Consider the following 121,896-nt stretch of genomic DNA (forward strand, 5'->3'; position numbering starts at 1 on the left):
ACCACTGAGCTAAGTCCCCAACCCCTTAGTACTACTTTTTGTTTGTTTGTTTTGTGGGGTTTTGTTTTGTTTTTGTTTTTGTTTTTCTATTTAAAATAGGGCTTCTCTGTGTAGCCCTGGCTGTCCTGGACTAGCTCTGTAGACCAGGCTGGTCTTGAACTCACAGAGATCCACCTGCCTCTGCCTCCTGAGCTTAGTGCTGATTAGTTACTTTTCTGTTGCTGTAACAAAGTACAGACTGAGGCAACTTATAGAGGAAGGAGTTTGCTTTAGCTCACCTCTCCAGAGGGAGATACATCCACCCTGGTAGAGAGAAGCATGAGTTCCAAGGCTGTAGGCATGGCAACAGAGACAGGAGGCTGAGAGCTCACATCTCTTATCATAAACACACGACAGAAAAGGTAACCTGGAAGCCACACAAGGCCCTTCACGCCAAAGCTGGCCCCTAATGACATAATGCCCCCCAGCAAGGTTCTACCACCTAAATTCTCCCAAACAGCATCACCAACTGGAGACTATGAGGGATATTTCTCATTTAAACCACCACAAGATTCTCTCTATAATAACATTTGTCGACTAGCTATTAAACCATAGCATGATTTCTTTAAAAAAAAAAAAAAAAAGCTTCCTGTTATGTGTAATAATTTCAGTGACAGTGATTTTTCTGTGTGAGTAGCTCCCACCAGGTGTGACAGGCACTTAATGTCACTGACTTCTCATCTTGGTCCAGTTTAGCAGATGGAAGCTGAAGTTCCAGGGATTCCAAATCTGTTATTGGAGGAATCCCACAGCTGTAGGTCAACCAAGAATTTAATGCATTTCTTTGACCCTGACATTTCCATTCTTCAAGAAGGGCATGTTGCTGGGGACAAAAAATGTGAACTGAACTATCTTCAGTTTGCCCAACTCTCTATATAGCTCACTATTGAAGTTGCATGTATCCCCCAAAACAATCATTTCATTCTTAAATTTGGTTTGCACAGGTCTTCACATTTAGTTCAATAGAATGGTTTTTAAAGATATATATATATCCATTTCCCCAGCATTATCCAGGTTGGAGGCTTGAGACAGTGACTGCTATATTGCATTTGCTTGTTTTTGTCAGGTTCTGTTCTGAGTAACACTTCTCATCTACCTCCCCCATTCACTTGAACTTGAACCCCTGTTGACTGGCAGCTCCCACAGTTCACCTCCCACTCTCCAGATGTTGAGGTTACTGGGGCAGAGTCCCGCCACCTTGAACCATTATTCCCTGAAGTATTGTGTTCCTTCCCACTGTGTCTGCTTTACAGATGTTGTCTGCAACATTATGCCTTCGTATGTCAAAATTTAATGCAGCCAAGGGAGAACCAGGAAGGGAGACGCATCCTGAGTACACATTTACCCAACATCCTCCTCTTCTACCCCAGGTTCAGCTTGGTTGCACCCACCTGCTCCTGAGGTACTGTGGCTTTATTCTAGACAGCCGCCCTCACCTCTTCCACACGTTCTCAACCCTACCAGCAGCACTGACATCACTTCCCCATCCCCTACACTTTGTAGACTAAAGACAGAAGAAGAAAAAAAGCTGGACAACATTTCAGGGTTCAGGACAAAGCATAAGGAATAAGACAAGCCCAGAATGGATTTCTCAAACCCATCTAATTGGCTCTGGCTGTCGGCTGCCGGGTGTGCACTACCCACGAGTTGGTGTTGAACAGCTCCTGGGTCTTTTCACATGCAGCATGGGAGCAGGGGTCAGGCTGCAGTGGCCAAGAGCCAAAAGCTTTGTTTCCAACCTGTGCTCTGTGCAAAGAGGCCATTGTGTGTTCTGAAAGATGGATTTGAGGAAGCTGAGGAAGTTCAAAGCCCAAGGGGGTCACACTAACACCAGCAAGGAAGTGAAAGGAAGGTAGGTCTAAACAGTTAGGCAAAGCTGACATTGGGAGGCCTGGCCTCGAGATCCTGCCTACCCCAATTCTGTGGCATAGAGCAAGCCCCTATGCCCACAGCCGGCCCTACTAGCAGATCCCAGATTCAGTGCAAGTGGCTGTAGCCATTGTTCTGTATTTCTGGAGACCTAGAGCTGCTCAACTGCCGGGTCCCCTCTGTGCATCATCTCTACCACTCTGGTTGCTGTGTCCCAACACTACAGTAACCTACTGAGGCTGCCAAGCCCTGGCCTCGATGCAGGCACCACATGTCCTAGGTCTGCATCCCTCCTGGAACAGGACCAAGGGGCCAATAAGCTGATCCAAGGGCTCGGGGTGGGGTTCTGCTCATCCAAGCCCTGTTAGGGAAGGAGTTATCTCTGAAGACTTCCTGGAGGAGATGGTGCAAAGAAAGACATTAACACTCCCCCAAGGCCTTAGGTACTGAAACTTGATTTTCTTTTGCCTCCTGAGAGCTAGGATTAAAGGCGTGCACCACCCTGCCCAGCTTTCCTAATTATACTCTTTGTCATCTCATTAAGCGATGCCATTTTGTTTGAGACCTTCCTGCTGTAGAATAGCTTGTGACTACGCGCGCCCACACACACACACACACACACACACACACACACACACACACACACACACGTCCAGAAAGTTAGGATTGCACTCAGATGCCCTGACTGTTACACCTTTCCACCTATTTGGAGAACTATGTATAGATGGGTTCCGTAGCTCTCACTGAACCCAGAAGTAGCATAAGAGGCATTTCATCTCAGGGAGCCGAGGCCCGGTGTTGCGCTGCCCTTCTAGCTGCAAACTCTTCAAGATGAGCTATTCTGCAGTTGGCTGCAACTCTGTCCTCTCTACAAAACAAAATCAGACACACTTAAGAACTCCCTTTTCATTTATCTTTTCCCCCACTGCTCTTCCCTTCCTCTCCAGTACCAATAACTTGCAAGAAATTAGAATGCACGCTGCAGAGTCTCAAGGCTGGACTGACCATCCTAGAGTGTGGTCCTGTTGGTTTAGACAGGCCCCTCTTCTCTCTAACCCTGACCCTTCCCTAGGCAGTCTGGCCAGCAGATCACACCCAGCCAGGAGAAGGGACTGCAAAAGTGGATTCCACAGCTGTGAACTGGAATGATGTATGGCAACTCAAAAAAAGTGTCTAAGAAAAAGATCTTAGAGGTTGAGGATTTCAGTCTTTTCCATCTCTCTTACAGATCTGATCCAAGGAATGCTGTCTTTCTCATTTCCAAGGTCATCTGCAGAGGGGCTGGTGGGTGAGGGGCACACAGCCAGAGCTCTGTGGTTCTCAATCATGTGAGAGGATCTTGAGCCAAGTGTGCACCGAACTGAAGACAGCTGGCTTTATGAGTTACTTGTTTCGTGAGGATAAGCGTCAATGTATAAAAGTCCCAGCCGGGCTTAGTGGGGGTGATTAATTTTCTTCGAGCGACATCCTGTGGAGGACCACCCGGCTGGTTCTCTCAAAGTGCCCATACATTTTGAATGTGCAAGGGGTTGAGAGGGTGGGCTGTGTTCTGCTGGGGAGGGGGGCGGTCACAGAACCCAAAGGCATGAAAGGAATTGTGGCATTTTGAAATTGAAAGGGACTTACCCTCCCACACAGATCTGAAGCCCATAGAAGGCTTCTCCCAGCCCTGGCTGGGAGGCTGTCTAACTCTGGAGGCTCTGCCTTCCAAAAATAGGAGTCCTCCACTCAGAAGGGGCAATCAGAGCACGCGTGATAGGACCCCCAGAAGCAAATCACGTGTCAGGCTATGGATTGTCATGCTTGCCAAGTTCCGGATGAAACTGGTTTTACAAGGGTTGGCTGAGCTGAAGGTGCTGTGAACAGTTTTTTAATGCTCCCTTCAACTGAAGACTAAAACTGTGCACCCAGGGAATCAACAGTGTTACTCGAATCAAAGAGTTCCATGGTAAAATGAGATTAAAAGAAAACTACTGGACTTAAAAAATAAATAAACAGGAGGGTTCCCTATGGGTGTTAAAGCACTTTGCTTATAGCAGTGTCAATGTCAAGGTCCTGGTTACTGTGCTATATAGGTATATAGGTAAGCAATACGCTACCAAAGGAAACTAGGTAACTGGACCTGTGATTACCTATTATACATACATACATACATACATACATACATACATACATACATACATATATACATATACATATATATATATATATATATATATAAACATTATTTCTTTGTGACTATAGCTATCTCAAAATAAAATGGTTATCTTAACCATGTTAAGAATTTAGAGGCTGGGATGTAACTTGGTTGGTAAGAATGCTTAGAGTAAACTCGGGGTGGTGGTGGTTTATTCCCATACTCCCAGCTCTCAGGAGGTGGAGGCAGGAATCTTGACTATTTAGTCCAGGCTGTCCTGAGCCACATGAGACCTGTCTCAAAACAAGCAAACAAACACACACAATAGTGCAACTTGTAGCAAGTAAATTTTAGACTATCTAAGGAAATATGTGTGCTTTTAATTTCTAAAAGGTGGACCAGCATGATCCTTGCTTTTTAGGGCCATAGGCAAATTCTATGCTGAATTAGGGCTATTTGTATGTGAAGGAGAAAAAAATAACCATGTATGACTTTGAAGCCAGGTCCAAAAAGGCATTAAAATCTTCATGTGGCCTCCAAACATGCAGTCTGCTGAGTTCTATTTGCTAGTGTTTTACTTCAGATATTTGCATCTAAATCACCCATTTGCATAAGACCTTCTCTTCCATCTCCTACCTGGGTACCAAGGTTATGTTACCCTTATAGAATTAGCTGGCAACTTTCTCTTTTTCTCTGTGAAGTGGTTTGAAATAGATAAATGCTTTTCGTAAGTAAAATTATCTGATGTGGTGTCTTTTAGAGGGTTGAGATAAGGCCAATGGGATCCTCTAATTACTGATTTTGTTTCTATCATGACTGTCCTTTTTATGAGAATCTTTGTGTTTTTGGTATCTTTGAGGTTCATGGCATTTATTTATTTATTTTAGAAAAATAATTATTTCAGCAAAATTTTAGGCACTCATGTGTGCTTTTATAAATCTCTACTAAACCAAGTGTGATGGCTCACATTTGTAATCCCAGCACTCAGTAAATCGAGGCAAGAGATATTCTGCATGCTTGAGGCCAGCCAGGGCTTCAGAGTGAAACCCTGGTTCAAACCATAAATACATACGTATTCAAACTCCACTACATCCACAGAGATACTCTTTTATTATGAGTATTGTTTGTGTCTTTTTATTTTATTCCGTTTACTCACTTTTGTTAAAAAAAAAAGTATTTTATTTTAATCCCCAGTTTCTTTCTTTCATGTGAGGCACAGAATTCCTTATTCTCACTGACAAGGACAAGAGAAACCAGGAATGTTAAACATGCAAGCAAGGTTGTCTCTTCCAAGAAAGAGATGTCTAACCTGTTTTTCCACCCAGAAGGCTAAGAGTGGTTATGGTTAATAGTCTGCACTAACTGTAAGACAGAGACTATACCAGATCCTCTCCAGACCTTTAAGATGTCACATGTAGTCAATCTATAAAACCTTTCTTATGGAAGAGGTCGCTTGTACTTTGCAAAGAGTTTCAATTTAGTCATACCTTAAGCTTTATTGTGCACATGGGATTGAGTAAATTATCTATGGGAAACTTTTTTCCAAATTGTGCTGTACTTAAATATGCTAAAATCAACTGCCTGGTGTCAGACTCTAAAGTTTGAACCAACGCTGGCTACTGAGTCCTGTTGAACTGGACTTCCTTCTTGTCTTACTTGGATCAACACTCTGCTGACCATGGTGTTTGCAGAGACTCCCACATATTTTATTCCTTTCCACTCCTTTTTAAGTTCTTATGTTTTATGCGTATGGGTGTTTTGCCTGCATGCGTGTCTGTGTACCATGTGCATGTCTGGCTCCTGAAGGAAACCAAAAGAAGGCATCAGATCCTCTGGAACTGGAGTTAGATAGGTGTGAGCAACTGAGTAGGTGCTGGGGACAGAATCTAGGTAATCTACAAGAGCTAGCCCAAAGGTAATTTTTACATGCATATGTATTCACAAGCACTACATGTTCCTTTTATTTATTTTTTCACATGTATGCTTTTTCTATCAGTAGTACTTTGTCTGAAATTGACATTGCTAGTCTAGCATTTTAGGATGTGATTTAATTATTTTCAAGGCACAAGTGTTTTAACCCTGTTTTAATTTATCTTGCTGCCTTAATATTATGCTTATCTTGCCCCAGATAACTATTTGCTATGGTCTGAATGTCATATTTTTCCTACACGTTGTTTTAACACTACTGTGATAGTATTAGGAAATGGGGCCTTTGGAAGTGACAAATTCCTGAAGCTACAATACCTGTCCTTATAAAGAGACCGTACATCTTCTTCCATCACTGGAGGCACAGCCAGGAGGCTCCATTTGTGAGCCAGAAAGAGAACAGCCACCAGACACAACTCTGCTGGTACCCTACCCAGGGACTTCTCAGCCCCCAGAACCATAAAGAACAAATGCCATTTGTAAGCCACCCAGGTTACATCTTGTTATGCTGAGTGCCCTAAATCACCATACCAAGATTGAAAAACGATTTTTGATCCTATATCTCTTAATTTTTGCTTACAGTAAACTAATGACATCTTCAGAGTGTGGGTTACTGATTAATTTACAATGACTTCCTCCTGTTTTGACCAGTTGGTCATCTTTTGTCTTCTCAGATTCTCCTTGTTCCCCTCTCCTACTGTCTGCCAAACTGTGCAGCTTCCGTGTTTTCCCTTTCTGTTACCGACACTACTGATGATGCTTTCATTTTTTGACTGCTCATCTTTACTTATTTAACATACTTATTAGACCATACATTCTAAAGATTCCAAAATGTCTAATAAGTTTCTGATTTTGAAAAAACAAAAGCAAAAGAACTCTTAGTACATGCTACATGCCATCCATGTTGCTGTCCCAGTTTACCATATCTAGAGTTAGTTTTGAACTTATTGAAGCAAAACAAAATTTGGGGGACTTTTTGCTGCTGTTTTACAATCAGCAGTTTGTAAATGTTGGCTTCTATTTAATCAGTCTCTGGGCTTTCGCTCAATGCTTTGTGTTCTGGCTCCTTTCTCTTTTTAGGGAGGAACATTTTTTCATGACTTGAGTATAGGTCTTTCTTGGACACTGCATTTAACAGTGTTGCATTTCTGCTCAATTCCTAGCCCACAAAGTCATTTGCTTTTGAACAAACTGTCTCTTCACAGTTCTCTTTTTTGATAGCCTGTCTTTCCTGGGGGTTCATAATTTAATAGAAAGAACTGGCATGGTCACTCAGGGCCAAAATCAGAGTTAGTAACTGTTGAGTGTCTGGTCCTTGGAGGAAGAACCAAAGCAGTGCCCAGCAAACTTACTTGAAAGGGGAAAGTGTTTTTTTAGTTATATGTACACTACAATTTAAAACGCATTTGGAATATTTTTTTCTTGGTGAAATTCATAGGAATGCTGGGGAGCTCACACTTGGTGTGCTGACCCCTGGTGGATTCTTCAAGTGCTTATTTGTGGCAGTTTCTGGAGTCAGACTTCAATGCCTCCAGAGGCCAGACAGGTTATGTAAATGTACCAGAGAAACCCTGTATGACAGTCGGTTGTGACGTCATCCAGCAAAACTGGATAAAGCTGTCTCCACCAACAGCATAGACAATCGATGCTTTTTAAAAGTTGGCAAAGCACACACAGGTGAAACCCAGTGTGAGTGTTTAATTGGGTCAATCATGCTGGTGTCCAAGTGTCCAAATTCCACACTTCAGTTGCACACAGAAAGGTTATGCTGTGACGAGGTCACACACAGAGCTGGTCTGTAAGTTAATAATCAATGTTCTTTCAAGGATGTATTCTGTTTTGCAAAATGTATCAAAAACTCATCAATGCTATGGAGAGCTGCTTTATTCAAGTAAGGTTAAATATGTGCTGACAAGACCCAGTAGGAAATACATTCTTCAAGTGAATTAGTGCATTATTTCTGTGTTTTAAGCAAAAATTGCTTTTGTTCCTATATTATTTGGGGGTGCTATGCAGCAGAAATATCTACCATGAAAGTTGAGTGCTGTGATAATTACACTCTTTCTTCTTGTTGTGTCTGTAGGCATTTGTTCATTTTTGTTGTTGTTATTTTATTTTGAATCAGAATCTCACCATGTAACTCTGATGAACTAATATTTTGAAGCCCGGGCCAGCCTAAGACTCATGGCAATTCTTCTATCATGATCTCCCAAGAGCTAGGATTTGAAGTGTGAGCCACAATGCCCAAGCTTTTCTTTTATATATATATATCACTTATATTCTCTAACATATATACATGTTACATATACAGATATATATTAATTACTGATGAATAACATCAAAACCCAATCCTAATATGATATTTTTATCTGGATATTAGAATAAGAGTAGACCACATTAAAAACAGCAAAAGCAAAGGTATTATAGAAGAAAGATATATATTTTACTGACATTTAAAAAATCCAAGTTATACTTTAATTAATTATAATTGTCAAAGAACATTTACTTAAGTCTCCTAGCAGCAGTAATGATTTATACTTACTTAACCAGTTCTTTTTCTAGGACTTGTATGACTGATGTCTAACTGCTCTTTAGTTTAGTGACTCTTTGTAACTGGCATGCCTGGAAAGAATGAGACTATTCCAGAGAAACTGCCTCTCCCTTTGGCTACCAGACTATTTAAACAAAGCACCCCAAAAAATTGGAATGTCCTAAGAATCTTCCTGCTAGGAAGAGAAAAAGGCTGAAGACTGGACCACTCAGAAGTAAAACTTGTCTCCTTGAAAGAGATTTACAATTTGTAGAAAATACTGGATTCCAGACAATGATAGGTGATGGACAGTGGGCTCATACCCTAAGACCACTTAACTATGCATAACTCTGGCCCTCTGCTTAAACATAAATCTCATTTCAATACTCTCCAGGTAACTTGAAAGTAAGTATTATTGGATCACTTTGTTCCTTTTTCCAATGTGGCCATAAATCTTTTTTTTTTTTTTTTTTTTTGCTTTTTGCTATTGTTAGTTTAACTGGCCTAGCACACACAAAGGAACTTAGCTTCTCAGGGATCCTATGGTTTGTTTTGTTAAGTCCCAGAATTTCCCCTCCAGTTCTCTACATTTGTTGTTGTTGTTGTTTGTTCTCTCTCTCTCTCTCTCTCTCTTCTGCCAGAGCTGAGGATCGAACCCAGGGCCTTGTGCTTGCTAGGCAAGCGCTCTACCACTGAGCTAAATCCCCAACCCCAGTTGTTGCTTGTTTTTTGAGACAGGGTTTCTCTGTGAAACAGTCCTGGCTGTCCTGGAACTCATTCTGTAGCCCAGGCTGGCCTTGAACTCACAGAGATCTGCCTGCCTCTGCCTCCTAAGTGCTGGGATTAAAGGCGTGCACCACTACCACCCGGCTCTGTTCTCTACATTTTAAGCACCATTATGTCCATCCTACTCTGTGGTCTGAAATTCTTCCAAGTGGTTGGAAATTTTGTTTCATTATAACAGCGTATTGGACCTGTTCTGAGCACTGAGTAGGTTCATTCTATCTGAAAATCCACATCATTCTGTCTTAACCAGAAGAAAAAGGAGGAGGAGGAGGAGGAGGAAGAGGAGGAGGAGGAGGAGGAGGAAGAGGAGGAGGAGGAGGAGGAGGAGGAGGAGGAGGAGGGGAGGGGGAAGAGGAGGAGAAGAAATTTCTTTGATGTTAGTTTTCCCTTTATTTTATCCCTTTTTCCCCTTTTTTCTCTAAAATTAGTGTAGGCATCCAACACCTTGGACCAGCCTTCAACTTGTGTTATTTCTTACTTTCTAGTGTGCTTCTTTAACTTTATCCTCCAATTCTTTGTTAAGTCTTTCATTTCAATGATGATATTTTTAATTCTAAAAGTGCATCTTTACTCTTTAGTGCTTTGGGAGAGGGGCTATTGTGCTGTGTTTTATTTTATTTTAGCATGTATTCTTGTTGCTTCATTTTACTATATATTTTCTTTACAGTTTTTAACTAGACTTATTTACTTGTGTGTGTGCTATGCCATGCATGTGGAGATCAGGAGATAACTTACGGGAGTTTTTAAAAGTTATTTATTAGCTGGGCGGTGGTAGTGCACGCCTTTGATCCCAGCACTCAGGAGGCAGATCTCTGTGAGTTCGAGGCCAGCCTGGGCTACAGAGTGAGTTCCAGGAAAGGTGCAAAGGTACACAGAGAAACCCTGTCTTGAAAAACCATAAATAAATAAATAAAAATAAATAAATAAATAAATAAATAAATAAATAAATAAATGTTATTTATTATTTTTAGAGCAAGCAGTCAAAAGTTTAAATTAGAGCAATCAACTGCTTTTTGTCTTGGTTTCTCATATGAAAGTTATCAGTTCAAAATGGAGTCACTTATGTTAATCTAAGTAAAAGAAGTAATAATGCCAGAAGTCTATAAAGGAAGAGACATTACATATGGTTACTTAAGAAAAGCAGCTATCACAGAAGACTTTGCTGGAATTATAACCTTGCACAAAAGCCACCACAACCTTACATAAAAATAATGCTGGCTGTTTGGTGGCACATGCCTGTGATGCCAGCTCCTTAGGAGGCTTTGCTGAAATGCATCTCTCATTGATTCAACTTTCTTCAAAAGCAAAACCTTACTCTAGGTTCATATACCGGCTGTTTTTTTTTTTTTTTGTCTGTGTCAACCTGACACAAGCTAGAGTCATCAGAGAGGAAGGAGCCTCAGTTGAGGAAATGCAGCCATGAGACCCAGTTGTTAAGCATTTTCTCAATTAGTGATCAATGAGGGGAGGCTCACCCATGGTGAGTGGGCCATTCCCGAGTTGGTGGTCTTGGATTCTATAAGAAATATGAGCAAGCCATGGGAAGCAAGCCAGTAAACAGCATCTTCCACAGCTTCTGCATCAGCTCTTGACTCTAGGATCCTGCCTTGTTTGAGTTCCTGCCCTGACTTCCTTGGTGATGAACAGCAATGTGGAAGTGTGAACCTAATAAACTCTTTCATCCCCAACTTGCCTTTTTGTCATGGTGTTTTGTTACAGCAAAAGGAACCCTAAGACAGTCCATAATTTCTTTATCCATTAGTTTCTATTTTTATATTTGTTACATGATTTTCCTGTCTTTTGATTCATTTTGTGGTTATTTTATTACAGGCTTAAAGTGAGTGCTTAATTTGTTTCCTACTTACAAATAAAAGCATTGAATCCAGAATTTTCTTCACTGAATAGCTGTGGCCAATTCCATAGTTATTAATAGCTAACAATTCTATTTTATTGAATTCTAAAGAGTTTGTATCTTCAGTTCTATTTTCTGACCATTTTTGCATTTTTGGAAGAGTAATGACATCTCCCTATGCAGAATTCTTGTCACCCTTTATGTTTATTAATGTGTACCCTTGCTTTATTGCCTCCACAAAGGAGACCTGTGAGCATTTTATTAAAATATTATTCTTATATGATATCAATCATACATTTAAAATAACTAGCTTTCTGTCAATTTCATAACTACCATAGGAAAAGTATTTTTGAATCTACTGTAAGTTTTAAGTGGCATAAAAAATGTTAAAAAAAGTGTACACTTTTCTCTTCTGCTTTCCCACATATATGAGTCCCATGTGTTCATCTACCACCAAGAAGAAAAGTGAGGAAATGGCAATTATTAAGATTCCTGTGTAGAAAATCAAAAAGAAAACTTTCCCAACCTAAAGGTAGAAATTCCTATGAAGATACAAGAAGGTTACAGAGACCAAATAGACTAGACCCCCCCAAAAAAGTCTTTTGCCACATAATAATCAAACCACAAAACATACAGAATAAAGAAAAAGTATTAAGAGAAGCAAAGGAAAAATGCCAAGTGACTTATAAAGGCAGACCTATCAGAACAATATCCAACTTTTCAATGGAGACTCTGAAAGCCAGAAAGTCCTGGACAGATGTAATGCAGACACTAAGAGACCACATATGCCAGCCCAAGCTACTATACCCAGCAAAACTTTCAATCACCATAGATGGAGTACACAAGATATTTCAAGCCAAAACCAGATTTAAACAATACCGTATATCCACAAATCTAGCCCTACAGAAAGCACTAGAAAGAAAACTCTAACCTAAGCAAGTTAGATGCACCCAGAAAAACACAGGCAATAGGTAATCCCACAGCAGCAAATCCCAAAGAAGGGAAAGACTCACACTACCACAAAAACAAAACAAAACAAACAAACAAACAAAAACAGGAATTAACAATCACTGGTCATTAATATCCCTTAATAACAATGGACTCAATTAGCCTATAAAAAGACACAGGCTAACAGAATGGATACAAAAACAGGATGCATTCTTCTGCTGCACACATGAAACACACCTCAACTTCAAAGACAGACACTACCTCACAGTAAAAGGTTGGGAAAGGCTTTCCAATCAAATGGACTTAAGAAGCAAGTTGGTGTAGCTACCCTGATATCTAACAAAAGAGACTTCAAACTAAAATCAATCAAAAGAGATCAGGAAAGACATTACATATTCATCACAGGAAAAATCCATCAAGATGAATTCTCATTTCTGAACATTTATGCTCCAAATACAAGGGCACCCACATATGTAAAAGCAGCATTGCTAAAGCTTAAATTGCACACCAAATCCCACACACTAATAGTGGGAGACTTCAACACCCCACAGACAGAAGGGATCTAACAGACGTTATGTCTCAAATGGATTTAATAGATATCTACAGAACATTCCACCCTAACACAAAAGAATATACCTTCTTCACAGCACCCCATGGAACCTTCTCTAAAATTGATCACATACTTGCTCACAAAGCAAATCTCAACAGATACAAAAAAATTGGAATAACCACCTGTATTTTATCAGACCACTATGGTTTAAAGTTAGATTTCAACAACAACAAAAATTACAGGAAGCCTACAAACTCATGGAAACTGAATAGTGCTCAACTGAATCACTAATGGGTCAAGAAAGAAATAAAGAAATTAAAGACTTCCTAGAAGTAAATGAAAATGAATATACCACATACCCAAACTTGTGGGACGCTATGAAAGCAGTGCTAAGAGGGAAATTCATAGCACTAAATGCCCACATAAAGAAGTTGAAGAAATCTCACACAAGTGATTTAACAGCACACCTGAAAGCTCTAGAACAAAAAGAAGCAAACTCACCCAAGAGGAATAGATGCCAGGAAATAATCAAATTGAGGGCTGAAATCAATAAAATAAAAACAAAGAGAATACAAAGAATCAATGAAACAAATACTTGGTTCTTTGAGAAAATCAACAAGATAGACAAGCCCTTATGCAAACTAATTAAAAGCAGAATGAGAACATCCAAATTAACAAAATCAGAAATAAAAAGGGAGACATAACAACAGACAATGAGGAAATCCAGAGAATCATCAGATCGTACTCCAATAACCTCTATTCTACAAAACTGGAAAATCTGAAAGAAATGGACAATTTTCTGGATAGGTAACACATACCAAAATTAAATCAAGACCAGATAAACACCTTAAATAGACCTAAGGAAGTAGAAACAATCATTAAAAAGTCTCCAAACCAAAAAAAGCCCAGAGCCATATTGTTTCAGCATAGAAGTCTACCAGAATTTCAAAGAAGAGCTAATGCCAATACTCTTCAAGTTGTTCTACACAATAGAAACAGAAGGAACATTGCCAAACTGTTTTTATGAAGCTACAGTTACCCTGATACCCAAACCACACAAAGATGCAACAAAGAAAGAGAATTACAGACCAATCTCCCTCATGAACATTAATGCATAAATACTCAATGAAATACTGGCAAACCTGTAGCTGGAGTATTCCTGTGTCCACCCAGCTCCTGCAGCCACTGAGACCCAATGAAACACACAGAGACTTATATTACTTATAAACTGTATGGCCGTGGCAAGTTTCTTGTTATCTAGTTCTGATAACTTAAATTAACCCATTTCTATTAAGTTGCCACGTGGCTTGTAGATTACCGGTATCTTTATATATTGCTTCTCATCACGGTGGCTGGCAGCGTCTCCCTGCTTCAGCCTTCTGCTTCCCAGAATTCTCCTCCCTCTTTGTACCACCTATACTTCCTGCCTGGCTACTGGCCAGTCAGTGTTTTATCAATCAATCATCCACAGCACAAACCAAATCCATGAACACATCACAAAAATCATCCACTATGATCAAGTAGGCTTCATTCCAGAGATACATGGATGGCTCAACATATGAAAGGATGTCAATGTAATACACCATATAAGCAAACTGAAAGAAATAAAAAAAGAAACATACATAATCATCTCATTAGATGCTGAAAAAGCCTTTGACAAAATCCAAAACCCCTTCATGATAAAAGTCTTGGAGACATCACGAATACAAAGAACATACCTAAACATAATAAAGACAATTTACAGCAAGCTGACAACCAACATCAAATTAAATGGAGAGAAGTTCAAAGTGATTCCACTAAAATCAGGAACAAGACAAGGCTGTCCACTCTCCCCATATTTATTCAATATAGTACTTGAAGTTCTAGCTAGAACAATAAGACAACAAAAGGAGATCAAGGGGATACAAATTGGAAAGGAAGAAGTCAAACTTTTGCTTATGCAGATGATATTATAGTATACATAAGTGACCCCAAAAATTCTACCAGGGAACTCCTACAGCTGATAAACACCTTCAGTAATGTGGCGGGATACAAGATTAACTAAAAAAACAAACAAACAAACAAACAAACAAAAAAAAGCGCCATTTTTGCACCTGTCTCTCTCCCCCTTTCTCTTGACCATGTGTGTTTCCCACAGGCCTGTTCACGTCTGTCTCTTCCTATCCTATCTTAATAAAAACTCTTCTGTGGAAAAAAAAAATCAATATAGCTCTTCTATATACAAATTATAAACAGGCCAAGAAAGAAATCAGAGAAACATCACCCTTTACAATAGCCACAAATAATATAAAATATCTTGGGGTAACTCTAACCAAACAAGTAAAAGACCTGTATAACAAGAACTTTAAGTCCTTGAAGAAAGAAATTGAAGATGATATTAAAAAATGGAAAGATCTCCCATGCTCATGGATAGGTAGAACAAATATAATAAAAATGGCAACCTTACCAAAAGCAATCTACAGATTCAATGCAATCCCCATCAAAATTCCAACACAATTCTTCACAGACCTGGAAAGAACAATACTCAATAAAAAACCCAAGATAGCTAAAACAATCCTGTACAATAAAGCAACTTCTGGAGGCACCACCATCCCTGACCTCAAGCTCTACTATAGAGCTATAGTAATAAAAAACATCTTGGTATTGGCATAAAAACCAACATTCAATTGGACAAACAGAATTGAATTAAAGACCCTGACATTAATCGGCACTCCTATGAACACCTGGCTTTTGACAAAGAAGCCAAAACCATACAATGAAAAAAAAAGAAAGCACCTTCAACAAATGGCGCTGGCATATATGGATGTCAACATATAAAAGATTGCAAATAGATCCATATCTATTTCCATGCACAAAACTCAATTCCAAGTGTATCAAAGACCTCAACATAAATCCAGTTACAGTGAACCTAATAGAAGAGAAAGTAGGAAGTAGCCTTGAACACACTGGCACAGAAGACCATTTCCTAAATTTAACACCAGTAGCACAAACACTGAGAGCAACAATTAATAAATGGGATCTCCTGAAACTGAGATGCTTCTATAAGGCAAATGACATGGTCAGTAAGACAAAATAACAGCCTCCAGAATGGGAAAAGGTCTTCACCAACCCCACATCTGACAGAGGACTGATCTCCAAAATATATAATGAACTCAAGAAACTAGACATCAAAATATCAAACAATTCAATTTTAAAAATGGGCTACAGAGTTAAACAGAGAATTCTCAACAGAAGAATCTTAAATGGCCAAAAGACATTTAAGGAATTGCTCAACGTTCTTAGTCATCAGGGAAATGCACATCAAAATGACTCTGAAGTTACCATCTTACATTTGTCAGAATGGCTAAAATAAAAAACACTGATGACAGCTTATGTTGGAGAGGATGTAGAGCAAGGGGAACACTCCTCCACTACTGGTGGGAATATAATCTTGTACAGCTACTCTGGAAATCAGTATGGTGGTTTCTTAGAAAATTGGCAATCAATGTATCTCAAGACCCTATGATACCACTCTTGGGCATATATATACCCAAGGAATGCTCAATCATACCACATTACAGAAGCATTATTCATAATAGAATCTGGAAACAACCTAGATGCCCCTCAATTGAAGAATGGATAAAGAAAATGTAGTACATATACACAATGGAGTACTACTCAGCAGTAAAAAACAATGACATCATAAAATTTGCAGGCAAATGGATGGAACTAGAAAATATCATTCTGAGTGAGGTAACCCAGACTCAGAAAGACCAACAACATATGTACTCACTCATAAGTGGATACTAGATGTAAAGCAAAGGATAACTAGACTACAACCCACAGCTCCAGAGAAGCTAGCTAACAAGGAGGACTCTAAGTAAGATGCATGGATCACCCTGGGAAGGTGAGAGCTCTTAAGTAAACTGGGGATGAGGGGTGGGCAATGGAGGGTAGAGGATGGGGGATGTTAACCTAAGGGAACAGGACAGTTGAGGTGGAACAAGGGCTGAGTGGGAGAGCAATGAAAGATATCTTGATAGAGGGAGACATCATAGGGATATGGAGAAACCTTGTGCTAGGGAAGTTCTGAGGAATCCACAAGGATGACCTCAGCTTAGACTACTAGCAGTAGTGAAGAAGGTGCCTGAGCTGGCCTACCCTGATAATTAAATTGGTGAATACCCTAACTGTCATCATGGAGCCTTTCTCCAGTAACTGATGGAAACAGATGCAGAGATCCACAGTCAAGCACCAGACCTAATTCCAGAAGTCCAGTTGAAGAGAGGGAAGAGGGATTCTATGAGCTAAGGGCATCAAGATCATGATGAGTAAACCTACAGAGACAACCAAACCAAGCTAGTGGGAACTCATAAACTTTCAATCAAGTAACTGTGGAGTCTCCATGGGACTGGACTAGGCCCTCTGCATAAGTGAGACAGTTGTGTTACTTGGTCTGTTTAAGGGGCCCTTAGCAGGAGGATCAGGATTATTCTTAGATGCATGAACTGGCTTTTTGGAGCCCATTATCAATAGTGGGACACCTTGATAGTCTTGATGCAGGAGGAGGGGCTTGGACCTGCCTCAACTGAATGTACCAGGCTCTGCTGACTCCCATGGGAGGCCTTACCTTATCAGGGGAGGAAATGGAGGGTAGGGTGGGGGGGGAGGCTGTGGGGAGATCGGAAGGAGGGATGAGGGGGGGGGGGCTGTGGTTGGTATGTAAAATAAAAATGTATTAAAAAGAAAAAGACCAAAAAAGATTTCTTTGTAGAAATGAAATGTAACGATGACAGGGTTTTTTAGTTTCTGACATTTAAATGGGATTTTGCAGTAAGACAATAGACAATGTGTGAAAGTTAGTTGAAGACAAATGTCTTTGTGTCTGTTTAATGCATCAAATGCTAGGCCTGGCCCAGAAGTTTGCAGGAATCCTTCTAGAACTCATAGAGAAATTAGCCAGGAAGGCTTGACTCCAGAGGGGCAGAGGGGGTTAAGCAGAACTAGTATATAAAAAGCCTGTTTGCCCTGTCTGGTCCTGTGAAGATCAAGACAAGGGACTGGGGCATGAGACCTAGAAGGAGATGGTCAAAGAGGTTTTGTAGTTCCTCGTCTTGGAGTGCTACCTGGGTGAGGGAAGCCTGTGATGAAATGTTGGTGAGGACTCTGTTCCCCATAGGTATGGGAGGAGCCTGAGGTGCAGACCACCTGGTTTAATGAAGAAGGCACCAGGGAAGGGAAGACAAGTGTGTAATGATATAACCCAGATTGTGTCCTCAATCTTGTTCAAATTTGAGAGGGCACTGAGGATGTCGAACTGTGCTGGGCTGGCAAGGAGCAGGTAAAGTCAATACTGTAGTGTGAACTCCAGCCAGCTTCAGTGGAAACTGAGGAGCAGGGGAGAGCAACTAGGACCTAATAGTGTCTAAGGAAACAAATGGTGAGTGTCTCTCCTCCAGAAGCCAAATCAGTTATCTGCAGTATGCTCAGAGGAACATAGGCTGCCACAGTTTACCAGCTTCTGGTCAGTGGCATCCAAGGTCCAATTTGAAGCCAAGCCATTTCTTTTAGAAGCAAATGAGTCTGAGGAGCTTATGTTATCTGGACCCCCATTCTGGATAGCATGGTTGGCAGAACAAGGGAGGCTGGGTGAACCCACAGCCTGCAAACACATGCCACTGACACAAAGTTAAGCCTAGCTATTACATGAATGATTGTTTCAAACCGAATTGACATAAAATCAGTTGAACTAAAATTTAAAAGTGCTCCTGGGCTTACTTATTAGAGAACTTCTCACATATGAATTTGTCAAATGCCACACTCTGATTTAGTTCTTCTGGGTGTGACATGACCTTCACTGTACTTTGTTATCAAGAATTTTTGCTTGAGTTTTTCAAATTGAAATTAAGATTCATACTTACTTTAGGCTGAAGGACTTCAAAAGGAATTCATTTCAGAACACTGTATGCTCTTTTGTCCTCAGTGAGGACCCTTAGATCTTATGGTATGAAGTTCTGAGATGTCTTAAATTCCTCAGTGTTGTACCACAGTTCACTCTGAATTGGGATTGCAACAGTAATTCCTGTGCCCCTCCTCTGAGTCTCCTTTCCTTGTAAGCAACTCTTTATTACTGTGTTGTTTAGCTTGAAGAATGTGTACTTTGTTGAGAGAGGCCAAGTGAATGATTTCTAATTTGTTTCAACTTTTTAAACAACCATACTCAGCATGTATGATGTGTTTGGAGCAAGAGTTCATTGGTTCTTAAACTTGGGGAGTCTCTTCTAAGTTCTTTTTCCTCTCCAGTCTCCACTCCCCTCTCTCCCTCCTCCCCTTCTTCCCTCCTCCTCCTTTCTCCTTCCCTTCCCCTCCTCTGTTTTGGACTCCTGGAGTTTGTTACTCTTCAAACCATTATTTCACTTTCGGGAATATACATTCCTTTCAGTGTCTCTCCTTTCAGTGTCTCTATTGAATTGAGATTATTTTGACAATTATTTTATTTTCAGAGATGATTTTTGTCATCAGAGCCTTTCCCCTGACAATATTGGTTTATTGTTTCAATATCAGTGAGCCTGAAACACTGTATTTTAAAAATACTATTCCATTGTTCTCTAGTTACTGTGTTAATTCTGTCCAGGAGCCATTTGTTGCCGATTCAGTTGGTCACTGTTTTCACATGGCTAATCCTGCTCAGGGGATTCTTGTCTGTCCCATGCCCTCCTAGGAGGGTAGAATATAATTGTATTGTAGGAGACATGGGCTTTGTAATGGCCACAGTGGCCAGATTGCAGCAGACCAGCTCACAGTCTATGCCAGGCCAGGAAATATGTCTTTCCCCTTCTGAGCTGGCAGTGTCTGTTGTAGGCTTAGGAAGGTAGTATGTTCTTTCTTTTCCCACGATAGTTAGAAGTAAGTCACCTAGTAAGTGATCTATCTGTCCTCTCCAAAATGACTGATGAGAAATACATCAGCCCCATTTGTCTCATTCAATTAGACACTTGGGACTACTGGTTGGAACTGGAACCTAGTTCTCATTTTTCAGGATTGCGAGAAAGAGCTTTCTTTACACTGACTATAATACACATGGCTAAAGGGCCAGGAGAGGGAGGTCCCATAGTGGGTCCTTAGTCTGAATATATATATATGTATATCTATCTATCTATCTATATTTATATAAATATAACATTCTTTATATAATCCATTCTGATCAGTTTCCCCTCCCTCGAAATTCTCAAAGATCCTCCCCACATACCCACCCACCCAACTCCACACTTTTAGTCATCACAGCTGCTTGGTAATTATTAACAGGCCTGGGATAGACTTAGGCTTGTTACACTAGGCACAATAATATGTTTCATGCAAACAAACACAGGTTAGAGAGAAAGAGAACCTTCTGGGTTTCCTACTTAATCATGAAATGTAGCAAGATAATATTCACTATGTAGATAAAATAATAATACTTTCACGAGGGAACTTCATCTGAATAAATCACTTGTTGAAAACCTCATGTGTAAATTACAGGTCAGATGCCCCGCCTTCAAAACTTGTTATAAACCTCTAACCATAGAGATGACAGAGAACAGACAAGTCAGTGGAGCAAAAGTAAGGATTGAGAAATGAGTTCAGAAGCGGGGAGGGGGTGGCACACGCCTTTAATCCCAGCACTATGAAGGCAGAGCCAGACAGATCTCTGTGGGTTCAAGGCCAGCCTGGTCTACAGAGCAAGATCCAGGACAGGCACCAAAACTACACAGAAAAACCCTGTCTTTAAAAAAAAAAAAAAAAAAAAAAAGAATTCAGTCAAATAAATACAACTGAAGGAGAAAAGGCAATTCAACACAACAGGATAGGCTTTCCAACAATGGGATTTTTAACAGAAACATCTATATGGGAAGCAAGGAAGGAAGCAGGCAGAAAAAAAAAAAAAGAAAAAACCTTGAACCTTTCACAGAAAAGAACTCAAATGGGTTATATGCTTAAATTTAAATTGAAAAAACCTATAAAATCTTTAGAAAATTACTTGGAAGAAAAGCTCTTTGACCTTCGACTTGGTAATTACCTTTTAAACTGAAAACATAAACACGTTCTATGAAGGGAATGAATGCTGGTGGCCATGTCAGAGGGGCAGCAAGTGGCAACTAAAGTTCAAAGTGTCAGCCCACCAGGAGGAAACTCTCTGATGGGTCAATCTCAGACAGGCAAAGCCCCAAGACCACAGACCCTGGGATGTCTTTTGCTTCTGCTGTGCCTTTACAAGTTGGCTCCTGCCATCTTCCTCTGGTATCTGGCATTGTGTGAATGGGTGTGGGGAGATCCCCACTGCCTGTAATGTAGTGTGTTTATCTCATGGAAACATTCCATTTTTACTTGTGGATATTATGAAGATGGTTTCTTCCTGAGCTGTACTGTCTAAATGATAATGTTAGTTTAGTTTAAATAAAGTTTTGATGATTAAAAATATAAACAAGGAAGTGTCGCACTGCCACAACGCATGAGTTTTTATTAAGGAGCCCTATAAAATGTGGCTCAGGTTAATGGTTAAGAAAAACAAGTGAGTTCCAGTTAGCCCACCTAACTTTTAACCTTAATGTTAGGAGGTGTGTTCACAGCTTTTAGAGTGTGTCACAACTGAAACAAAGCTTTGAACATAACTTAGACTAAGATATTGTTGTCAGATAGCTTTGAGATGAAAACCCTAAGAAGACAATCTAAAGTTTTAGAAAGGCACACAGTTGAATGTGGAACTCTTTAAGGTCAGGGAACAAGAACAAAGCAGTCCAATTATTACTAGATGATACACTTTGCTAGGATTGATTAATTCCTTATACCCATTTCTGCCCTCAATCTCCTGATTATAAAACAACAACAACAACAAAAAAACAACAACAACTATTGATGAGCATGTATGTACCTTAAAGATTTAAGGTAGAGTTGACTGTTTTTTTCATATATAAAAAAGTTTAGGTTTGTGATTCCTTTAAGATTCCTTATAAGATTACCTTTCAAGATAAGTAATAAAGTAACTGCAAAATGCAGCCTGCCAGCAAAAGACTGAGAAGAATACTTTGCTTGCCCACATGGTTAATCTATGACAAGTTGCTTGGGTATGAATGTATGTAGGTTCTTGGGATAATTTGTTTTTCACCTGTAATACATAGAATGTTTAATCATGTAAAGGATTTACATGCTGTTTTTTTACTGTTTGTTTTGTATTCATTGTAATCATTCACTTGAAAAAAAGAATGTAACCACACTGTAATTTTTATATTGCCTGAAAGATTTGGTGGGGGATATAAGCTGTAAAGGAAAGAATAGAGATGGAGTTAAAGAGAGATTTTAACTCTCAAGAATGAGAGTTAGAAGGAAAACATAAAGAATGAGAGAGTTAAAATGAGTTAGAAAGAAAACAAAAATGGTTTAAATGAGTTGGAAGGAAAACATCATGAATGAGAGAAGGAAATCACTAGGACAATAAAGAATAGAGAATGCAAAAGAAGACTAAAGAAAAGATCTGAAGGAAAATATCAAGACAGTATGTGAGTGTCTTTTTCCCTAATCCCCTCAGATAGAAAAGTCTAGTATGTGCTGATGCTGTGGATTTCCCTTTGATCCCTGAGCTGCCTGGAGGCTGGTCCCTCAGACAGCAATATATGAAAGTTGGACTTTTTGCTAACACTGAAAACCCATACAATGCTAAAACAATAAAAAGATAAACCACATGCATGTAAAAATGGATATATCTAAAATACAGGAAGAAATCTTAAAATTTACCAAAAAGGAAACAATCCAATTGTAATTTAATTTGTGTGTGTGTGTGTGTGTGTGTGTGTGTGTGTGTGTGTGTGTGTAAGTCAGAGGACAACTTTTAGGAGTTGGATTTCTCCATTCGCCATAGGTTCCAGGCATCCAATGGACTTTTGTTGTCAGGCTTGTGCAATGTTAAGCACAGTTCCTGGAAAGAAGGACACCTTACAGTGAGCCTCCTGCAAGGCTGATTAATCAATTAAGACATCAAAAACTATAGGAAGTTTGGAATATTCCAAGTCCAGAGCCCAATTATCTTGGGTTAATCTTTTGTGCTCTTAATAGCCATTTATTGCCCTCCTCTGTATATGTCCTAACATCTTTGTGACTATTACATGCATCCTTTGAAATGGAAAAACGGTTCCCCAGCTTTCACCAACCAGAAGGCTACGAATGTATTCTGATAGCATCTGAGGCTTACATCAGGAGTCTCCCTGAGTTTCTGGAAGCTGCCTCTCTATAATGTTCCACCTAGGCCACTGAAATGTGCTTGTTTGTTACACTAAAAATTTCATGAAACTGCTACCACGTTGGAACACAGAATTTGGGGTAACCAAAATCTATGTTCCTATGCTATGTTCACTAATGTTTAGCTCCAGAATCAACCTATTTCTTAGCCCCTGTAATGGAAGTGTTGTGTTTTCAAGTCAATGGTGGCAAATGCTTTTACTAGCCGAGCCATTTCTCTGGCACTAACCCAATTTTAAAATGAACAAAATATCTGAAGATGACTTACAAAGTATATAAATGACAAGCACATGAAAAGCTGCCCCACATCGTACATGATTAGGATACTTTACATTAAAAACCAAGAGAAAAAAAAACCCATAAATTGATGATAACAAAGGAAGACACAGACATAGAGCAAAATGACCTCTCTTACCCAAATGCTTTTAGTCAACATGAAAGACAGTTCTGCAGTGTCTTTTGAAGCTGAAAATATTCTTTTTTTTGAGCTGAGGATCGAACCCAGGGCCTTGTGCTTGCTAGGCAAGCGCTCTACCACTGAGCTAAATCCCCAACTTGAAACTGAAAATATTCTTACCATATGATCCTGGACATTCACCCAAATGAGCTGAAAAATGTATGTCCACACAAACCCTGCACACTAAAACTTACAGCAGCTTTGTCCACACCCGCCAAGCTTGGAAATTACCAGGGTGTCATTTGATTGATGAATACTAGACTGATGTAGCTCCTTGCTGTGGAGTACAGCAATTTTCAATGACAAAAGAGTGAGGTATCCACACATGAAAAGTGCATCTTGCTAAGTAAACAGAGGCAGCCTGAGGAGCCACTGGCTGTGTGAGTCCAAAGGTATGATAATAGAGACAGTAAAAAGATAAAGAGTTCTTTGAGTAGACAAGGAGAGGAATGAATACAAGGATTCTACAGGACAGTGAAGCTGTTCTGCACAACACTGTAACAGTAGGTACACGACAGTATGCACTTGTCAAAAACCATAGCAGAAGCAAGAAGGATGGATTTTGGGAAGTGACTGAATCATAAGGATTCTGAACTCACCAATGAATTAGTTCACTGACAGGTTCATAATTTGATTGGCTTTTGGAAAGAAATAATACTTGGAAGGTAGAATCCTTTCTAGTTGAAAGGAGTGGGGCAGTATTTTGTGAACCATGGCATGTGTTCCCAGTCATCCTCAAACACACACACAAATGTAATATTAAAAAAATTAAGGCTACCCTCTTCTGTAGTTGTACAAGTCATTTAAAGAAGGCCACCTAGAAGTATTTGACCACTAGAAAATGAACGTCAAGGTCTAATTTTTATGTCTTAATATTTTCATGCTGATGAAACATGTGACAACTTATCATCTTTACATTTAAAAAAACAAAAGCAATAAGAATTGAAGTAGATTTAGATTGGTTTAGCAGTAGCTGTTAAGAATCCCTTACATACATGAAGATGCTTACACAACCCTCTTAAGGAATATAACAACTCTAAACCAAAACCACAAAGGAGGTTACAATAAAAGCAAAGGAAAAAATTAAACAAAGGGGGTCCAGGCCTGGTGGCACAGGTGGAACTCCGTGAGTTCAAGGTCAGACTGGTCTACATAATGAGACCCTGTCCAAAGCCCGTAAGGTCAGTGAGATGGCTCCACAGAACAGCCAATCAGGCAAGCCTGATGACCTGATATCTAACCCTAGGACCCCATGGTGGAAAGGGAAAGCAGACTCCCATAAGTTCTCCTCCAGCTTTCACAACACAAATGAATAAAGCACATTTCATTTGTGCATAGAAAAGATTTGCAAACTGAGACATACAAGTTGTATTAGATGCCAGTTGTTCCATTTGAGGTGAGGAATTAAGATTTTTTTAACAAGAAAAAGGCAACATAGTATATTCAGCTCAGCTGATTTTGGGGACAACTGGAAAAGTCCAGCTGTTGGAAAGTTGATACTAATCAGGATAGTGATAAAATTGGAAAATGTTGATCCTGGTGACTGAACTCAGGTCATCAGACAAGGTGGGTGGCAAGCATCATTACTCTCTGAACCATCTTGCTGGCCCAAAGATGGCCTTTTAATAGGTCATAATAATACTTCCTGTTATAAAGCAACTGGAACAAAGAAACTAATCAATGTGAAGGGAAGGAATGGAATCTACATCTCTCTTGATATTTTTTTAATGAAAACATATCACATTATTAAGCAGAAGCTGTTAAATCCTTCAGGTTCCCATTTGAAACAAAAAATAATAAATCTTGCCTTAATGTTTATTTTTCATAAAAAGTAAAATTGGTTTACTTGGTATAATATACTATATAATGGCTTCCCTAGAGCACATGACTACTCAGCAGGTGTGATTAATTTAAATAATCCTGAGCAGGAAGATCATCCCAAGTTATCTTTGGGGCTGACATAGTATCTTGGGACTCGTGAGAGAGGACTAGGAAGGGTAGGAGTCAGAGAGAAAGGTGCAACAGAAGGAGCAGGAGATGGAGGTGAAGATGCTACATGGCTGCAGGAAGAGGCGGAGGCAAGAGAGGTTGGAGACTATAGAAAAGCCAGTGAAGGAAAAGGCATGAACTCTCCCCCTCATGCCTCCAAATGTACAGTGAGACAATCCATGGGATAGTAACTTTCGTGTGGGACACACTGAAAAAAATTAGGAAAAACAGTAACAGAAGTGTTGTGTGGATTCAGTCAATCCAGAGACTCAGGAGATTACCTAGGAGATTTGTGTTATACATAGGAAGCAACTCCTACTTAAGTGTAGGCATTAAATTAATTGAATAAATTAAAAGGTCATATATACATGTATTTTTATAACTGTCATAAAAACAGATTTCTGCTACAGTCAAGACCTGCAAATATTTGTGATGACTTATATGTCAGTTTTCAGCAGGAATTAGTGGATGAACTAAAGTGACTAAGGTACCAGGAGGCTGCACTGGAAAGTGGTTCCTTTTAGACTTCCAAGTTCCTCTCTTCATGATGAGAACATGTTTAGTTTGCTCCAGTTACTATGGACAAAATGCCATAAGCTGGGAAACTTAGAAACAACAGGAATTGATGATCTGTTGAGTTTCTCACAGGCAGGGAGAACAAGGTGACAGTACAGGCAGGTGTGCTATCTGGAGAGAACTCACAGGAGGCTTCATACAGGACATTTGCTTGCTGTTTCCTTACAGGTTCTGCCCTCACAACTTACCCCTTTTCAAAGGCTGCAGCAATGCAAACATCTGGGAGATGAGGCTGCAACACAGGAATTCAGAGAAGACAAACATGGTAGGATGGCTATGTCCTGTGGGCACACATTTTCTGTAAGATGCTTCAGCTTAGCTGGACACACAGGGACACATATAACTCTGAGTAAAATAGGAAGAATAGGGGGGATAAGCAGCGAGATAATATTTAAGTATGAAAGGAAATTCTCAAGGGAAAGTTAAAACCAAAAGTGTTGGGTGCGGGAGGTTATGAAAGGTCACAAAACATGAACCACACAGGGTCCAGCTTTCTGTCCAAGGCAATAGTTCACCCTCTATATGCCCATCACCCCACCTTCTCCTGTCGCTTCCCAGCCACTACTGTTTTCAGTTGTCTTCCTTGTCAACAGACTCTACAAAGCCTCTCCTTTTTTTTTTGCTATACAGTCTAGCAACGACGCCCTTTGCCCAGTTCTGTTTACCTCTGTCCACGTTTAGGTTTCAGCCCATATACTATTTCTTCCAAAAGGACTTCCTAACCATAGATGCCATTCTAATCTACTCCTGCCACTCCTTTCATGTCCTTTGCACAACTCCTTCAGAAAACATACTCTTTTATGTACTTCTATTCATGTTTACTGTGTGTTTCTCTTTCCATCATAGGTGCTTTGTGATAAGCTCATTTCTACTGTACTCAAATGTTCCAGTTCTTAGAGTAACAGTAACATACTAAAATCATGCAAAGAAACATCAGGAGACATCCTGATATCTTATGCTTTCTCTGTTTAGAATAACTGATGCTTCTACTGAAAACCACACAAAACCTAAAGTTTACACAACTTAATTAGTGATATTCCAAAAAAAAGTTGTCTATTCCTACACATAGTGGGAGGTTTGTCCCTGGAGACCTGGAAAGCAGCATTGCTTTGGGTTATAAGTTGGTTGACCATCCCAGCTTCCAATTAAGTGTCTCAGAGGCCTTCCCCTAATCCTTCTCTCTATTCTCAACTCCTCTGTTAGTCTGGGTATAATAGGAGACAGTTTCCAAACAGTAAATTATCCACAGCTACTTTAACATGGAGAATTACTATTTAAATGATTTAACATAAGGAGCGTTTAAGCTGCTATGGGAAAATATTCACAAAACAAGAGAATTTTGAGAGGTACTCTAAGGCTTAGGCAGAGTACTTAAAAACAAACTCACAAGTATGTTGGAGTTCACACCTCTCTGTGAAGAGGGGGTAGAAGCACCTGCTTATTCCTGCTCACAGGCAAGCAGAAGCAATCCTCTGGGAAGTTGGGGAGCCCACGGTTGTGGGGAGGTATAGAGAAAGAGGTGTCACAATGGGATCAATGTCTGAACAGATGCTGTCCATGCTGGGAAGACCTTGGTGAACCAAGTTCCAGGTTTAGGCCAGTGGAGACAAGTGATGAGTTGACAGAAGGAACCGAGCCTGCAGAAGGTTGGGGTATCTCTGCCGTACATTGCTGGAATCAGGTACTAGATTCGGCTAATTTAGTGAGCTTCCTCCACATGTGGCCTCACACAGGTAGCTCCAAAAGCTACAAGAGGCAAAAGTCAAGCAGCCATTTTACTATAGCTGCTTAAAATATGTGTGTGTGTGTGTGTGTGTGAGATGCCCAAAAAGGGGTGGGGCAGCAATTTTAGCAGGGGTGCAGGCCTACACTGGCAGTATCTAATAAGCTGCTGAACCAACATTAAGGTCTTAATACCAGAGCTAGAAGTGGAGAGATGGCTCGCAGTTAAGAGCACTGGCTGCTCGTCCAATGGACCTGGGTTCAGTTCCCAGCAACTACAGTGGCGAACAACCATCTGTAACTCTAGTTCCTGGGGAATCTGACTCCTGGCTTCTGGTGGCAGTGCACACACATGGTACACAGACACAGAAATAAACCTTCAAAAGAGAAGAAATCCATGGCTAGAGAAAGCAATACTTTCTAAGTCACCTAGTGCTGGGGAAACTGCCTGACTGAAAGGTAGTTTGTGAGCCAGCAGAGCTGGAACCCGACCAGAAGTTTTCCTTGCTTACCCGTGGTGACTTACTAAGTGTCTTCCACTAACAAAGTTGAATGTGTGGTTAGCAGGCAAGAATGCATCCTCAAGAATGCAGGTGGCCAGTACACTTGGAGAAAGGCAATGCATCATGGGTGTGCAACACCTTCAAAGGTTCTTCCAGCATGCCCATACAGTGACGATTCTGTGCACTTCCAGTCCACTCCCTTTCCCCAGGCCCCCGTACACAGTGCAGTACTCTGGCCACAGAAATGGCAAGGATCCACACTGACCTCTTGATTCTTCTCTCTCAACATGATCAATTTTCCCACGCATCTAAAACTACTCCAGAAGAAAGTCTATCAAAAATAAACAAGTAGGGACTGGAGAGATGGCTCAGTAGTTAAGAGCACTGACTGCTCTTCCAGAGGACCTGGGCTCAATTCTCAGCACCCACATGGCAGCTCACAACTGTCTGTAACTCTAGGTCCAGGGAACCCAACACCCTTACACAGACATTCATGCAGACACAACACCAATGCACATAAAATAAAAATAAATTGTATTAAAATGTTGTAGAATATTATTTTAAGGTGTTTATGTTGCATTTAAAAAAAAACTCTGTGAAGCTGTGTTACTGTGTCTGTCTGAAACACTTGATGGTCTAATAAAGAACTGAACAGTCCATAGTGAGGCAGGAGAAAGGATAGGCGGGGCTGGCAGGCAAAGAGGATATAGAAGGAGAAATCTGGGAGGAAGAAAAAATCAGCAGCAGCCAGAGAACTTCAGGGGCCAGCCAACTAGTTACAAAGCAAGCCACAGATTGAGAAATAATGAAAGGTACACAGAAAAAAAGGTAAAAGCCTACAGGCAAAAGCTAGATGGGTTAAGTTAAGGAAAGCTGGCAAGAAACAAGACAAGCTAAGGATGGACATTCATAATTAAGAATAAGCCTCCATGTGTGATTTATTTGGGAGCCAGATGGTGGGCTCCCCAAAATAGCCAAAAAACAAACAATAAATATCAGTAATAAATAAGCGCAAAAAGAGAAATTAAATAAAACCACTTGAAACGTCCTTAAAGATAATGACAAACTTGTTTACAGCCTATCACACTGAAAGCCTTTAAATGACATCTTTTTCTACCATATCCAGGTACTGTTTGGCCGAGTCCATGTTTTTACAATGGCCACTTCTTAACCTGATGCCAGTATTCATCTGCTGTCAGCTGGAGATTGTAGCAATCGCCAAGCCCCAGCAAACAATGGTCTGTGGCACTCTGCTTATGATCCTGCAATGAACTAAGACTATAGTCCGCCCTGTGGACTTCACAGCCTTGGGCTTTGGAGTTCTTCCCTCTTGTTTGCCCATCCTTCCTCCCTAGTCCTCTCCAGATGACTAATCTTTCTCTGCCAGAACTTTCTTTCATACCGACAGAACTTACTCAAGGCCCACCCCAAAGTATAATCTTTTCACTCATTAAAGCTCTTGTCATCTTGTCTAAAGTGACAACTTACCCTTTCCACCATGCAGTAACTCATTCCCTTGAGCTCTTCATGTGCCATCACAGCATGTCCACAGAATTCTATCCCCGTCTGTCATTCTTCTCAGTATGCTCTTCGTGTTCAAGATTTTTTGTCTATTTTGTTCCTATTGAATCTCCAGTAGCTAACTTCTAACAGAAAGTGCCAAAATGACAAAGAGGGTAACGTGAATTCTATGGAAAAACAAAATGTTAGTCTAATTGATATTTCATTACACTAATGTCCTTTAAAATTAGGCTATGTACAACACACAAATCAAGTAACAGATTGGAGATGTTTGTTTTATAACAGCCCAGTTACACCTGGGAATTCATACCAACAGAGGCAACTTCCAAAAATGTGTTTGTATGTACTGTGTCTAGAACGAGTAACGAATGAACTAGAACTTGATGACAGCCATCTGTGCTCTAATGTCCTCTTCTGACTTCACTCCTTTAGAGTCCCTTGTAAATCTGGATTGACCTTTGAAGAATTACAATTCAATCTAGAGATGATTTTAAATTAGTTGCCTAAAACTGGTATCAGAAGTTACGACAGGAATACAAACCATATCAATCTTTGGCTGCAATGGATAAATGCAACAGTTTTTGTAAAGATGTTGATATCTTTTAATATTCATGCATTTGTAGTACATTTTAAGCAAAGGAGGTATAAAACTTGATACAATTAACAATGGGAAATTAACTTACATAATTCCTTAGTAAGTAAATTTACTGTAAAGTTCCAGGTATGTGGGTTTGTATGTTTGTATACATTGTTTTCCCTAGTAGAATTTGTTATTATTTCATAATGGTTTCTTAGCAAGTTAAAAACAAAAAACAACTAGGGCTTAAAGTCATTTTATTATAATCTGATATCCAATTAACTGTATTAGATATAGCAAAAAAAAAAAAAAAAAAAATCCCTTCCCCATCAGTTATCTACTAACCTTTAAGATCTTTTCTCTGATCAAGCATATACAAGCAGATACACTCAGATCTGTTTTCCCCCAATACAGACATTCATGTTCAAAAGCACTTACATGAAACTAGACTTCAGCATAATTGTCTTATAACCATTTTATTATTTCATATTTTGGTCATGGTTGTAAAAAGCAGGAGAAATGGGACTTTAGGTAAAATTTAGGAAGTTATGCTAGCTTAAAAATGAAGGGAGAGCTGGGCGGATCTCTGTGAGTTCGAGCCCAGCCTGGGCTACATAGTGAATTCCAGGAAAGGGGCCAAAACTATACAGAGAAACCCTGTCTCGAAAAACAAAACAACAAACAAACCAAAAAAGATGAAGGGAGACCTTATTTAGTATATAATTTCTACAGAGTATTATAGCAAAGCTAATGGGTAGCTTAGGCTCAGATGCAGAGTTATTAACTATATAGAAGTGGGGACACTCAACCTGTTTAGTGTTTCATAAGTGACTGCTATCATCAATGGGTAGAAGTGAGCAGTTATTGCAAACTGACTGGCAGTTACCATACTAATTAAGAGCTGTTCCACTGAGAGCATGCCACCAGCTGCTTCTTAGTAAATCAAAGCTTAAATCTTCTAGAAGAGGCCAGAGATGGAAATTAATCTCCCAAGGGAGCTGCCACCTACCCCCAGACTGCCACTGGATCCAGAGTCTGGAGAATGGAGTCATGAAGTAAGTAAACACCAGGCTGTGCTTTCATGTAGACTGAGAACAGCACTGTCTGGGTAGTCTATGAAGGGCCAAAACATTTTTACAATAGTAGAGGCTGGAAGGTGGTTTTATGGGGGATTCTCCAATTCATTAACCTTGAAAACCAGAAATGGATTTTAATAGCTTGTACATTTTATATACTTAGATTATACAATATGTATACCAATCTGATGAGGGAGCTAACATCTATTTACTTTTACTGGATAATTCTATGAATGTTCATTACTGAAAAAATAACCCAAAGCTTACACTGGGGAATTAGGGAATCAAGAGTATTACATTCTTCTGGAAGTTACCTTAATGTTAGGTTATATAGACACTCCAAACCAAAGGCTAAAAATAGAATCCCTTCAAGCCATCTTGATTGACAACAACCAGGTTAATACTTTATACTTATGGTCATAATTTGCAAAGTTGGCTATTCAAATTTCAATTTCTGCTACCCAGACTAAGTCACTTCATAACCTATGGTTCTAGTGGAACAAATTCCAAGCCCATTCAGTAGGCACTTGCTTTTTTTACGTAGTCACTGGTAAAAGTACTAAGCTGTGGTTTCTTTCTTTTTTTTCTGGATCTTGAGGACTGAACCCAGGGCCTTTTGCTTGCTAGGCAAGCACTCTACCACTGAGCTACATCCCCAACCCTAAGCTGTGGTTTCTAAGCTCACTTTTCTCTTAGTGACAATGCTGAATTCAAACACCAATAGGCTGTGTTGTGTCTCCACTATAGAGGTGCCATAACTGACGTGACTCTCTCGATAAGGACTAACAATAGCTTGCTTGTTAAGAATGTGACCTGTGACCATGAGCCCAGTTTGTTACAAAATTCCTTGAGAAACATGCTGTTTTAACCAACTGGTCTAGTAAGCACAAGAAAGATATTAAAGGGTCTTACAACTTATCACATGGATATTACTAGCTAAGAAAAACGGGAGTAACTTTAGTTTAACACAAATAACCTCAACAATGATTCGCAGACATAACTGAAGCTAAAAAAACATGAACTTCGGTTGGGGGACCCTACCTCAAGCTTCTAGAACCTGGTGAGCAACTGGGGTAAAAAGCTTAGGCCTGGCTGCTCCTCCCCTTCTTGAACTGCCTTTAGAGCTTGTGGCACTCTCCTCCAACTTGGGGACAGACCTGCACTCCCTTGAAACTGACTGCTCCTTTAATGGGCCCAGTCAGCTGAATATAGAAACAAACAGGAACACAAATTTTTGCTTAAAAATTGCTTTTCTTAGGAATATTGCAAAAATGCTTTGTGGGCAACCTCATGAGAGGAATTTCTGAAACTGGATCAAGTTCTTCCCTAGCCTCTCCCCCAGCCCCTTCATTTAAACATCATAGTCACAATGTCTTGTTTTGTTACATACATGCTGTGCCTCCTGCTAGAGCTGCACTGGAACACACTGAAACTATTTCTTTAGCTAAACTTCTCACTCTTGTTTCATCTATAATTCTACCTTTAAAACATCAGGCTAGTATTATTTCACAGATCTAGGGTAACAGAAAACTATTAACTTCATAGGTATTGATATCTGACAGTTTTTTGCAAGTAATAGTAAAGAACATGTACATACCATATATACCAATATGTACATTACACTTTTTTGTACATGCTGTCTGTATCAAGACACTATAAGCCAACAAAAACTTTCACCAAAATATATGCCAAGAAAAATCTCTAAGGCCCAAATTCAACTAGCAAAGCTCTGTCCACTGGTTCCTGGAGATGGTACTTAACAGTCATTAAAAACACAAGTTTTAGAATGATCAAGATTTGTGTCCAAATTCCAGCACTGCACTATTAGTGGGATGTCACACTTTTTTTTTTAAAGCCCTTTCTTATTTTCCTTGTTTTTAAATCAGTAAAAGAAACTGGGACCTAGAAGCTACATTGGTCTCTTAATACATTTGAAACACCACACTACCAGCATACTTCATTTGCATGAACTTCTGCATCACACATACTAATTGTAGTAAAGTTATTTACCTCCATACTTTGGTGTGTGTGGGGGGGGGGGGCGGGGAGAGGAACTACTTTAGAAGATTTTCACTGAAACCTATCAAACAAGATTATAAACATAAAAATAACACTAACATTTGACCATCAACCTAAAGCCATTTGCTGTATAAACTTTTGCAGTTTGGTAATACATCCTACCTTCATATGGTCCTCAAAATTAAAACATAATGAACAGGAAAGAATGTGGCTCAAGAGCTAGGAAGTAGTGAAGATAAAATATATACTGAGTAGAGTGCAGAATCTCAGAGCTAACGAGGTGTGTGTACTGTTCACTTATACAATGAAGTGGATTTTGTAATTACCAGTTGTTAAATCCACCAAATAAAGCTCCTAAATTGGTACTCCAAGGCGCCACCTTAAGTTCTCCAGGTAAACTGTCTACGTGCTTTTGTTTCATGATGCCTGAGTGAGTTTTGTTGCACAAATTTTAACTCAGGAAGCTCAATGCTTAGATCACCACAACCACCACATCAGATCCTGCCTGCTAAAGCACTCATTCGGAAATCAGAACAGGAAAAAAGCTGGAGACTCAGGGTTTTAACTTTTCATACAGCAAAAACTATGCATGTGAAAGTTTTATGCTATATGAGCTATATGCCATTTAAAATGTTGAAACTTGATTTCATTAACTAGAAACACAGCACACACTACTTGGAGCTTCTCATGTACTTCAAGTCTAATACTTCAAGGCATTTCAACAAGGCAAACTCAAGATCAAGTTAGACCCAAATATCAAGGATGAAATTGCTAATGTCATGTTTACAAACATACCATTTCTATGAGTATTAAACAAAGTTTTTTTTCAAGTTCTCCCCAAGAGTTAGCTTCATGACCAATCATTAAATTCATTGTCATTTTGTATCCTCTACCTTCTGGATAACAAACTGATTTGGTATAGAAAACCATGCAATAAGGAAAGGGGTTTTTAAGTATAGAATTTAAATTAATCACTTACCTTGTAACCCACATACTAGGAATTTTGAAGCATATTTTCCTTTAAATGGACACATTCCAAAACAGCCATCATTATCCTTGCTTCTTGACTGATGTTGGAATCAGCAAATATGAGCCAACAAAAACAGTATGCACAATTCCATACTGAGATGTATTTCCACATTACATCCATTGCTTCATGCAAATGAAGTACACAATGACAGATTTTAATGGAAAACCACATTACTTTGCATGGGATATGGACAAGCTCCAGAGTCCTGGCTTAGAATTAAACCAAGGTCTTGGCTCAGGCATTTTTTAGCGGGTTACTGCAAATAACTCTGGTCTAATGGTCATTCATGTCAGCTGATGACGACAACTCAATGAACAACAAAGGGCTCACACAAGTGTTACCAGTGACTTGACTGTGTCTGCTCTTTGGACTAGAAAGAATTTACAGTTTCATTCACATCTCCCCTTTTTTATATTTTCCATTCTTATCAATAGAACATGAAGTACTTACTAAATGAAGTACTACCTTATAGTGTAACGCATTACAAATGACACACAGAGACTTTCCTTCTAACACTGCGAGAATCTTCTGTTGTTTAAAACATGAATAATTAAGCTACTCTCAAAGTATAGTAGTCAGACAAGGGTAAAATCATGTATTATTTGTTTAAAGTGAATATCCAAAATTAAACTCAAGAAAGCATTGTATAGACTTAACATAAAACATTAATACTCGGGGCTGGAGAGATGGCTCAGTGATTAAGAGCACTACCTGCTCTTCCTGAGGTCCTGAGTTCAATTCCCAGCAACCACATAGTGGCTCACAATCATCTGTAATGATACCTGGTGCCCCCTCTGGCCTGCAGACAGAACACCATATACATAATAAATAAATCTTAAAAAAAAAACAAAAACAAAAACAAAAAAACATTAATACTCAGAGGAATCAGGTATTCAGAAACCTAAGGTGTCAGTCAGGGTTTCTGGAAACGTACACATTATCTATGAGTACAGGTTCTTACCTAAGTCTTTCCATCTGTCCAGCATACTGAGAAAACAAAAGTCAATGTTTCTTCACTGTTGTCAAGATTCTCACTACAAAGTACTTTCCAGGTCTTAAAATGGTGCCTTTCTGTACTGTACTTACAATGCCCCATACATGTACCCCTTTCAATTCCCTGGTTAAATTCACTGACATAAAGAATCCTTGCAATCACAACCATTTCTTTTTATTTTGTAAGGTTGTTTCCTAATTGTAATAAATTTTCAATTTTTAAATGACAATTTAAAAATAAATGCTGTCCCCATGAAAAACAACAGCAAAGAATCACAACATAACAATTAATGAACAGAGGTGACATCATTTTTATAGCTGGAAAAATTATCCATCTTCCCTAAAATTCAAGTCACAAAAAAATTTAGTCACATTATTCTTTCAAAAACATTAAAAGTGGCTAAAAATGTCAATAACCTATTGCTGAAGAGAAACCTCAAAATACATCACATGAATTTTGTAAGGTAGCAGAACCAGCATTCCCCAGCAAATCTATTTTAACCCAGAAGCAGGCATCTAGAAGCACATGTATCAAATCTTTATATCTCTACATCTATGCTAGACCTGACCTGTACAGCCATACTGAAGATGACAGGAATGGAATTTTAGTGGTTTGAGCTAGTACTTCATTGTTTTCATGTCTGACTTAGGAGACTTCATAGCTTCCCCGATTGCTGACAACCCGAATTGTCCTTATTTCCAAAGTTTTAAAGCAGCAGCTTCCTTAGTAAAAATTCTAACTACCCCAGAAAGCAATCCTTCAGCATTTTGTGGTACCCATGCAGTACTGAGAACACTGTCCATATTCATTACATCTTCACTGTCTCATGTAAAGGTGGAAAATGTATAGAAACCAAGATCATAAAACACAAAATTGTATAGTACAGATAAAAGCAAATTTCAATGCAGTAAAAGCCTATTTGCAGGCCTAAAAGAAAAACTATAATCCAAGACGCATGGGGAAAATATTTCCGTGGAGTTTTTAATCCATATTAGAATTGTTATTGTAACTTCACCATAAATTTAAACAGAAACCATCTTCTCAGACATACATTCCAAAAAGTTTATCAACAGTATTGATATTCAATGGAGAGTTGGTTACTTGAACTCAGTAACATTTTTCTGACAGAAATCTATAGTGGTTTCCCCCAATTACATCGGTAAAATATTATCTTGTAAGAGAAAAAAAGGAACAAAATTAAATCAAACGGAGGATAAAAATACTCTGAAGTTAAAGCAAACTATAATCCTCGGCGATCAGATAATTGGGCAGAAAACAACTCAGTGATGGCTGGAAGCACAGAGTAATGCACACAGATCTCCAGCACAAAGCACATCTCTGCAAACATGAAAATGACTCCTCGGAGGACAACGGAGAGCTAAATACCCAAGAATCATCACACTTGAAAAATATTGCTTAATCACTTTCCAAACCACAGCTGCAAGAACTGAAGACTTCCTTCAAACTATCAAGGTAATCAATCTATTTATTGCATCTTTAGATTGCATTTTGAAACAGACAATGGTGTACCACAGTTCACCTATATATATGTATATACTTCACCTATATATGTGTGTATACATATATATATACTTCAACTGTGTGTGTGAGTGTGAGAGAGAGTGAGAGTGAGTGAGAGGGAGGGAGGGAGGGAGGGAGGGAGGGAGGGAGAGAGAGAGAGAGAGAGAGGGGCTGAGATATTTATAAACAAAGGGTAGAATGTATGTGCTTTTCAAAGGGACTGAATTAAATACAACCAGCTGCCACCTTTGTGCTCTGACATACTTGAGTTACTGTGTATGTGAATACTAAATTCCTTCTTTTTTTTTTGTCTACAATAAATGAAATAAAAACACCACCCTATACAATCCACTATTAGCATTAAGTACAACAGCAAAAAATTATTGTACAATTTATACATACTAAAATATTTTCTTTCTCTAGAAATAACTCAGAGCAAAACCTAATCCTTAGAACTGAATTTGGAACCCTCAAATTACAACAGGGACGAAACAACTCAGAGTATGTACTCATGTCCAAACAAAGGTTCCTGGTCATAAGGCTGGAAGATTAGTAAGTGCAAGTGATAGGATAAGCATGCGCCAATTGTATGCCTGGATCTTTGTATATTTATCAAACCTTTAAACAATACCAGATAAGAAAATGTCACAAGCAGAGCAAGATTAACTGGGAATATTGCATTTCTTTTGCCATTTTTGCTACCCAACTTACACAATGCGCAAAGTGCTAATAAGCAACACTACAGAAACACATTTACATCAACACTGAAGATCTGGGGAAATGAAACCCAACAATTTTATTTTAATGAGCTGTGTTTTCTAAATTTGTTTATTTTTTCCTGTTTTCATACAATATTGAAAACAAAACGCGGCACATTCACATTTTCCCGAGGAACTGTAAAGATGATCTCTACAGGGATAACGTTGGAAAGCCTGAAGCTCAATCAACTGATGTTGAAAACTCTCAGAGGGAAGAGGCTTGATCTGAGTGGTCTATAACATGTACTGCAATTTAACAGAAGAGATGGTCGTCTTAATAGTAATGATTTAAAAGAACTTCCCAGTCCATGCGAAGAGTACAGTCCAAGAATAAATCAAATTTCTGAATGCATTTTATGCTACGTATGTGTATACTTTGCGATCCTCAGGGGTTCGTGCCAAATATTCTCTCTCAATAAGTCCTTCAATACGTTTCTTAATAACAACTGGACTTGGTAAGAATCGAGCCTTCAATTGTTGAGTTACCTAAAAAGAGAAGGTACAAGCAAAATTTTAACTAAAAGACTTCCACATAAACACAAAAATCCCTTTTTTTACTACAGCTGACATGCCATTTTAAAGCTAAGAATATCAAAATTTAGTGACTGCAACTAAATTAGAAACCATAGGCATGGTGGCTAACGTCTATAATCACAGCACTTGGGAACGTGAGGCAGAAGGAATATTCTGTGCCTCAATGTAACAGATAAAACAGAAAAAGAGTACAAAAAAAATGTAAATCTTTTACTTAAAAATGTTATGGACGTGTCGGGCGTTGGTGATGCACGCCTTTAATCCCAGCACTCGGGAGGCAGAGCCAGGCAGATCTCTGTGAGTTCGAGGCCAGCCTGGGCTACCAAGTGAGTTCCAGGAAAGGCACAAAGCTACACAGAGAAACCCTGTCTCAAAAAACCAAATAAGTTATGGATGGTTAGAACACACTTCCATGTGTCAAAATGTGAATGATAAAGAGGATTTCACTAGTTTGACTATATACCTACATACAGTTTAATCATTTTGATATTACTAACTTCTGGGTTATTTTCCCAGTTCAAAGAATCTGGGTAGTATAATGTGTTGTATTTACATGCACAAGCTCTGGACCAGATTGCCTGGGTTCAAATTCCTGATTCATATCCATATCCACCCAGCTCTGGGATCTCAGAGATGAGTTACCAGACAGAATGACTTTCAGCAATGGCACCCTGTACTATGAGCAACTGCTGTCGTCATTCTTTGCTCCAGCTGAAGTCAGAACCTAAGGATGGTACTGCTTCCAGTACTAAATTAATAACTGTAGCAGCCACAATCTACTGTTGTCAACACAGCATGCGTGCGTGCATGTGTGCATGTGTGTGTGTGTGTGTGTGTGTGTATCTAATGCTTTTAACTGAAATACAGGCTGTTTCCTTTTATAAAGGAAAATAAGAAGTTGGTATTATTAACAACTAATACCAGAACCAGAGAGAATCTAAAACTCTTTGTCCTCAAAGCTCACAAACATTTCAATAATCCACCCTGACTCATCCATCAGGTAGTTCTCCTTTTCCAACCTTAGAATTGCTGCATTCTCACAGTATACTTAATAAACCTACTAATTAAAAAAAAAAGTAACAAAAACAAAAATCTTGCTATCACCCACTTGAAATAGCCAATCCTTAATTACCTTCTAGAATGTGAATAGCTACTTTGGACAGTTTTACAGGGCCTAGATTGCACTCAAGATTCCTTTAAGAGCATTTTTTGTTTGTTTGTTTGTTTGTTTTTTGAGACAGGGTTTCTCTGTGTAGCTTTGTGCCTTTCCTGGGACTCACTTGGTAGCCTAGGCTGGCCTCAACTCACAAAGATCCTCCTGCCTCTGCCTCCCAAGTGCTGGGATTAAAGGCGTGTGCCACCACCACCTAGCAAGAGCATCTTTGACTCTGGATTCTTTGGTCCTATTTTATAAGCATTGTTTGATGAAATCGCTATCAGTATAAACTAGGAGTCATCAGCTGCACTCAAGGCTAAATATCACCTAATACTTTGTTTTTGTAAAAGCACTTATATCTAGTCACACTTGTATGTGCTGCTTACAGCTTCCCTCAGGCTAAACTTGGCCCTTTATAAAGGTTTGATAACCCCTGGGAAATTCTAACACAAATTTATAACTAAAACCACCACTCTGCTTGCTGTAGGCACAATTTCTAATTCTGATGAGCTCCTTGTGTTTTCAACCTTGGTGCTGCCACCTGCAGAGACACCATCCTGTCTGACACAGGGACCACAAGTCATCTCATCTCCCTTTCATAGTCCTCATCTTTCTACCTTACACTGTGTTTATCTACTTTCATCACTTCTCTGTCTAGTCACTCAAGCCAGGAACCCAGGAGGCTAAACTCTTCCTTCTCATTTCTCAGTTAAAACTGTCAGCACTACTTCTCAACTCTTAAACAAGGTTTTTGTTACCTATGGTAATAGGCCCTCATGGGCCTTAGTTTCCTCACATGTAAAGAGGCCCTCAAAAAATGGTAACCATTACTAATGTTCAGAAACACAGGTGATTTGTTTAAAATTGTATATTGATGTACAGATGTTTAATTATGCACACTATCTTGCTCTTAGTAAGCAGTGTGGTGTGATAATGATGTTGACCTGGCTTCACGCGTTCTTACCTCTGCTACTAAAACATTGTGCTGCATCTTCTTCCTAGACTTCATTATTCGCACTATAGCAGCTTCTATCTCATGTTTTCTGTCGTCATCTACTTTCTGTCTTGTTTCTTTCCTTTCTGGGTCAGATTCACCTTGTTTGGCTGCAACTAAAATAGAAATAAAGGCATTTATTAGATATACAATTAAAAATTTGGTTTAAAAGAAAATGTAATATAATTTAATATTATTCAGAGAAAATCCATCTCAACTAGAGTATGCACATAACACACAGTGAGCAAACATTCACATTCATCTCAATTATAAATTATTCCTTTGTACAATTAGAATTCAGTTTTAATGGGGAAAAATAAAGTGAAGAAACTTTACAGAATCTTACTATGCAGCCCTGGCTGGGCTAGAACTCACTATCTTAACCAGGAACTCTTCGTGTTTCAGATATATGCCTGGCTGAAAGTCAATTATTCATAGACTAGGCTAATTCCTATCCTGGAAGAAAAATGGTAGTGGCTATCTCCAGTGGTAAAATGAGCAGTAGACAATTTGCAAGTTGTTCACAGTTTTCAGACCTCGACTCTTACTTTTCTGTCATGTCTTAAGTTTTATTTCAACCAAAATCTTTCAGGCAGTCAAGTATGTGCTGTCTCTAACTCCTAACACACTGCAAGAGAGGGACCAGAAGGTATTGTCAAGAGCCTATCAGTTAAACAATTAAAAAGCACTACTGAGGTATCAGTAAAAGGAATTATATATATATACTTCTGTGCAGGCCTTGCCAACTCCTTTGAGTCTATTACCTAACAAAATTCTTCTCATAATCTCATCATCATGTATTTATTCTGTATTCCAACCTTTAAGAGAGTCTACTCTGTCCTTCCTATAGTGTTAAGTGTAACCAGCAAGGATTAAAATAAAGAACTAATGTCCAACTGTGCTATCATTGATGTAGGAAAACAAAAAACAAAACAAAACAAAACAAAAACCCCAAACCATTTGTTGTGTTATTTGGCCCTTAAAAGGAGATAAGCATGAAACTTTTGGAATCAAAATAGCAGACCTCAAAGAAAATAATGGCTGACATATGCACAGACATATACATGATATAGTAGCTTTGTAATTTATAGTATTATTTTGGTATGCATTAACACTTAGCTACTTGTATGAATAAAGTTCCTTGATAAGAATACTACTTTCTGCTGGGGACATGGCTCAGTGTTAGAAGCTTGTGGCCTAGCATATGTGAGGTCCTAGATTCTAGCCTTGGTATCTTATCTAATCTCATCCATGCATCTATTTGATCAAAACCAAATCAAATATCTCTTTTTTGACTCAAACACACACAGGGAGACATATGCACAAGAGAAACTGCATTCAGTATCATTTGCTAAGAAAAAACAACGGCAAAAAAAAAAAAAGTAAAAGCAAATAAAAATAATCTATACAAAGATTCTACCTCCCCCATGAGGTCAATGAAAAAAGGGTATGGGTTTAGATTAAGAGAAACAAAAGAAATATAGTAAGTGATAACATGGAAATCCTTAAAGAATCCTAGTTCCAAAAGGTAAGACACAAAAGGAACCTTCAAGACAACTGAGAATACACAATAGAAACAATATGAAATCATTTTTCCCGTGTGATATCATATTTAGAATGATGGAGGAAAAACATCTTACTTCAAGGAGACATGTATGCTGAGGTATGTCTTTCTGTACTAATATTAACAACCTTGAAAACAAGTAGCAGGATGCTTTAATTCTAAACACTGGAAAGAAGGGACTGGCTTTCTGCCATTTACAAACAGAAAATAAAAACCTTATACAGATTATATATACTGAATATTATTTTCAGTATCAACATAGAAGGTAGTACTAAAACTTGTTCACAGTGGTGCCAATCATGCTTTTAAATTAAAGGTAATACTGGTTTTACAATTTCAAAACTTAGAAAATATCTGAAGTCCAATCCTTCTGTAGGTAATAACCAATTTTGAAAAATCTGTAACACACCTTTGAAAGACTTCTGACTACTAGTTAAAAACAGTTACCCTGTCATTTAGCGCTAAGAAGTCTGTAGGACTGCCTCTCATTTGCATTTGGGTGTTATACCAGGTGTCCCTTCTCAGAACCAAGCACAATCATACTATAGGCATTATTTTGTTAACAGTGAAACTATTACTTTTTAAAAGGAAGAAATCCAGCAGATGAGGAGTTTTTTCTCTATATAAAATAATTTTAGAGGAAAACTTGAATTGCAGGTACCTGTTTGAATCTTGACTCTGTGTAGTTTGGATGTGAACTGATCATTAACTGTAAATATGTGGCCACTTTCTATCTCCTTTGACTTGGGTTCTTTTGTGAGGACCCGCTGTGTTGGTTTACCACAGGCGAGGGACTGGAGGGCTCTAACAAGTTCTCTTTCAGGGATATCTGTCTCTTGTTGAATTTCCTGAAATTTCATTAGATGTGACATGATTAGATTTTCCCCCCCAAAGATTAAAAGTACATTAGTTAATCAGCAAATAAATAGACCAAGCAGTGACTAGAGAAAGGTAATTCTATTAAAGAATTAATTTACAATAAAAAAAAAATCTCCTGAATATTATGACTTACTACTAAAATCTCATTATTTGAACAAACTATAAAACTGTTAAAGGCAAGGGCATTTCTACTTCAGGAAATACAGTGTGCTCTCTAACAATGCCATCTGCAGACACCACTAGGAAATTGATAGCATTCAGGTAATATTACTACAATAGTCAGTCTCAGGAATATTTACTATGTTCCTTCCAAGTTTCTTTTTAAGATCACTTTGTTCAAGCTTTCATTATGAAAACAAACATTAGAACCTGAATTTGACCATACTTACTGACTCTGGGATCAAAATAAAATTTGACTACTGGAAATTAACATTAGCCATAAAAATCAGTAAGACATATTCTGAGGTCTAGATAATAACTTTTGTATATGTTATGAATATAATGTTATACTGAAAAAAAAAAACACCTGGGGGTAAGAGCAGTAATTTTTAACCCACTATTCTCATGTCAATAGGTTAACTAAAAGAATTGTATACTCACATGACTTAGTACACATAAATCTATATGGAAACATAAATTACGTAAAAGTCAAGAGTCTCTGAAATGATATTTTACACGTCTTTCCTTCAAATAATTACATGTTTACTACTATTGTAGACATTACAAATACTATATGAATTAATAGAAAGCTAAATAGGTTTTACTATCAGATCACAGATGGTTAGTCATAACACATTTAAAGTTATTTATACTGAAAGAACTGAAAATATTTTTAGGTGGTATCTTTATTTATACTTACATATCAATTTTCAAATTTATGCATTTACCTAGAATTTGTCTTCATATATGATGTGATATAATAGTATCAAAGTCCTCCTATTGCCCTCTAACACCTCCAAAAATATTTAGACTGACTTAAAATGATAAATTTACCGTATCTCAAGTATCGAAAGATAAAAATCAATTTGCTTCTGGGTTCCTATTTTATTCAAACAAGTTCTTCATCTATGATTCTTATCATAATAACAACACTTAGGAGACAAAGGCAGGTAGATGCCAACCTGGGATACATGATAAATCATCTTGAAGTAATACATTTAAAAAAAAAATTTTATGTTTTGTTATTAAGACTCCCCATCACCAATCAAGACCTATTTCCTTCCAATAAAAAGTTGCGTTTATGGCCTGAACAGTGGTGGTCTCACCTTTACTCCCAGCACTTGGGAGCCACAGGCAGGAGTGTCTCTAAGTTGGAGACCAGCCTGTTCTACAGAGTAAGTTCTAGGATGGCCAGGGCCATACAAGAAACTGTCTAGAAAAATCAAGAAAGGAAAAAAGAAAAAAAAAAAAAAAGTTTTGTTTAATCTTACACTTTCTTGTCCACATAAATTATGGGATCAGCATAGCAAATTCATAAAGGAATACGAAGTTTTAAAGTTCTTTGAACTTATAGGTGACTTAAAAAAATGATCATATAATATGGAGTCCTCCCCTTCTGGTAATCATTTTCCCTTTTAAAAGCAAAATTGATTAATCTGGTATAAATCCTCTATTTCTTGCTACAATGAGTATAGTAAGGTTATGATTCTTGGTAATTCTTTGCTTAGTGTCACAAACTATAAAAATCTTGCTAACAGAAAGTATGATTTTTCCACAAAACTATTCCGAGAACACTTTCTCAAGTAACTGTCACACACTATCAAGCTCACAATCACATAATGTCCGTAAATGTAAATGTATCGGTTAATTCTTTCATGGTATTTATCCCTTTCACTTCTTTTTCTTTTGTTAATAAACCTGCAGAGAAACTGTGACAGGCATCTGTATCAGTTCCCAATGGAGCAGGAAAGTGTCTAGTGTTGGGGAATATTACTTTAAGGTGTGTTATTTTTGTTTATGTTGCATTTGTTTATCCCTGGGAAGCTGTGTTACACTGAGCTTGTTGTCTAAAATACCTGATGGTCTAATAAAGAGCTGAAGAGTGAATAGAAAGGCAGGAGAAAGAAGAGGAGGGACGGGCAGGCAGAGAGAATATATAGAAGGACGAGCTACTTTTTTGCTATTCACTGAGGAGCAAACTTTCACCTTAACCTTTGAGTCTTGAGTTCTTTAGAGAGGTGGATTTAGAAAAATTCCCTTTGTGAGCCTTGCAGCCTACCAGCTGTTGGTTAGCAGCGGAGCTGCGGTTCTGAACTAGGACAGCTACTGCTTAAAAGGCAGCAACAGTTTTAAAAAAGGACAACAGTCTAGTGATGTTCTGTGTGTTTAGAACTCTCCTTAAATATAACCCTATGACAACTAAGAAAACTTTCATTCTACTTGGGTGACTAAAAGACCCACACTTCAGACATGTATATGAAGACTGACTTTTAATAGCAGGTACTTTCAATGTATCTGTAGAGATCACCAACTACTTTTTGTGTTAAAAAATGGTTTGTGGCAACTAAAAATCTGCTTAATATCCTACAATTACAATTTAACTGTCTTTTAACACATTATCTTCATGCAGATCCTTCTTTGTATTCCAAGGAAAGAATTACATAGACACTGTACATCATTCTTTCAACAGATATATAATACACATCTGTAACAGAGTTAACATCTTTTTCCTTTTTCAGTTTTGGTAACACAGTTGTGTCAGGTACAAATTTATTTCTATTTATTTCTACTTTGCTGAGTCTAAATTCTTTAACCAAGTTTCAATTGTACCTTCTGTTATATCATGTCATCTTCTATACCCCTTTTAATTATTTTATCAGTTAATAAATACAGAGAATTACTAACCATTGGATTCTCTAGGCTCAACCTGACCATCAATTGCAACCTTTTCAAGGATCTTAAAATAAAAGGTACATAAGCCTGGAAATGGTGGTGCACGCCTTTATTCCTAGCACTTGGGAGGCCAGCCTAGGCTACAGAGTGAGTTCCAGGAAAGGTACAAAGCTATACAGAGAAACCTTGTCTTGAAAAACCAAAAATAAAGTAAAATAAAATAAAATAAAAAAATAAATAAAAGGTACTTAAGCCACAGCTACTCAAGTGGGCTCCAACTAAACACTCAACTCAGGGAAGCCAAGAGATAATAGATTGTTAGTGGGTATTTTAAGTCACGTCGATTTGGGATCTGATATGTGGTTAAGGCATCCACCTTCCTAATCTCAAAGACTTGTAAGTATTTAATAATCTTAAAAAAAAGATGACTTTCTATCTCCTCTAATTTCTGTAAAGAGCTGGTTAATGGGATTTAAGCAACAGATGCAACACACAATGTAAAAAACAAGTCAACTGTCACGTACCTTCTCACAATGCCTTTATTAGATTCGAGGTAGGGGGGACCCAAAGGTTTTGAGGCCCATTATACTGCATGGAATTCTACACAGAAAACTCAAATGTGTATGAAATAGCTAAAAGTAGCAATGGCAAAGCAATATTCTACTTAACTTCTACCTAAAACTTGCTCATTAGCATCAATGGGTCCCACATTGATTGGGAAAGAAAAACTGCCTTCAATCATGACAGTTTAAGACAGCAATTCCACAGTAGCTCTGGAAATGAATTTGGACTGTTCTTATCCTGTCATACTTCTTAGTTCTTTAATAAATTAGAGCTCTCACAAATCAACCTTAGTATTTATCAGGTATGACATACTCTTCATAAAATATTCATAAAAAATCTCAGCTAAAGAGTATGTATTAGAGCTAGGAAGCAGTGACGCACACCTTTAATCCCAGCACTCAGGAGGCCAAAGCAGGTAGATCTCTGTGAGTTTGAGACCAACTTGGTCTACAGAGCAAGTTCTAGGACAGCCAGGGGAACACAAAGAAACTCAGTCTTGAAAGAAACACAGGCCAGCCTGGTCTACAAATTAAGTCCCAGGATAGGCTTCCAAGCTAAAAGGAAACCCTGTCTCGAAAAATGGGAGGAGGGGAGGGGGGGGGGAAAGAAAACACACACACACACACACACACACACACACACACACACACACACACACACACTCTCACACTCTCTCTCTCTCTCTCTCTCTCTCTCTCTCTGTCTCTGTCTCTGTCTCTTCTCTCTCTCTGATAGCCAGAGCTATATAAGAAGGCAACCCTATCTCAATTCTGTTCCTCAAAACTGGGGATATAGTTCAGTTGGCAGAAAACTTGCCTAGCATGCAGTATGCTCCCGGTTTGATCCCCAGAACCACATTAAACTTGAAACCCATACCTGCAATCCCAGCATATCTAGAATATGACAACTGAATTCCTCCTCTGTATAAAAGCTTTATGTATATTGCTTCACTAAGGTAAACTCCATGTTTGCTTCATCAATAGTATTAGGACTCAATTCCATATAATTTGTGCAGAAAAATTCGTGTTATTCTTAGGTAGAATTTATTCGTTAAATATAAAGGAAAAAACTTATTGCCTTGGCCACTGAACTAAAACATCTAAGTTTAGCTTTCTTTTAACTTATTATATAAAAATGTACTCTTTTAATGTTTGCCAGAAAACAGAAGCATGGCAGCAAGTACCAAAATAGATGTAGAAATTTAATCTTCTTAATTTCAAACTCATACTCCTTCCTTCCTGTCACCTATAGCTAAAAATTGGCTTTGAATAAATATGTGGGCAATTTTAAAGCCTTTCAAAACACTTAATACCTTACTTTAAAAATTAAGATCACACTCATTTCGATACCAAGTAACTCTTCACAGGTATAGGAAAGACTAGTTAAATTTAATGTAACTGGGTTTAGAGATGGCTTGGCAGTAAAGGTGCTTGCTACCAAGCCTGGTGGACTGGAATTCCATCCTCAGAGCCTACACGATAGGAAAAGAAACCTGCAAATTGTTCTTTTTCACATACAGAACCTGGCATGTATATACACACATACGTACCCCCCGCCACATTCCAATTTAAAAAGGTTAATGTAACCAAATCAGAAAATAGACAGGTAAAAAAGAAAAATAAATATTTACATTATAATAATAATAAAGGTGCCAAGGGAAAAAAATTACCACTTTTAATAAATGATAATAGAAATAACTATTTGAAGAGAAATAACTATTCAAACTTATTTTATTATTCTGTGTCTGTATGTACACCTCTGCATCAAATGAATGTTTAGTGCTGGCAGAGGCCAGAAGAAGGTGTCAGACCCCTTGGAATTGGAGTTACAGACTTCTGTGAGCTGCCATGTGGGTGCTAGGAATTTAAAAGGTCCTTCTGAAGAGTACCCAATGCTTTTAAACAGCTGAGCCATCTCTTCAACTCCAGAAAAATCAATTTTAATCCTTACCTCATACCATATAGAAATTAACCTGAAAATTACCATATCTAAATATAAAAACTAAATTTATAAATTAAAGAGCTAGAAGTAAATCTCTACATCTCATGGTAGAAAATCATTTCTTAGGACATTAAAAAACCCTGTCTCAAAAAACTAAAAAAAAAAAAAAAAAAGAAAAAAGGAACAAAGTTACTAACTGAATTTTAAGTATTAAAGAGTTCTTCTGAAAGATTTTTGAAAAAGCAAGCAACAAATTGAAAAAAATATTTGTAGCATATTCATATGTGGTGGTTGCAATGACAATGTCCCTATAAACTCTTACGTTTGAAAGTGTGGTCCTCAGTTGATGGAACTCTTTGGGAAGTGTGGCCTTGTTGGAGGAGGGCTTTCCCTAGGGGTGGGCTCTGAGAGACTAGTACTTTCTGCCTCCTAGTTGTGGATCTGGAGTTCAGCTATTCCTGACATCATGCCTTTGCTCTGCCTTCACAGACTCTAAATTTGCTGAAACCGCAAGTCCAATTAAATGCTTTCTTTTATAAGTTTCCTTGGTCATGGTATTTTTGTCACAGAAAGAGAAGACAATGTGACAAAGCACTTGTGTGTGTATGTACACACATATACATATAATCTCCTTAAGATAATATATTAAGGTAGCTTACAAACACATAAAAGATGTGCAATATCATTATCATTAAAGGAAGATTAAATCTGTGATATAACTGAACACAAACTAAACTGACCAAAACTACTTAGACTGCAGAAGATATGGATCAATTGGAGCTCCATGTTAAAACACAGTGTTTCTCTCTTCTCTTCCAGCCCTCTACCCTCTCCTGTGTGTGTGTGTGTGTGTGTGTGTGTGTGTGTGTGTGTGTGTGTGTGTATACAAGTGAGTGTGTATGTGGATGTTAGAGGGCAACCTTAGGTGTAGTTTCCCAGGGGGTAGTCACCTTTCTCTTTCTTTACCTCCCTCTCAATGGTCTCTCACAGGCCTGGGGTTCATCTCTCCAGTTCTGGGATTATATGTAAGTGCCACCATGCCTGGCTTTTAAAAAAAAACAAAAAAACAAAAAAAAACACATGGTGGTGGTTCAGGTGATCAAACTCAGGCAATTCAATGTTGACTAAGTTATCATTCTAGCTCCATGGTTCTATTCTTAACAGATCAAGTCTGGATAAACCCCAAAGCTTATCACCAACAAGTGAACTAATAAAGAAAATGTAGCAAATCTACATGCAGTACAAAGAACTGGCTACTGATACTACACATCCGAGATGAATCTCCCCCCCCACCAGATGAATCTTAAAAAACAAACAAACAAAAAAAAAACTGAACCATGAAACTTCAACAAACAATACATATAAATTTATATAAACAATACATATAATTTTATATAAAATTTTATAAAAGGCAAAACAACCCACAGAAATAAAACATTAATCATTAGTTACCTGGCACCAAGAGTGGTTGGGGAGAACTGACTACACAGACAGATACAAAGAAATATAGAAGATAGTATTCATGACTGTGATAATGGACAGAAAGGTCCATTTACTTTTAAAGTTTAGCAAGCTATGCACTCATATAATATGAAAACTAAACCTAAATAATGTCAATTTAAAACAACAAAAATAAATCATGCCCCTGTAATGAATGATGCTTACAAAGGTCAATGGCTCAATTTTATGCAGTTTCTCCTAATGGTATTATTCAAAGAGTGTTTAAGTTTACTCCATCCAGAAAGATTCAAGTAATAAGTAAGAGTGAGAAACAGCAGCAATGGTCAAAGCATTTATTACTATAAGCCATACCTCAAACGTGTATTTCTCTCTATTATTAAAGAGCATTAATATGGTCATCTGGAAAGTGGAGACTTGCAATATGTGCTTCCGGGTATTAGAACCAGTTACTTGTGCACCGCCAACACCAACCTCAGATCCATCTTCCTGTTACATTTTTTTCAAAAAATAAAGAAGACATTATCTCCTAACCACTTTAATCACAATCTCCTCCCTTCCAATAAATATAATTCATTCCTATATAATAGAGAACCTGCTTAATCCGCATGCACTCACAGACACACATACCCCTTTACTAAGGGACTTCCCCATTTCCCTACACAGTGAATACTTCAATGTAGCCAAGAAAGTGTTTATATACCACAGGAGTGAACAGTGCCAAGTATTTTTCAACAAAATTATAAACTTCTTCATCTTTGTTAATTATATAAAAATGCAACAATATTTACACATGCACTTAACAATACTAAAAGTGCTTTGGTGTCATAGCAACTTATCGCATGAAGTAAGTCTAGGCTACAATCTAGATTAAGGCACCTAAGTTGATTAATTTTCAATTTTAAGTCAAATGACCTTGGCTTGATTCAAACCAAGTAGTAAGAATAAATTATTAGTCCAGACCTCAAAATTTTAAAATTCCTTTTTAAAAAAGAAACAAATTACTTGCACATCATTTAAAAAAATGATTCTACAAATATTTGCATGTCTTACAAGTATTAGATGTCAATCTCCTGGTTTTGATTGATCAGAAGAACTAAAAGAATTTTAAAAAGGGGTACTTAGCTTTGTATGCCCTCAAATCAACTTATATTATGCTAGACTTGGCAACAGGGTCTCTGGCTTAATCTTATAAATAAAATCCATAATTTCTCTATTATTTTATTCTTTAAAGAAGACATGATCTTCCTGTTTTCAAATGTAGTTAGCAAATAACACATAATAAATGAAAGCACAGATTTTATTTAAGCTTTCCAACTTATGAGATGGAAGTAACAGCTATATTCAGGTCAACCTAATCACACACAAGTTCTGTACATGAATTTTAAGTTACTCTGCATATTGAAAGTGTCAATATTTACCTTTTTAACTGGACCATAAAAGGTGGCATTGAGATCTGCAGAACCCATGTGATGCTGGAGTGTGAGCTGTCGACCACTGTGTTTGGCTAAGTAGAACCTGTAGCAAAGCAAACCAAGTTTTAAGAAATTATATAATTTACACATTTGAAATTACAAATTATAAGACAACAATCCTTAGCAAACATATAGATAAGAGACATTAAAAGATGAAGGAGGCCCTTAGGAATTAAGTTCTGTTCCTCATAACAAGAGGAAAGTAAGGGTTGGGTACAGGGTGTTGATGTAAGACCAATGCAACTTAACTAGGTACACACTAAATCATCTCTCTTGTACACTCTAAGCCAGCTCTCCAAAAGACTTTCTCCACAGCCTATCCTTAGCCAGTGACCGACACTAACAGTGCAAAATATAACCCAACTAACATGGCCCAAGCCAAAGGAAGGACATCAACACTCTTCTGAAGTTTTATTTAATCTGTTCTTACATGCTAAAAGTTACTAACAAATTCTTTTGAATATGAGGTTTAAAGTGGCATAGATTTACCATCAGTTAAGAAATATGACTAATATGAAAATAAAATTCATATTTGGTTATTTATATTCAGAAAGAGTCTTATTAAGGTGTTACCTTCTAAATATCTCAAAAGCATGTCTTGGTGCTGGTGGGATGTTGCACTTTGGTGTGGCTGACTGAGTGGGCCAATATCCCGTTGTGAGAACTCGGACTGTGAGATCAACACCACCTAAAGATACCTATACAAACAGAAAGCGATGAACTACAACAGTCTAGATTCATTATCTACCCATACAGTCTCTATTGCAATTAGCAAAGTAGTTGTAAAGTGGATATCTTCATGTCTAGAATTCAATAAAAAAAAAAAAAAGGGAGAGAGAGAGATCTTCATAAGAATTGGATGTTTAATGTTTTCCAAGTAATAATAACTATTGTCTAAACTGTTAATTTTAATGAGCACAAGATAATTCTTACATGTGAGTAGAATCATTTTAGACAAAACTGTATCTTTCATATCTGCTTTAAACATTTTTAACACATTAGATAACGAGTAGCTGTAGGTCCAGTGTTATGTATCTGCTTTCAATAAACATCTATCTACGGATAACAACTTCAACAGAATATATACTAGCATTACTCTAACTGTTAAGACTTTCTGTCCTCTTAAAAAGAAACAGGAGAGAATGAATAAACACTGGTAATTTCTTATAATACTGTAAACAATCACAGGTAGTATATTTTTTAAAAGCAAAATATTTGTTGTATAGACTTCAACAGGTTCAAAATCGTAGCAGAGTTGTGTTCTGCATGAAGACCCACAACATTTTAATAGAATCCAAAGACCTCAGGATGCTCATATTTGCTTTGAGGATTCTGCTGCTGTCCTTCAACTGTTTTCAACACAGGGAAAAGCTTAAGAGATTTAAAGCTTATGGTCTGCAGTGTAAATAGTTACTTCAAAAGATTTCTTAAATTATTAGTTTTAATTATGTATATGTGTGTATTTGTGCACATAAGTACAGTTACACTCACGATACAGAGTGGGTTTCAGAGCCCTTAGAGGTAGAGTTATAGGCAGTTGTAAGCTGCAACCAATAAAAACTCTTAACCACTGACCGATGTGTCCTTCCCCAACAACTATTTTTAAATGCACATGTAGAGTGTCCTCAAAGTATATGGAACTGCCAAAGATATTATTAAAAATGTAGAAAGAGACTTCTGAAATATAAAAGTAAACATCCAACATTTGAGAGAAGAAATTAATGCACACTCTTACCCCTGTTGCCTGTAGATGTTGCCTGAACTCATCCATAGTTGTGTTTGAGATGCTCATATCCCTAAACATTCCTTCCAGTTTTGATGTGAATTGACATCCACACTCAGTCTACAGAAACAGAGGACAAATGCGTACAAATAAATAGTGGACTTTCCTATGAAAAGTGCAGAAACAAAGTCTTTCATGTTACTGCCATCCGTGATTATCTCCCCTGAAAAATCTTTCCTCTGGTTGCTATATGTGTATGGCTATTAAACTTCAGAGTGTTTAAGAATAACTTATGGATTTTAGATATCATACCCAGGCTCTTTCAGAGATTCAAATACATTCCAGAGAAAGTAGAGTCTAAACTGACACTTCTACAGATAGCTCGGGGGATTCTAGTACAGTTTAGTTTAGAAACCACTCTATGTAGTAGTACTCAAGAACTCTGACATTCTGTACCTTGAAAAAAGAAAAGCAAAGCCCTCTGCTCTAAACCAAACTACCTTGAGTAAGTCTGGAAGTAAACATTTAAAATCCAACGATTTCTAAATATAAGTTGATGCTGCTGGTGTTCAACCACACAATCAACATTAGTTAAGCATACTACATTCACTTTTAAATAAAGCTCACCTTTAATTTAGAAATCATATTTTTTTCAGAATCATCAGAAACACTTTTATTCGTGAGCAGTCTCCTTGCCAGGTGTTGTTTATAATAACGTTCAAATACATCTTTTTCTTGCATAAACCTAAAAAGGACCATTGCCTTATCCAATATTGTTTCTACTTCTTGTTCTGTTAGCTGCAAAAGTAATCAAGAGACAATTTAGTTTAAAAACAACCATATCTGGTTAAGGGAAAGGATGTAATTTGAGAATGTGCCCCTACTTCATCCATTCCTATACTCTGTAGTACATTTTTTAAGAGTGAGAGATTATTATTCAGATGGGTCATTAATTATTACAGGGCTGGACTAAGAATAGATGAAATTTCATTAACAAGGGGTATATTAAAACATTCTGCAGAAATTTACATAGCGATAGATTTGTTTTCTAAAGGGTTCATTAAAAACCTCAAAATTGGCAAACAAAAGGCTTCTTTATCTTGTCTCTTAAATAAGGGAAGGAAAAAATACTGCAGGGGGTTGTATTATGCTTGTGATTTTAGAAATGAGAGATTAAGCTGAATGTGATTTCTTTGCAACCAGTGACTTTGTTTTCTTACTCAGCTACTGCCTCTGCCATCTGCAGCCAATTGCTGCTTTCTCCTTTGTCTCAGAATTTCTAACATGAGATTTTAAAAGACCACTTGTCATCAAAATAGCTTAATTTAATTTTCTATGGTTCCAAGTGAGCTCCCAAGGTCCCAGAGATGAAACTTAAAATTGCACTTCAGTATTTGGAACTTTCAAAGTATTTCAGAGAACTGTTCTTCCAAGCATGCCTTCAAATTCCTCAAAAACCAAGCCCTGCTTGATATCCTACATCCAGAACCAGATAAAAGCAACCAACAATCTACAACTGCTAGCAATCATTTTTAAAACTGTGTGACATTTGTGCCTTTTCTTTAAAGTGAAAACTATACAACAAAACTGTCTAGTAGACCACACAGCACACAAGCACAGTAAAGAGCCCTGCTTTGTTTTTAATCTGTAAAACTTAAGTTTATTTCCAAACTTTAGATCAAGAGGTAAAAGCTAACGTACTTTCCAATGTCTTACTACTTACCCCTTTGACTCCCTTTTTCAGCTTATCATCAATAAATAATGAGAGGTATTCAGGAGACCTGGAGTTGAGGTTTAGAAAATACTCAAAGTCCCCAGCAATAGTCTGTTTAAAGAGCCGGTCGTTATTGAAGGACTCTTGGAGGAAGCGGTCAAACCTACTCTTCAGGTCCAATAAGCCCTTACAAATGAAAACAAATTGAGGAAACATCACTGAAATGTTCTTTTAAGTAAAATAATTGTAAGTAAAATACCTTAACTTTGTTGGTAATTATGTGTCTAGGATTTGTGTATAAGCTCATATGTTAGTCATGGTAAGCATTCTACCTTTCACATATGGGTAACAGATCAAAAATCAAACAGGGCCCAATAATGGATCAGCAGATAAATGTAGTTGTCAGCCCCACAGACCAGGAGGAGAGAAATGCCTCTGTCCTCTGACTTCTATACAAGGCATGCATGTGTGTACATCCACTGCCACCTCCACTACATACAAATAAATGAAATATAAACATTAAACACAACCACCCTGCTACTGCTTCTCTTCACACCCTTGTCTACCAAACAGGGTAGCCAAAGGGAGTACAAACTAAAAACCACACAAAACACTGATTATTCATATTAAAACAATACCTTAGATTTATTTAGTCAAAGCACTGCTTAAAAATATTTTGAGATTTAAGCATTTGAAACACAACTTGGATTTTCCTGTATTTAAACACTAACACACAACAAGACACAGCTTTTTATGATTGAGCTTTAACAAATCTTAACTAAGTTACTAAAAATCAACAACAAGCAGCAGCTGAGTCCAGCTCCCTGACACACATGATGAATATCTTAAAATATTCTAAAATACTTAGCTCAGGTATATAACACATACACTTAGTACAAGTGATCCATAAAGTACTTGCAAAATGCTTATTGTGAATGTAAAACTTTTTTATCTACCTGGATATAGTCAACAGGGTTCTTCCCTTCTCCTTCCTCAGAAACAAGGGCTTTTCCTTGTTCCCTCAAGTAAGAACTCATACATTCACACATTGTCTTCAAACCATTTGGCACACGACTAAATAATTTGTACATGCAAGCAAGGTCTGGAATTAGAAAACAGACAGACTTGTTACATTAAAGATTAAGGTAAAAACCTGAATCTGTTCAAGAAAGGTTATTTATCAATTATCACTGTCCACATGACAGATAAAACTCAGAGGTTAGTTGAAAGCTCCAACAATTTGTAAGCTACAGCGCTTGCTTGACTAGATGTGATAAAATCACCAATCAACTATCTTCATATATTTTCACTTATAAGGACACAAACAGCATACTAACTAGTACAATGCCACCAAAGTGACAAATACTTGAACTTGTACATAATTCATCCTGTTACTCTGATGTAGAAACAACAGATACTACAAATGTTTGCTAAAAGGTGTAATTCAAAGTCACAAGGAAGAAATTTAGAACCCATTAATACCTTACAGATGAAGTGACAACCATTGATATAAATGAAATGTATTAAAACAGGATTCATTACTTCATTGTATCTCATGGTAAATTTTCAATAAAATTTACAACCTAAATACCCATTTTTTAAAATGTTCTTACCCTGAGTAATTCTGGACTATTATTAGTTATTTTCCAGTAGCACTGTCTATATCTCTACTTTAAATACTGGGTCCACCACACTACACTGTTTCAATTTAGACTCTGGTCTTCACCCACTTTTTTATACCATTTTCAACACCACCAAAATGTGCAAATGACATAATTTTCTAAATTTTTCTCCAAGGAGCTACTTACGGGAGACTGTAGTCAGAACTTTATGATGATAAAATTTTTTTTACTGTCAGTAACTTTTGAAAATGTCATGAGAGCAGCAATTGTTAGGTCAAGGTTGGCTAACAACAGTCTTCTATTCAGCACTAGACAATACATATTTTAGGCTAATAGGTCATAAGATCTTAGACACGCCTGGCGACAGTGGTACACGTCTTTAATCCTAGCACTCGGGAGGCAGAGCCAGGCAGATCTCTGTGAGTTTGAGGCAAACCTGGTCTACAGAGAGATCCAGGAGAGGCACCAAAAAACTATAGAGAAACCCTGTCTGGAAAAACAAAAAAAAACGAAACAAAAGGATGTTAGACACAAAATCAGTTTTGTCATTACAGAAAGCAAGCATTTCAAGGAAAAGCATGAATGATTGACTTTGGCTGTTCAATTAAAACTTCATGAATATTGAAAATTTACATAAATCCTCACATACTATTCTCATTCTATAATTTATTTTTAAAAAACTGTTAAGAGGCCGGAGGCCAGATTTAGCTGGGCATTGGAGGCGCACGCCTTTAATCCCAGCACTCGGGAGGCAGAGCCAGGTGGATCTCTGTGAGTTGAGGCCAGCTTGGGCTACCAAGTGATTTCCAGGAAAGACACAAAGCTACACAGGGAAACCCTGTATCGAAAAACCAAAAAAAAGAGGCCAGATTTGACAGACGAACCATGATTGTCTATCTTGGGCCTTATTCACAAGAGCAAATTAGTACCTAAAATTAAAGGTGGTGTGTTTTAAAGATGAGAAGCATAGCTTACACAAGAGGTCACTATTATCTGATTCACTGACTTAATCTCAAGTTACATTAACACATGTTCTTATCTGTAATATATCCTCAGGGTAACCTGTATATGGCAAATCATGTGGTTTAATAGATTATAACCAAAATTTGTCATGTTAAAGTCATTCTAAAATACAATAGCAATATACAATCTGCAGCAAGCTTTGCATGCTAAATACCTTCAGTAAACTCTTTCTAAAGTCTATTTTGTTCATACGTTTTAAATTTTACTTATCTATACATTTAAGTTGTGTATAAATCAATATAATCTTATTTTATTATTTGACTCACTGTAGTTAATTACATGGAATAGAAAATGTGAAAAAGTAACAAAAATGTTTGGCATTAAAAATTTATGCATTATTTCTCTACACTTAATTTAAAAATAAGCCAATAATACAATACCACTTGAACTTACTAGTTCACACTGCCTTTACATATCTAACGATTAATGAACATTTTTTATTCACATTAGGCAAACTAGACTTTCACTTTCTGATTTGTGAAAATAATGATGAAATTGTGTCTGATTAACAATTGCCCAGGAGCAAGGCCCACCACAATCAACACATTCTTTGATTAAGCTTCTAGTGGTAGGGAAGGGAAGTTAAAGATAATTTAAAAATCTAATTCAGAATCACAGGTAGCTGCTAACAACATTAGGAACTAAACAGAGCAAAACCATGGTAAGTAGCTATTCTGCTATTGAGATTGCTTGCCATAATGGGTATAGCTAACATATTCATAACACGTCTCCATGAAACTTACAGAGTTATTGTCATCCAAGCATGTCCAGTGATTTCAAACACCTCCCAGCCCCTAAGCTCAATTTCCATAAATGTAATTGTTTATACAAACAGCTAGGCTCTTTCCCTTGATATCACTGTCAGTGGTTACTTTTTCAAGGTAGCAGCACATAAGCCTGAAAAAGCTGTTATCTATTCCTTTTCAAGATGCTTGTTATGAGCTTGTGAGATGGCTCAGGAGTTAAAAGCACCTACTGTCAAGCCTGACGGCCAGAATTCAATTCCTGGGGCTCACATGATGGCCTAACCAACTTCCACAAGTTGTTCTCTTGACTTCCATGCATGTATATAATGCACATAATAAATAAATGCAGTGAAACTGTTTTTGAAAAATGTTATCATCTGATTTAGACAAGTATCCAAGAGTACTGTATACTAGAAGACACAGCAAATAAACCAGAAGACTTGTTTTCTCAAAAAAACAAAAATAAAAACAAAAACAAAACAAGGAACAGTTCCATTAAAAAAAAAAGAAAGAAAAAAGTGGGTTGGGGATTTAGCTCAGTGGTAGAGCGCTTGCCTAGCAAGCACAAGGCCCTGGATTTGATCCTCAGCTCAAAATAAATAAATAAATAAATAAATAAATAAATAAATAAACAAACAAACAAACAAATAATGTAAGTGCACCCTTGTTAATAAAAACCAGCAACTTTGTGTGTGTGTGTGTGTATATAAATATATTTATAATCTATAACTAAAATATAAGCCAAGGATTCCATTAGAAATTAAGAAGTTAACTCTTTTCCTGACAGTATGTATCTAATACCCGCCAGCCCCTTCTGGGTCTTGTCTTGATAATTCTGTTTTTAAAAAGCAAACAAAAATTTTCATTCATTATCTAGCAAATACAAATAGACAGTATGTCTCCTTTCACTAATAGTAAGTAGCTAGAATACTAAGATTTTTTTCCCCAATCAAGGAAGCAGGAAAACAATGGCTATTGAAATTTAAAAAAAAAAAAAAATCACCATTGTCATGTAAAAGGAAACTTCAAAGCAAAGCACCAGAAACCAAGAATTTCTTATAGAATACCAATCATTTACATAACCTTTCGAGGCAAATGCAGTAAATTAAAGTTAACAATGACTGCTATAGTTAATGCATTAAAAGAAAAAAAACGGTAACTTTTTTTAAAACTTGTCTACTAGTTTTTCTAAATATTCTGAAACACAGACACAGGAAGGCAGGCAGACAGCTGGATACAGACACAACAACCTTGTAAGAATGTATGTGAAACTAGAAGGCACTCACACTAACTGGTGTTTAAGAAAGCATACAAGGAGGAAGCCCCTGGCCTATGGTTAAACATTAAACTTCTTAAATCTTTTGCACTGGTGAAAATGAAATAAGGAAACAAAATGTAAAAATCATGGGAAACCCACTGAATTCACTAGAAATATGTTAACATTTTCATATATAATACAATGTAAAGCTCTATCATTAACTCTACCCTAGTGCTAACTGGGATAAATTATTATTATAAAGCATAGCCTTTTGAAAACTAACATTTGTAAGTTAGAATTAAAAATGACTGATAGGGTAGAATAAAGATTTATTTTTAATTGATAGCACTTACCTTCTGTCTTTCCATTTTTCAACATATGCACTAGCCCAGAATTCTCCATTTCTACAATTGTTTTCATGTGCTTGGAAATGAGTTCCCTTTCAACCACCTTCACAATGGGCTCTTCTGTGGATTTGTCAAGGCAGTGCATCACCCGCTCTATTTCCTCATTAATTCTAGCTTCTACTTTCTTTATATATACCGAAGCACTGTTTTCGGCTAAAAATTTCTGGCTTTCCATCTGCAATTAAGAATTTTAAAAGCACAATAGAAAATTGTTTCTATTCTAACAGGGCTTCTATAGCATTACAATGAAAGATACTAAGCAGTATAACAGCTAAATATATTTCATGCAATTTCTTACTACAGATTAAGTCTAAATTAGTGTTTAAAGCATTTATTTACATGAAACTAAATGAATACATTACCTGTAAGCAGTGTTTTAAAGATCTGCTAATGTACTACATACAAATTTAAGCATCTGACCCAAGTCAACAGGGGAACTTCTTCCATTATTACTGTAAACTGTAACTACAAAGATTCACTGCGTTCGTCATATGCTTTGCTGACAGACCATTGTTACTGAAGTTCTCCTGCCACTCCACTCCCAACCTTAAAGTACACATACATGCAATGTGAAAAAAAGAGCATTTAAATAACTATTAATCTTGTCTATCAAACACTAGCCTTACTGCTTTCAGTATTACTAGTGTCATCCCAATAAGATTGTAACGTACCTGACAGTAATATTAATAATCAATGTATCTTAAGAATTGCATAATAAGACATGTTGATACATGTTATACAAAAATGTACTAACATTCTCTACCTAGCAAAAGTAGTTTTAGTCTTTAAAATCGAGTTCCTAAGAACACTTTATACTAAACAAAAATCCTGGCAAGACCATCTCCATTCATAACCATGTTCCCGTGTTTCTAAGTACACTTGTTATACACACATATGCTCATTACAGCATATTTTGAGATGAAAAAAATTAGCACTAAAACCAACTGATAAATTATTTAAAAATAAGGATTGCTTCCAACATTATAAACTCGTAAAACATGCCCCAGCCTCTTCAACATGGCCAAAGATTTTTCTAATGGCTAACTACAAACCAATTAGGAAAAAGGCAGCAACTCCATTTTTGTTTGTTTGTGTATAGGTAATCAATCAAGCTCTATTTTAATACACATCTAATGACTCTTATGAATGAATTACTGAACTTTTCTAAGATAATAGTAATTTCATATTGACTTATTTTTAAAGCATATTATCAGTAAAAACTTAGTATTGTAGTAAAATATCTATTTGGGCACCATTACATTTCCTCTGTAAAATACAGTTACTGTATAAGGAAGAATGCCTGGTTATCAATATCTTATAACTCTTTTTACATTTGTCAGCACTCAGTGTTATTATCATACTTCATTATTATTTTGTTCTAATATAGCCTTGCTTTTAGAATTTTACTGGTTTGGGGTAGCATGTAATTTTTAATAATTTTACTTTCTTGAAGTCAGATTTAATTTCCTAATCAGTAACCTTTAAGTTAGGCAAATATGTCATATAGAATCACATACATTGCTAATATTTATTATATCGATAACTGATAGAAAAAGCCTGTAGAGACTGCATTAGTGATAGGTACCTCTGAATTTATCGTAATTAAATAAATGCAATAAAATCTTAAGGGTAATTACTTCTAAGCTTAGTTTTTTACGCATACAATTTTACAGTGGAAAGTTTTTGACTATTAAATCAATGAGCAGCTCAACAGTGTGTAGTAGGAACATGAAGTAGGGGTTCTAAAGTTTTGGGGTATGTGTGTGTGTGTGCGCGCGCACGCATGCACGCATGCAGTATCCTCTTTCCAATGGGTTCTAGCCAAAACAGGTTAAAATTACTAGTTGGTTGGTTAACTACAGTGAATGATGCTATGATCATCATAAAAGAGTATTTATCTATACAATCATTGATTACCTGAAAAAATTCTGCAGACATTTCCAAAAAAGGAGCCTCAAAATCTTCCTCATAGACTGATCTTCCTTCAAGGCCTAAAATCATTAACATCTGACAAGCATTTCTTATTGCTCCTCTGTCAAAAGAAGTTTCATTAATTGATAATCAATATATTAAAGACATGTAAAATACACAAAAATTTAACAGAAATACCTTTGTAACATTTAGCTTTTATCAAACTGACCAGTTTTCCATAGGAAACTCATTAAGAATGGATATGGAATAATTTTAATCAAAAGCCCATCTTTACGCCAGGCGGTGGTGGCGCACACCTGTAATCCCAGTACTCGGGAGGCAGAGGCAGGTGGATCTCTGTGAGTTCGAGGCCAGCCTGGTCTACAGAGCTAGTCCAGGACAGGCTCCAAAGCTACAGAGAAACCCTGTCTTGAAAACTGGAAAGCCCATCTTTACTATGAAGCTGTTTATCAAGTTATCCTTACCCTGTCATACAAAAATTTTAAAGCAAGTATGCTTAAGAAAAAATTTTATTTACTTAAAAATACAGAGGCAGTTTAATGGGATACGACTGGAGAGGAAAAGGTAGGTACACAGGTAAAGTAGAGTAAACTGGACAGCAGGACAACCTATGTTAAAGCCAAAGAAATACAAGATTTTTTTTACTAAATGACTTTAGGACAATCCTGATTAATCACCAAGTTCAATCAGTAAGAACTCTGCAAGCTCACTGCTCCTCCAAAACCAAAGAGAGAAGGAATCTCACATGTTTCAAACCACTCCAGCAGCAATATCACAAAAATGGTCCTGTCATGTCAAGAAAAGTGACAGGTAAGACGTGGAAGTGGTTCTGGGATATTCTAGGGTATATTCAATATTTTTCTACTTAAAAAAAAAAAAAGAAAGAAAAAGAAAAAGAGTCAAAGTTAGACAAACGTCCACAAGGCACAATGGTCTATACCTATAGTTTAGGCTTTTTTGGGAGACTGGCGGGAAACACCTGTGTTCAGGAGTTCCAACATTGGTCTGCATTCATAGTGAGACCCTGCGACTAAAATAAGATGGGGTGGGCTACAGGGGTAGGCTACAGATGCAACATTGGCATAAGCAAGGTCCTAGGTTCAATTCCCAGGAATGCAAAGAAAACAAAATATTAAAAAAATAAGAGGGAGGAGAAAATAATTTAAAAAGAGTCCTTAAAAGGAAAAAAAAACCTAAGAGACTAAAAGTTTATTACATAGTAAAAACAAATAAATGATGGTTTGTTTCTTCCAACTTATTTTAAAAAGTAAAAAAGCTTAAGACAACTATCCTCATTCTGAGTAACTGAAAACAGTGAAAGTCTTTGAAGATTCTAGTAAATACTAAACACTGAAGTTTTTAATTGTTAATGAAATTATTACATCATCAGTTCTTAAGATATAAACACTAAAAAGCCAAAACCAAAAGGATAAATGGTATGTATACCTGTCTACGACTTCTCCTTTCCGCTCTCTGGCAATCATATCCAACAAAGTTTGCCGAAGATGATCCCTAATACATCCATAACGTACAACTTGATCTCGAAAAATTATTAATCCCAAATTGTAGACATTTTCTACATTATTTTGTTGTACATATACACGGTCCTGCAGTTAAAACAAAATAATATTAATCAGAATTAATGCAAATATAAAATAATAAGCTATAATAAAATTTTAAGCACTTCAGAATTTCTAATCTTCTCAATTTATGTAAAATTGAATCTTTACAATTTACCATGGTTAATAAAACAAATTTAAAATAATTTTTGTTAACTATACTCCTAAAATGGATAAAATGGGAAGTCCTGGTAATTGTAAAAAGTTTTTTGTTTGTTTGTTTTGGCTACATTATAAGCCTATGGAACATTAAACAATTATTATAAGAAGACACACCAGAGAGCCAACGAAAGTATAAAGAACATACCAGAAACTTAAGTGTAGCTATATAAAATTAGTAATACTCATTTATAGCAAATGCTTGATGTATATGGCTAATTACCATCAAGTGAGACAGAAGTCTGCAATTTGCAACATATATCAAAGGCTTACATGCTGTGGATATCGCTCTGTATAAATAAAATGCTGTTTGGCCAGTGGCCAGGCAGGAAGTATAGGCAGGACAAGAGAGAAGAGAATTCTGGGAATAGGAAGGCTGAGGGGAGAGACACCATGAGAAGCAACATGTAAAGACACTGCTAAGTCACAAGCCATGTGGCAAAGTATAGACTAATCGAAATGGGTTAATTTAAGATAGAAGAAGTAGATAACAAGAAGCCTGCCACGGCCATACAGTTTGTAAGCAGTATAAGTTTCTGTATGTTTACTTGGTTGGTTCTGAGCATCTATGGGCCTAGCGGGTAAGAGAGATTTGTCCTGACTGTGGGCCAGGCAGGAAAACTCTAGCTGCACTTACATGTGTTAAACTAGTTCACAAGATCTTAGTGTAAAGGGGTAGACAGTAAGATAAGATACACTGAAATATTTGCTGAGTGGAAATGCCAAGTGTTTTGTTTACTGCTAATTAGCACTGAGAAGGAATTCAACCTGAAGGTGAAGAGCATTTCCACAACTTACCCCAATAGGAATCTCCTTTTGTTACAACTTTGTTGACTTTATGTAATATACTAAATAATGTAGTTCTAATAATTTAAATCCCTGCAAAATTTCTGTGTTTTTGCAGATGCTTCCATGTTAATTTAAAAAGACCCTTTACTAATCTTAAAAGGGGCCAAGACTTAAAAAGTCATCCCCAAGAGATAATACATTAAGGACTAATTTTAAATGTTGTAATCTCAGGATTAGACCAAAGTACAATTATGTTTAAGCCCAACATTAGTAATCATCTACTGCAAAGAGTGCAAACAAAATTGTCTGCTTTTAGCTTGCCTTTCAAAATCCAAAATTCAGGTATTTTAAATATAAAATATTCTGAAAAGTCTCTGAAAGTTACATAGAGGAATGTGCATTTTATCAGCATAGAGATAAACCCCATTTTAAATCTATTTATAGATTGGGAGGCAGACCATGGGGGTAAAAGGAGGAATCAAGATGAGGTACCATCTCATACCTGCCCTTTCACAGAACTGGGCAAGGAGTCAGATCTTGGTACTTACTTTGCTCATAGCTCACTTCATAAACCAACTTGTAAACACAGCATCTTTAATACAGTATCTTAAGAAGAATAGTTTTTCAGACCTTGCTAAGAACAACTATAAAGACTAGAAATTTTTAAGAAAGTACTACTGTAGGAGTTGGGTAGAGAGATGCAGTCTATCTACAGCTTTAACCAGGTGATTTTCATGCCAATTCCCTTCCTCCGATATCTAATTAAGGCCTAGGGGTACTTATTATTTCCAACATATAAGTACTTTGCTTTATCCATAGATATTAAAGCTTCTATCATTTTAGCAAAATTTACCCTTTTCCTCCTGATGCCTCAAATGCACCAAGACATCTGTTTACTACGATATAAAAGATCAAACTCAGAATAGAAAAGCATGTCTAGAAGTGCCAAAACATACTATGTCAAAGTAGTTTTTGAGAAAGCTAAACTAAAGAAAGTAAAAGAATACCTCTGTGAGTGGGCCAAATGGTTTTATTACTCAAGGACTGATATTAGAAGTCATGCTACAAAAAAGCAAGTCAGGGTAAGTGGCTACAGACTCATAAAATCAGTGTGCAAAAGGAGGGAAATTTCAGTTCCACTATTCCTATCTAGTGTTCATTTGAAACAATGTTTGCTTTCAAGAATAAAAAACATTGGGGGTGGTGGCATACACCCATAAACCCAGCACTCAGTAGGCTAAGGAAGAAGAATCCCAAGCTCTAGGTCAGTTTGGGCTATGCAAAAAAAGCAAGCCATATTTACAAAAAACAAAAGGTGCAGCCTTGGCAATAGCTCAGTGGTCAAAGGTGCTTTCTGCCAAGCCTACTGACCAGAGTTCCATTCCCAGAACACAGGTAGGGAAGAGAGAGACACCCACACCTCCAAGTTTTCCTCTGACCTCCACCCATATACAAAATAAATAAATAATATCATAAAAATGTAAAAGCTCCAAAGGAAAGAAAAAGAATTAAGTAGAGTATTTAGGACACAAATTCTAAGTTCCACCTTTGGGTTGGTTGTATACCAAGTCTGAAAACTTAGTTCTTCTGTACACGGGAAGTCTTTATGAAATGTCTGACTTTAAAGACCAATAGTTCTACAATCTAACAACTTAGCAACACCCTCCTAAGCCAGAGTACTCATGTGTTACTCACCTACACTTTCCCAGCTGACCTCACTCATGGCCAAAGTTAAATGCTCTGAATATTTGTGAAAGGTGATGAATCAAGCTGTCAAGTGGGTTAATTAAACTCAATTTCTAACTTGAGAATCTATAACAATGTTTTCATTCATTTCTTATAATAGGAAAAGAACAAAAACACTAAAAAAATCTTTACAAATATCAAATATTTATCCTGCTAGTAAACAAGAAATAAACACTAAAAACTTAAACGAGCCTCAAATAAGCTTAATCATAAGGCAGTCTATCAAAAAGTAATATAAAAGAATTTTCAAATAAGGTTCCTTTCAAGCCATGAAGTAGAGGTTAAAAAGGCCTAACTCAATGAAGACCTAAATAATAGTAAAAAGTCAGAGCACCCAAAAATAAATAAATAAATAAAAAGTTTCTCTACAGAGTCAGGAAAACTCTATTTTTAGTTCATAGTTTACAAAATCAACCAAGTATTTCATTTTGTACAAAGGGTACCAGGTAAGGTGTAAAGTAGTAAGTTGCACATTTACTGTGTGAATACACACAGCAGTACCTACTGATAAACTTAGAAGAAAAGCATAGGGTGCATTACTAAAAAAAACTGGTGTGGAGACTTGGATGCCTTAAACTCGGTCATGGTTTCGACCAAGTGGGCTCAAAATCTTTCACAAGGATGTAAATACTTTTAAATAAATAATATTCTAGTTATTAAGAAAAAATTCTGTAATTTTCAATCAGGAACTATCTGCCAAAATCTAAGATAAATGAAAACCAGGTTTGTGTAAAGCTATATAAATTATACCAATTCATACAAAAATGTACTGTTCTCCACTGAAGACAAAAGATATCATTAGGAAATAATCTCTATTAGACCCATGTGAGTTCAGAAGACATGTATTCAAGTGACATAATTCAGTGGTTAGGAACACTGGATCAGGGGCTAGAGAGGTGGCTCAGTGGTTAAGAGAACTAACTGGCTGTTCTTCCTGAGGATCCAGATTCAATTCCCAGCACCCACATGATGGCTAGCAGTGGTCTCTAACTCCACACCTGGGCACTCCTGGGGATCTGATGTCCTCTTCTGGCTTTGGCAGGCACTGCACAAATGTGAGGCACAGACATCCTTTCAGGAAGGAAAAAAACAACAACAAAAAACCAAAAAACCCACAGATTCAAGGAGCATAAAGTATTTCTTTCCATCAGTCCTATTTCTGCCACTTAAATATGATCATCAGATATGTTTCCTTATCCATAACATCTACCTCAAATAGCAACCATATGTAATATTGACAACAATAGAAAGAACTGCCAAAGCTACCACTTAGCCTTAAAATAAAAACCCACTATATTAAAATAAAAACTAAGCCAGGTACAGTGGCACACACTTTGAATCCCAACACTCAGGATGCAAAGGCAGGTAGATCTCTGAGTTTGAGGCCAACTTGGGGGTTCTAGAAGAGCCAAGGCTACACAGAAATTCTGCACCCCCACCCCCTAACAAACAAAAACTCAAACAGAACAACAAGAGCAACAAGTATATAACAGTGAGTGGTGGTCAGGATGCAATTAAAAAAAAAAACAAAAACAAAAACCCAGCATCAATTACTGTCAAAAATTAAAATCAGAGTTCACCTATGACCCAGCAGATGTACTTCTAGGTATACACCCTACTAGGTACAGAAAGCAGGGTCCTGGAGGGGTATGTGTATTCCAATGTTCACAGCAGCAACTTCCAAGTCACAATTAAAAAAATGACTACTGATGAGTGGACAGGACAAACAAAATGTGATGTATATATAAAATAGAATATTATTTAGACATTAAAAAAGAAAAGAAAAGAAAGTAGTTCCAGGAAAGGCGCAAAGCTACACAGAGAAACCCTGTCTCCAAAAAGCAAATAAATAAATAAATAAAAAAGACATATTCTATAGCATGGAGGAGTAGATGCTACGTGAAAAAGAACAAATCCTGTAGATTCACTTACAGAGGTACCACAGTAATCAAATTCACTGATGCAAACAATGATCAGAATTGGAGACTGGGGAGGTTAGTAACGGGTTAATAGTTCCAGTTTTGTAAGAATTCTACAAGATGGTGTTTGCCATATCTTAAAAATCCAAACCACCACCACCACTATCACCACCCACCCACCCACCCCATACACCAACCCAGTGTTTAAAATCACCATTGCAACTTGGACTTTTGGGGCCAAAAAAGCAAGTACAGTTAGAGCAGCATTACATACTAGCACTAACACACTTACTGTCACTTAGTATCCCGAGAGGTCAGGCACAATGTCACAGGTTAGATTATGGGGGCTGGCTATCAAACAGACAAGGGTTCTGAAGAGGAAAGAAAGAACCAAACTCGGTCAATCATGAGATGGTTACTGGAGTGTGTGCTGCTGCTGACACAAGCACAACCATGTCAAGTCACCAGTACTTCAGACCCACAGGAATTGACAAAGCCTTCCTCTGGTTCAAGTGTGGAAGTTTAACAGTGTAACAATCAGCCACAGCTTCCTGATTTGGGACAACTACAGCCCATCCCCTAGCCGGATGAGATGAGCTAAATCGCCCGCCTCCCCACTCAGCTGCTGTGTACTATCAACCTGCCCTCTCCACTCAGATACATAAAATCAATGTGCTCAGTTTCTGGATGGCTGCTGTTGCTGGGTCTCCATTAGATAGCACAAGGCCCATCCTGTCTCAGCTTTTCTACAACTGTGTCTGTGTCCTTTCTGCATTCCCTCTTGGCCCCAGTCAGGTTTCCAGAACTAAGCCATGAAAGTCCTGGGCAGTTACTGATAGACAAAAAACAAAACCAAAATAAAATATCCAAACTAACAAAACAGATCTCAGGCTTTCAGCTGAGATCTCTAAGGGGCTACAGCCACTGTGTAAGAGAGCTATGGCCTAGCGGGGAAGGGGAGAAAGACAAACTAAAAACAGGTCAACACTAATAATTCTTTCAAGTAGTTTCCACTAGAACATATTCTATTTTGTCAGCCCACTAAAACAAAATTAAATTTTCTTTAGAAGATATCACAGCCTTCAGTTTTTCACATACAGTAGTACTAGCATTCAATTCACAACTATTAATGCTGCCCTCCCCCAACACAAAACAAGTAACTCAGACTCCACTTTTGAATACTATCTATGGGGGGGGGGGGATGAGTGGGTGGGTGGGTAGGGGGACAGGGGATACAACCCAGGAAGCCAGTGATCTAAGACCCTTATCTTACTCAAATAAGTGGCTTCAAAAAACCAAAAACTTAAGGTGACAAGGATGCTCTAACTGCTATAGTAACCACTGAATTAACAACTGACTATATAAATCTTAGCTAAATGAGTCTAAAACAAGGCCAAAGAAAATCAATAAAAAACAAATATAAAATATGAAAGAAATGTATCAATAATTACTTAAGTGTAAATGAATAGTAAATATTTAAAATTAAGACCAAATGCTGTCCTATGGCTGTGGTGGTCAGTGCTACCTGTCAACTTGACAGAATCTAGGATCACCTGGGAAATAGGCCTCTGGCCATGCCTGTTGGGATCAGGTTCACTGAGGATCCTGGACTGTGTAAACAGGAAGGAAACTGAGCAGCCACACACCCACTCCCCACTCAGCTCTCTCTCTCCTGACTGTGGATGTTAAGGGACCAGCTGCTTTAAGCTCTTTTGCTCCCTTGACTTCCTGCCACAGTGTACGTTGAACTGCAAGCTAAAGTAAACCTTCCTGAAGTTGCCTTTGCCAAAGTAATTTATTACAGCAATGGGAAAAGAAACCAAGAGAGAAGGGGTTAGAAAGCATGCTACTACATGGTACAAATGATACACTTCAAATAGAAAGCAGAAAAGAAAATATAAGTTTGCCACGCAGACGGACTAACCAAAAAGCTAGCAGCAGCATCAGACAACACAGACTCATGATGTGTCAATAAACGACAACATAACTGTCAAGGTGCCAATAGTTTCGGAGCTTAAGTATTCCCATGAAGTGCTCATAACTAATCTTAGAAAGTGACTTCTTCAGTGAGATTTTTACTATCACTTTCAACATAAAAAGCAAGAAAACAAATTTCAATGTTTCCATGGCTTTAGTCATCATTCCCAAGTTAAGTCTGAGAAACCAGAATTAACTTTTTCAACAACTGAAGAGAAGGAACATGAAAACAGAGCCAGTCATTACTGAATCACAACACAAAGGAGAATGTTAGTTCAACTCTGGGTTTACCACCAATTCTACCAGACAGAGATGATTTGTATGACTGACTATAACATTCTAAGGTGGCACAGCAAAGTGGTTAAGACCACAAGCACAGACTGAAAAAGACTAGGAATCAGCTCACTACTCTGTTGTTGGTTGTTTTTTACTCTTCCACCCAGCTCTCAAATCACTCACGGAAGCTTATTCTTAATTATAAATGCCCGGCTTTAGCTTGGCTTGTTTCTTGCCAGCTTTCCTTAAATTATTCCATCTACTTTATGCCCCAAGGCTTTTCCCATCCTCTTCTGTAAATCTTACTCTTACTCTGTGGCTTGCTGTGTAGCTGGGTGGCTGGCCCCTGGAATCCTCCTCATTCTCTGGCTACTTCTTTTTTCTTTTCTCCCAGATTTCTCCTTCTATATATTTTCTCTACCTGCTAGCCCCGCCTATCCTTTTCCTACCTTTCTATTGGCCATTAAGTTCTTTATTAGACCATCCGGTGTTTTAGACAGACAAAATAACACAGCTTCACAGAGTTAAACAAATTCAACATAAACAAAAGTAACACAACTTAAAATAATATCCTACAATACCCTGGATATAACTAAATAATCTTGCTAAATCAATTCCTCTAACCCCAACTCTTAATTACTACACCTTAAATTTCTTTATTCACAAAATGGAGACAATAATATTCAACTTACTATCTAGGTATAATAAAGTAAAGGACAGAGAGCTATGTAGTAAGAGATATGTGCTGTCATATACTCAGGGAAGTATTTTATTTTTATTGCTTAACTACTTTTAATGCTATAACTACCTAAACCATACATTGTAAAGAGTAAACCATAAAGTGCTTAAAATTAGTGCCTGTCATACAAGGTTGCTATCAGTCTACTTTTAAGAGTTCCTAAAGAAACTGTGATCCACTTAATACCAATCTACCTACGCTGCCTGTTTTCTTCCTTTTCTCCTCCCCCCAGATATAATATCTTGCTGTTCATTTTCAGTATTAAAATAGTTCAAAGCCTTAGAGCAGAAAGAACTCTAAAATTTTAATGATCTAACCAACACATCCTTACTATATTCTACAGATGGCTTCATGACCCTGCCATGAAAATAAAAGCAAGTTTTGTGTGGTACATAAACACATACATGCCTATTTCTAGGAGAGGATCCAGGAATTCCAACCATGCACTAAGAATTCTTGGGCTCCCAGAAAGCACTAGGGCTCTTATACAATAAACCTGGTTCATAGATAAGGAAAAGCAGGCTCACCCAGAGGGTTAAATAAGTAAATTAATGACAAGGTAGGAATTCTCTAAATTCATCATTAAGCATTTTCTCTCTGCTTCAAACTTCCCACATAAACTGGCAGCACTCCACTCCAAAGTAAGCTTTATTTCATCAAGAAATCTGTGCTATAAGCCCAAGTCCCACACACAGTTTCAAACCAGACAAAATCCCAGTACGGAACTGGGAAGGGCACACAAAGTGCTCTATTTGCAATTGATATTCTGCTAGCAAGAGGGAAACCAGTTTTTTCCAATGGAGTGTCACTTATATCAACCACACTCCAGGGGAAGGCCCGATGCCCAGGAGTAGTTGGCCAACACAAAATATACTCCAGGGTTTTTTGCACATTTTTCTTCATTATTTTTTGTCTTATTGGGCTTATTTTTATTTGATTTTTCTTTTAAGTGAGAGAGAGCACTGAAATCTACGAGAGACCATGAAGTCAGGTGGGTAGATCTGGGAAGAGTAAAAACGTGATCAAAATGTGTGGAAATTTTAGAAAGGTTATAAACACAAAATCCAGTTCTGAATACTCTAGTGAGGTCCAGACAAAGTGTAAAGGAAGGTTACTGTGATCCATGTGAGCCAAATTCCTTCTGTTCCTTGGATGAAAAAGACAAAGTCATCTGAAAGATTCTATCAACACTTTTTTCAAAGATCAACAGAATGTATTTGTTGGAATTAATGGCCATGGTTTCTGAGCACATTAATGTATTTTTGTCTTCCCACAAATTCCTTTATATACTCCCTAATCCCTTATTTGTTGTTTCATCTTCCTCACCTCTGCCTTGATACATCTTTAAGAGGTCATGTTAAATATGTTATATAGGGCATGGTATTTATAAATGAAATTCTCCCTTATTTATTTCCATAGTATATAGAAAAAAGTAAACCAAATGTTAATAGTTACAATTAACACAAATAACTAAAACTGTTAGTATAATATTACTCTATAAAACACTCCAATATGGTTAGGAGTGTAGCTCAGTTGGTAGAGTACCTGTCTACCATGCAGTTAAACCTTAGGTTTCCTCCTCAGTACCACAGGCATGATAGCACATTCTTGCAATTCCAGAACCCAGGAGGTGGAGACAAGAGGATCAGACATTCACGGTCATCTGTCACACAGTGTGTTTCAGGTCAACCTGGACCTACATGAGATTCTGCATCAAAAGAAATTCTAATTTTTTCCCAGTCAGGTTTTTAGATAATCCAAGCTGAAAATGAAACTTCCTCCAACCCCAAACTATCTTAAAAGCTACACATAAGGACACAATGAATGTGGAGCTGGAATGAGAAAGCTCAGCACTTAAGTGTCCTTGCTTATAACAGAAGGCTTAGGTCCCAGCACCTATAACAGCAAACTCTAACTCCAGTTACAGGTGACCTCATGCCCTCTTCTGATCTCCAAGGGCAGTAGGCACAAATACATATATTCAGGCAACTGAAACACAAAAATAAATAAACCTAAAACAAAACAAAACACCCAACAAAATAAAAAGCAATCTAACTAAGTGGTTACAAACTCTTAACACCTTCACCTGCCAAATAGGTAATGCAAATCTCACTCCTCCATGCAAAGGCAGAAGGATCTATGTGAAAGAGAGAGTGGAAAGATTTTAAGAGCCAAAGGTAGTGGATGACTTCAAGGAAACTGTTTTCCAGATACAATAATGATGCTTATCAAATGGGACAATATGCACAAGACCTGAACGAGCTGGGGGTGAAGGGGGGAGGGACACGACGACGACCAACCAGCTCAGGAGATGTAGGCATGAAGTTCCCATCCTGAACTGGTATTTGATGGTTGCTAGGAGAGCAAAACTAAAGTCATCTTTAATGGTATCTGTGGATACATCCACCAACACCTAGTATATCCACAACTACTCACACCTAGAAGTACTTGGCCAACACAGACTGGACTTAATACATAGAGAGAACATGAGTTGGGTGAGTAAGGAGGTGGGGGAGGATATGGAAGGAGTTGAGGAAGGGGATAAATAGAATCAAAATATTATACAAAATTCTCAAAGAAGTAATAAAATATAAAATAATATATTCTATTCATATTATATTTCAAAAATTACTTCATTTCAACATATACACATTCTTCTAGTTTTAAAATGTCATTTCTGATATATCTGAATTAAAACCAGAACAGTACATATATTTAAAAAGTGTGAAATAGGAAAATGAAGGACAAAGATTCTTTAAAAATTGGCTATGGAATGAAGATTTATTTTCTGAATTTAAAATAAGATTTTTTAAAGATTTATGATGATGATGATGATGATGATGATGATGATGTATACAGAAGAGGGCACCAGATCTCATTACAGGTGGTTGTGAGCCACCATGTGGTTGCTGGGAATTGAACTCAGGACCTCTGGAAGAACAGACAGTGCTCTTAACCTCTGAGCCATCTGCCTAGCAATCTACACCAGGTGGTGTTTTTTTTTGTTTTTTTTTTAAGAGCTGAGGATCAAACCAGAGCCTTGCGCTTGCTAGGCAAGCGCTCTACCAGTGAGCTAAATCCCCAACCCTAAATTAAGATTTTTAAAAGGCAGTCAATTCAAAAAGATCAAGTACTACACTGCTTGCTGTTTCTAGCTTGCACAAGGAGCTGCATTACGTTTTATGACACACAATGGTTTGTCCAGGCATTCACTGTCCACGTCCTCAGTTCAGTGTAAGTAGAAACCACACAATACAGTTAGGACAATAGTCCACCTTTCCTGAAGGTTTGTTTCGGTGGCTCCAAATACTAAATGTCAAATTTTGGAAATAAACAATTCCTAAGTTTGAAATAATACAGCGTTTCGAGGACATGAAACCTCACTGTCTCACTCTGACCTACCAGATTGAGTCAATGCCCTGTCTAGAATTCCCAAACTGCATTAGCCAGCACCCTATCCCCATGAAATCAAGTTTTCAGATCCACAAGTCTTTTATTCAAATAATTCTTATAATAAATCACAGCTCCAAATTTCAGTAAGCAATGGGATAATAACTGCTATGAATGTTGCTAAAGAACAGTTCTGAGTACAAACAGAGCATACTTTTAACCAGTAGGGTAAAACCCATCTAGACCACTAATAAAAACTGGTCATTTTCCTTAAGACGGGGTCTCAGGTAGCCTAGGCTGGCATCTAACTCATTCTGTGGCTGAAGACGATCTTCAACTCCTGATCCTCTTGACTATGCCTTCCAAGTGTAGGAATCATAGGTAGGTCACCACTAATTCCATCCCAGCTTTGACAAGAAATTTCAAAATGTTAAGTCGGAACAAGGTCAGACTTTGTCAAAATAGAGAATATGAGAACTGTCAGAGAATTTAAGTGGTATGATTTTTTTTGTACCAAGGAGAAAACAACAAAAGCAAAAAATAAAACAACAAAGGAACACCTGTGGGAGAAATACATAAAACAGGATAGAGTAGTGCCTAGTGGATGCTTTAGGACTAGTACACACACACAGACACACACACATACTTCTAAGATTAGTGCGCTAATTTCAAGAAAGAAATGGAAGAGTCTTGGCCAATAGATAGGAGCATAAGAAGAAATGAAGACATAGGGAGAAGAAATTAAAGAAGTGCCAGGTTTCTATATGAGCAACTAGAATTACAATTCCAGTTCATTTGGAGATGCCAAGTCTGAGTGCCACAGACAAGGAAGGGAGCCATCAACTAAATAGACAATGTAACCCGAACCTCTAAGGATAGTAGTTAGCATTTTGGCATCTGTTAAGGCCTGCCCTTAGGATCCTGACAGAATATATCCTCAGCTGCAGCCACTAAGAGCACCCCTATGTGCATTTGCTATTTTTCCTCCTACAAGGAGGGCCTTGCCCACCTCCTGTCTGTCTCTTTCTTCCTTTGCTCTCATCCACAGGGACCGGTCTCTGCCCCCTTCTCTCTCTACCCTTCAACAAACCTCCCATATGGGCCCTGTTGTATGGTGTGACTCCTTCCTGCCATTTTAAAAACACAAGATATATATATATATATATATATATATATATATATATATATATATATATATATATATATATATATATATATATATATATATATATATATATTTGGGAATCGTGTACTGAAGCACAAAGAGTTGTAAGAGTGAGTAGTGCAGTATGAGAAGAAAGATCAAAAGTCCAAAATCCCTTGATTTGCAGAGGAGGAAAAGGAGGATGTGGAGGAAGAGCAGTAGCTGAGGAAAAGGCAGAAGGTAGCAGGCATAAAGTGCTTTGTCACAGTAACCAGGGCCCAGTATATTGAAAGACAAGTGCAGCCAGCTGTGCCAAATGCTGCTAAAAAGTAACAAAGAGGAGGATTAGCAGTGCTCTCTGTATTCAGAGATAGCTCCTCCCTCCATGGTGATCCCGGTAAAGACAAAACAGAACAACAACTGGGGGAGATGCTTAACTGGGCCCTGTTTAGAGAGTGGATATAAAAAAAGAGAGGGCAAGTTTCCACATCTGCTAATGAGACATTTACCTGAGAGGTAGGTAAGAACCCTGGCAGGGAGATGGCAGTCCATCAGAAAAATCTAGTTGAACAAAAACAAAAACATTAGAAATCCCAAAACTTAAAGGCACAGAGTTCCAATGTTTTGGGTTTTGTTTTTAATTGATCTTATCAGCACTGGGCGTGTTTAAGCCACTCGTGCTCAGGATAAAATTCAACTAGGTTTTCCTGGTCCCCAATACAAGTAAAAAACCAACCAAACAAACAAACAAAAAAAAACAAGCAAACACAACCCTGGCCTATGAGGAAGTAAATGCCTTCCTGCATTAACACAGGTGGGGAGGAAAGACAGGGCGTGCCCAGGTCCTACCTGAATCTTTCCCTTTTCTGAGAGGGAGATGGTAGTCTTTACTAAGGGAGAAGCCACAGGGCAGAGCCTGAAGAGTGCAAAGCATTAGCCAGGAGAGCACTCTCACCAGAAAAGGGGTCTACAACTCCTTGAGCCAATGAAAAAGGCTACCAAGTCTGTGACAGTGGACAAAGCCTGACACAGACCCATCTAGTACGAGGTTTCCTCCAGCAGAGCATAGGGAAGGGTAGCATAAGTCAATGATCAAGCCAGCATTGTGCTAATATATGGGTTAACCAAAACATTAAGAGACTAGAAATATTAATACTAGCTAATTTTTACTGAGCTTATTACTATGGCCATGCTTTTCATAAATGATTCATATAAGCCCTATCACTACCCAACTGGTGTTTTGTTTTTGTTTTGTTTTCATTTTAATGAGTAACATGTGACAGGAAGTAATACACTGGCATGGTCATACAAGAAGCAGTCCTATACAAACCTTGAGATTTCATTAATTTGAAAACAGAAATGAAACAATTTTTAAAAATGAGAACACATAATTTTAAAATAGTTCATTAAGAGACAATGAATAATAAAATTACAATTCCAAGTGGCTGTTAGCAACTGGTACTGAATTTAAAGGCTCACCCCTGTTAAAACTGTAAAGGGAACAAGTGTGGCAAGTTTCTTTCACACTTGTATGTCACTTGGTCTTCACGTGCTATCGCATTTATCCTAAAATTGTTAACACAAGATGGACCCTAACCTGACATAGCAAACAATGCTCAGAAAGCAGTTACTTCGGTAGACCTCTTATTTCACGCCAGAAAAATGAGATGGTCTCTCTCACCCTTTTGCCACTAAGCCATCACAAAATCAAGGGAAAAGGCTTGCTTGAATTCACTCAGCAGAACAACAACAACAACCAACCACTCTGGTTGCTTGTTCTCACTGGAAATACTTTCCGAACGCAGCTTTCCTCTATTAGGTGAAGGAAACTAGGGCAAGCTTTTGTTGCCATACTGCAACTAAGGACTGAAAACTGAAGAGTAAAGGGTTGAACTCACTATGTCCTGTTCTCTAACACAAACACTGATAGCAAGGGCTGGAGACATAGCATAGTGGTTAAGAGCACTGGCTGCTCTTCAGAGGCCCTAGGTTCAATTCCCAGCACCAACTCTGTGGTTTACAACAGGATTCAATGCTCTTCTTTTCTGGCTTCCACGGGCAGTGTATGTACATGATGTACAGATATACATGCAGGCAAAACACTCATGCACATAAGCAAAGAAACAAAAAACATGGATAACAAGTCATTAAGAGTAAAATCAGAGGCTGGGTGCATGCCTTTAATCTGAGCACTCGCGAGGCAGAGTTTGAGGCCAGCCTAGTCTAAATAGTGAGTTTGAGGACAGCCAGAGCTACATACAAGAGAAACCTTGTCTCAAAAAATAAAACAAAATGCCAAACCAAACCAAAAACCAAAGGGGGTTAAAAGGAGAAAGAGAGTAAAACCCAAAGTTTCTCAAGCCATCTCACTAAACACTATCTTTTTTTTGAATGATAAAAAATGAAAAACAATACCAACAATAATAGATTATGTATCCAATGAAACTCATATACTAAAATAAGACCAACTGCACTAATACATTGCCAGGAATTTACAGGAGAGATGGATAGCAGCTATAAAGAATATAACTATAAGAAATTGTTTATACTAAGACATTTTTGTCACTGTAAATATTTATAGTTAGCGTTCATAAACTTAGAACATTCAGCTTTCAAGTCATGCTGTAATTTAGCTACCTTTACCTCAGGAAGAGGTATTAAATAAGACTTTTTAATACTTTTTATTTTGAAGCACAAGCACTTGGTTTATTTTTTTCTTCTCTTATGTATGTTCCCACCTGTGAATGCAGGGACATATGCATGTGCCTCTTTCTCCTTATTCTTTTGGAGGCAGAGTCTCTGAATCAAACCCAGAATTTGCCAATACAGGTAGCATAGCTAGTCTAGCTAGCCAGATTTCTCTGCGGACCCTTAACTCTACCTTTCAAGGCTGGAAATACAGATGAGCCACTGCACCCACTCAGTATTGGTATGAGTTCTAGGGATCCAAACCCCAGCCCCCTTGCTTGCTTGGCAAGCAAGTATTTACCACTGAGCGGTCTCATCTCTCAAACCCAAATGAAATGTTTATTTTTTTAAGGGAAAGACAGGAAAAACCATACTTACCATATACATTAGTATGTCTCTAATCATCACCATGGCTGTTTGATGATCATTCCAAGCTTGATTTAATGTTTGAAGAAAGTTGTTATTCAATGAATTTAGTACATCTTCTCGCACCTATTAATAGAACAATTCATTAGTTTATGCACATATAATTAATTGATATGTTCATGTATCAATTGTTCAATAAAGTAATCAAGTAGAATCTTTAGATTTAAATCAAAGAAATATATTATAGGCCAGGCAGAAGTTAATCTGTAACCTGCACACAGCAGACTACCAAATGTGGAGTTAATAAGAGTTGAGTTGGACTGTGGGAGACTTTTGAGTCTGAATATTTGTAGAGGTGTGCAGCATAGTACTCATTTCTTGTCCTCTAGGATTTTGAACCCTAGAATCAAAAGCAACCTCCTAGGTAAAATAAAATCCCAAATGCTTATAGTGAACAAGGCTTTATTCTTGGCCCAAGGCTTCCAGGCCCAATATCCTCCTACACTTTCTCCAGGTATGAAGCTGAAGACCACTGATATGGAGTCAAGCTGCCTGAGGGCCTGCCAATGCTAGGTCTCTGAGGAGCTCTGTGACTTTGGAGAAGTTATTTCACCTACAGAACTTGATTTCCTTACATATAAAGGATTTTGCAGGATTGAAATGAGGAATATATTAAGGTACAGAGAACAGTGCCTGTAAGTTTCTAAACACAATAAATGTAAACCTCCAGCAGCAACCATGATTGGCCATTCTCCTGCTCACTCAAATCACATGGTCTCACTCTACTTTCTTCTACTCAAATCTCACCCCTCGTCTTTCCTGACCCCTTCCTTCCTCCCTCCACTCCCCACCTACAACACTATTTCCAAATCTCTCTATATACACGTTCATTCTATTTCCCGCTCTTTACTTCTTTACCTTCTGCTTCATTTTTCTTCCTACTACTCACTGTTATCTGACTACATTACATATTTATTTATTGCTTCTTCCACTAAAACCTAAATGCCTCTATGGTGGCAGAATATCTCTGTAGCTGTTCCTCCTTCACAAATAGTACGGTGCCTTGTACACAGAAGATGATATAACTGTGAGTCACTTTCAACAAGTTAAATATTTTCATCAAGATTCCTGTGTCTGATAGGCCTTCTTACTCCAATCTCAGTAAAAGACCACTCAACTTTACAGTCTTTCTAAACCTACAAGCTTGCTACCACTTTCTCTTAGTTTCCTGCTGTGCTATCAGCCCAATAGTTATTTATTTGCCTAGAAAACAGACTTTCAAAGTTGGGGATTTAGCTCAGTGATAGAGTGCTTGACTAGCAAGCGCAAGGCCCTGGGGTGGGGGGTGGGGGGCACAACGACAGACTTTCTCTACTTCTAACTTTAGAATGAAGAAGTAATGTGGTTGTGTGCCTAGGTCATATAATTCTTTGAAATTACAATTGGACCTTCATATCCATGTGTCCCACATCCACATATTCAAACAACAATCAATCAAAAATATCTGGGAGAAAAAGCCCATTTCCTACTGAAAATACACACATCTTTTGTTCTTGTCATCATCCCCAAACACAACAGAAAAGCCTTTTCAGAGCATTTGGACTATACTTGCTATATGTGACTTAGAGATGAGTTCAAATATAGAGGAGTATGTATGTGCAGATTCCACACACAAGAACCAACTGAACACTTAATAGAGTTTGGTTGCTATGGGGATTTGGAACCAATCCTAGAGGACAAGAAATGAGTACTATGCTGCACACCTCTACAAATATTCAGACTCAAAAGTCTCCCACAGTCCAACTCAACTCTTATTAACTCCAGTCCAAACACATGTCAAATCTTATTGTTTAGGGAATCTCAAGCCATGGTGCATTTGTGAAGCACAATAATTAATGAATCAGGATATACATATCTATAAATCTGAGTTATAAATACATGCAAATAAAATGTTATTCTATAGGAAATCAATTATAAGATGGGTAGAAGCAAAGATTAAAAAACTAAAATGCTTTCAACATACAACAGACTAAGTTAAAACCAAGGAAATTGTGTCTGATTTGCTTTTTTAACTTTTGAAATAACATTTATTCATTTAGTGTGTGTACGTGCACTCACGCATAGATGAGTGTATGTGTATGGATGGAAGTGTGAGTGACACCCAGGTCACAGAATGCCTGTGGGAATTGGTTCTCTCGATCAAGTAGGTCCTATGTATTGAACTCAGACTGACTTGACAGAAAATACTATCCCACTTTTTCTTATATGCTGGAAAAAGGTAAGTTATTATATTTCAATAATGGGATCATAGCCTACCCAATGTGTAATATGAAAACTAACAGACTAAATCATAAACCCAGAATATGACATATTTTAGCTTTTAAGACTGAGCACCTTAATTTTAAGGTATAGCTCCTGGATTGCTCCATAAATATACTGACTGTGAGTGAGTGTGTGTGTGTGTGTTTGTGTGTGTGTGTGTGTGTGTGTATGTATTAGTTGACAGTTAATCAAATACTTTCACATAAGACATAACTGTAAAATTATTGAGTAATTAAATAATTTCAATCTTTATTTTTAAATATTAAGTGTAGGACTTGTCAGTTGCAAATATCAAAGGTACGTAACCACCCCCCCCACCAAAAAAAAACATTTTGAAGGCATGCCCATTTACAAATGCCTTCATCAAGCTCCATATAACTCACTGGATCACTATATTTTGAGTATTAATTAAATGAGAACGTGACAATGCAGGGCAGGTGTGGTAGTCAACAACTGGAACACAAGCATTGGGAGGAGATAACAAGTTCCAGTTGATAACAAGACTCTCAAAAATAAAGACCTCAGACAATCTACACATGAAACTCATGTATCCCAAATACCAAAACATCTAGCCATTTTTTAATTATTTCAATTATTAAGAACTGAACTTTCATAACTATTATGAAATTGAGTTAAATGGTCTGAGAAATCATTTCAAGTCAGGAAATTATTTCTAAATGTACACGACACATTTGTTGAATGAAAAACTGATCAAATAAGTTAGTATTACAAAGTATGTTGTCTAAAATGTACTGATTATACACTTTAATATACCAACAAATATTTCACCTAGTGTAATGTTTACAATTTATATCAGTGTGGTAGTTTTACTGAGATGTCCTTGGGCATTGAATATTTGGTCCCTAGTTGGTGGATGTAAGATTAGGAGGTATGTCCTTGCTGGAGGGAGTATGTTGCTGGGGCCACTTGTGAGGATTCAAAAGCTATGTGTTGTTTCTTATGAGATCTTCCATGTCAGACATCTGTTGGTACACCGTCCCATCATTATCAACCCTAAACCTCTGAAACTGTAAGCCACGAATAAAACCTTCCTTCTATGTGTTGTTTTGGTCATGGTGTTTTACTACAGTAATAGAAAACTATGACAACCAGCCTCTGGGTAAAATTAAAAAGACATCACACAGCACACATTGCAAATGATGCTATTTGCATCATTCTTCAAAGAACTATGCTATCAGTTAAATAGTGAGCTTTTACCAGGTAGAAAAATCTGACTAAAAGTTATTTTATTATTGTTTTATTTGTTAATTACTTATTTATATATATGAATAGTTGTTTGCATGTATGTATATGCATTATGTACATGCAGTTCCCACAGGGGCCAAAAAGGGAAGGTGTTGGAATCCCTAGAACCATTGTGGGTGAAGGGAAACAAACCTAAGCCCTCTGCAAGAGCAGCCAAATGCTCGTAACTCCTGCCTGACCTTCCCCCCAACCGAGTCCCACAATTATTCTAAAAAACTGAGCATACACACAAAACCTAACAAAAAATGAAGTCTCTTAGACATAGCTGTTATACTATTCTTAATTATATGAGAAAGTTCTTTTAACAATTTCCTACAGAAATCTGTCTACCCTTAAGAAGTAAAAGCAGTGACTGGAGAGATGGCTCAGTGGCTAAGAGCATTGGCTGCTCTTCTGGAGGTCCTGGTTTCAACTCCTAGCAGCCACACCAATTAAAAAAAAAGAAAAAAAAAAAAAAGAAAAGACAAGAAGTAAAAGTGAAAATATTAATCCAAACACAATAAAAAGTAAAAACAAGATGAAAATTCAACCTTTACAAAAATTAACCCATTTTTTGAAAGTAGCAGAGCAATCTGTATCTGTGTAGTTAACACTGTTAGTCATTACTTTTTTTGCACCAGTAGGGCAAATGACCAGAAGCTGCTATAGAGGCAGTCCTACAATGAAGGGACTGCACACACCAAGTACTGAAAGAAAATGTACATTAAGTTCATCCAGGTGAGCTGACATTTGAAGAGCAACACAAGCATAGAAGAAGTAATTGCATCAGAAGTTAAGAGTAAGATGGAACCAACTGTGATGAGGAGAGAAGCAGTGGAGAACTAATGGCCGTGTAGTACTTGGGCTTGCAAAAGAATGAGAAAGTCTCACAGAACAGTCAATCAGTCTGCAGAAAATTAAAACCACTTAAAAACTTTTGAAAAATAGATAACTGTCAAGAGCACAAGAAAGAAGACCACTGCCGGCTAGAAGAACATACTTACAAAGACCTATCTGATAAAAGACTACTATCCAAAGCATACAAGAAAAATTTCAGATTTAATGAAAAAACCAAGTAACCTTATTTTTAAAGGAGGCAACAAAAGGTACCTAACTAATGATAAACTGACAGCAAGTAACTATGAAAAATGTTCAACACGATGTTATTAGGATAGCTAAAACAAAACATAGACAAAACCAAATGTTGATAAATATGTGTAACAGGGAGCTCTTATTCACTGCTGACAAGAATGCAAACTTATTAAGAGAAGGGGGCAGGGGGTGGGATGGAGAGCTCTTTCCCTGCACCACAAAAATCGACAGACATGCAAACAGTGATGTACTACTAAGCACTAAAAGGAAATACCAGACCAAGCTGTTAAAAGGAGGAGACTTAAATGCATCACTCAAGCAAACACAGTCAATGTGAGCAGGCTACATGCTGTGTGATTCCAATTACATGATATTCTAGGAAAGGTAAAACTAAGAAATCAATGAAATATTGGGTTGTTGGTTAAGGGAAAGGATGAATAGGCAGAACACAGAAGGATTTTTAGGGCAGTCAAAGTATTCAGCAGACTACAATAGTTATATACATGCCCAAAATTATACCTTTAATGCAACAGAATCAACTCACACTAAAGGCTTATATAAGCTATGGGCTTTGGGTGGTGATGAGGCATCAACCAGTGTAGGTTAACAAACAAATGTACCATTCTGTAAGGGATGTTGGTCAAAGGGGAGGTATTGAGAGCCAATGGGGAAATCGCTGTACCTTCCATTCCATTTTGTTAGAAATCTAAAATTTCTCTGGAAAACAAAGGATATTTAAACAAATTTTAGGACCAAAGGCAGACAATCCATATAAAAGTAAAATGCTGCCTAGGCAGTTCTGTTATAAGGCCTAGATACAGGAGACCACTGGCTTAAAGAGCCATGTCAGCCTTTCTGGTTTTTAACCCACTTCAACATCATCGTAATTACGCTCCTGTAACACGATGTACATAATTCTGACTCCTGATATTTAAGGCAATGGTTAATATTTTACATTATCCCTCACTTTAAATAACAATAGTCATGGTTGTATTTGCAAAGCATCAAAGAAAGAGGCTTTATTATAATGAAAATACATCACTTGAGAATTAAAAGTAACTGTCACCCTGATTTGTTCAGGCATGGCTTAAAAAAGGAAAAGATATAAACTGAACTCCATCAGAAAATTTTGAAGTTTTATTCTATAGATGCTGTTAAAATGAGAAAAAGCTACAGAGAAGCAGAAAAATCAAAGAAAACAAAATACAAACAAAAAAATTCACACATCTCAGTACAGAATTCAATTTTATAAATGAGTATCTTAAACAGACACTTCACAAAGAAAAACATAAGGCAAATTTTCAAGAATATAGATGAAAACCAGGATGAGAAATTACTAACAATGCTAGAATTGCTGAAGTAAGCTGCCAGGATCAAGTGCTGGCAAAGATTTGTAGCAAATGGAAGCAAATTAGTATAGCCATATAGGAAGTTAAGCATTTTATAAAGTAATACATATATATTTAACATATGCCCCAGCAATCTCACTTCTAAATATTTATCCCAGAGAAATTAAAATTTATCAACACAAAGTTTGTACACATACATTTATAAGCTTTAATCACAATCTCAAGAGGCTGTATATAAGAATCATCTTTTGCTGGGCGTTGGTGGCACACGCCTGTAATCCCAGCACTGGGGAGACAGAGCCAGGTAGATCTCTATGAGTTCGAGGCCAGCCTGGTCTACAAAGTGAGATCCAGGAAAGGTGCAAAGCTACATAGAGAAACCCTGTCTCGAAAAACCAATAAAATCAAATCAAATAAAAAATAAAATAATCATCTTTCATTAAGCACGTAGGTAAATCAATGAGCAAATGGTGATACTCTTGAGACAAAAGAGTATGAGTTGGTCATCAACAAAAGGGACCAACTAATGCTGCTTCCAACCTGACTCAGCAGAAATAATTACACTCAAAGAAGCCGGTCACCAAACGTAATAAACTGACTCCAGTTACAGGACATTCTTGAAAATACAAAACTATAGTGAAGAGAACTGATCAGTAGTTGCTAGAGATGAGAGGACAAGGATGGCTTAACTATGAAGGGAGTGTCACAATTGAAGAGTTTTGGGGAGTAAAGGAACTGTTACACATTTAAGGTAGTGGTGGCTGCATCAATATGTATGTATATATGCTAAGAATGAAAAAAAAATGTGTGTGGAAATAAAGGCCCATAAAAATATATTCATTAAAAACTGGCAATAAAATTCTCAAGTTGGACCTGTTTATCATAAACTACAATTCCACAAGCGTTGTTAAAAGAACTTAAATGCCAAAAATTACTGGAGTTGTTAAGTAATTTCAACATTTAAACCAATACTGCAACAAACCAAGTCTGAATACTATTTGTTTCTGTGACTCCAGCTTTTTCTTACATCTTAAAAAAATTTCAACTTTAGCTAAGACTGAAGGAGAATTACTGAGTCAAAGGAAATCTCTATTTTTCAATAATTAAATCTGTTTATGCATAAACTATGTTCAGGCTGTAGTTGACATACTCTCAAGTCAATAAACTACTGGCAAAGAGCAGGACCTGGACCTGACAAGACAGCCAACAACACAAGAACCAGTCTCTTTGTTCTGGGAGAGTTCCTGCAGATGGACAAGAAGGCTGAGGCTGGGCCATAACTCTTCAGTAGGAGATAATCTACCAGAATATTCTACCCTCCAATACACAAAATTTTAACCATCAATTAAACTCTAAACTTTAAAATTTTAATACTTAAGGCAAAAATTCCAAAGAGCCAATTTTATTCAAATGTCTACATAAAACAGAAATCATTATCTAAAACAATATAATTCTAAAGTTTACCAAAACTATAACAAAGCCATATAATTAGTAACAAAATGGAAGTGAAAACTAAGGATTTCAAGACTCAAAATTCAAGTCAATATTTACTCTAAATATAGACAAAATTCTTCCAATATTTCTATCCACCCACCCATCTATCCATCCATTCATCATGAGACTACATATAGCTTCAATCCCCAGTACTCCAAATACTCTTACATTTGTGTTAATCCACATTAGAGAATTGTGATTCCTAAGTACATCACAGTACCATGAAAGAAAAGGAAGCTATATATAATATATAAGGCAACACACACATAATATGTAAGATATACATACATAGTATATATAAGATATGTAGAATTTTGAAACAGACAGTAGATGCCTTTCTGCTTCTTAACTCTAGAACATAGTTCATCTGATGACAGTTTTCTGATGACATCAGTATAATAAATACAATGTCTAACATACAGCCGTATACCATATTCTTGCATTATGAACCATGTCAGCACTTCAGATTACAGGTATAATCAGTAGATCTCCTATATACAAATGATAAAGGGGCTGAGAAAGAAATCAGAGAAACATCACCCTTTACAATAGCCACAAATAATATAAACTATCTTGGGGTAACACTAACTAAACAAGTGAAGGACCTGTATGATAACAATTTTAAGTCTCTGAACAAAGAAATTGAAGAAGATATCAGAAAAAGGAAAGATCTCCCATGCTCATGGATTAACATAGTAAAAATGGCAATCTTACCAAAAGCAATCTACAGATTCAATGCAATCCCCATCAAAATCCCAACACAATTCTTCACAGACTTGGAAAGAAAAATATTCAACTTCATATGAAAAAACAAAAAACCCAGGATAGCTAAAAGAATTCTGTACATTAAAGCAACCTCTGGAGGCATCACCATCCCTGACCTCAAGCTCTACTATAGAGCTACAGTAATAAAAACAGCTTGGTACTGGCATAGAAGCCAACATGTGGACCAATGGAATCGAGCTGAAGACCCTGACATTAATCCACACACATATGAATACCCGATTTTTGACAAAAAAGCCAAAACTATACAATGGAAAAAAAGAAAGTGTCTTCAACAAATGGTGCTGGCATAACTGAATGTCAATATGTAAAAGACTGCAAATAGATCCCTATCTGTCACCATGCACATAACTCAAGTCCAAGTGGATCAAAGTCCTCAACATAAATCCAGTTACACTGAACTTGACAGAAGAGAAAGTAGGATGTAGCCTTGAACACATTGGCACAGGAGATCACTTCCTAAATATAACACCAGTAGCACAGACACTGAGAGCAACAATTAATAAATGGGACCTCTTGAAACTGAGAAGCTTTTATAGGGCAAAAGACACAGTCAATACGACAAAAAGATCTTCATCAACCCCACATCTGAAAGAGGACTGATCTCCAAAGGTATAAAGAAGTCAAGAAACTAGACATCAAAATACTGAGCAATCCAATTAAAAAATGAGCTACAGAGCTAAACAGAATTCTCAAAAGAATCTCAAATGGCTGAAAGATATTAAGGAAATGCTCAACATCCTTAGCTGTCAGAGAAATGCAAACAAAAACGACTCTGAGATCCCACCTTACACCTGTCAGAATGGCTATGATCAATAATACTAATGACAACTTATGCTGGAGAGGATGTGGAGCAAGAAGAACACTCCTCCACTGTTGGTGGAAGTGCAATTTGCATAACCTCTGTGGAAATCAGTATGGCGATTTCTCAGAAAACTGGGAATCAATCTATCTCAAAACCCAGTCATACCACTCTTGGGCATATACCCAAGGAATGCTCAATCTTACCACAAAGATACATACTCAGCTATGTTCATAGCAGCATTATTCATAATAGCCAGAACCTGGAAACAACCTACATGTCTGTCAACTGAAGAATGGATTAAGAAAATGTGGTACATATATTCAATGAAGTACTACTCAGCAGAGAAAAACAATGGCAGCATGAAATTTGCAGGCAAATGGATGGAACTAAAAAATATCATCCTGAGTGAGGTAAACCAGACTCAGAAGGACAAACATGGAATGTACTCACTCATAAGTGGATACTAGATGTAAAGCAAAGGATAATCAGACTGCAACTCACAGATCCAGGGAGGCTACCTAGCATGGGGGGACCCTAGGATGACTGTGGCTTATAGTAAGTTTTGGTTTTGTCCAATCATTGGACAAGTTTTAGTAAAACACTTCCCTATTAGAGTAAGAATTTGTACCGTATCAAGCTGATGAAAGAATATGCTGGCTGTACTTTCAGAAGGGGATGCTAAAATCTTTTCAGATTATGCATTAGCCCATAGAAAAATGTCTGCCATAAATCAAACAGTGAAGGGGAAGATGAATAGGAATCTCACTTACACAACTTAAGTAAAAAATAGCTGTCGGAACAGATGAAGATAGGTTTCTTCTGTATCCCAGAATCAAATCGATATTTATGTGTATAATTCAGCTATTATTTGGCTTAAAAGAGGTTACTGGGAAATGTTTTTATTTTTACTATTTTCTACAGAGAAAATATTTTCCAGTTTCAAATAATCCTGGACTTTTGAATTATAACCTGCTTTTATATTCAAGCTATCTGTGTATTATTTCTCCTGTAGTTGTACATAAAATGTTTTTATATTCAAAAAAGGATAAATACTATATCTTGAATGTAACTCATGCCACTGAATAGTGAACTTAAAAAATGGTTACAATTGCAAATATTAGGTTCATTTAAAAAAATAAGGTAGAATGTAATCACCATATATTATATGTGTTTATGAAACTGAAGACAGTGATGTTCTAAAATAGCAAAGAAAGTGGTGAAGATGTCACGGGCCTATGAAGACGCTGGACTAAAGTCTATCAAATTGTGCAAACAGACAAATTGTATACTATGTGATTTGTCAATAAAGATTTTATGAAACGTAAAAAAAAATTACAGGTATTGCTATCCTTTCCTCTAAAAAACAGAAATGCTAATAGGACTAGTTTTCATACTTTGTGGAGTTAACACACAATGCCAAAACTCCAATCACTTGCATCTTCAACATGAACTTGAAGTGATGTTGCTATTGCTTTCTTCTTGCTTCAGATTTCTGTATCTCAAACCAAACATCTATCAAGGCTAAGAGAATAAAGGATACATTATGTAGCTATTTTACGCTTTTCAAAACACCATGAGCGAGCTTCCTGAACGTCTGTCACAAAACTCAATGATTATTCGGTAAGTTACCATGTTACTCAAATTATTTTTCATTAATTTAAGAATAAAGGTAGGAATAAAAAATACACCAATAATTTTAAATAAATACTACAAAAATTCACTAAAAAAATTTTTTTTTCTTCCTTATGCCAGATTTTTCTATAAGTAATTTTACTAACACATAGTAATACAGCTTTTAGGACTTTACAAAGACCACACAAACTTCAAATATTTTAAATTTCAAACTGAATATTCCAATCTCTAGTTGTCTAAAAGCTTCCCAAAAAACCATTAAGTCATAATATCAGATATCAAGTACTGTTCAAAAGAATATACCACAATATTTCCTTTTACTGACAGACTTATGCTGGCTTCTATTAGGCAAAGGAAGATGCTACAACACTGTAGTGGGATACAAAATGCATTCAATCACTTTATAATCTCTATAGGAATAGGAGTCTAATAATTATGATCAATTTGAATTCCAAAGTAGAGATACAGAAATGTTTTGGGTAGTATATTTTCATAGTTTCACACATTAAGGTAATCTGTTGCAAGTTAGAGCGACGAAACTTGCTTGTTATTTCTTTAGAAGCATTCTTTTTGGGGAAAAAAAGAACATGTATTGTGTACATGGGATAGTCAGAGAATACTTGTCAAAGCCAGTTCTCCTTCCACCCTATGGGCCTCAGGGGTTGAATTTAGGTTGTCAGAATTTAGGTTGTCAGGTTTGGCAGATGAACGCCTTTACCAGAAAAGCCCATCTTGTCTGACCTAAAAGCTTTCTTTTTTATTTTTTACTTTCTTCACTTTTTGTGTATATAGTTGTTTTGCTGCATATATGTTTGTGCATTACATATGTGCAGTATATAAACAAGCAAGAAGAGGGTGTCAGATACCCTGGGACTGGGGTTACAATTGTGGGTCACCATAATGGATGCTGGGAATCAAAAGTAGGTCCCCTAGAAGACCACCTAGTGGTTACTGAATCAGTCTCTTTAGTCCCCTAAAAAGCAATCTTATTTTCAAATATTCTTTCAACTCTGGGGACACAACTCAGTGGTAGAGCATCTGCCTATCATGTATGAGAGAAACACCTTCAATGCCCACTTCGGCACATACTCTTTTAATCTTGTGTTAACCCACATTAGAGAACCATAATTTCTAAGTACATTACAGTACCATTAAAGAAAAGGAAGCTTTTGGGGGAAGGTGCGTTAAAAGATACACAAGGCCTGTAAGATGGTTCAGTGGATAGGCACCTGATGCCAAGCTGTTATGAGTTCAATCCCAGAGACCCACATGACGAAAGGAAGAGAACTGAGTCCCAGAAGTTGTTCTCTGACTTCCACATGCTTGCCTTCATACAGATGTACCCCATACATATACCTACCTACCTACCTACCTACCTACCTACCTACACACACACACACACACACACACACGAAAATATGTAAACAATTTATTTTCAAAAGGATGCAGACTTAAAAAAAAATCTCCCACAGAGGGATTCCACTAAGATCTAACATTTTAAAAGCAATTATTTCCAATGGCTAAGATGTCAAGAGAGGTGTTAAAAGCTATCACATCACAAGTATACAACTAAAGTATGAACACTGGGATTGTCAGTTAACAATGTGGCTCCTAGAATATACATTCAAATCTCAGAACAATAACTGAAATGCTGCAAGACACAATGCCTCCAAGTCATATGATGCACTTAGGTGGTTACTTAGTAATAATCTGGGTGGATAGAGGTATAAGCCCCATAATGTAAGGAACTGGTGGCTATAAAAACATGGTTGTTTCCACTTTGCCAATTCTTTCCAACAGAGTCACAGAGATGAAGAGGCTTAACTAACCTACTATTATTCATTCACTGAAAAGGTCATTCATTCACATATCTACTATTATTGAAAGACCACCAAGATGACGATGACCACCACGACCACCACGACCACCACGACCACCAGCAGCACCAGCAGCACCAGCAGCACCAGCAGCACCAGCAGCACCAGCAGCACCAGCAGCACCAGCAGCACCAGCAGCACCAGCACCACCAGCACCGTAACAGAAATGAGAGGAAGGTGTTAACTGCCTGACTGTACTAGTAATTTACTTAACAAGTTATGCAACAGCTGATGGGTACTAGAGAAAATGTTAAACATCATTTTAAACCTGGCTCTTCTGACAGCTCTTTTCTGAATCCTCCTTAAGTGTCTCATATCCTATAGTTACCCAATTCTCTAATAATCCTTTCCCTACCCTAACTCCAAACAGCACTTGGGGGTTACCTTTTTGTGTTCAGGTTACTGTCATCATGCAATGTATCAAGAGATTTTACTGCCTAGCAGGCAGCCTTTTCTCTGATCCTATTATCACCTTAAGTAACTCCAATATCAAACAAAATAAGTTCTCAGTTTCTCCCAAATACTTGAAGTTAAAGAAAAATGTAAGATGGCACAAGAATTTAAGGTAAATGTCAAGGAAGCACAGAAATGGGTTGACACTAAGCATTTTAGAATGTTAGCTCCATCTGAAGTCAAGCTCTTTTAAAGTTCTCACAGTATGTTTCAGAGTCCAACCCACAGCATCACTGCTACAGGTCTTTGCAGGCCTTTTCTACTCCGGCCACCGACACAAATGTCTACCTGACTTCTTTCCCATGGAGTATTTTCCTACTGCAAGTGTTATTTTGTCTTTGTTCTCATGGTAAATCTTTAATAATCTTTTAAGGGTTGCCCAAAATTGACCTTTTTGTATCTTGCCTTGAATTCCCCAGGGAAAGTAATTTCTCCTTCAATTCTGATTACCTCATTAGAGCTTCTTGTTGGAAGGCACCCTTTCTGATTTTAGGGTAGCTGAAAAGAAACTGGAAAAACTTCGAATCTGTGGGTATCTGAACTAAAACTAATGAAAATGAGGTAATGAACCTGCAGATCAGTTAATGGAAATCTTTCCTTCATTTTTCCTACCAGTAGTACTCTTAAGAGTTGCTATCACTATATTTTAATCATAAATGCAATTAAAATTTCTCTTTACATTGATTTACATTTGCCTAAAAATGAGAGAACTCAAAAAGTTTTAATATAAAAAAGTTTAAGTCTTCTCAACTAACTGACTTATAAAACAGTTCGAAGCTTACATGTTACCAACTTCATTTCCACTAGAATCCTTACACAAAAATACCCTAAATCTATAGATGACATTTAATACAGTAGCTCTTCTTCTCTCCACTCATAAAAGAAGGGAGAAATCAAGATATTGAGAAACTGGTTTACACGGATAGAATTTTCTACTGCAGGATAACAAATTTAAAAAAAAAAAAAAAGGAAACAAGCTATTTGTTCCACAAGTAAAACTGCATTTACAAAGTAATTCAAGAAAGTAGGTCACCTAAAATTTTAAACTATGCCCTCTTCCAGGTTCCAATTTCCCTATCTGTAAGATAAAGCATCAAGAAAGTCAGACTTACAACCCACCGTTCGATCAAGTATGTGAATCTAGAACCTCTAATGCACACAAAGGCAGTGAGGTCTGCTTGACAGACTGTAACTGCCTGAACCAGGGCCTGGAACATACAAGGTCCTCAATGAGCAGTTCTCTGAATGATGAAAAATGAGCAAGATGAATCTCCTCTTATCCTCCTTCTTCCCATTCAATCAAAGTAAAATAGCATTCAAAGAACAAGATGCTTAGATAAAAAGATTCTGAAACACCACTGGAGTAAATGCTCTATATAGCAATAAAAACCTAGATTTTAAAAGTTAACACCTTTTTCCTCAGCTATAATCAATCCAAAGCTTTCACAGGTTCATTCATAAAATACATTATCCAATTATATTATTCAAGTATATTCAATACTAGAGGGTTTAATGAAAATATTAGTGCCAATAATAAATAAACCAAACCCCAGAAATATGTTGAGTATTAAAAACAGACAATAATAAAGTCACACCAAAACTAGTTTCTTCTTGGACTTACTGGAAAAGATTTTATTCTAAACACATTTGTGGTTCAAATATGAGTAGTAAGCATCACAAATTGTGTTTCCAAGTCTTAATAACCTAAATGTGCCAAACATGGTGGCTCATGTCTATTGTCCTAACACAGGAGGCTTAGAATAGCCAGTCTGAGGCCAACCTGAATTATACAGGGTGACTCTATGTCAAGGCAAATCAACAGCCCAGCATGATGATGCATGCCTTTAATCCCAGCACTTAGGAGGCAAAGGAAGAAGTGGATCTCTATGGGTTCTACACAGCAAGTTTCAAACCAGTCAGGGTTATATAGTCAACTGTCTCAATAAGTAAATACATAAATAAATTATTAAAATGATAAAATTTTAAAGAAAAATTAAAACAAGCCAAAGAAGCAAACAAAACCCTAAATTTATCATACAACCCTTATTTCACTAAAGGGTTAAGATTTAAAAAGTGCAAATTCTAACCTCGGCTTCATTTGTTCAAGATGAATAGCAGAAGAATTGGGCTTCTAAGTGCAGTTCTCATTTCTACTTAGTACTTTCCCAATACAACTACATCTAAGTTACTTATTCAATAGATGCTGAGAAGGCAGAAGGGTAATTTCCTTACTGCAGGACAATCCTAGAGACTTGTCAGTTACACTTAGCATCCCAAATAGGAAGCATCTAAGGAAATCGGCTTCATCCTGACCCTATCTACAATTGGGGAAACTAATGATCACTAATTCTAAACACAAAGCAAAGCTGACTTTTAACATCTTTCTAAATTCCTTACACACCAACCATCAGCAGGTAACATTCCTTTTACATGTGAGATACTGTGTATCTGACAACTTGTGTGCTATAACTCTTACTATATCAGTATATATTATTACCATCACTGGTATAAATCAACTTCTGGATTACTGTGTTCTAGTCCTCTTCATTTCAACTCTTAAGCCCTCTAAATTCTCCAAACAGCACAAGTAGGACTTTAATAACCTATATAACAGCATGTCACCATTTTGCTTAAATCACAACGGGCTCCAACATACACATAATTAAGAACCAAGCCATTCTGCCATAGCTTCAAAGCCTGGCATGGTGGCTTCTGACTCCTTCTCCAACTTCATCTTGTCCTGTTCCCAGCAACTACCACCTCTTAGACTTCTCCATTCTCACAGTAGATTGTCGGTATCTTTACTCTAGAATTGATAAAGCATGTCTTGCTGCCTATTAAAATGAAGTCTCACTGGAATCCCACCATAAGTATTTGCTTACATATGGTATCTGCTGCTTTGTGCCTTAGGAGAAGAGCTAAGGAGTGTGACAGAGAGTGGCTGAGAAAAACAAAACTACTACTTGGTTTTTAAAGACAGACATGCCACCTAGGCATTCTCTTTGTCTGGAGTGCTCTTCAACCCTCTCTTCTTCTGAGGCTCTGCTCATTCTGTAAGCCCCAATTGACACGTCACTCCCTCAGAAAGCCTAACTTCCTCCTACAGCTCCTCTCGTTACTCTTCCTCTAGCATGCTTTTATTGTATTATTAACTAAGCATGCTTCTGTCATGGCTGCAGATCAAGCACGTTCTGTTTACCAACACATTCCTTACACCCTACTCAGAGCCTGACAAATAAGAAATCCCTGGCTTGTAGGTCATTACGAACACAAGGGTACTTCAGAGGCACTCACAAATTTGTATGTAAAATTTCTTGAATACAAAGCATATTTTTCTTTTTGGTTTTTTCCGAGACAGTGTTTCTCTGTGTAGCTTTGCACCTTTTCCTGGATCTCGCTCTGTAGACCAGGCTGGCCTTGAACTCACAGAGATCCACCTGGCTCTACCTCCCGAGTGCTGGGATTAAAGGCGTGCGCCACCACCGCCCGGCGAGAATATTTTTCAGCCATGCTTCAAATTTGTTTTCTTTAGAACAGACAGGGGAGAGAACAAACCTGTGAGAAACTAGTGTTCACACTTACTCAAATAAGACAGTATTTTTCTTATGGGAAGGCACAAAGACCTCATACCCACTGTTCTGTTCTGTTCTCAAGCATTTCACTAATCTCTTTTGAGTTTCAGTTTCCTAACAGGAAATATTCTAGAGACAATACGCTACCAAGAGTAGACGAGAGATAGCACTTGGATTATTTGGACTTTCTTAAATCCTCACTCCATATAAAAATTCCATTTTCTTTTAACTCTTCAGTCTGAAAAGATGGGTCTTGGTTATTTATAAAATAGTACTAAAAGTCTACCTATCTTATCAATATGTTATGCAGATAATTCAGGTAACTATAGGCAGTAAGAAAAGGAAATGCAATGCAATACTGCTTTCCATTAAGAATATATTGTATATTACATCATATTTAGCATTACTGAAGAATATATTCACTGAACCAGCTGATACTTCCTACATCCAGAGAAAAACATTTTGAGCTACTATGTGCTGACCTCCCCCCATCAAATAACAGTTCTCTCGCGGTAGTGATCCATTTGTTTAACACTATTTGCAGCTATTTTTTTCTCTAGGAACAAAAATGAATATAAATAGAAAAGACAAAAATGAAAAAAAGCAAAGATACTAGCAGAGGTTCAAAACTGAATTCATTTGATACACAGAATGACGGATGTGCGGAATCAGTAGACTTCCTCACTAAAAACACCTGGTTAAGTGTGGGAGGGGGGAGAATCGTAACATTTCAGATGCTGGAGACATATTAAAGACTGTGTATAGAAAGAAAATCAGAATAGAGTATATATGCTTTCAAGTTTAATTTAAACTTTAGAACAATCAACATGAATGCATGCCCTTAAGAACATACTGAGGGTAAAGCCCTTATGAACATGATTCAAAGTCTCTCTCTGCCATGTGAAGATATAGCAAGGAAGCAGCTATGTACAAACCAGACAAACAGCTCTCCCCAGGAAATGAATCTATGGATATCTTGGTCTCAGGCTATATGGCATTGACACCTAGAACTGTGAAAAGTTGTTTAAGTCATCTGGGTCATGATATTTGTGACTGCAGCCCAATCTGAAACACGTTAGAAGATCACACTAAGCCTAAAATCTCTTAACATGGCAGAAATACTCTAATGCTAATGGCAGAAATACTCAAATGACTTCATTATGTACTTAATCACGTTTCAGATTCCAAAAAGTATTCACTTAAACGGGGACTTCGGGGCTGGAGAGATGGCTCAGAGGTTAAGAGCACTGACTGCTCTTCCAGAAGTCCTGAGTTCAATTCCCAGCAACCACATGCTAGCTCACAACCATCTGTAATGAGATCTGGTGCCCTCTTCTGGCCTGCAGTCATACATGCTGTATACATAAGTAAATAAATCGTTAAAAAAAAGGGGGGGGGGACCTCATACTCTCACTTTTCTCCTTACTTTTTCCATGAGCCAATTTTTATCAACACATGATTGCAGATTTTTTTCTGAATCTGTGCCCAACTTACCAAGCATTGTTTAAAGTAATAGCAATACCAAAATTACACCTTTTAACCAACTCCTACTAAAACCCTTCATCAATTCTTTAGTATAGTCTTCACAAGGACCCTGTCAAGTACATGTTCTCATTTTCAAAAGACAGATTATTTAATTCTTACATTCAACTAACCTGAAAGTCCCACCCACATGGCTGGGCCTATTGTACAGTAAATGGGGGGGGGGGGGGGAGTTAGGATCAGCCAGGCGGTGGTGGCACATGCCTTTAATCCTAACACTCAGGAGGCAGAGCAAGGTGGATCTCTGTGATTTCAAGGCCAGCCTGGGCTACAGAGTGAGATCCAGGAAAGGTGCAAAGCTACACAGAGAAACCCTGTCTCGAAGGGGGAGTGGGGGAGTTAGGATCATTACTGTCATTCCCTGACAAATGTGAACTTAACTTTCTTAATTTATTTCTCCATCATTCTGATCCCACATCTAAGAACTGGTATTCCAATCCTCTACCCTTCAGTACCTTTAAGCAAAACACTCATCTTTCCTCTTTCTTGTAATGTCTAGTTCTTGAATTAATCTCCCTTATTCTGACAACTACTTGAGTTTTCTCCTGCACATCCATCCCTTGACTCTGTCACTTCATTCTCTGAAACCTAATGCTTACTCCTCAGTAAGCACATACTACCAACCACCAAACCTTCATGTCCAGTTCTGAGTTTTCAATTATACATGTGCTTGTATTTGAGGATATTATATGGGGATAATGACTTCTAAGGTATTTTCCAATAATAAAAACTGTCAATATAACCTAAAATAAAACTTAACCCTTTCCTTTACCTGCTGCCAATCATGTTCTATTCTGACATCACAGTACTCCTATTGGATGCACCACAATTTGAGAAAACTAATTTTGCCTGCCTTTTTTCCCAAATCTCCGTCATCATTCACTCATTTCTAATCTATCCTTTTACTTAGGTTTTTCAAGATTCTCTTCTGATTCTAATAAACATCTGCCCAATTCTTATTTCATTTCTCCTCTTCCTACACTGTCACCCACTTGTACCTTTTAAACCCTTCCACTGTTTAAATCCCTTGGTGAGGCATTCAAATTTTCTTAATCTTTTCCTATGCTCTTTGCTATATAATAATTCAATAATCCAGTAATTATTATGCTCCATAATTAACAACTCCTTTTGTCCTAAGAGTAACCAGTTTATGAAAGAAAAAAAAAAAAGAGTAATCCAGTTGTTCTTTTTTAATACTATATACTAGTTGCTATACTGGAGTGCCTCCCACTGGATACATCCCCCAATCATTTTTTTTTTAAAGACTTGATTTAATTTCCTCCTTTCTTATGAAATCTTATAGCTCGCATTAACTTTTCCTCCACATAGTCCCTAAGCTATTATCACCTACACAACTCACTTGCCACGTAATGTCTGGGGTTTCACACTATTACCAAAAGTGTACCATCTCTCACATCCAAGTAAAAACAACTTCAGAAAGGGATAGTATACACTATCTGTGCATCTAATGCACTTTTTCCGAAAAGAAAGCACAGATATTTAACAAATTCTGACTACATGATGAACATAATGCTCTCAACGTCAGGAAATACTAAACTACCCTAGCTCATGTAATCTCTCCACCCCACCTTCCAGAGAAAGAAATTCTAGAAGATGGACAGGAAGAGAAAGCTATTTCGAAACCCTACAATGATGACTCATCAAAGAACCATCAATGACCGTGGAAACCACCAAACAGAAGTTTCTAGAAGAATAGGACATTCATACAGTATCAAAACATCACTGAACAGATACTTAGGAATTACAAAGGGAAAAATGGTACCTTCACAGTGAAGAAATCTGGCGGACACCAAGTGATCAAAGTTAACACCACCAATAATGGGATAAACTGACAGCATGTGCCTCCTGATGTGATGCACTGAGGACACAACATCACTTATGTGTTATTCCTGCCAAAAATGCACAACCTGAAACTAGTCATGAGGAAACAATCAGACAAACCAAACACTGAGGGGCAATCTGTAATCAACCGACCTACAACCTTCAAAATTGCCAATGTGCAGGCAAACGAAAAGTCTGAGGAACTCAGCATGTGATCCTGGATTAGAAAAAGATTACTATACAAGACATCACTGCTACATAGGACAACCAGTAAAATCTGAATATGGACCGCAGCATGGTACTACACTAATGTTAAACTTTCAGGTTTTCCTCGTACCGCTTTGGTTACATAAGAGAATTTCCTTATTCACAGGAGAAATGCTACCAAATAATTTAGGGTAAATGATATGAAAACCTTATTCGCTAATTGTTTGATAACAATCATAAGTAAAAATTAGCAATAGAACGATGTGCAAAAAAAATGTGGCAAAATGTATATGTTAGAAATGTGAGTTCATTTTACTATCCACAAAACATTTCTGGCTTTTCTCCCCAAAATATTTCAGAAATTAATATCACATAAAAAGTATCAATGAATCTGAGATATATCACCATTGTATTTGACAACCTTAAAGCAAGACATTGTAGTAAGGCTATTTCATAAATGAAATTAGTTTTGCAGTCTGTTCAATGAAAATACTTTATAATGTTAACTACTTCTTTATTTCACATTTACCACAAACTTAGCTAAGATGATTAGTCTACTTCAATTAGTGAAAGTCTTAAGGAATTTTTTAAATAATATAGTCTTCTTATTTTCAAATACACAGAAGAGAAAGATAAAAGGCTAGTTGAAATATAACATTTAATAAGCATTTGTAATTCACTAATGTTTTCTTCACTATGATTATATATTCATTACAGACCACAAACTTCCTTTTTTCTCAACTATCATAAATTGTGATTTAGTCAATTATATGTTTTCAGTAAGGTTTTACAATACAGTGATATGTTAAATATAGGCTTCCTGTAGCCTTGAAAAGAATGTTAAACACAGCATAGTATATGGATTCTCTATAGTCAAAATTGTATTAGCAACAGTCCTTTAAATTGGGTACCTTATTTATGAGATGTTCAGTAACAACTTCTCTTAGTCCAGTGTAGAGCTTTTCTCCATGTTTATGCAAAACCATTGTATATGCATTTCTATAGAGCTCCTCAAAACTAAGACCACTGTTATTCTTACGCTGGATTTCTTGAATTGCATTTTTCAGAAGGTCCCAAATGCTGTTTACATATTTTTCATCCATGGTCATCTGCAATATCCAAAAGAGAGAAGGGGGAGAAAGGTTAAGAATATTTCTGTAGAGTTGGGGATTTAGCTCAGTGGTAGAGCGCTCGCCTAGCAAGCGCAAGGCCCCGAGTTCGATCCTCAGCTATAAAAAATAAAAATAAAAAAAAAAAAAATCAAGACTATTTCTGTATTTGTTCATATCATAAATGTTTCGACTATGACTACAAACTTGTTTGAATCTGTGATGGTGTTATAATAAAACACCCAGAGCCAGATACTGGGGTGAAAGCTGAAAGATCAGAGAAGCAGAGCAAGACACAGCCAACCTCACCTCACCAACTCAACTGCTCCTGTTTCCTCAGACTGAAAGCCTGAGTCCTCACCCAAAAAGGATATCAGCTGAACTGTCTTAGTTCCTGTTTCCTGTGTCTTAAGTATCTTTCTCCACCCTGCCATCACTCCCTGGGATTAATCTAGTGGCTGGCTCTGTCCTATGATCCTCTGGCAAGGTTTATTGGAGTACACAATGTATCACCACACAAACCTGTATGATTTATAAAAGCATTAACAACTATTTTATTTTAGCAAACAAAATAAGATACATCTGAAGTTAGTTGAGCTAAAAGAAACATTCTTATTCATTCCATTATAACCTCCACCTCTATACCTAAGTATATCAAAACTCTCTACTTTAAAATCACGATTTACATATCTACAAGTCACTTACTTAACCCTTTCTTGTTCCTTACAAAAATATTTGTCATGCTAAATTCCAACAGCCCACTCCTTCACATGAACCCATGTAGTTAAAAATACTAACATACAGCAGGGCAGCAGTGGCACACACCTTTAATCCCAGCACTTGGAAGGCACAGCCAGGTGAATCTCTATAAGTTTTAGGCAGGCCTGGTCTACAGAGTGAGATCTAGGACAGGCACTGAAACTATGCGGAGAAACCCTGTCTCGAAAAACAAAACTAACATACTACTTATATTTGACCTGTTTAAATTCATACCGACTAACTCTAAGTGTGACCTTCCTGCAACCCTACAAGCCCAATTTTCTAGTCTACTATTATAATTTTCTAGATGATTTTGCACCATATCCTCACTCAAATGCTTCTGTTGCACTGAAAAACAGAAATTGGGAGACACTAAACAAACTGATCATATCCACCAACATTTTTGTTTCTATGCCAATATAATAATCTGTTAATTCTTACACTGCAAGTACAGAAGAGGAGCCAGAAGCAAACACATAAATGCAGGATGTCAGGCCCCACCTCAGGCCTTCAGAAACAACCTGCATTTTAACAGGAAGTCTAAACAAAATCTATATACAATGATGTCTTTTGTGTCCAGTCTCCTACTAAAGGAGATCCTTAGTAGGATCAATGCTAATTTTCCCTCTCTACTAAATCATTCCTATTTACATCTAAAATTATTACTTTTCCATCTTAAAAACATATCTTCACAATCCTTTCTTTTTTTGAGCTGAGAATCAAACCCAGGGCCTTGCACTTTCTAGGCAAGCGCTCTACCACTGAGCTAAATCCCCACCCCCACAATCCTTTCTTAACTTCTTTACATTTACAATGAAATAATTAGATAGCAAGGGGTTGGAATGGTCCTTTATATTCAGTGTCTCCAAATTCCATTTTCCCATTATACCTCTAATCCACAACAGTAACTTTCATTGCTACCATTTCACTAGGACTGTGAAAAAGTCACCAGTGACTTCTAGATTCATAAATCTAATGTTCAAATTTCCACATCTCATTTTACTAGACCTATCCAGCAGTATTTTGAAAGAACTCATCAATTCTATGTTTAAAACAAAAATTTCACTTGCCTTCCAAGCACTACAACCACTTATTTTTCTTCCCATTTCATTGGTTCCTACTTCTCAGTTTGCTTCTGGTTCTTACCACTATCTCCAATCCTAGACTCATGTGCTAGGGAAAGCATTTATTTCTATGACATTAAGTCACTCTCAAATTCCCAATACTCTATCTGGCCCTGCCTCTTGCACACTACTGGTATTTTAGGTGCATATTAAATGTTCCTACTAAGCATATCAACTCCTCAAGTTTCAAAGACAACTCCTAGTCTTTTCCCCACATTCCACTTGCCCTGCAGCCTTTTCTGCCTTTCTTCCAGGTGCTAAGGGCAAAATCACCATCTTTGGCTATTCCCTCACTTCAATTCCAACTCCAAATAGAAATCTTGTTCTCTACCTTCAGAGCACAAGCAGAGATCACAACCCTTTCACAATAGTTCCATTCATTAATATACTCATGGTAAAACCACCATCTCTCAGACAGATCTAACAGCTACTTCACAATTCTCAGCTTGTCTCCAGAAAATGATCTCCTGAAAACATAAATCAAATCATGTCACTTATCTGTTCCCAACTCTCAAATGACTTTTCATTTCCCCTGGAGTTAAAGTCAAAAGCTTGTACAGTTCTCCTACAAAGCCTTATTATTTATCTCATCCACCTCTCAACTTCATCTTCCCCCTTGCTCTGTGCACCTAGTTCCCAACTCTTCTTTGGAATACATAAACAAACTCATTTTAGCTTTTGTGTTTCTTAACTTCTCTGTCTGAAATGTTTTTCCTCAGACAAACCTGAATGTCTCAAACCTGGCAGCTGACAAGGAATTCGTAGTAAGTACCCATCCTATTTACAGTATTAGCCTCTACTCACTACTAACCACCACCACCCCCAAAATTCACCCCTATTATTTTTCTTTTTTCAAGTTTCATGAAGGTAGAAAAAAAATTTTTTTTTTAATTTTCTGGAGCTGAGGACCAAACCCAGGGCCTTGTTCTTGCTAGGCAAGTGCTCTACAACTGAACAAAATTTTTAATAGCCCCTAAATAATACTTGGTATATAACAGGTATTTGTAGTTGCTGACTGAGCAATCCTTCTGCTAATACTTGACCAAGGAACCCCTTTAGTATTACATAAATCTACTTACTCCGCTCAGTATTTACAAGTTGAGAAACACTAGTCAGTCAGTACCACTCTGCCCTAACTGGGTTAGAATTACTGAGTCAGTAGAATTTTTTTTGTTTGTTTTGTTTTTGTTTTTCGAGACAGGGTTTCTCTGTGTAGCTTTGCACCTTTCTTGGCTGGAACTCACTTGGTAGACCAGGCTGGCCTCGAACTCACAAAACTCACAAAGATCCACCTGGTTCTGCCTCCCGAGTGCTGGGATTAAAGGCGTGCGCCACCACCGCCAGGCAGTCAGTAGAATTTTTACCCAAATCATATTTATGCATAAAAGAAAGCACAGAAACTATTTCACTTACCCTAGCTGAAAATAGCAGCTAATAAACTGAATCAAAAGTATCCTTAAGGTGACTCAAACTCAGTCTAACAATTTGGGGTAAGCTTCAAAATGTGAAATGTTAACACAACATTTCCTTCCATCCACCAAATTCTTCTCATATACGAGGTCTTCTAGAGATTTTAAGAGAATCTACCTCTATACCTAAACTACTATCTATTTTTATCAGATATCCTGATATACAAAATGGCATGTTTGGAAAATGTAAAGGTGTGGTTATATGTAACTTTTCACATGCAAAAAAAAGGGTACAAATCAACACAAAAAAATGATGGCTTCCAATACTTCTTGAAAAACCACTGGACTCAACTTTACATTTCACTGACTGTGAATCACTGACTATTATCTCGACCAACATAATATGCTACACTAGTAAAGAATGTAAGTTTTGATGTCAAGGGGGTCTTGATTTGTACCATGGCTTTCTCACTGTCAAGCTTAGGGACCTTCAATCATTTAACTCCTTTAGATCTTGATTACTCACATCAAAAGTAGGTCTAGTAACATTATTTATCTCAAAGACTGTCATAAAAATAAATGAGAATGTCAGTACATTTAGCAGGATTCATTCTTAGCACAGTATAAGCCCCCCCCCCCCCCCCCACTGAAAACAAAATTCAGAAACAGTTTGCAAACTCTCTGTATATAAACAGGTAGGAGCTAATCCCAGCGTTTGGGAGGCACAACCAGGCAGATCTGGGTTTGAAACCAGCCTTGTCTACAGAGTGAGTTCCAAGACAAGGTACCAAAACTACACAGAGAAACCCTGTCTTGAAAAACAAAACAAAAACAAAAACAACAACAACAAAAAAGGAAAAATACCCATCAGTGTTTAGCAGCTTTTATTCAAAAACAGTATTTCTCTATACATTGTCTCTCAATACTATCAGTCATGTAAGTAATTTCTATCCCCATCAATCTCTGGCTTATGTCTCTCTATAATGGGTCTCTTAAGTTCCTTTACTCATCATTAAGACTACAACTACTATCCATACATAGGGTTCAGATTCGATTGTTTGCAACAAGTCTGAAGTTTCCCAAACTGTATACAATATTTTGCAAATATAACTTGTATGTATTTCTTTTCTAGAGGGCAAGTACCTAGAGTTTTTAATCAGAATTCCCAATCTGGATTTCTTTTTGTTTCACGATTGTTAATATTTTTACCTTAATAAAATCATAAAGAAGATACATGCTTGGCTTATGTGACCCAAATCCAGATTGCCAGCTCAGACTTTGCCCCAAAGCCTAAAACTCCCAATAATCAAGTACCTGTTACATATCTCCAACAAGCTCCAGAAAGAAATCTAACCATGTGCACATTCCATATAAAATCACCACTACACACACGTCCAAATCTTTGTCTTCTTTTTGTTAGTCATAGCATTATAAATCACTTAATTTTACAAACAATCTTTTTAAACACTCTTTCCTATCAAAACCCTTCTATGAGGTAAGATGGATAAGGAGCACTTTAAAGAGGGCAGACACATCCTTCTAGATCTAGTTAAAATTTCTCAGTGTATTTATAGTCAGCAGGTTTTGTTTGTTTACATTTTACTTACTTTATTTGTGTGTGCATGTCTGGAGGGTGGAGATGAACATCACAGCATATGTGTAATCAGAGGACAACTTGCAAGGATCAGTTCTCTCCTACCATGTGGGTCCCAGGGATTGAATTCGGGCCATGAGGCCTGGTAGCAAGCAGGAGCCTTTAACCACTGAGCCATCTCACTGGCCCTACTTCCCCCTTTCTTAATCTAATTCTTACATGATTCTGAACGCAGTACAGGTACCATACTCTCCTGGATTTTTTTTTTCCCTTGCCACACCAAATTCAACATTCTTCTTCAGATCTTCCCTAACATTTAGGGCCTATCTATCACTACAATCCCATATTGCTTTGTAACTATTATTTTCTTTCTTCCACTGGACCATAGTAATCCTAAGAAACTTGTGTTTTACTTCAATGACACTTCAGTGGTAGTAAACCAATGATTGTCAAATGACGATCGCTTTACCCATTATTACACTAATGAATTTTCAAAATGTGAACCAGGAGTTGGGGATTTAGTTCAGTGGTAGAGAGAGCGCTTGCCTAGCAAATGTAAGGCCCTGGGTTCAATCCTCAGCTCCAAAAAAAAAAGAAAAGAAAGAAAATGTGAACCAGTACTAGGCACAAGGATAATGGAAGGACAATAAACATGCTTATCTGGAGAAATTAATCTAATTCTTTAAGTATTCAAATGTCTTTTTAAAATGGAAATAAAGAATAGTAAGGGAGAAACAATAGACTCTAGAATCTACCAGGCACTATTTTCATATTTATTCATTTACCTTACCCATTATCAAAGACACTAGAAATCTGCTTAATCACTGCTTTCATTATTAAGTGTTAGCTGGGAAGAACTAGTGGAATGAATAAGCCATTTAGAAAAGGATCAACAAGCTCTAATTTTGCTTTCCCTAAGTAAACAATAATACAACAAATGAAACAGGCAATCACTACAGATTCCTCCATGATTTAGTCCTGGCATTAAGAACATCAACCCTGGCAAAATAATGTTTTACCAGTAAGCTTTGATCTTTCATTCACTCATTTCATCACATTTAACCATAGAAACATTTATTTTCTACACTTTAAACAGGATGAGAAAGAAAAATCTTAAATCTTAAATCTTGTGAATAATGTTCTACCAGAAATATGAAACAGGGTGGTTGTGAGTATAAAAACCTGAGGGGCTGGAGAGATGGCTCAGTGGTTAAGAGCACCGACTGCTCTTCCAGAGGTCCTAAATTCAATTCCCAGCAACCACATGGTGGCTCACAACCACTTGTAATGAGATCTGGTGCCCTCTTCTGGCCTGCAGGCAGAATACTGTATACATAATAAATAAATAAATCTTTAAAAAAAAATTGAAATTCCAAGCAATTCAGAATGTCAGATACGCACGCACACGCGCGCGCGCGCGCGCGCGCGCGCGCACACACACACACACACACACACACACACACAGGAAAATGTTTGAGCTTAGTTATAAGCTTCAACCTCAACAAGGCTTCCTTAAGGAATCACAACATTCTTACTATTTACAACAGAAGCATTAATTACTAAAGCACCTCCCACTTAGGCTACAAACAACTCGGACTAGTAAGGTGGTCTCTCCTCCTTTGTTACTGTATGCTCCATTATACACACACACACACACACACACACACACACACACACACGGCATGATGACTAGGTGACATTAGCTAATACTGATAAAGGATCTTACTTGGCGACAAGATTCAATGACACACAGTATCAGCAATAACCTAATTTTTCTAGCACTAATCCCGCAAATAAAACGTCAACCTTTCAAAACATAGCCAAAGATCCAAGCTTTGAGGCAAACAGCATAGTGAAAAGACACTGAGTAAACAAGTTAATAAAATTTCTAAACTTGGCTTTCCCCATCTGTTTGTGGTGAAGAAAAGAGAGACGGTGTACTGAATGGCAATTAAGAGCATTTATGAAAGCACGTAGAACACAGCATTTGCTTAATAAATGTAAATTTATTTCTCCCATTACTGAACAAGAGCATTGCTTAGTGACTTTGAGTATAAAAATCACTGATGTTTGCTTAAATGCTTTCGTTTTAAAATAAGAGAACATTTGGGAATAAAGTGTGCAACCAAGCCAAAAATAAAATAAAAGAAAATCACCCCAATAACTAATGTCATGAAGGAAAAAAAAATTATCAAAAAGCATAGCAGCCTGGGACAATTCCATGAAAGCACAAAACATGCCTATCTATACCCAACTGGCCTCTACCATTAACTTACAGGACAGTTACACTTATAATGAAAAACTTGAATCAATAGGAGGTTCAATTATGCCCAGAATTTTAATCTTCAACACATGAGCAGGATGCTCAGGTATCATGCTGAACATTTGGAAAATGTGGAACCTTTCAAAAACAGAAGATTAAGTTTCTATATTAGTCTATCAAAGCCCTTTTGTTTATAGATCTTACTACTTTCATAATTCTATTTCAATTACATTCCTTGAATGATTTTTATATATGAGAAACATTACATTCCTTGAATGATTTTTATGTATGAGAAACATTTCATAATCCAACATGACCATAGCAAGATGCAATCACCTAAGTACATTCGTTTCTAGCATCTGTGGAAGACTGATTTCAAAAACCTTGGGGATACCAAAAAAATTTTAATGGGTTTTTTTAAATTAATTTATTTATTAAAAAATTTTTCATTTTACATACCAACCCTAGTTCCTCCTCCCTCCCCTTCTCCCGCCTCCTCACCTCCCTTCCTCTCTAACCCCACCCACTCCTCAGAGTGGGTAAGGCCTCCCATGGTAGTCAACAAAGTCTGGCATACCAAGTTGAAGGAGAGCCTAGCTCCTCCCCATTGGGGGATACCAAAATTTGAGACTATTCAAGCCTCTTTTCTAAAATTGTGTACATACATCCTCCCAATACTTTTAAGTCATTTCTAGATTACTTGTAATATTAATGCAATATAAATGTTATTATATGAATAACTATAACTGTACTGTTATGGACTACAAGTAAAGTCTGTAGAGATTTAATAAAAAGATGCTTTGGGTGAACAGACTGTCTTCCCACTGAAGTACAAATCTGGCTGGTATATCACCAATGGTCTTGTTTTCATAGTTGATACAGAAAAGACAGAATCTCAAAGTAGTTGTTAGGAAAAAACTACACGAACACATGACTTAAATTCATACTTCTATAATCTAAAATTAGTTGTTTTAATAACAATGACATTACCATTATTATTTTCCCCTTTAGCTGAAATCACTATTTTTTAAATAAATACAACAGTGTTTCCAAACAAAACCTCTATAAACTATAAGACAATACCAAATTGTAGTTACACAGGAGAATCAATTATATATAAGCAAAGGGAGAAACAAATGAAAAGTATAATTTTCCACTACTATTAGCTTTGTCTTGGAATAGACCTAACTAACTGTAATCAGTTATGACAGCAAAAGACCCACCACATACATTTATGACAAAGATACGCTGTGGAATCTGCTTAACCTTACCTAAAATGGTTAGCTATTTTTCCCATGCTTCATATGGCAATTTAGCCACCACCAGTGGAAAACAGCATTCCCACTTTTGAGAAAAATTGAATTCTGAAAGGCTAAATAATGTCTGCAATGTGAGACAAAAAGTTTTACACAAATTCCAAGAGCACACAAGCATTGTTTACTAGATTTAAACAGAAAAGGAGCCAGAATGTGCCTAAGGTAAACCCCAAAGTAAAACCTTCATTTTACATATCAGGAAATAGACTAAGTGGATTATCAAAGATCATAAAACTAGTGAAAGCAATGAAGGAGCCCAAGAGTCCCTCTATTGTACCATGTCAACTCAAATTATCAAGCCTCTCCAAACCGAGAAAATTCGTAAGTATGAATTATATTAAAAATTATAAATTATATTTAAAAATTCAATATTAACAATGAATTACTGTGGCTACATACTTATTTCAGTCTGGTCCATAGAAACAAGCTTTTAGCAAAAAAATCAGATGTTAGTAGTTGTTCTTCCATAATTCAAGTAAAGTGCAAATTCCTTAGACCTTGTCGCAAGTCTTCAATTTTTCTCATCTGTTAAATTAATATAACCAATTTTTCTCTAAAATTTTTGGTATGGTTTGAGTATTTGTGTCTGCTCCAAAGCTCTTAATTCAATGAATACACCAATACTAAGAACTAAGGCCTATAACTGATGTAGGTTAGAGGGGTAGAACCCTCATGGGTAGAATTAGGTAACCATATAAAAGGGCTTGATGAAGGAGTTAGCCTCGCTTGGCCCTTCTTTTGGCCAAAAGAGGAAACAGCATTCCTCTCGTCTGGAGTATGTGGCATCAAAGTGTCATCTTGGGAACATTGAATAGCTTGCCAGAGAACTGAACTTGGGAATATCATGATCATGGACTTTCCAGCCTCCAATTTGTTCTTTATAAGTTGTCAGTTACTAAGACAGTCCTACCTAGCTTTTTAAAATCAGGAGCTAGGGAGATGGCTCCGCCCATAAAATGCATGAGGACCTAAGTCTGGATCCCCAGCGTGCATGATGATGTGGACCCCAGAGCTAGGGAGGTGGAGACACAAGCATCTCTGGAGCTCTCTGGCCAAGTCAATACAGCTTCGTCAGGGAGCTCCAGGTTCAATGAGACCACCTGTGTACTGGCTACTTTTACATCAACTTGACATAAGCTAGAGTTACAAGAGGGAGCCTCAGTTGAAAAAAAAAAAAAAAAGCCTCCATAAAAATGGGCTGTCAGCAAGCATTTTATGAACTAGTTAGTGATTGATGGGGAGGGCCCAGCCCATTATGGGTGCCAAAACCTGGGCTGGTGGTTCTGGGTTCTGTAAGAAAGCAGGCTGAACAAACTATGAGGAGCAAGCCCTCTATGGCTTCTCCATCAGTTCCTGCTTCCAGGTTCATGCTCTGCTCTGTCTGAGTTCCTGTCCTGACTTCCTCTGAAGTGATAAGAAAGTATAAGTCAAGGGGCTGGAGAGATGGCTCAGTGGTTAAGAGCACTAGCTGCTCTTCCAGAGGACCTGGGTTCAATTCCCAGCACCCAAGTGGCAGCTCACAACTGTCTATAACTCCAGTTCCAGGAGACCAGGCATCCTCACAAAAACATACATGCAGGCAAAACACCACTGCACATAAAATAAAAATAAATTTAGAAAGACAGAGCACTCATATACATGAAAAAATAAACCTTAAAAAAAAAAAGGTGTAAGTCAAATAAACCCTTTCCTCCCCTAATTGATTTGGCCATGGTGTTTCATCACAGCAATAGTAACCATAACTAAGACAGCCTATCTCAAAAAATAAAGTGGAAAAGAACTGAAGACACCAAACTAAGAATGCACACACACGTGTGTGTGTTCATAAACACTTCCCTCCCTTCCTCCCTCCCTGTCTGAGAAAACCGTTAAATTTAGCTAATTGAATTAATTTAAAAACTATATATACTTCATGTTTAATTTACATATACCAAGAGAAATATTAACTGAACTCTCTAATCCTTGTGCTTTAACTTATTTCACTGTTTACTACTTTAGCACACTCTACATTTCTTTAGAAGTAATTAAACATGTTAACTTCAAGGAACAGATAGTCTGAGCACATACTTAAGATACACTGCACTGTGCTGCATACTCTGTATAAGCCCCAGGGCTCCTAGATCTGTCACCAGCCAATATTTCTGTCGTTGTTTTTTTGTTTTTTGAGACAGGGTTTGTCTGTGTAGACCTGGCTGTCCTGGAACCTGCTTTGTAGACTAGGCTAGCCTTGAAGCATGCCTTTGCCTCCTGAGCCCTGGGATTAAAGGTATGCACCACCACCACCTGGCTATCAGCCAATAATTTAAACCACCTTAGAATTATTTTTTCCAATATATTTATATTAAGAAAGCATATTATTTCAGAATCTAGAAAACACTTAACAACATAAGTACATAGTATAGCATGCATGATCAACCTATGTCCCATGGGCTGGATGAAAGCATGCTAGGATAGCTATGAATATGACCCCATCTTCGATAGATGACAATGCCATGCAGCAAAGTCCAAATATTGGACATGCCTGTTAGTCTAATGAAAACAACACTGTTTTTCAGTCAGACACTTGGATATGAATCTTGCCTCTACCCTTTTCTATGTGTATATGTAATAATACATACTGTTAGTGGGTTTCTCAGAATCCCAACTAATTTTAAACAAGAAGAAAAAATGTCTGAACTAAAACTTGTCTTCAGGATTTGAGATCAGTCAAAATACTTAAAACAAAATCCAGGGTTGGGGATTTAGCTCAGTGGTAGAGCGCTTGCCTAAGCGCAAGGCCCTGTGTTCGATCCTCAGCTCAAAAACAAAAACAAAAACAAACAAACAAACAAAATCCAGAATTAAAGTAAGTGCAAGAAAACAAGGTTCATTACTTGGAGAGGATATAGCAAGAGGGTAATAGTTCAAGAGCTACTTTAGACACTAACTTGCAAGCAGTGTGTCCCTCTTAGTGATGCTGCCTTGCTGTTTGAGAATATCTCCAAGAAATCTTGTATTTTCCAAAGGTAAAGACTCCCCTTTCAAGTTTTTGTCCACTTGCTCAGCAGCAACATTTCCCATTTAAAAAAGCAAAATAGGTCCTCTCTTCTTTCTCCAGATTCTAAATCTTAAATGTATACAAGACAAATCAACAAGTTTTACTTAATTACTTCAGAATTTCAGTTGGCTCTAAAACATCAAAAGGAATGCTTTCTAGCAGCAAAAGCTATGGGCTAGTTAAGACTACTACAGGGCTAGTTCTCAATTTACTATTATTATCTAGTTGGGCAAGTAGGGCCCTATTAAGCATGTTGGTGATCAGTTATATTAAGACAGTGGCTAAGCTTTTTAAGGGAACTCTTTTACAGAATCTCCTATTAATGGCAATATAGAAGCAGTTCTAAATGACCATGGCGGTCAACTATGAGGATACCTTTCTACTACAAACCCTCCAATCTGCTACAATCTGTATCTGACTGTGACTACCCTACAGAAAAGACTAAACATTTTTAAATGAAAATTATAGCTTTACAATTAGGAACTCTTCCTTTAAAAATCTCCCAGTTACACCACTATTAGAATTTTTATACTATCTCATTTACTCTATAATTAGAATCTGAAAAACTGTCCTTTAGTGTACCATTTTATGTGAAGAAATGGACTAAAGAATACTGGCTGTATTATTTCACTTACTGAATATTGTCTACTCTGTGTTGTGTACTATTATATATAACTAGACAGACAAAAATCAATAGTACACAATACTGACTTGATGCTTCCTCGAAGAGAAAATTATACTTCTAAATAAAGAGATATAGACCATTCATTCTATCAGGCGGTTTTTCGAGACAGAGTTTCTCTGTGTAACAGCCTTGGATCTTCTGGAACTCATTTTATAGACCGGGTTGACCAAAACTCACAGAGACCCTGCATCTGCCTCCTGTGTGCTGGGATTAAAAGTGTGTGTGCCACCATGCCCGGCTGAGAATTTCTCATAAACAGTTTTATTATGTACAGTGATTGAAATTTTGAAGTTGGAGAGATGGCTCAGCAGTTAAGAACACTGGCTGCTCTTCCAGGAGACTTGGGTTCAATTCCCCACACCTACATGGCAGGTCACAACTGTGTCTCCAGTTCCAGTGGATTCAACACCCTTATACATGCAGGCAAAACACCAATGCACATAAAATAAAATAAGTAACAGCTGAGCAGGAAAGGTGAGAACATACTAGTCAGATACACACACAAAATGCTTCAAGTCACCAATAGTCTAAATTAGTGACCACTGTCTTTCAGTTTCTTCTGTACATCACAGTCTAGAAAACATGAGCAATGAAAGAAAATAGGTGGTATCATCCAAGATGGGTTTGCTGATGCTTGTCTTTGTTCTGCAGGAGAATGGGACATCTGGTAGCAGAGGAAATAGTGACAGTACCACAGCTGGTCTCCTTGAGGTAGGTCGTGAACACGTGAGAAGCACCCAAGCAAAAACTAGGGCAGGATAATGAAATAACAGCTTACTGCTGCTTATAGTGCTTATTGTGCCTCCAGTAGTATTCTACACGTTTTGTGTGTATGAACTTTTTACAAGGGACAGAGAAAAGGTTCAACAGTTTACAGCACTTGCTGTTCAGTCATCAGGACTGGAATTTGCATCCCAGTACCCATGCCAAGTGGCTCACAATTACCTATAGTTCTAGCTCCGGGGGGGTCTAACATCCTCTTCCGACCTCCATGGGCTCAAACATGTACAGATACACAGAAAATAAAACCTTTACAAAAGTCTTATGATGTAGTAGTATTCTCTAGAAGTCCTGTATCTAGTAAACAGAAGAGCCATGACACAATGTTAGGTGTTTTAAGATTTCTAACAACTAACATAGACCAAGAAAGGTTAAAGTTCACTGTAATTCACAAGAGGCCAGGATCACTGAGTTATTAATGTAGATCCATTATTTGATTCACACCAAGAACACATTATAAGCATTTTTTAATTAAACAAATGACTATTCTGACATGTAATGGACAAAATAAGACTTTAACTAGAGATAATTTATGTCTATGAAGGAGACACTTTGTTACTCAAAGTCTGAGTGATCAAGAATGGAAAGACAGTCAGAAAGGAAAATAATAGTTCTCAAGAGCCTGAGCCTAGAATGATGATGGCTGTGGCAATAACTGCATTCTGGGCCCAGAATGAGCAGAAAGAATTCAAGATAAGCCTATCCCCTCAGAGCAAAGCCATGTTTCAGATGGTGAGAACAACAAGAAAATCTTGAAGACAGTACAGAATTAGTCCATCTACGGTTAAAGCAGTGGCTTAGACTGTACAAAGAGGGCTGAGAGGATGAGGACATGCAAGGGTGGGTATCCTGGCAGAGGTGTCCTAGTGGAGTAGTGTGGAATTCATTTGGATACAGAAAATACTAAACCACAGATTAAGACTCCTAATGCTGAATTCAGAGACTTGCTAACCCATCATACTATTTACTTTCAAGTAATTTCTCTTCCAAACACTGATTGCCCTTCTAAGAAAAGTGATACAGGATCATTAATGATCTACTACTTCACTTACAGGCCCAAACATTTCAAACATCAATTTGCACTAAATCAATCAATTACTATTGTTTGGCTTAAAGAACCAGTTTCTCATTTAATCAATCATTTACTACCCATGCACACTCTGTGGTTCAAAGCTGTCTGGTATAAGGCACTGGGCAAACCCACAATCTAATTGAAGAACAATACCAAAAAAGGGAGCAGACAGGAAATAATAAACAAACAAAAATGCTAAGTAGTTTTAGATCTGTAGTTCTCAACCTTCCTAAAGCTGTGACCCTTCAATACGGTTCTTCATGTTGTGGTGACCCCCAACCATAGTATTATTTTCATTGCTACTTCATAACTGTAATTTTGCTACTGTTATGAATCATAATGTAAACATCTGACATGCAGAAGGTCTTAGGCAACCCCTGTGAAAGGGTTGCTTGACCCTCTTAGGGGTCAAACCCCACAGGTTGAAAACTGTTGCTTTAGATGAGCATTTATTTAAATGTATGTGCTGGGTATATATACATAGCAAATGAGTGCTTATATACTTGTATGAGAATGACTCCTGGAAATTCTCTCTTGAAGCCATACCCCAAGAACCAGTAGCATTCCTGTGCAAGAACCACAAAGGTACTAACCCTATATTCTTCAGAATGCATTCTTGGTTGGTTCACAAATTTGTTCTACAGGCTTTCAGAAATGCTAAGCTAGACTTGTATAAAATAGGGAGAGAGGGCACATCACTAACTAAGTATGCAAAATTTCAACGTAACTACCTACAAAACATCACAATTTGAATACTCCAATTTTGGCAAAATCATGACTCACAACTGACATAACTTTAGTTAACAGTGTGCTAGGTAGAGTCTAAGTTATACTTTATTATGCAAGATGGTAAGGCAGGCCCTTTTAGTATTCTCATTTCACAGAGAAAACAGACTAATTTAGGAGGCAGTGCAGCTATAAAGAAGTGGACCTGCTGCTGGTCAAACCACAGAAGTACAGAGAGCCCCTTTACTTTTTAGCCACACAACTAACACATATGTTGAATAATGCAAAACTAAAGTTCCCCAGGGTTTACCCATAGTTCTATCCTTACTAATTAATAGTGAAAAATAAAACAAGACAAAAAAAAAGTTCAAGTACTATTTTTTACCTATTAAACAAAAAGAAGATATGTATCTGGCCAAGATTCAAAAACTCAACACCCTTAAAGTGTATACTTCCTATTCACATTAAGACAGAACCAGTTATAACCTCAAGCAAATTAAACTCTCAAGCCCTCACTTGTAAAACAGGTAATACTAAGATAGTATAAAATGGTAGTTCTCAACCTTCCTAATTCTGTGACTCCTTAATACAGTTTCTCATGTTGGGGTGACCCCCAACTATAAAATTATTTTCATTGTTACTTCATAACTGTAATTTTGTTACTGTTATGAATCTTAATGTAAATATCTGACATGCAGATGGTCTCATGCAAACCTCTGTGAAGGGCTGTTCGAGACCTAAAAGGGTCACAACCACCATAGGTTGAGAACCACTGGCATAGAGCTTCAAGAATTAAGTTTAGACTGTCCAGCACATGGAAAGCATTCAACAAGTTTTAGCTATATTTCTCTCTTTCTGGATACTCATTATATAATATATTTGAACTATTCAGCCCATAGATGGATTATGCAGAATCCAAGCTGTGGATTCTGTACAGAGAAAACAGGAATTTCCTAGAGTCAATCAAACCATGTGACAGTAGGTGAATGATTAAGCAATTGTGAGAATTTTAAGATACCAGTGACTAAAAATGTTTTCAAAAATATAACCATATGTGCTGAAGGAAACATTATTAAAAAGGAATACAGGGAGCTGGAGACTAAGCTGTTAAGGGCAATTGTTGTCAAAGACCTGGGCTCAATTCTCACCTCCTCCAGCACCAAGCACGATGTGCTGCACAGATGCACATTCAGGCAAAACACTAATACACATAAAATAATAAAAATAAAAAAATTTTAAAAGGAATACAGGATGGGGATATTAATAGCTCAGTGTTAAGGGAGCTTGTTTAGCATATCTGTGGCCCTGGGTTCAAACTCCAACATCACCACAAGAATCCAAACCACAAAGAGGCAATATACAAAACAAAACTGAACTGAACTATGTAATCACACAGTGATATGAAACATTAAAAAGAAACACATCAAAATGTTAATATTTTGCTTCCAAGTGGTATAATTATTGGAACTGTAAGCATGGATATTTACCAAGTCTACTCTCATTAGCCTAGTATCACTTTGATTAGAAAATCTCCTAAACTGTCAAACCAAAATAAATCTATTAATTACATATCATACTTTATTTCAGTGATTCTTTCTATTAATATTTTTGGGTTCATTTTACAAAAGACAAACAATAGTTATATTAACTTATCTTAAAATAAATTATTCAGGAACATACAACATACAAGTCTATCTACTAAAGACCCTTCTGAGAATCCTGAAAATAACAAAAATCTGTTCTAAGTTCTCCATATTTATAATATAAAGAAAATTGATAATATTTCTAGTCATAATTCTATACTCTTCCGAACTGAACAAATGTTACTACTACCACCACTAAGCTACATTTAATGAATGAATGATCTTCAAATAAATGACTATTTTATGTGAATGATTCAACTTCCTGATTATGTACTGTACACAAAAGGCCAAATTTTCACATTATAGACTATTCTACTGTGCAACTAGGCTTTAAAATTTATGGGGCGGGAGGGATGAGATGGCTCAAGAGTGCTTGCTGCATAAGGATCTGAATTCAGACCCCAGTCAGTACCTATGTAAAAAGCTGAGCATGGTTGTGTGAATGACTATCTGTAACCCCAGCTCTATGGAAGGGTGGAGACAGGAGAATGCCTGGGATGTATTTGCTGGCTGCCAGCCCATCTTCAGGTTCATTGAAAACATACCACAAGTGAATAAGGTAATGATAGACAAGGACATCCAAAGTCCTCTGGCCTCAAACATATCCACAGACACACGTGCCCACACCATACACATATTCCACACTTACACAAGTAAATAACAGACACCATTTTCTCTTTCTCTCATACACAAACAAATAAAATTCAGCACAAGTACTAATTTTCCCAACTCTTCTGAACTGCTGCTGTTATATGCAAACTGGAGCAAGAGGACTGACTCAGGAGTTAGAGTGTGTACTGCTCTTGCAGAAGACCCTAGCTTGATTCCCAACAAACATCCAAGTCCTGGGTTCTCAACTTCCAGGGGATCCAACATCCTCTTCTGGCTTCTATGGGCACCTACACTCATGGGCACAAGCATACACGTACAATTAATTAAAAACCAAAGTAAGGAGCCCAGAGAGATGACTCAATGGTTAAGAACACTCACTACTACTGCAGAGGATTCAGGGTTCAGTTTCCAGAACCCATATGGTGGCTAGCAAATGTCTGCAACTCCAGTTCCAGTGGATCCGATGCCCTCTTCTGACCTCTGAGGGCAACAGGCACACAGGCACAAACGTGGTACAAACATAGAAGCAGACAAAACATTCATTCACATACAATAAAAATGTTTTTAAAAAGACAATGAAAACTAACAGATTATGCCTCTTTTTATTTTCTCTTAATTTTAAAGCAAAGATTCACTATAATCCTAACTATAAACGCTGTTCCATAACTACGAAGTAGAAAGCCTAAGTCTAAGTGTAAGTAGCATTTTGATATACATTCCTCCATAATTTCTCTGTAAGAAAATAACAGAGGGGCTATTGAGATGGCTCAGCGGTTAAGAGCACTGACAGCTCTTCTAGAGGACCAGGGTTCAATTCTCACCTACACTGCAGCTCACAACTGTCTGTAATTCCAGTTCTAGGGAACCCAACACTCTAACAGACTTATGTGCAGGCAAAACTCCAATCCACATAAAATAAAATAAATTATAAAAAAAAAACAACACAGAATCTTCATTAGATAACTCCTGGCTTTGTGTGATTAAGACTGTTTTTCACCTTTCCTACATACACAGTCCAGCTAGTTCACTGTAACAAGTAAAATCTGGCAAATATTACTGTAACTAGAAGTAGAAGAAAAAGACATTAATTCTCGCCAAGTCCTTATCTTATCTCTCCATGCTCTCGTTTGTCATGAATGATCTTAGCATTTCTGTCAGTCACTTTGTGGGCACCAGCTGCTGACCATGTTGCACAGGTAAAACTCATCTGGAATCACAGAGCAGATTACATCCAGAGTTGTCCCTGTGGTGATTGAGCATGCTTCAATAAACTATTAACTGAAGTCATTTCCAGGACCTATGGGTGCTTTCTAGAGAGATGGGTCACATCATAGGAGTGACTTTCAGTGTCTTGTAAATCCTCTAAGTGAACCCAAGAATGGCAAATGACGGAGGACAACATTTTCATTCAGGAATCACAACTCCAATTCCAAACAAGATGTTAAAGGCCATGCTTTTTAACCAAAATGGTTTTTCAGAGAAAAGTTAACCCAAGAGAGTAGCTGATCAGACAACACAAATAACAGAGGAAAGAACCTCTGCCAGAATAATTATTGGACCCAGTCCCTTCTTAATAATACTCAAATTCGGACTGGGCATGGTGGCCTATGCCTTTAATCTGCACTTGGGATGCAGAGAAAGGCAGATCCGTATGAGTTCTAGGCCAGCCTGGTCTACAGAGTGAGATCCAGGACAACTAGGGCTGTTACACAGAGTAAACCCTGCCTAGATAGATAGATAGATAGATGGATGGATGGATGATAGATAAATGAACAAATGAATGAATGAATGAATAAATAAATAAATAATGCTCAAGTTCTATGGCCCCAGCTGATATTCTGTGTATACGTTCTACAAAATATCATCAACAGGGCTAGATCGGTGAGTGGCTCTTGCAGGGACCAGAAGTTGTGTTCCCAGCACTAGAATGGGTAGTTCAGGACAGCTCCAAAGTGTCTGACTCCTCTGACCCCTGCAGCACTCATATGCACAAACCCAAACACATCATGAAAAAAGAATCTTAACAAAAATTAACAAAAAGTTGTAAAAGAGCAGTATTTTATATAATGAAGCAGAATCTAAATACTGAGTCAACATTTTTTCTGTCCACAATAAAAGCACAGAAATATCTTAAAATTTGTAGGTAAACTTCTGTAAACTGAGTGGAGAAGCAGAAAAAAATTTAAACTGCATTAAGCTAGTGTGGTGTGACGTTCACTCTGCTGAATTAATGTAAAGACAAACTTAAAATACACACTAAAAATATAAGAGAATGTGATTTATCTGGTAAAACTGTATCTGAAATACTCTTGTGTGTATATGAAATATTCTGTAAGGTAACTTACCACTACTAGACAGTGGAAACGAAACAAGTCTAAACATATTCATTCCTAAAAGGAATATCAACTGGGGGGAAAAAAACGTGAAAGGAGCAACTGAATGAAACTTCTGATTAATCTACAGTCTGCCACAACTTACAGCTAACTATATACCCACATGGTGTAACATACACCAGTTGTAGGAATACACACACACACACAAACACACACACATATATGAGCATAAATGGCATTTGTGTGTGTGAAATACTATTTACAACTTCTAACGAGCAGTTCATGTGGGCTGTGGTTATACAAGACCACTGATGTGAATGAAAAGAATTCTGACAGTCTAAGGACTCGGTTCCCACAAGTCAATGAAGTATCTATCACTGGAGCATTAGCTATCCTCAACAGTGCCCGACTGTTTTCAATGGGAACTGTGACTATTATTTACTTATGAACTAGGAAAAAACCCGAAAGACCAAACAAAACAAAACCTCAGTTCCAGTAAGACGTATTATCACACACTATTATCATCTTCAGCTAATGGAACAAAATTCTCTCCTGCTTTTAGTCCCTAATACTAGTTCCAGAAAACAGATCTTTGCCTTTCCGTATCTACTGATAAGTCCTAAAGCTCTAGGAACAAACAGTGTCTGCATGTAATACTCAGTGTATCTTGGATCAATGAAGGAATGGGAGAGGAAAACAGGTTCTAGTAGGGAAATGTGGAGGTCAAAGAGGTGCGAACAGAGAAGGATAAAACTGGTTACTCTGAAAAATATTAACTTGTCAGATATAAGCTCTTCCACATTTTACCAAACAACAAAGACTTCAAAGAAAGGACAGCACCACGAGCAAACATTTCCTAGAAAACCGATGTCATTGTTGATTTAAAAAACAAAACAAAAACCTAAAAAAGCAGGGGGAGGGTGTATCAGATTTGACAATCACTTGGATGGTTGATTCAGCAAGAAAGTTGTATCACTCAAATTCGTGGGTCCAGTTCATAGCCCAATTACAAAGGAAAACACTGCGAACTTTATTAATGCTGTCTTACCAGCATTTCTCATTCTGATGTAATCTTTAAAAAAAAACCATTCACAATGAAACTAATATCAAAGTAAGTCATTCTGATTTATACCCTCCCAGTTTACATAGACCTCTTTTATTTACATAAAGGGGCAAGTGTCTACACACTGACAATAATATGTTCCCTGCAAATCACAATTCCTCATCAGTTGCATACTTTTCGATTCTAAGAATTCAGAAGCCCTCAAGTTCTCCAGGACAAAGCTACTCAACTCGGACAATACTGTGGTCTATCCTTTCCTCACTGCAAAGGGTACTTCAGGAAAAGCCTGTTAGAAAGTGATGACAGCCGGACGGTGGAGGCGCACGCCTGTAATCCCAGCACTCGGGAGGCAGAGCCAGGCGGATCTCAGTGAGTTCGAGGCCAGCCTGGGCTACAGAATGAGTTCTAGAAAAGGTACAAAGCTACAGAGAAACCTTGTCTCGAAAAGCAAACCAGGAAAAAAAAGATAACAAGTACCCCTTCCCCTCCCACATGACAGAATGCTTATGAGCCTTAGAAGAGAAGACAACTTTCCTTGGTCTTTACTTTTAAAAATCTGCTCCACTGTCAGTGTGTCTATTTGACTGTTACCTGTTACTGTAGCGACACGAGCAAGTACATCCAGTTTCTGTTACAACAGATTTTAATTGCTTGCCACTGGCTGTCTGATCGAGGCATGGCATACAAAGTTATACTCCATCTACTAAACACCGCAAGCCAGTGACTCAACGTAACGCCAAGAGAAAAAGTTTCTCAAGAGAAAACGTTTGCTTGTGGCTAAGAACGTACAAGGTAAAACAAGCCTGCGTGGCGACTATTCTTGGGGACTTCCTAGGCTAAGACATGAAAAACCCAAGAGCGCAGTTCATTCTCTGCCTGGCCCTCCTAGGAGTGGAGGGACCACTCTGGACAAGTGCTCGGGCGGCTTGCAGGTTCAAAGATGCTAGAAATACTATGTCCGCTGCTAGTGAGGTTTTGCCACCGGGCATTTCGTGGCATTTCTGTCACCGAGAGGGGCAGGCGGCTAGCAAGACCGCTGCTGATTGAGGAGGGGGCAGAGGCGGACAGTCCTCCTCCCCAGCGTCAAAGCCAAGCCGGGTCGCTCTGGAAACCACAAGCTAAAAGTTAGACACACGCCCCACGCGAGGGGTGCGGCGGCGGCGGCAGCGCGCATCCCCTCTGGGTCGCCGCACCGAGGCCAGCGCGATGGAGGCCCCGGGGCGACCCGGGCGCCGGGAACGGCCCGGGAGGCGACCCCACCGGCCCGCGCCGCCCCGTTGCCGGGAAGGCTCGCGCCCCGCCACCGGCGGCCGTGGGGGAGGGGAAGCGGCCGCGGCCTGTTGGAGGAGTTCAGCCCCGGCCTCGCGTGCGGCTCCCGGCCGCGGCTCCGGGTCCCGGGCGCCGAGGACCGACTCACCGGAAAGGCCCGGATCCGCATCTTGGTGTCCTTCCGGCTGCCCGTGCCTTTGCTCAGATTCGACATGGTGCTCGGCCCCTCCCCGGTGGCGGCGGCGGCTGCGGCGGCGGCTGCGGCTCGCACTCCGAGGCGCCGGTGTCACATTGAAGGCGGGAGGGCGGCCGCGAGGCTCGGCGGGGGGCGGCGGCGCGGCCCCCGGGCTGGGCTGGGCGGCGGGCCGGCCCCTGGGCGGCCGCGGCGGCGGGGGCGGCGGCTCGGGCTCGGGCGGCTCGGGCTCGGGCTGCGCTGGCGCGGCGGCTCCGCGGGCTTCCCCTCGCGCCGGGCTCGGCTCCCTTTATCGCGCTCCTCCGCGATGGCGGCGGCGGCGGCGACGGACAAACATCTCACTGCGCAGGCCGAACGTCCTCCTCCTCCTCCTTCTCCTCCTCCGCCTCAGCGAGACGAGATCCGGCCCAGAGGGTGGAGGGGGGAGGAGGG

At 37.7% G+C, this 121,896-nt stretch overlaps 1 protein-coding gene across 2 annotated transcripts; it reads right to left on the minus strand.

Moving 5' to 3' along the window:
• Positions 1-37,169: 37,169 nt before the first annotated feature.
• Positions 37,170-121,619, minus strand: Cul3 (cullin 3). Of its 2 annotated transcripts, XM_036173306.1 has the most exons (16): positions 121,420-121,619; positions 99,389-99,586; positions 78,275-78,388; positions 62,897-63,057; positions 61,436-61,550; positions 59,465-59,693; positions 55,419-55,564; positions 54,472-54,648; positions 53,376-53,546; positions 52,761-52,868; positions 51,599-51,723; positions 50,972-51,068; positions 49,905-50,039; positions 42,538-42,724; positions 40,283-40,428; positions 37,170-38,114 (listed from the first exon to the last, which is right to left on the minus strand). In XM_036173306.1, the coding sequence occupies exons 1-16, from the start codon at positions 121,483-121,485 to the stop codon at positions 37,983-37,985; spliced, it is 2,307 nt and encodes a 768-aa protein (XP_036029199.1). In that variant the 5' UTR covers positions 121,486-121,619; the 3' UTR covers positions 37,170-37,982. The 2 variants fall into 2 exon arrangements, with proteins under 2 accessions (XP_036029199.1, XP_036029200.1); XM_036173307.1 differs by lacking the exon at positions 99,389-99,586.
• Between the last annotated feature and the right edge of the window lie 277 nt (positions 121,620-121,896).

Source organism: Onychomys torridus, chromosome 23 (genome assembly GCF_903995425.1).
Source record: "Onychomys torridus chromosome 23, mOncTor1.1, whole genome shotgun sequence".
In the NCBI taxonomy this organism is placed as follows: domain Eukaryota; kingdom Metazoa; phylum Chordata; class Mammalia; order Rodentia; family Cricetidae; genus Onychomys; species Onychomys torridus.

Coding starts and splice junctions, on each gene's coding strand:
- Cul3 (XM_036173306.1), bottom strand. CDS start 121,485: ATGTCGAATCTGAGCAAAGGCACGGGCAGCCGGAAGGACACCAAGATG. Junction 54,649..55,418: donor ACCCTGTTGACTATATCCAG/GTAGATAAAAAA, acceptor TTCATTTGTAAG/GGCTTATTGGACCTGAAGAG. Junction 51,069..51,598: donor GCTTTTGAGATATTTAGAAG/GTAACACCTTAA, acceptor GCTTTGCTACAG/GTTCTACTTAGCCAAACACA.